Source organism: Elgaria multicarinata, chromosome 3, assembly GCF_023053635.1.
Source record: "Elgaria multicarinata webbii isolate HBS135686 ecotype San Diego chromosome 3, rElgMul1.1.pri, whole genome shotgun sequence".
Lineage (NCBI taxonomy): Eukaryota > Metazoa > Chordata > Lepidosauria > Squamata > Anguidae > Elgaria > Elgaria multicarinata.
Window position 1 is genome coordinate 36,766,259 of NC_086173.1, and position 105,270 is coordinate 36,871,528.

Consider the following 105,270-nt stretch of genomic DNA (forward strand, 5'->3'; position numbering starts at 1 on the left):
GGCTGCAGAAAGGATGTTTCATATATTAACTTCCTGTCTCACACATAGAACTAACCTCCAACTGTAAAAATATCAGATGGGCTCACCATCAGGGTGTTGGAGGAGAGGGGTGTGTGATTTAGCAACCCTTACCCTCTCCAATAACAGATTGGTTTGGGCAAGTCACTGATCTTAGCTGGCAATTCACAGACTCCCCACTGTTCTGTCCTCACAGAGATCCCCCCATTTCCACCTCACAGAGATTCCCCCACATTTTCAAGTCAACAGCAAATTCCATTATCTTGTATAATTCACTATGGGATGTGAAAGCAAGTTTGTCTCATGTGGCTTCCACTCTCCAGCTCCTTACGGATCAGACCCTTGGGCTTAAAGCTCATTATAGGATCAGACCCTGGGGCTTATAGCTCATTGGGGCCCCAGTAGTGTGCCAGCAAAATGGAAATGCTCTAGCTTAAGTCTGGAATGAGAAGCAGTGCCGCTTTTTGGGATACACAATAAAAGGGGAAAGCCTCAACTCTATAACACTGCTTGGGGAAAAATGGAAGGTAGTGGCAGATGGAGAATAAGTCTGTACTTCTGCTCAAGTGTAATACACAAAGCATGTACCTTCTTCACATCTTTGGAAAGGAATCACTTAAGCAGCCTTTCAGCTGAATGCTTTGCAAGTGTCATTGAGGAAAGTCTGTGGACAAACTTGGTTTGTTATTGTGGGTGGATCCAGGACCTGTCTTCCATGGACAGAACAGTTCCCTACACATAAGATGTGTAGGGATGATAAGGGATGTGTAGGGATGTGTAAGATAATAAGTAAGGTCCCATGGCAAGTGAGCCTAATGAGAAAAGGAGTGCAGGGTGGGTGGGAGTATTTAAAAAGGGAAATTTTAAAGGCACAGTTACAAACAATTCCAACAAGGAGAAAAGATAGAAGACAACAGAGGAAACCAATGTGGCTCCACAAAAAGCTTGGAGATGACCTGAAAACAAAAAGGGATACATATAGGAAGTGGAAGGAAGGCCAGGCTACAAAAGAAGAGTACAGACAGGTGGCGCAGAAGTGCCGAAATGGCGTCAGGAAGGCTAAAGCTGTGAATGAGCTGAGATTAGTGAGGGATGCTAAAAGCAATAGAAAGGCTTTCTTCAGATACGTGAGTAGTAAAAGACAGTGGAAAGAAATGGTGGTCCAACTGCTTAATGAGGATGGCAAATTGATCACAGATGACAAAGAAAAGGCTGAAGTGCTCAATTCCTACTTTGCCTCAGTCTTCTCCCAAAAGCGGGTCTATGACCCCCTGGAAAAAGTGAAGCAAAAGTTGAGGGGGCAAGATTGCAATTTGAGATTGATAAACAAATGGTCAAATAACACCTAATTTCCTTGAATGAGTTCAAATCTCCAGGGCCCAATGAACTGCTTCCTAGAGTAATGGAAGGAGCTAGCGGAAGAACTCTCAGAACCTTTGTCTATTATCTTTGCAAATTGATGGAAGACGGGTGAGGTGCCGGACGACTGGAAGAGGGCTAACGTTGTCCCTATCTTCAAAAAGGGCAAAAAGGAGAAACCTGGGAACTACAGACCAGTCAGTCTGACATCCATCCCTGGGAAAATTCTGGAGCAGATTATAAAGAAGTCAATTTGTAAACACCTTGCAATCAATGCAGTGATAACTAGAAGCCAACATGGATTTGTCAGGAACAAATCCTGTCAGACTAATTTGATCTCATTTTTTGATCGGGTAACCTCCCTTGTGGACTGTGGGAATGCTGTGGACGTCATATATCTTGACTTCAGCAAAGCTTTTGACAAAGTGCCCCATGATATTCTGATTAACAAACTAGCTAAAAGTGGGCTAGATGGAACAACTATTAGGTGGATTCACAGTTGGCTACAGAATCGGACTCAAAGAGTACTTATCAATGGAACCTTCTCAAACTGGGGAGAGGCAACGAGTGGGGTAGCACAGGGCTCAGTCCTGGGCCCAGAGCTCTTCAACATTTTTATTAATGATTTGGACGAGGAGGTGCAGGGAACGCTTATCAAATTTGCAGATGACACAAAATTGGGTGGGATAGCTAATACCCTGGAAGACAGAAACAAACTTCAAAGTGATCTTGATAGGCTGGAGTGCTGGGCTGAAAACAACAGAATGAAATTTAATAGGGATAAATGCCAAGTTCTACTTTTAGGAAATAGAAATCAAATGCACAGTTACAAAATGGGGGGGTACTTGGCTCAGCAATACTACAATCAAGAAGGATCTTGGAATTGTTGTAGATCACAAGCTGAATATGAGCCAACAGTGCGATATGGCTGCAAGAAAGGCAAATGCTATTGGGCTGCATTAATAGAAGTATAGCTTCCAAATCACGTGGGGTACTGGTTAGGGTGACCATATTTTGGAAACCCAAAAGGAGGACAACATGTTATTCACCATGTTAATTTCACCATGTTAAAATTATTTTTAAAAAATAATTTTAAAACCTCAAACTTTTTTAAAAAATCCTAAAACTCAATGGATGGACAGATCTTTTTCAAACTTAGCATAGCTAAAGTCCTTGTTAAGAGCAATCTTGGTGCCATTTCATCTCTTTATCTTTAAAAATAACATTTTTTAAAAAAAATTAAAATCCTCAAATTTTAAAAAATCCCTAAAAATCAATGGATGAACAGATCCGTTTCAAATTTGGTATGGCTAAAGGTCTACCTAAAAGCTATCATGGTGCTAACTTTCAGCTCTATCTTTAAAAATGATGATTTTAAAAATAATAATTTTAAAACCTCAATTTTAAAAAAATTCCTAAAAAATCTATGGATGAACGGATCTATTTCAAATTTGGTATAACTAAAGCCCTTCCTAAGAGCTACCATTGTGCCAAGTTTCATGTCTTTATCTTAAAAAAATGATGGAGTTATAGGCATTTTTGTTAATTCCCATTAGAGCTGCTCTTCGGGAAAATCCGGATTTCCCCTCCCCCTCCCGGATTTGTCATCAAAAACCCGGACAAATCTGGGCAAATCCGGTCATATGGTCACTCTAGTACTGGTTCCTCTTTATTCGGCCCTGGTTAGGCCTCATCTAGAGTATTGCATCCAGTTCTGGGCTCCACAATTCAAGAAGGACACAGACAAGCTGGAGTGTGTTCAGAGGAGAGCAACCAGGATGATCAGGGGTCTGGAAACAAAGCCCTATGAAGAGAGACTGAAAGAACTGGGCATGTTTAGCCTGGAGAAGAGAAGATTGAGGGGAGACATGATAGCACTCTTCAAATACTTAAAAGGTTGTCACACAGAGGAGGGCCAGGATCTCTTCTCGATCCTCCGAGAGTGCAGGACACGGAATAACGGGCTCAAGTTAAAGGAAGCCAGATTCCGGCTGGACATCAGGAAAAACTTCCTGACTGTTAGAGCAGTACGACAATGGAATCAGTTACCTAGGGAGGTTGTGGGCTCTCCCACACTAGAGGCATTCAAGAGGCAGCTGGATAACCATCTGTCAGGGATGCTTTAGGGTGGATTCCTGCATTGAGCAGGGGGTTGGACTCGATGGCCTTGTAGGCCCCTTCCAACTCTGCTATTCTATGATTCTATGTCTCTGCCCAACAGCTCACCCAACCACCTATGTAGCATTTTCTGGTGGCTGGAGGGGCTGCTATGGGGTAGAGGACCAGGGAAGTCTGCATCCATCTTCCCGTTACATGTGTCTGAATCTAGCTGCCTGGTTTGCATGATCACCGCAGCCCAGTGTGGCCTATTTAAACCATGGTAGGTTGTGGCACATGCATGCAGTCATTTTGAATATTCAATCCCCAGCAAGATGTTGCCATGGTTGTTTTGTTGTTTGAACAGGGATGTTTGAGCAGGGATGTTTGGAGATTAAATATAAGGTTAAACAACTTTATAACATAACATAAGTTATTTGAGGTTTCATCCTCCAACAACTCCTGCTGCTGGGATCAGACGATATGACAAGGCACAACTTGAATAGGCAACCTGGTGCCCAAAAGTGCTGTGGCTTAAATAATCCACAGCTGGCTGTGGTGATTGTGCAAACTAGGTCATCTTTTGTTAGCCATGCTCCTGAGCACCTGCATGGCAAGTAGAAATTCAGTTGCTGCAACTTTTTCTTACATGGGATGGTGTGAGGGGGAGCTATACCTGTTGGATTTCTGGTTGTCACACAGCTATTAAAGGTATAGGTGTGGTAAATCTAGACCAGCAGTAAGAACAATTCTATGTATATCAAAGCCAGTCCCTTCGCTTCCTTGATTTTGTCATGCCGAATTCTCAGTACCCTGTACTTCATGTTCACTAGAGAGCACATAAATACTTTTGCTTTACATTCGACCATAGAAGGGAATAGCTTCTGTTTACTTCTGTACCAGATATTGCTTTCAATATCTTTCTTCAAACTTGCCCCCTTTCCTGCTCCATCCATTTGGAAACCTTCTGGGGAAGGTGCAATCCACAAACCTTCCCTGGTGTCTGACCTCAGTGATAATCATGGCCATTGATTTTATTAGTCTGAAATAAAGAGGGAGGGAGGGAAAGGAACCCTCACTTAGGATTTGAAGAGACAGATATGGAGGTCCCACTTTATGCAAGAGTGCCCCCAACACCCCTCAACAGGCAAAATACGTTCCATTGATCCATATTTTTTGGCTCTTTGTAAATTTTTCAAATCATTCGAAGCTGTTGTGTAAGAGCTTAGTGCGGGAGTGTGTTTTAATATGCCCCCTGCCCCCCATATATGTGTGTAATTTTGTTTGTGTACTCTAAAAGCTCACCTCCCACACTTTAAAAACAATCATTAACCCAGTAAATGGGTCACAACTTCAGAACCACCAAACTGAATTCAGCAGATTAGCCATGTATTGCAGCCTGCCAGGTGCTGGACAACCGCAGACAGGTGTTAAGAACAAGTTTAGCCTCTGGCAGGCTGGCATCTATTGATAATCGCAACCCTCATGTCAACCCAGTTGATATAAAAATAAATCAAGAAATTAGTGATATAACATGTTCTCGGAGCACGTTGCCATAGTACTGCGGCCCAGAAAGTACTTCGCCATAGCAACCAGGTTTCAAAGTTTTCTCGGCGGCCCGAATGACTGGAATTGTGCCCTTAACCAAGATGGCCGCCCCACGCAAGCATTAATGAGAAACGCCCATAGTGCTCTTGGCTTCGCTTCGGCTTCTCTACGACAAACCGGAAGTGGGGTGTTTTTGTTCCTTTTTCTTCTTCTCTTCCCGGAAGTGATTCAGCTTTCTCTCGCGTCTCCGAGGTGGACGTTGGACAGAGACAGGAGTCGTCGCCATAAGGATCGGGAATGGTAAGGCATTGGCGCTACAGGCTTTTTAATCTTCTCAGAGAGCGGGCAAGAATAGGCGGGGGGGAACCTTTACTCTTGACAGTTAAAACTCAAAAACGGCTGGGTCGGTTGGAAGGCGCATGCGCAGCAAGAGGCTAGGCGGGTGGGTTGTAGAACTGCGCGTGCGCGCGGCGCTTTCATCCCTTTCATCCGTTCGACGGCATCGGGACGAAACCTCGGCAAGTCAGTGCGCGTGCGCGGATTGGACAGGCGTAGTTCGCTCTTGTAAAGTGCTTTAAGGGGTAGAGTTTAGACAGAACAAAGCCCTTCATCCCCCAGTATGTCCCAGCCAGCTATGTTGTAGGCCTTTTTGCTGTTTAAACTTGCGTAGGATTGCGCCCCTTAATTACGTTTGCATCCTGCCTTTTCCTCTAAGGAGCTTAAAGCAGCATAGAGTAGCACCCCGGCCGTTTTATCCTCATAACAACCTTGTAAATAGGTCAGGACAGGGGCTATGTTGGTTAAGGTTTGATTATTTAATTAATTAATTTGTGCCCTGGCCTTCTACCAAAAAAATGCTACTCAAGGCAGCTTACAGTTATAAATAAAAACTTGATTAAAACAAATAAATTAAAAGCACAATTATGATTAGGTTGATGGGAGTTGTAGTCAAAAACATCTAGAGGGCCACAAGTTGCCCACCCTTGGGTTGATTAGCCCAAGGCTACCGCCTCATAAGTTTCATGACTGAGTGGAGATTTGAACCTGGGTCTCTGGTTGAAGTCTGCCACTCTGGCCACTATACCACACCACCCTTTTTTTAAAAAAATGTGAAATTGCTGTTTTCATTTTGGCATGTGGAGAAGAGTGCTTTATGTAAGGAATGGAATGAATACATAGCTTGCTTGAGTAGGGGCATGAATCCTGGACTCCTCTTAGCCCAGTGTTGGTGGAGCGTTGTGCTTAATAACATCAAGCAGGAGGCTGGATCCAGGAAGCGATTACTCCATCTATGCAAGAGGTGCTGGTCCTGGCTACCTTGAACCAGAGTGCAGGACACGGAATAACGGGCTTAAGTTAAAGGAAGCCAGATTCCAACTGGACATCAGGAAAAGCTTCCTGACTGTTAGAGCAGTACGACAATGGAATCAGTTGCCTGGTGAGGTTGTGGCCTCTCCCACACTAGAGGCCTTCAAGAGGCAGCTGGACAACCATCTGTCAGGGATGCTTTAGGGAGGATTCCTACATTGAGCAGGGGGTTGGACTCGATGGCCTTGTAGGCCCCTTCCAACTCTGCTATTCTATGATTCTATGAAGTGGGTGGTTGTCACACCACTCCTAAAGAAATCTTCTTTGGTCCCTGAGGATTGTAACAGCTACTGGTCACAAATATCCCCTTTTGGGGCAAGGAGAAGACAGGTGTTGTGCAGTGCCAGACACTCTTAGACGATTACCTATTTCAGCTCCAAGGGGCAGGATCAGTGGTAGAGTACATGCTTTGCATGCATCTTAACTGGCATCTCAAGTTAACAAGATCAGGTAATAGCTGATTGGAAAGGGACTTTTCTGCTGGAGAGTAGACTGGAGAGTAGAGATACTGGGCTAGTTGGATGAATAGTCTGACCTGGTATAATAAGACAGCTTCTTAGGTTGCTCAAACTTGGCACTGAAACAGTCTTGGTCACCCTGATGGATGGGAGAAGGACAGAGAACTATGACTTTGCTCATTTTCCTGGACCTCTCAGTGGATTTCAGTACCTTCAGGCATGGTATCCTTCTGAATGGGACATCCCAGAGTTTCAGTGGTTCCATTCCTTCCTGGAGGGCCAATTCTAGAAGGCAGTGCTCTAGAAGGAGCGGTCCCATGGCTCTTACCCTATTGGGTTCTGCAGGGTTCCCAGTCTCTCCCAGCGCTTTTAACATCTACATGAAATCATTATGTGAGGTCATCTAAGGGTTTGGAGTGTGGTGCCATCAGTACACTGATCACACCTAGTTCCCTTTCTCCTTTTCATCTGATTCAGGTGAGGCAGTGCTGGATTGGTGCCTGGGATCAGTGATGGACTGGATGTGGGCCAGTGAACTGAAGCTCAATCTTGACAAAACTGAGGTACTGTTAGTGGGTGGTCTGTCTGCGTGGGGAGGTGGTGTTCAATCTGTTTTGAATGTAGGTTGCACTTCTCCTAAAGGATCAGCCTTTTGTCACTGATCCAGCTTTGCCACTGGAGGCTCAAGTGGCATCCATGGTACAAAGCACCTTTGGCCAACTGATGCAGGGGAGGGGACTGGTGGAGACCTCAGCTAATGGCTGGCTAGACAACCAAGCCTGACTGTCATGTATTCTAGATGGAGCTGCCTTTGATGTCCCCTTGAAAACAGGTAGTTCAAAATACGTCTGCTAGTTTGCTATACTAATCATGATTGGCCTGATAGAACACGTCATGCCAGTTTTAACGCAACTGCTCTGGCTGCTGGCACAATTCAAAATGCTGGTACTTCGCTTGAGTTATCTGAAGGGCCTTTGGCTTCCAAGTGACCCTGCCTATATATTGAGATCACCTTCGGGGGGCTTTCTTTGGGTGCCCCCCCCCGGCTTCTGAGGTGAGGCAGGTTGTGACAGAAAGACAACCGTTTTAGTTGTGGCATCCCATCCTAGGAATACTCTCCCTAGGGTATATTCTCCATCGTACCCTAGTGAAGCTGTGATGCCAACTCTGATGCATTTTAGCACCAAGAAACAATCGTTTCATTTTCCCAAGCCTTTTTTGCTAAATAACACTTGAACTGTGTTTGTTTTGTTTCTGCCTCCTCTTGTTGTCCCTGCTGATTTAACAAACAATGCTTGTTGTTGTATTACTTATTGTAAACTGTTAGCCACTGTGAGAATAAAAATATTGTCAGGCAGCATATCGTAAATAAAATAATACTAAATAAAGGTGTAAGCTGAGAGGTCCTCATTTCAAATGTTGCCCCTCAGCCATGAACTTGCTGGGCGGCCTGTGGCCACCCACCCTTTAACCTCAGCCCCACCATCTGCTATATGGAATCAACAGTGCTGGCTGGCCGGCCTTACAGGGTTGTTGTAAAGGTTGCTGAGGTGATTTACGCAAACTGCTGTGAACACTAAAGCACTACATACAGTGCTATTCTCCCCAGTGTTCTGTCTAGACGATCATAACTACACTAACTCTTGAGTTATGCCGTTCAAAAGATCACGTTGGTCTTTGATTCTTTTTACTCCTCCTGCTGTATTCACAATCAGGGCTTCTTCCCCCTCTTTTCCAGTTAAATCTGTGTTAGTAACTATGCATTAAATTGGCTTCCATTCTGGTGGTGGATGGCCAGCGTAATTAATTTGGAATAGTTAGTTTGGAGTAGAGAGGCAGTTATTCCACATTAATTAAGGCTGCAATGCTTTCCAGACTTGCTTCTTCTGAGTAGACATACATAGGATTGCAGTATAAGGCTGCAATCTTATACACACTTACTTGGGAGTAAACCCCACTGGCTCTTCCTTTTGAGTAGGCAGGCAGTTGTGACCTAACTTCAGGAAATATTTGTGGGTTCTTAAATAGTGGATTATGACAAAGATGTTTAAAGCAGCAACGGGTTGATCAGCTTGGTGTAGTTTTGTGTGTTTAAAAGTGAGGCTTTAAACTAGATCCCTGTGGTCCACAGATGTGTGTTAAATTCACAAAGTGGGAATAGACATGCAAGGCTCTGTTAAAATTGGGGGCAGAGAGTTTTTTTGCCTGGAGCCTGAAATGGAAAAAAATAGGAGATTTGTGGGGGCAAGACTATGAAATGCTTTATCTTTCAGACTGATGAGTGAAATACATCTTGAAATAGTATTTTGAAATAATATTGCTACACAGCTAATTCCTGTTACTGCAAATCTCTCGGAGCCAAGATTCACAGAGAGCAATTTTAGTGGTGATAGCATTGCAACTGTATTTGACAGGATTACTAAACAAGCAACACTCTTTGGACTTGCTATTGGAAAAGTACTTTCACATGTTGCAAAATACAGAAATAATTTAAGGTCAAGAACTATGTACAGCACAACTCCTAACTCTTGCTTCTCACTTGCCTGAGATTCCTCTGTCTTCTGCATCAAATGAAAGATGAATATTTTAAAATACACAATACTAGGCCAATTTGCATGATCAAACGAGCCACTGAGGCTTAAATAGTCGGTATGTGTTAGGTGTCATTAGCCTAATTACTGTGTGCAGCTTGTCATGTCATCCGAACATGGAAGGCACGGTTAGATTGAGGGGGAAAACAACCCTTAACCTAACAACAAGCCATGGGTTGTTTCACCTTCAAGCAAGCCATTCCACCTGAGTTCAGACAACATGACAAGCCACACACAGGCGGGGAACTTAAGCTAATGGTTCCTGCCCCATGCCACTGATTTAAACAACCCATGGTAACTTTGATCATGATGTTATGAGCGAGATTTCTACAGCTACTTTCTTATGAGGTTTGTGCTTCAGGTATGCTGATTTAAATCTTATTTATATGGAAATTCTTCCAGGCTGTGAAGCTTTCTTTAGGCCTAGGCAAGCTGTTTAACACTAAGAAAAAGGAACCTCTTTTCAAGCAACTTGTGGATGTTAACTTGCGCAGTCTAAAAAAAAATTGTTGATGGTGCTAAAAATCTCTACTATCCAAAAACAAACCACCAAATAATATCACACACAAGTCCTATGAAGAAAAGTTTATTAATCATTTTACAGTTGGGGGACTGAGGCCGAGTGAATGTCAGGCCATGCAATGCATCCAGAGTTGAGCAGAACCTTGAAACCAAATCTCTTAACTCCACGAATAATATTCTGCTCACCACACTATGCCCTGTCCCACAAAGCCATTGCCATGGAAGATGCCATCTGTCAAACAATACAACAGTGACTTAGGAGTTCTTCGGAAATCAATGATACATTTACAAGTAAAGGCCTTTAGGACTAGCAGTTGCATGTTAAGGATTAGACCAACCTTTCCCAACCCCAGATGTTTTGGACTACAGCTCCCCTCATCTCGGGATCATGGCTGGAGATTGGGGATCATGTGAGTTGTAATCCAAAATGTTTGGAAGCAACCAGGATGGAAAGGCTTGAAGTGTTTTTAAGGAATGTGATCTAAACTCAGTTCCTCTGAACGTCTGGGGCTGCCTGGACATGGATGAATCCATAATCCCCCATCTGGTATCCTCCAGATGTCTTGGACTACAGTTCCCAGCATTCCTGACCATTGGCCATGCCGATGGGAGCTGAAGTCCTAAACATCTGGAAGGTACCAGGTAGGGGATGCAGCCATATTCCATCTGAAAGAGTGGAAACAATTTTTTGCTTTCCTCTGCAGCATTCAGTATCGGCCACACAGTTAAAATTGGTCCATCATGGGATCAAATCATATTATTATTATTAAATCAGAGTTGTCGTAGTGCAAGGCCCTGATTCCGTGTTCTTCTTTCCACGGTAGACGTGCTGGATTCCAGACTGATGGCGTCGGGCACAGCGAGCCGTTCTGAAGACGAAGAGTCTCTGGCAGGACAAAAAAGGAGCTCATCGCAGGTGTCGGGAGCCATTCCGAAACGGCGCAGTTCTTCCAGGTGCAATGCTGGGCACGGTTGGGAAAGTGGTCCAGGGAAAAGAAGGACACCTGATGTCAGTGCGGCTGCATTCGGGCAACACGATCGTCAACAGTGGGGTAATAATCAACTCGACAGTTGTTTATCTAGGGGATCCTCTCCACACAACATGATAATAATCAACCGTGGTGTGGATTAAGATCAGCGTTGAGTTGACTATTAGTCTACACTGAATTGACTCACTCATCCCCCCTTTCTCCTCCTCTCAGTCCTCCCACTAGTACTCATCAGCCATTGCTGCCAAAACTCTATCCTGCCAACTGGACTAGAGCAGCCGCCACCGCTTTGACCACTATAGCCTTGCAACTCAGTGCCCAACAAGTAACCAACAGTGCCTGCCACACAACACGATAACCAATAGTGGTTCAAATAGCCAACTCTGCACAGTACAGCACCATGTACACTGATGGTGCTATATAAATAAATAAATAATAATAATAATAAGAGTTAGTTCTTTGTGTGGGTTATTTTGGCCAAATAACCAGCTGTTGTTAAAAAAAAAACCTGCACGCAACACCCACCCACAGTGGGTGGGTTATTTAACCCACCCACAGTGGGTTAAATAACCAACCATGGACTATTTAAACCGCCATTGGTTGTCATGTTATGTTGTCTGAATCCAGTCACCATCTGTTTGGCTTGGAGACTGAAGCAGCGGTGTAGAATATCAATCATGCTGCTTGTTTGCAGTTCTAACAGTATATAGATCTATTAGGTCGGGTGGGTACATGAGATATGGGGTCGTTTCTGTGGTGATCCCATTCATGAGAAATGCCCTACAACGGAATTTGTGAATGGCTTCTTTCCTGACTGTTTAAACAGGCATCAAAGACCTGGACGTTCCAGTTTGCTTTTAAATGAATGGTTGTGCTTTTTTATTTTAACAGAAAACAAGTCCTTCGACTCCCAGTCAAAGGGAAGCTGAGAGTTGTAGGACTTTTTTCTGTTATTGTTTTAATTTTTTACTTTGCAAACTGCCTTAATGAGGCTTTGCCTCAAAAGGTGGTATAAACATGTTTTAAATAAATGAAACAGATTTTCTGGAATCCAAGTGCTGAAATATGCATAAATAATAGTCTGGCTTTTTTTCCTATGGGGGAGGCAGGATTGCCATTGTTCTGAGATCAGCAGGAAGCTGACGTGTGGAATCTCACTATAAATGAAATCTGTTTTGAACTGCTCCTATAGGATATCTGGAACCATGCTAAGCATTCTTTCCTCCTTCCAGCTGCCATTAATGGAGTCATCTAGTTGGCAGCAGGGTCAACCAATTCAAGCAGTGGTCTACACATTTTGGCTGATAGCCAGTCAAAACTGCCTCAGCCCTTCCCTTGATTCAGGGGAGAGTTGGAGTCTCAGTGCTGTCATTATACTAGATTTTATTCATTTTTTAAAAAAACTATTTTTTTTATTACATTTCTATACTGCCCAATAGCCGAAGTTCTCTGGGCAATTTACAATAATTTAAACCATAAAATATGGCAACCGGACAAAACACAATATAAACAAGATTAAAAGAAAAACCCAGCAGCAGTGTAAAGATCTACAAATAAAATAACAGCTTTAAACAATAAAAACTGAAGAACCAGAATGCCTGGGGAAATTGAAAAGGACCTGGCGCCGAAAAGACAACAGTGTAGCTGCCAGGTGAGTCTTTGTGGGAAGGGTATTCCAGAGCCAAGGTACCACCACTGAAAAGGCCCTCTTTAGAGATGTTTGGAAGCCACAAGAATACTTTTGAGTGCCTCTGAATCCCAAACGATGCTGTAAACACGGCCTTGCTTGTCCTTTTTTTTTTGAGCGTACCAAAAATCTGCTACATAGGATTAAAAAATGTGTTTGCCAATGGAAAATGCATTTGTTCCCCCCTCCCCTTAAATTTCAGGCCAAGGAGAGGAATGGCACGGCACCACATGTTGATGCGCATACAATGTTTTGAATTGTTAAAGTGGAATTACAACTTTGTTTTTTGTAGTATGGCCTAAATGCCGTGGTTGAATTACTATGAGGGGGAAAAGTGAACTGGGTGCAAACTATGACCCTTTAAAAGCTCTTCTACTTAGCAAAAGGGACCCAAAACATTGTGACTACATCAATTAGATGTGGGGACCTCTGGCCCATGGGTCTAATGTGGCCTGCAGCATTCTAGCAGTTTGGGGCCCAATCCTCATCCCCATCATGGAGTTCTTAATGTCCCTGCCCAGCACGCTTTGATGAGGATGAAAGTAGGGCCCTCTCTGTCCCTCAGCTGATTGGCACATGGATCAGCTGCACATGGATCAGCTGACTGATCTGTGTGGATCAGTTGAGTAGGGGGCACTGAGAAGGTGTATATGTCTGTATGGATGGTGTTTGTGTGAGAGAGGGAGGTGGTGGCCAGCTGGCTTTGCCCGTTTTGTATCCTAGCTGTGCCCACTGCTGGCATGCAGCCCCGGTTGCTTTGGGTCAAAAAGGGTTCTCCATCCCTGATAGAAATACTACATATTGTGGCGCTAGTTGGTTTAAAAATCAAAGATGCTCCATTCACCTTGTTACGTGATGGATTTCCCTATAAGGCCAGGCTTTTCTCACAAACTCCTTTAAGTGAGCAAACCCTTTTGTAGACTCAGGCCTCCAGGACGATCCATTCACACACACACACACACACACACACACACACACACACTGGCTGACGTGGTTTGCAGTTGTGCAGATGGGGGCATTGCGACGGAGTATGGCAGTGTGGCTCTTCGCCATTCTAGGTTCATCAAGCGAAAGAAGTTTGATGATGAGCTGGTAGAGAGCAGCCTTGCCAAATCATCCAGCCGGGCCAAGGGCCCTAGTGGGGTGGAGCCCGGGCGCTGCTCCGGCAGCGAGCCCTCTTCCAGTGAGAAGAAGAAGGTGAGTGGCGCGGCCTCTGTCCCCTCTTGGGGAAGAGCCGCCGTGGGGGGTTGGCATGCTGTGCTTTGGACCCTGTCACAGACTTCCTTGGCTGGGGCTGGCCTTCTTTGGCTGCTGCAGGTGGCCCCTGAACGGTCTTGCTCTGAACTTCGTCAGCGGCTGCTTTGTGACTGGGCTCTCTGGTGTGTCTGGACTTCCCCCGACGCTGCGCCTGTCACAATGTCTCTGCCCCCTCCCCTCTGCCTCATCAGGTGTCCAAATCCATCTCTGCGCCTGTCACTCCGAGCCCGGCTCCAAACCCCAGCCTCGCCAAGCGGATGAAGAAGAGCAAGCAGCCCTTGCAGGTCACCAAGGATTTGGGCCGCTGGAAACCCACTGATGACCTGTTGCTGATCAATGCGGTGCTTCAGGTTAGGCTAGGGGGAGATACCAAGCATTTAGTCTGTTTGCTTCTTTTAAACAAAACACCCCTCAAGGTCCCTATTGGGTCAGGAGCAGGTTTTGAATCGCACCTGCCGCCCTTCCCTCAAGAAGTCCAGAGCAGCTGCCACGAGGCTCCCAGGCAGGCTTCTGTCTGCAGGTCTTTAACGTTGCCTACCGTGAGACCACTGTCCATGGCCATATGGGCCTGACTACTGCCTTGGTCCTATTTGACAAGAACCCTGAGTGCCTTGTGCTCCCACATTTCCTGGCAAGCTGCTACAAATCAGTGTAGACCACACTGAGGCAGATGGGCCAGTGGCCTGACTCAGTACAAGTAGGCTTCATAGATTTGTTCCTATGTTAGAATTCCCTTTACGTGTTCCCAGCGTTCCTGTGTGGTTGCCTTTTGGCTCCTCCTTAAATTCTCCACTGCATTCTGTTTAAGCTCAAAGCGCTTGAAGCCAGTAGGGTTGCTCTGTGCCTTTTTAAAATAGCCTGCTTCTCTCAAACCAGAGCCTGTTTTTAACTTGCTGCCCCTACCCTAGACTTGGGCATCTGTGTGACTTACAGCGCCATTCCTGGATTGCCAAATGGGGAAACGTTTGTTGCATGCTGGGAAGGAAGTGGGGAGTCATTTCTCTGTCTTTTTTCTCTCTCTGTCAAGACCAATGACTTGACCTCTGTGCACCTGGGGGTGAAGTTCAGCTGTCGTTTTAACATACGGGAAATCCAGGAGAGGTGGTATGCTCTGCTCTACGACCCCGTGATCTCCAAGTACGTCCTTGTCCGCCGCCTACAGCCATGGTTCCCAGAGTGGGTGGTGCGGTTGCTGAATTAGTTCCTGATCCCCTGCAACCTAAGTCCCCACCAAGGGAACATCTTATTTCCAAGCTCAGGGATGGGCCCGAGTGCTTCGGGTTCCAGCAGCCCTGGGGCACCTCCAGTTAAGGAGCCTGCGGCAGGAGGCAAAGCATCCTGTGCGTTGGTCTGGCTCCAAAAGTGGTTTCCGTCACAGAGATCCTTAATAGTCTTACTTGGAAGCCAGTTCTTTTGAAATCAGTGGGACTTGCTTTCAGGGACATTTTTTGAATGGAGAGTTGTGCTTGTGTGGTGATCCATATGGTGAGTGTCTCTCTTTAGCCCTCAACACCACTGCTCCTTGGGAGCCATTGGGCCTGTTCAGACAACACGCTAAGCCACGGTTAGGCCACTAACCCTTTTGCAGCAAATGGTTAGTGAGTGTGTTTAAACTGTGGTTATATAGCCACCATGGTTAGGAATGGTTCGCACGACACACTAAGCCATAATGTTCAGTTCAGACTGCTTAACCACCATGGCTTAGCGTGTCATTTAAACAAGGTCAGCGTCTGTCAAGGATTTCTTCATTCCCCTCAAGCACAGCTGGTTGCCTTACTGTCCCTTCCTTCCTTCTCGGCCCCTCCTCTGCAGCAACAGGGGTGGTCCCTTAATGACTGAGCAATGAAGAGGTGCTCGTGGGTATCCTTTTTTCCCTCTCCCCATGAGCCACTTCGCAGCGATAGGTGGTTAGCGGCCCAGACTTTCTCCTCCATACCTGCAAGTCATCCAATTGCCCCAGAGGCTCAGAGTCCTCAGCCGACTTGGAATAGAGAAAACAGAGAAATACATTTTATTTGTAGCACTATTGGCTAGGTAGAGCTACAAGCAGAAAACCCAGGGAAGTAGTCTAGATTCCCAGTTTCCAAAGAGTTGACACACATGGGAATCTAGCTTAAGCATGATAGACGAGTGTCTGGCCATTCACAATACAGTGAATGTTCTACTTCGTACTTCATGTTAAGACCTAATTTGACATTCAGCTCCCCGGTGCACATTTGCCTAACGTTGGGGACATTGTCCACTTTTTCTTAAATGAAGACAGGGACTACCTGGTAAAACGGCAGAACGAATCTTCTCCATCAGTTGCTGAGCGCAGAGCTGATCTGAGTGGGAAGCGCAGGTTCCCTGGTTCTTCAGTGCCTGAGCTAGTGTGCGATCCCTGAGCCTTATCCAAGGTGGCAGTCCTACACACCCGTTTCCGGAGTGAAGGCATTGGGGGAGGCTGACTGAGGGGATGCGGAGCATGTTTTGATTCTGCTAAGGTGATGTCCTCTGTCCAGTGGGGTCCCCCTTTGCATTAGTGAGAAGGAGCAATCGCTCTCTACGTTTTTCGTCTTTTTTAAAAAAAATCTCTGTGTGAAGGCGGCTAGGAGCTGTTTGGCCCGGGGGCACCCGCTGCCCTCGATTCCTTCTAATCAGTGGTCTTCCGTCCCTTTCTCCTTTCTCGCCCAGGCTGTCCTGCCAGGCCATGCGGCAGCTGCATCCCGAAGCCATTGCCTCTATGCAGAGCAAAGTGCTGTTCAGCAAAGCGGAGGAGCAGCTGCTAAGCAAAGTCGGCTCGGTAAGGATCGGGAACTGGGTGCATGAACCCCCTGGCCCTGGTTACCTTAGAATAAAGCAAGGCAGGGGTTCAAAACTGCCCCCTTCCCACCAGGTCTTGTTTGCTTTTTGCGATAGTACGTTGGCTTTCTTGCTACCAGCCCCGGCGTATACCAATTTTCGCTTCTTTATGCATATACTTATCTACGGCTGTGTGTTACCTCTTGTTTATACATCTTTGAGACCAAGGCAGAGCCATTTTAGTTTGTGTCATTGCATGTACGTTTCACTCCCGTGGTCTTTCAGGAAAATCTAAAACTGACATGAACGTTGGTATGCATAACCATTCTAGAGTTATGTTTAAAGCGGATGTAAGGTCCCTATCAATGAAAATGAATGTGAGAAGTCATCCTTATCGTGCTGGTTTTTGTTCTGACCTGTTCCGGCTCTTTTCCCAGACCAGCCAGCCCACTCTGGATACGTTCCAGGACCTGCTGCACAAACACCCTGAGGTTTTCTACCCCTCGCGCACTGCCAAAGTCCTGCAGACGCACTGGCAACTCATGAAGCAGTACTACCTCCTGGATGATCAGACAGGTAAAGCAGGCATTTCTGTCCCCAGTAATGTCTGAGGCTGAGCTCATGTCGGGATGCTAACTTGCCATTTGCCCTCTCTGATCACATCCAGTGCAGCCACTGCCCAAAGGAGACCAGGTGCTCAACTTCTCCGATGCTGAAGACATGATAGACGACAGCAAGCTGAAGTAAGTCAAAGGGATGTGGGTCGGGCCAGCTCTCCCCCTCCTTGGTGAGAGACCACTGTGTCACCCGTGTTCCTGGCCTCGTCTGGCTTGGAGTTGAAGACCCTTCCTTAAGGCTTCCAACCACAGTCGGAGGCAGGCCGCTGCTCTTCCCATTGTGCAAGTAAGGGAATGGTGTGAGTAAACGCCCAAGGCTGCCCATTGGAGCTGTGGGAGAATAGATGTTCATATTTGGGCCTCCTAGGCCTAGATCAGATTCTAGTTATTGTAGGAGCTTTATTTCTTGCCATTCTGCATTCCAGCAGCCTAACTCCTGTGACTGATAATGTATCTATAGAATCTGCTTTTCAGAGTGGAGCAAGGCAAAAGCTGAACTGGTCCTGGCACTGGAGAGGTCAGTTAGCAATCCACAGTCTGCCTAACCTTCTCTCTCTCTCTCTCTCTCTCTCTCTCTCCTTTCTTTAGGGATGTACGAGATGAGGTGTTGGAGCATGGTGAGTTGGATTCTGCTTGTGATGGAACCAAAAGAAGCCCCTTCTTCCCATGGCCCCCTCTCTGCATCACTCTATACAATACGCTACGTGTACTTCAGACTAATGCATCCCAGTCCCCAAAGGGGACAATATAGCAATACATGGTAGTTTCTTCTGCTCAGCAGGGCTTGTGGGATTTCGAATCCCTCTTGGGCAGTTAGGGAAGAAAAGCATTGCTGAGCCTCACATATTCCACCTGTAGAGAAACGTCGGCTGCAGTCCGATGCAGACATACCTTGGAGTAAATCCACTGAACTCCGTGATGGGACTTGTTCTCCTTGTCGAACTCCTCAATCTTGCCTCGTGGTCCTAGACAAAAGCCAGACCCGTATCCCTGTCCCAAGAGCACTTGCCGTCTTTCCTTCAGATCTCTCTTCCTCACACTTGCTGCCTGTCTCATTGCAGAGCTGACTGTGGCAGACCGGAGACAGAAGCGTGAAATCCGGCAGCTGGAGCAAGAGCTGCACAAATGGCAGGTGCTGGTGGATAGTATCACAGGTGAGAGGTCTCTGCAGGCTGCCTCTTTGTGGGAGCGAGAAAGTAGGAGTCATGGGGGCAGCAGGCTGGCTTGGGGACTCCGATGTGGCCAGAACATTATGGCACGTCAGGTTGTGGGTACGAAAAACAACCCCCCATCATGCTTTGTCCCTAGAAGTCTGCTGTTAGTTACCCCCTTCTTCCAAAGGCCCTGTCGCCTGAATCCCTCCATCCTTTCTTCCAGGAATGAGCTCTCCTGATTTTGATAACCAGACGTTGGCTGTGCTGCGTGGAAGGATGGTGCGCTATCTCATGCGCTCTCGGGAGGTGAGTCCAGTCTTCCCTTCAAGTCCTTTGTTTAAGGCAATGCAGGGATTTCCATTGTAGAGTGGGAATAGCTGAGTAACAAAGATTTGAAGTCCACGTTTGATACCTGATTTAGATTCCCCCCCCTTTATTATTTTTTTAAACTCTCCCAGCAGGGACCCCAGTATTTTATTTCAGTGTATTCTCCAGGATTGGAGGACTCTGTTGTTCTCATGAGCAGGGAGTATATGTGTCTATGCTTCTGAGACACTGAATCTTTTTAATTTGGGGGGTACTGGCAATTTTTTTACTGGAAAATCTCATAACAATCTCGGAGAAGGATCAAACTCTTACTGCCATTAAAGTTGATAATAGGCAGGGTTGTGTGGATTCTATACTTCTGCTACTGCCTTACTTGTATCTAATACGATAGCTGGTGCAGAATTCAGCATCCTGAGAAATTCCAGGCTTTTATTCTTATTAAAGCAGGTTTTCCCACCTAGTCATTCACTTCTACTGTCCTTCATTTCCCCTTACCTGCCTTCCTACTGCATCTTTATCAAATAATGAAAACTTCAGTCTCTGTTTTAGAATACAATTCATAAATTCAGCTAGTTAACGCAAAATAAGAAACTGCATGCGCTCTGCCTAATTAGCTTTGATTGCTAAGTTGTAGTTTCCTTGGTGCAGAGTGTGAATGGTTTGGCTCCTTTTCCTCTTCCAGATCACCCTTGGCAGAGCCACCAAAGACAACCAGATCGATGTCGATCTAGCATTGGAGGGGCCAGCCTGGAAAATATCTCGCAAGCAAGGTATCGGAGAATAGGCTGCTGCCTTTGAGTTGCTTGGGGGAGAAGGATCTTGTGGGTCCAGCTGTGTGGAACAGTGGGAGGACTTGTGGGACTGCTTGAATAGGATTGAGAAGCCAGATGTTTGGCTGCTTTCCATGGTTCCTGACACACCTGCCTTATAGTGCCAAGATGCCTTAGGGATGGTTGCTGGAAGGACCAGCACTCTGTAGAATGTGTGGGCAGGCCCTGCTTTGCCCTAAAACAGGGGTGGCTGATGGTCAGATGACGTCGTCAAGGCATTGGTTGGAATTCCATCAACTCCAGCCAACTTTCTTGTTTTCTCTACCTCTGTGTGCACACCTATATAATTCCAAATTCAATGGCCCTTTTCAGCTTGCACAGTCTCTACATTCGTAACCTCAGGTGGTGATGGTGGAATTGACTTGAGCCATTTCACTTTTGAGTATCACAGTTTCTAATCAGAGTCGTGTGTAAAAGAAGGTCACGGTGTCCCAGCTGCTGTAGCCACACGCCTTCAAGTCGATGCCTCGGCTGGGGCCTCAGCTTTGGAGGCATATCCCCTGTAAGCCTCTCCTGCCTCTCCCCTCCACGCACACAGGTGTCATCAAGCTGAAGAACAACGGCGACTTCTTCCTAGCAAACGAAGGCCGGCGGCCCATTTATGTGGACGGGCGCCCTGTGCTTTGCGGCAGCAAATGGAAACTCAGCAACAACTCGGTGGTTGAGGTGAGCCTCGAGGTGGAGCTGGGGGTGGCTGGGCTTTGTGGTGAAGACGTATTGGGCCTGGGGATTGTGTCCTTGTCACATAACATGACTGAGCTGGTATGCAGAATGCCTCCAGCACAGCCTTCCTCAACCTGGGGCGCGCCAGATGTGTTGGACTGCATCTCCCAGAATGCCCCAGCCAGCTGGCTGGGGCATTCTGGGAGTTGTAGTCCAACACATCTGGAGCGCCCCAGGTTGAGGAAGGCTGCTCCAGCAGGTCCACCTGAAGCCTTTACCTGCATCTGGCTGCATCTAATTGATTTTGCATGGAGCCAGCTGATCCCAGATTTTATAAATGAAGGGGGTGAGGAGAACTGTTCAGCTGCTCTTAAGGTGAGTCTGGTACTAGCTGGGAGGCTGAAAACTACAGCTGCAGAGTCTTGAGGTCAATTTATCTTGAGAGGCTCCTGGTTGGGGTGACATTATAGGGTCCCTACATTAGCTGGCTATGCTTCCCAAGATGGGTTATGCCTCAAGGAGGTGGGGAAATGGTTAGAATATAAAAAAAGAGACGTAGCTTTCTCGCCTTCGCTCTCCCCGTTCCTCCTAAATTGACCACCTCTTCCCTTCTTCCCTAGATTGCTAGCTTACGCTTTGTCTTCCTCATCAACCAAGACCTGATTGCGCTTATCAAGGCAGAGGCTGCCAAAATCGCCCAGCCCTGAGGCTTGGATCAAACCAAAGGCATCAATGGACCTGTGTTGTGGGAGTCCCCACCTTACTCACTCTGCCAGCAGGGACCACCTTGCTCTCTGCTGCTGATGCAGCTTCATGCAGCCTGCCCACCTATAGGCTAGGACTGAAATCTCTCAGTGGCCTTTTCTTCTGTGGAGGATGAGCCCTGCTTCACCGATCAGCAAATATATATTTCAGAGAGGAAGAGAGGCAGGCCTAAACAGAGCCTTCTAGTCGACTAAAGCACCTGCTGTGGGTGTCCCTAGTCGTGTGGGAAGGGGCTGTGCTGCTTCTATACTTCTATTGTGCTTGATTCTCTTTGGGATAGAGTGACAGAATCGTCCATGGAGAATTCAGGGAGGGGAAATGGTGAGAGTTATTGTCGAGTGAGCTAATAAAATAGATATCAATCTCAACTCCTCTGCATTGTGTTGCTGCTTTGTTTCTGTACAAGACCACCTTTCAGCTCTTGCCAAATATAGAGCAGTGTCTAATGTAAGCACTAACGTAAATTACGCTGTGGTAGCATAAGTGACCTCTAGCACAATGAAGCAGTGTTTGCTGGTGCAAAACGATTCCCTGGAAAACCTGTCATGCCAGCTGATGCTGCTGGCGTTGCACTAAAAGTCCCTTACACTCATGCAACATAATTGATGTTAGAGCTCATCTCACATTCGATGCGGCCCATAATTTAAGTATTGGAGGCAAAATACTGGGCCATTGATGCAAAGCGTTGCAAAAAGAAAGGCCCACTAGTTTATATTCCCTGTGCTTCTGCAAGAGTATTGATGAATTAATATTACCTGTCTCGTAACTGCACGTTATTCTAGAGCTTAGCTCTGATAAAGGCTAGAGCAGTCTTCCCCAACCTGGTGCCCTCTAGATGTTTTGGACTACAACTCCTAGCATTCCTAACAACTGGCCATACTGTCTAGAACAATGGGAGTTGAAGGGCTGGATTAGCGAGCCCCCCCCCCCCCGCTCCCCCTCCACACCCATAATCAATTACACGCATCCAGTTTGTGCTACTTCATATAACCTCCGGAGACAGAATTAAGGCTTCTCTTGGGGAGGTGGATGTGATGCTGCTCTCCTTCCAACACTGGTTTAAGAGGAGGCGCATATTGCGAATGTCTTCGATCTAGGAAAGATTAGTCTACTAGCATTCGCTTTCTCTTGTCAGCTTTGGGTATCTTCTCTTTTCATCCCACCCAGCTCCATATTGGAGGCAATAAGCTCCAGGCCACAGCAAGGCATTTGTAAACCAAAGGCCGGTGTCCAAAATGTACCTTTTATTTTATTAAAAAGGGTGCTCACCTTTGCCCAGACCCATACGGGGCTGGGAAATTCTTCTTTGACCTGCCCTCCCACCAGAGGAATTACATGCACAGTGGGATTCTCACGCTTACCCCACCCCACACAGCCAATGCCTAACAAGCTGCCTGAAGGAAGAGTAGCTAAAATTGGTGTGTGTGTGTATATATATATATATATATATATTTGCATATTTCAAGCATCTGAGTTTGAAATGTATGTATTTCACAACCCACACTATAATCCAGACAAGACGATCCAGCTTTTGGCAATAGGGATGGTTGCAGTGGCCCCCAGTTGCCTGCTTTTTTTGCCCAGAGAGGCCGTTTCTTCCATCCTTTTGCTGTGAGTTTCTAGCTTGTCGCCTAGTCTTTTCCTCCTGTGCCCCTATTCTGCTGCAGCTCCCCCTTGAAACACTGTATCGGGGTTCTCTAGCGCCTCCTCCCCCATTGAACTCTGTTCCCTGGAATGGGGAAAGCACTCAGTGCTTTCTTCGACGAGTCCAGGCCGGAAAGACCCCAGTGACTGGTCCCTATATGAGTGGGCAAGCCAGACAGGTTCATAGGCCGGTCCCTTCCTCCTCTGGCCAGCAAGGGGCACTGCAAGGAGAGCCGTCATCCCCAGGGCTGATCAGCACCATCTCAAGGCTCGAGGAATCACAGGGTTGAGTCCTGGAAGGTTTGGTTTCCGTGAGGCCTGCTGGGTCTGTGGGGGAGCAGGCTTGAGGCAGGGCGCTCTCTCTTTGGCTCTGGCTTGGCAGCTGGGTGTTGCTCCCCTGGTCTTTCAATCCGTGGCTGGCTGCTGGTACAGCCCCTCCCTCGGAGTCCTTTCCTGGCCCCAGGGTCCAAAACGTTCCAGGCCAAGGGGAGCTCTGTCCGGCTGGTGGGGCCCACAGCCACTGAACCCTGCCACAGGCCCCATTAGGACAGGGTGCTGGGGGGCCGCTATGGGGGCAGAAGCTTGGCGAGAGTCCGGTGTCTACCCGGAGTGGGCTCAGCAGAGGAGTAGCAGGAGCGTCTGCGTGGGGGAAAGGCCCGTAGGATGAAGGCTCGACGCGGGACTGGCTGGGCGTCTGGGAAAGCAGGAAGAGCTGTACCGCCTGGCGCAGAGAGTGCAGGCCTTCGCGCATTTGCTGAACCTGCCCGGAGAGTTCCGCCACCTTGGAAACGATACAAGGGGAACTGGGTAAAGTATCGGTGACCTCTTCTCCCTCAGCCCCCCTCACAAAATTGCCTTCACTTTTCCCCTTGGTGAAACTGGCAGCCCGTTACTGGAAGCCACTGGAAGCCGCAGCACAGGCTACGCAGGGCCAATGTCAGAGGCGGGGAGAGGCGAGAGTGGAATGGGTCTCGCTTTCCTCATCATTGAGAGGAGCCCCTTGGCCTCGGCCTCGGCCTCGTGAACAGTTTGATTTCCCTCCTACTAAACAACCCTGGCTGTTAGGATAATTGCTCGTTTGGATAAAAAAAAAAATCAGTTCTAGAACAGAGGTGTTGAACCTTTTTCAGTCTGGGGGTGGGGGGCAAATTCCATTTTGGAGACAATCATGGGGGCGGGGGGCACATTCCAGGGGTGGGTGGGGCCAAAGGGATTAGTGGGAGGGCCAAAAATACCAGCACAATTTAGCATAAAGCTCTTAGTGCCAGCAGCAAAGCCTTAGGAGAGACACTTCAGTCTTTTAGAAGAGGGGGGGGAGACTGCACAATTGCCAGGAATCCACTAAATTATTGGTGGGGGGGGGGCATCGGCAGAACTCCTAGTGAACTGGATTTGGCTCTCGGGCCTGAGAGTTTGCACCCAACCTTGAAAGTTGTTTATTAAACAGATGGAGAAATGCACTCTTCAAACACCCTTGTTATTTGAATGGCCAAATCCCACCCAGCAACCTGGTTTCCTACAGTGTCTAACCAGATGCCCCTGGGAAGCCCATAAGCAGGATATGTGGGAATTGCTCTCATCTGCTGTTGCTCCCCCTGCACCAACTGGTACTCAGATGCCGTCCGGTTCACCGGGGTTAAAAGATAACTCTGTTAAGTGATTGAGCTCTCTTGAGACCAATTTATGCACTCAGTAGAATGAAGTGCTAGAGAGGTTTTAATGACTGTACCATTTCAGGCTGCAAGCAGGGGCCTTGTGTGTATCAATGCTCCTCCTTGAACAAAATCAACTACCACCCCGAGAAGCGTTCTAGCCTAGCTTTCTCCCTTCCCCCCTTATGTAATTTTAAAATGTTGTTTCCCAGTATAATCAGTCAAGCCAGTTACAATACTTTGCTTAACGAACATATAATATATTTACAGTTGCTAATAGCTCGCCTGGCCGGAACCTATTCCAGTACTTGATTAAGGGTATCCATCTTTTTTCTTTCTTTTTTTTTAGGAAGTCTGGAAAGAGTTGCTTCTTCCCTCCCATAGCAACTCATAACTTCATCGCCATGGTAATCCAAATCTTCTTTTTCCATTGCACCAGTCCAGCTCTCTCTAAATTTTCTATATGTGGCTCCCCCCACTTTTTTTTTCTTTCCAAGGGACAGCGTTCAAGCATGCAGCCCCACCTCTTTCACTTGCAAGCTGAAAGGGGTACAGCCAAACCCTAACGCGGTTCTCGGACAAAACGCTTACCGCTTGGCGCAGTTTCTCTATCGTGTCGGCACCAGATAGCTCGGGAGGGATGGTGAGCAGGCCGCTGTCTGTAAGAAGGCAAACAAGTTGGGCGGGTTGGCCAAGAGGCGAAAAACGATTCAGTTTACAGTGCTATAACAATCCCTTCTCATGCGTGCTGCCGTCACTTTCTCCTGATAACCAGTTTACACACACACACCTGCACAGACACGCATACCCCCCCCCATGGGAAATGCCATGCAGAACGTTTACCTGTGCCAGGTGAAGGGCTGCTGTAGTCCGGGCCTGAAGGGCCGAGACGGAAGCTAAACATGGGCTTGTCTGAACTGGAACCGTCCTCGATGCCATCGACAACCCTTCCGTGTGGGAAGAAAAGAGTGTCTCATAAGAGGGGGTTAGGAAAAAGGCGGTCTATGCCCCGCAGCCCCTAAGCCTGCTATGGGAACAAGAGGAAAAACTGCAAGCACAGGTTTGTTTAAACATTTGGCCCCGACTGGAGCCATGGGATGGGGGGAATTTGGGTAGAGCAAGGAAGATTCTGAGGGTTCAGGGATTTGGATGGCTCAACTCCTTCAGGGAGGAAATAAAAGCAGGTGAGTAGGGGACCATTCCTCTCTTCCTGTTAAATCAGCCATCCTTAACCTGATGCCCTCCAGATGTGTTGGAAAGCAATTCCCAGCAAGGCTGGGAATTCTGGGAGTTGCTTTCCAACGCATCTGGAGAGCACCAGGTTGAGGATGGCCACGTTAAACCATAGCAAGTTTTAATTCAGCAGGCGACCGCCCCAGCCCCCACTCGCTTGACTGTTGGAACTCAAAAGGAGGGGGCTCTTTGCCAGGGTCCTGAAGCGCACCTCTTTGCTTTTGACGAAACATAGATCAAAATGCTTCCGAGCCTTAAGCTGCATGGGGGGTGGGGGGGAGAGGAATGACCTCTCCCAGAGCACTGAGCCCCCGCTCTGGGGGAATGTTTTGATCTCTTCCTCTCTCCCTACCTGCTCCTTACCTGGGGCTGAGGTCTGGGGGGCCGCTGCAGGGGGCGCCATGGAGCCGCAACGCTGTGGGGCGTGAGGAGGTTTCAAAGGGTGGGTGGCGAGGAAAGCCTGGCCGTGTGGGATGATGGCCGTGGCCCCCCGTGGAGGAAGTGAAGAGGGGGCTGGAGGGTTCATCCGCAGCCTCTGTGGGCAAGCAGGGAGTTCTGCAGCGCGGAGGGTATGAAGCGTCTGTGTCCTTCCCCACCACGGAGAGCGAGGAGGTGGGCTCCCTGCTGTTCAGGGGTGGGGACCCGGCCTGCAGAGAAAGGAAATGCAGAAGCAGCCCGGACATTTTCCATCACATTTTTTCCATTTCCATCCTCTCTGAATTGGGCCAAACTGAACTGGCAGGTGGTGGAGGGGGGGAGGGGAGGAAGGGGAATGCCCACCAAACACTGGGGTTCATGCTGGGTTTTCTGCTGATTTGATCTTGGTTTTATTGATATTGTGCTGGTATTGGGTGAAATCCAATGACACGGGCAGACTTCCACTTGTGCAATTGGACTTCCTCCTTCTCTCCCCACAGCTGTAGCCTCTTGCACCTCTCCCCAAATATGCCACAGCAGGGTCCCAGAGGAGGCTTTACGGGGCGGGGGTTGCAGGCAAGAGAGGGAATCTCCCCCCCAATTCTGCTAAGAGTTCAGGAATTCCTCCCATCAATTAGGTACCACCCATTGGGTTGGATCCAGGATCTGCCTTCTGCTGATGGAAGGCTTCTGCTCATGGAAGATACCTCTTGCCCAATTTCCAGGGATTTCCCCAACCACCCCTGCACTACAGTTTACCCCATTCAGCAGGGTCCCATGACCGTCTGTGAAGCAATTTAAGGGGGGTGAAGGAGCCAGGGAAGCCGTCTTCTGCCTGCCCATTTGCATTTGCCTAAATCTGGTCTGGTGCCCGTGGTTTTTTAAATTTCCGTCTTGCTGTTCTTGAAATTGTACTTCATGTTCTATTGATTTACAAATTTTGCAAACTGCCCAGAAGACCTGGCTGATGGGTGGGATAAAAATAGATGGATGGATGGATAGATAGAAAGATCAGCAGGGGCACTAATGCACCCACAAATCTTGCAAAAGGCAATAACCCCCTAACCCTTCCTGTGGTTTTCCCGTATTGGAGCTGCTGTCTACTAACCTGGAAGATGCTGCCCCCACCCAGGTTGTAGCTGAGCTCACAAGGGAGTTCACGGCGGAACTTGCTGGCAAATTCTGGGTAGAGCTCCAGGCTGGCAAGTAGGCCAGGCAGGCTCAGGCACTGCAGGTCACAGTAGGTGAGGCCCCGCACGTCTGCATTGGCTTGGACCACTGCCTCCTTGGATGAGATGTGGCAACCGATCAGGTCCCCTTTACCTAGAAGATGAAGAAGAAATGATAATAGGTGACTCAAGCTAGTCATGTGTAACAAAATGGCAGCCCCAAATGGGTAGGTGTGTCTCCCCTTGGGCAGGCTACGCCTCATCCAGCTAATTCAGTGAGGGCTGATGAGCAGCGCAGTGAAGATGGACAGACCTATCTGGAGGCCCAGGATTTGGGCACCTGGATTTTCCTTGCTAGAGCAGGGTTCTAGGCTTGTTTGTTTTTTAAAAGCTGCTAAACAAGACCCATGGCTGCAAAGTAGCAGCAGCAGCAGCAGAAGAAGGCTTGGGGTAGGGTAAACAAAACTGAGAGCAGGCTGATCTTCATTTTCAGAAAAACAAAGAATGTGGGACCGTCATCTTCGAAACAGACCAGTTTGGAATGCAGGTCTGGAGCTGGACCTCTGAATTTTTCCTCCATCTAAAAAACCCTCCATGAAAACCTGGCATGTTGAAGAGAGCGCTTCTCACGTAGCGCCTCCCCTCTCCACACCCCACTGCAGTCTTCCATGTGCCAGGAGCTTAAGGGTAGTGCAGCATTTAGATCCCTCTCGCACGCCGACGCACGCGCACACGGAGAGCTGGGCTTCTTCAGGCCAGCTCATTTCTCAGCCTTGCTAGGTGGGGAAGGGAATAACTAGAAGAGAGCGACCCTGTACCTAGGATGGCAAGCACGGTGCCGTCTTTCAGCACCTCCATGGAGCCCGAACAGACGAGATAGAGGGCCTGGAGCGCGTCCCCCTGCCGGATCAAGTATTCCCCCGGGGTGCAGAATGAAGTACGGACGCTGAGCGAAAGGGAGCGCCGGCAGCCCCGGCTTGCCCCCTCAAAGAGGGGCAGCTGCAGCAGCTCCTTGTGCAAATGCAGGGCAATGTCCGCGCGAAGCTCATCCGGGAGGCTCTGCAGCAACTGGGTTGGAGGGGGCAGGAAGGGAAGGGAAAGCAGGCATTACAGGAAGAGCATTTGTCAATATCAGCACCATCCTCAGCACAAATGCATTGGGGACTGCTGTTTTTCTCCCAAAGGCCAACCCAGAGGTGACAAAATTCAGAGAACAGATTCTAAACGGGCCCAGGGGTAAAACTGAGAGCCTCAGGCCCAGGCTCCTAATCCCGCCCTCGATGAAAAAATAGAACATAAAATCAAAAGCAATGTAAAATGCAAGAGAGTCAATGTGGCACAGCGGCTAGAACCTTGGACTCGGACTGGGGTGTGTGTGATCTGGCCTGAAGTCCCCCTTCAGCCATGAAGCTCATTGTGTGACCTTCAACCGGTCATGACCTCCTAGTACCCCACAAGGTTGTTGCAAAGATAAAATGGGATAAACCCACCTAAACTGCTCCTGAGCATATTGGAGAAAGGGTGAGACACAAAGGTGGTCCGATAAGCAGGCTGTTTCATTCTACCCTGCACAGTTGCAGGGCTATATGTATTTCGTGTTTCTACCGGAGTGTAGAGAAAGTGTGGAATTTTTGAATTCAACACCTTAAGAATATCTGTTTTGTTTTTACTTTAAAGCAAGTTTCTAGCCCTTATGAGGCAAGGATAGGGTTCGAAAAGCTGTGGGGAAGCCTTGTGAAATTTCATCAGCCTGAAGAAAGGCTATTTATTTATTTATTTATTTATTTAAAACATTTGTATCCCGCCCTATATCACTAGGATCTCAGGGTGGTGTACAGATAAAATTATACAATATAAAACAATAAATATACACAGCTAAAAACAAATTAAGCCATTAATCAAGTTAAACCAGTATATAATTTAAAAGCAGTAAAAACAATTAAATCAGTTAAAACATTGTGCGAGCTTGGTGAATTTAACCATTAAAGGCTTTGTTAAAAAGCCATGTTTTCACTTGGTGCCGGACTAAAGTCAGTGTTGGCTCCAGTCGGGCCTCCAGGGGGAGGGCATTCCACAGCCGGGGAGCCACCACGGAGAAAGCCCTCTCCTGTGTCCCACCATAGCGTATGTGGTTGCGTTGGTGGGATGCGGAGGAGGGCTCCTCCAACAGATCTCAAGTTTAAATAAATTTTCCGCTGGTCAGGGCATTCTACAGCCCCTTGCCCCTCTCCATGGCCAGCAGAAGCAGAATCAAATTACGCAAGCCAAGCCGACAGAGTCCAGCTTCCGTAACCTGAATCATTTACACGGCGGTTCTCGGTTCAACGTTTCGGTATTATTTCACTTTTCCTTTTTTAAAGGTAAGTTCACACAAGCCTGCCCACACCCAAGATGACTAGACTGGATAAAGGTCTCACAAGAAAAGCTAGGGCATGTGGCTGGGGCAGATGGGAATTGAAGTCCAAAACATCTGGAGGTTAGGGAAGGCTGGCTTAGTAAAACTCCTTCCACATCATCCTCGGAAGGAGCTGTGCATGGATTAAGCATCGTGGCCGACTTCTGCACCACCTGCTCCGGGCCTCCCTCCCAATCCCCTTTGGGAAGCCTCAGGGGGGCCAGGGAAGAAGCCTCCTCATCAAACCCTCGAACCCAGGCCGTGGCGGGATCCGATCTCACCTCACGAGTATCGATGCCGTTGCTGGCACTCCACGTGGCCTGGAAGTACTCGAGCATGCGCTGCTTCAGGGGCGAAGGGATGCGGTGGATGCGGATGTAGTCGCGCAGGTCACGCGTGCGGCTGTGGTAGAGGAAGCGGCGGGCGTACATGCGCTGGATGATGGCGGTCACGTTGCCAAAGACCACTGCATGCATCAAGGCTGGGGGTGGAGGGGGAAAAGAGAACAGGACCACAGCTAGTCTGGCACATGTGGTCATCCTGGAGCAGGACGTTGTGTCCCCTCCTCCGCCACCCCCACCAACTTCCACTGATCCTGCGGGATGAATGGCTGCCTGAGTGCCTCAGGTAGGCAGAACAGGGCAAACATCACCAGCAAAAGGTGCCATGTGGAAGTTAGCCAAGCATGGTGGCTGAGACACAAATCTCCAGCCTGGTCTAGCCCCATGCAGCGAAATGAAGTGGGAACAAAGTGGCAGAGGCCTGAGGTAGCCGCATGGGCTGAATTCCTTCAGACTGCAAGGTCCTGTCCCCCTGCCAGGAAATACTACTTGCAAGTTAAAAAGGAGCTCCCCAGAAGAAAGGTTCTAACCCAGCTTGCTCCCCATTCTCCTAGTTTTCTACTGGCAGGGTGGTTTTCCTGGAAAGAAGCATTAGAAATGTGATCCCCTCAACCTGCCATCTCTGTCACCTCAGAACTCCATCACTTCATTCCCATCTCATTCGGCTGCATGTGTGCTGGTCTAAGATGAAGCTGTCCCTTGAAGAGACCAACCCACAAATGAACAACTGGGGAAACAAACTGTAGCATCCATTTCCCAAAAGTGTGTCCCCCTGGGAAGACTGGCCTCTCTCACACACCTCTAGGCATTTATTTATTTATTTATTACATTTCTATACTGCCCAATAGCCGGAGCTCTCTGGGCGGTTCACAAAAATTAAAAACATTCAAAGTATAAAACAACAGTATAAAACCATAATATAAAATACAATATAAAAGCTCAACCAGATAAAAACAGCAGCAATGCAAAATTACAAATTTAAAACACCAAGTTAAAATTTATTTATAGACAGTAGACAATTTATTTATAGACAATTTATTCATTTATAGGCATGGCTGGGAGGGTGGTGGTGGTCCATCACAACAATGGAACCAATGACCTAGGGAGGTTGTGGGCTCTCCCACACTACAGGCCTTCAAGAGGCAGCCGGACAGCCATCTGTCAGGGATGCTTTAAAGTGGATTCCTGCATTGAGTAGGGGGTTGGACTCGATGGCCTCATAGGCCCCTTCCAACTCTACTATTCTATGATTCTATGATCTAAATTTAAACAGGGTTTTCACTCCCTACCAGTCCTTTAATCCCACCATCTAAAGAACGGAGACCCAGAAGCCATCTGGTTGTTGTTTTTCTGCCACAAGGAAAGAGCCTAAAGACAGAAAAAACTGCCTTGCTGGATTTGGGCCTTGTACCAAAATAAAAATCATAATAATAGAAGGTTGTCATGATAACCAGATTGCCCAGAAACCCAATGTAGACGCTGAGACCAGGGAAACAGGAGGAGGAGGAAGAGGAGATGAGGGTCTGGCGCTCCCTACTGCTGACGCTCCTCGTTATCCCCCGGACTTCGGGGCGTCACTCACCCCCCACCAGCATGGTGCATATGGAGAAAATCTTCTCTGAGTCAGTGTTTGCCGACACGTTGCCGAAGCCCACGCTGGTCAAGCTGCTGAGGGCGAAGTAGAGGGAGGTGATGTAGGCGCTCCGCAGCGAGGGCCCCCCCAGCAGCTCCCAGGTGCTGCCGTTCAGGGTGGGGCTCGTCCGGTTGGCGGCATCGTCTTCGCCGCTGCTGTTCCTCTGCACCAGGTAGTAGGGGGTCTCTAGGCGTCGAGCCAGCTCCTGCAGCCACCCTGGGAGGCAGGGGAAGAGAAAAGCTCAGTTGGAAGAAGCCCCGGCCAGCACACCAGGATCTTTCCCCTGAATGTCTAGGAGCCCAGAATCTTGGTCAAGAGAGCTGACCCAACTGGCCCTCTTTTCTGCCCCATGACCATAAACAGTCAGCGCTGTGCGTGGCTGAGATGGGGAGCGCCTGCTTTGCAGGGGGAGTTGCAGCTGATGGCCTTCCAGCTGAGAAGTCAAAATGGTGACTCCTGTTCTCCTCCTCCCCTCCACCAGGGTGTCTTTGGGGAGTAACCTGCCCTCCCTGAATACAAAGTGGCTGTGGCACGCAAGTCCCCCTTCATCCTGCTGCATTATGGGACCTTCAAGGCTGGCTGGGATGGGCCGGTCCTCCTGGCCACGTTGTCTCCAACACAAAGCCCTCCAGATGCATCGGAACCCGACTCCCAGAATCCCCAGTCAATAGAATTCCCAGTGAATTATGGGAGTTGCAGTATGATACATCCAGAGGGCATCGCGTTGGGGGAAGAGCACTTGTGAACTTGTCATTGTGTCCCTGGAGTCTCCTAGACAAAAGGAATCATAGAAGAACTCATCGCGCAAGTGAGAGCGTTGCGGATGATTTATTCAGTTGAAGGGTTGTGGCCCTGCAGCCCTCTATGCTTCAGGTCCCATGCGCACGTCCACGGCATCCTCCCACAGCCGCGCCCCACGGAGCCACCCGAAAAACAGTAAGGTGCCACGCTGCACGCACCTATCCCCGGCAGCTGGGAGGGGCTGCTCTCCACCTCCCGCTGTCCGATGAAGTACCAGACGCAAGCCACCCAGTGGGCCAGGAGAGCAAAGACGGTCATGAGCAGGGTGAGCACCACAGCGCTGTACTGGGAGTACCGGTCCAGGTTGGGCAGCAGCCGCAGTAACCGCAAGAGCCTCACCGTCTTGAGGAGGTGGGCCCCAAAGTACTGGAAGGGGAAGAAAAGCAGCAAGGTAGAAAGGTTGGATCAGCTCACGCTGCCCCCTCTGGCATGCAGGGGGAACTGCAAATGGAATGGGTTCAAAGGGTAAAGGTAAATGGAATGGGTGCCAACGTTATGGGTGCCGGCAGAGAATAAATTGTTTTAAAGGTGATGGAGAAGTGCTCTCTGCTAACCAGTGTCATTTGCAGCTAAGAATCTAGTGCCTGAATTTGCTTTTTCCCCCTCTCCTCCTCCTTTGTTTTTTAGATCGTAAGCCTGAAGGCAGGGGCGGTCTTAAGAAATATTTTTGTAAGCTGCCTTGAGAGCCTTTTTGGCTAAAGGGCGGGACAAAAGTGCTAAAATAAATGAATAAATAAATAAAAAATAGCCACATGGGAGTGATATATTTCTCCATTTCAAAAATTTACAAAAGTACAATGGGGGGAGGAGAACGAGGCACAGGTCAGGACTGATCATGACTGGAACGAAATGAATCCTTTAAATTACTTTGATGTGCATCAGACTGAGATTTAGTCTTCGCAGTTTCACACTGGCTGTGTTCAGAAGACACCTTAATCCACGGCTTTAACCATGGTGAATAAAGCAAAAAGCCTTATTCACTGTGGTTAAAGCCAGGGTTTAAAGTGTCTTCTGAATAGGCCCAATGACTTCTAATGGGTATCAGCACACCCACCCACCACACTCCTTATAGGCCTCTTCTTCATAACAACGCTGTTTATAAAAGGATCTGCAAGGGGAAAGAGCCTGAAATTGGGGGAGCAAGTAGGACTGCCCCCTTGTGGCAGAAAAGGGGACATATCAGGGCTTAATTTGACTTCGGGTGCAATATTATGCATGATTAGACAGAAAAAAAGCCCTACAGCTCCCAGCATTCCCCAGCTATGCTGGGAGTTGTAGGACTTTTTCTGTCTAAACGTGCACAGGATTGCACTCTCAAGAGTAAAGAGATCCATTGATATGCAAATCAGCAAAACTCAACTTTGCGCATTCTGACTCATGTCTGTCTCAGTTTGTGAGCTTCGGGAGTTTTCCTGTGTGAAAAATTTCTGCATATCGCCCAAAAGAACATGTCAATTTTTCAACCATTGACGAAAGCATCTTTCTGCACCTTTTTCAACCGCATGCGTTATTTCACGCGCATTTTGCAAACACCTTTTTTTGCGTCAGCGTGAATCACATCACAAACTCAGAAATGTATAGACTGCAGGCCACAGATTGCGTCTGAGTCCGTGTTCAGTTCCAGGAGGTGCCAACTGGTCATAAACAAAGGGAAACAAATCCCTCGCCCACGCCTTCTTTTCTGGAGCTAATAGCAGTTTCAACCACTACGCCACCTCCAGGGCTGGTGTAGCTTTTCTCTCTTATTGAGGAGAAAGCCCTAACCCTACGAAAGAGAGATGGAGGGTTCACCAGGACGTGGACAGGGAAGTCCCATTCTGCATGTGGCACTTCTTCCACTGGCAGAGCGACAGATCTGGATTCCACCTAGTGTCTGTTTAGCTCTTAGCCTAAGAATATTTTTTTCGATGCCAGGGTTCAGTCTTCGAAAACATGTTGAGTATCCGGTCATTTATTTCAAGATATAAACCAACCTTTGGCTTCGACAAGCCTGCAAGATGGCTCATCATTATTGCATTCCTGTTTCCCTCTGAAGAGGACACACAGGCTTCTAAACCTGAATTTCCATATCAATTTACGCACCCAGGTCTTTTAGCACTAAACTCAGTGGGCCCAAGAGTATGTTTCAGGCAGTGGGCCCGTTCAGAACACACGTTAAACCATGTCTATAACCATGGTGGTTAAACCAGTCCATGTTCAGAAGACACCTTAAACCATGGCTTTAACCACAGCGAATAAAGGTTTAACCATGGTTAAAGCCATAGTTTAAGTTGTCTTCTGAACACAGCCTGGCTTTCCGGCTTAACCGCCGTGGTTAAAGCCATGGTTTAACATGTCTTCTGAATGGGGCCAATGTTGTCAAGCCAGAGAACTGATGCACGAGCTTGGACTATTTTTCTTTGCACCTGGAGCAGAGAGCACCTCTGAGCATATACTGAGCATTTCCCTCATCCTCGATTCACCACAGTTATCGCAGCCCTCAGAGACAGACAGCTTTTAGACATCTGAGAGTCACGAGGAAGGGATTGCAGATCAGAAGACACGGCTTTGAGGCAGAATCACGTGCCAGCATCTTTTCACGCAAAAATGAAACGCTGAGAGAGCCAGGGGCAGGGCAAGCTGAGGAAGTGATGTGGGAGGACAACCAAACTTGTGATGACAGCTTTGGCTAGCAAAGGCTATTCAGCTTCCTGCTTTTCTGAACGGCATGGAGCTGCCAGCAAGAGATCTATCTATCTATGTACACAGACCCGCACAGCTCAGCCTCCTCCGGATCCCAAGGTGGAGGCCCCGTAGCCAACTCACCACATTGACCTTGAAGGCGTAGAGGAGGTCGAAGGGCAGGGCTGCTATGAGGTCCAGCACAAACCAGCGGGTCAGGTAGTGCAGGAAAATGGCGTGAGGGTCAAACACCACCTGCCCGGACTTGCTGACGAAGGTGGTGCGGAAATTCAGCACGATGTCTGGAAAGAGGGAAGAAAGAGTCAGCAGGAGCTGTGGCCATTGGACTAAAAGTTAGACCAGCCTTCCTCGATACTGCTCCCTGGCGCAGGATGCTGACATCGGCAAAGGGCCCTCTCCATTAGGCCTCCTCGTGCTTGCAGAAGGCTGATAGAAGAGACCCAGCCTCTGGCACCACCTCTTGGCTCATACAGCTAAAGAAGGGTGGAATCTCCCCTCCCGCTCAGATCACCATGCAGAGATGGGTTGGGCTCCCATGTAGAGAAGAGTCCTGCCAGCTGCCCCCGGTTCAAAGCTGTCTCTGGCCTGTTACAACTGCAGTGGCTGCTCTTACAAGGTCACCTGAATTCTAAGTCAACGAGAGATGCTTGTGTACAGGTGAACTCGCCCTAGGCGACCGCTTCCGCAACTGCAAGCCACCACAATTGTGCTGGCCAGCCACAAGGAGTGTACAGTCTCCTGGAAATGAAGTGGAGGGGGCAGCAAGTGTGGGCCTGAGGGTAGTGGGGAGGGGAGAGCTGTGCTGGATGCTGGAACACAGCTTTGGCAGGAGCAGCCAGCACGGGATGGCCCAAGGTACTCAGACAGGGCCCCGGAGAGAGGCCTCAATTCAAGGCCACTATCATTTCAGGTGCTATCTCCCTCCAGCTCCTTAGCAGTCTCCCTTTTTATAAACTAACAAGGGGTAGTGCCCTCCAGATGTTTTGGACTACAGCCACCAGCTTCTCTAACCGTTGGCCATGCTGGCTGGGGCTGATGGAGAACCACAACACCTTTCTCATCAGCTGCTACTTGACCCTTTTGGCTGGAGATGGTGCTGGAGATCGAGGCTGGGGCCTTCTGCCTGCAAAAGCTCATGCTCCGCGACCGGGGATCCTCGCCTCCTTACCTAGGATGAAAAGGATCTCAACGGAAAGGTCGCAGACGCTGGGGGGAGCCCGGGCAGCCTCAGGAAGCCCTTCGTCCTTGGTGACGCTGAAGCAGACGCTGTAGGGCACCGTGACAGCCACGTACAGCGTGGCCAGGAGGATCAGCCCATCCCAGCCAGCCTTGAAGGTCCCATAATGCAGCAGGATGAAGGGGGACTTGCGCGCCGCAGCCACTTTGTATTCGGGGAGGGCAGGTTTCTCCCCAAAGACACCCTGGTGGAGGGGAGAAGGACGACAGGAGTCACCATTTCGACTTCTCAGCTGAAAGGCCATCAGCTGCAACTCCCCCTGCAAAGCAGGTGATCCCCATCTCAGCCACGCACAGACCAGTCCACACAACCCAGAGCGCCGCGTGCCACAAGTGAGAAGCAAGAAGTTGCGTTGCAGCATGGAGTCCTCGGGCTGCAGATGGCTCAAGCAAGTGAGCCAAGCTGTATGTAAAATGAGAAGTCTATGATAGTATCAATAGCCAGAACCGCTAGCCAATTTGATATCCTTATCATTTGTCGCATCCCCCGCACAAGCTGGTGCTCTTTAGATATTTTGGACTTCTACTCCCAACATCTCTGCTGTTGGCCATGCTGTCTGGGGCTGATGGGAAATGTAGTCCAAAACACCCAGAGGGCACCAGGTTGAGGAAGGCTGACTTATAGCTTATAGTGCCAGAGATAGATAGATAGATAGATAGATAGATAGATAGATAGATAGATAGAATTCAAAACAGATGAACTCCCATTTTTATTAAGCTACCCATCTTGCCTGGTTCTTTGTCTCTGATAGTGGCCCAACCAGATTTCCCAGGGACACTTGCAACCATATGTGATCCACTGATGACAAGCTCCTGCTTCAAGAATAATTCCATTTACATACCAAAGGGGTGCCAACCAGAAGCAGGGCCTTTACAGGGGTGGCCCTAGAACTCTAGATTGCCCGTCATCTGGTTATTCGATTTGGTCTCACTTTGATGTCATTCTGCAAGCAGATGAAGACATTCCTGTTCTGTAGTGCTTTGGGGATTGATTCCCAACGGCCTTGCTAGTTTGTTGCTGTTGTTGTGTGGCTGTGTTTATGGCAATAATTTTATTTATTTATTACATTTATATCCTGCCGTTTTTTCCTCCATAAGGAACCCAAGGTGGCGTACATATTCCTCCTCCTCTCCATTTTATCCTCACAACAACAACCCTGTGAGGTAGCTTGGGCTGAGAGTCTGTGACTGGCCCAAAGTCACCCAGTGGGCTTCCATGGCCGACTCCCAGTCCAACGCTCTAACCCAGAGCTTTCCAAACTGTGTGTCACGACACGTTAGCGTGTCGGCTGCAGTGTGTAGGTGTGTCGCGCGAACGTATTACAATTTATGTATGTGCCCGTATCTCTTATAAGGGGTTAGTTTAACCTCTGGTTTGCTAGTAAAACTGAATTACTAAAAAGTGTCTCACCAACATGAAAAGTTGGGAAAGCTCTGCTCTAACCACTATATCACACTGGTTCTTTTTGCTGTAGATTTCATTTCTTTTCTGTTGTTGCTGTTTTTTTAAATTGTAGAACAGCATGGGAACACCGATCAATTTTGTTTGTGGGGAAGAAATAAATAAATACATGTTCTCCCCCGCCCCCACCAGCCCACAGCACGCAGGCCCTGGCCAGGATTCTAGCGCCCACTAAGCTTCTCCTCCACCACCTCCCCATCTCTAGACCTTTCCCACACCACATACCTTGTGGAGCTTGCTCTTCCCTTTGCCCTGCTTCTGGAGATGCCCCGACAGATGATAGAGCACAGCCCGGCTTCGCCGACGGTTGGCATTAAAACCTTTGGCCCCAGCTCGGCTGTAGCGTCGCCGTCCACCTAACAAAGACAGAAGTCAGATGGCATTGAGTGGGTGAGGGCAAGGAGCATTGGTTGTATTCTTATGGAAGCCACAGCTCTCAGATTTGCAGGAAAGCTCTCAAAAGCCTGAGATCCTGGGTGAAATTTCTTTTGTGTGCAGCTGTGTGGTTTCTGATTCTGGTGAACCTTACGTAGATTTGATGCTTAAATTTGGGTGAAAAGAGTATTTCTCAAAGCCTTTCCACAGATTATAGAGAAGATACTAAACATAACTTTGACATATAGAAGAATTCTAAAGAAAACTTCTAAACACCCTGTGGATTTCATGTATGTCTTCCATTGTAAAGTATTAGTGAAAAAATATGAATAGAGCTTAAGAGTGTTATCATTTGTCAATAATTCCATTTAAATTCAATGTATTTCTTTTTAATTTATTTATTTCCTTTTCCCCCTTACCTTTTCTCTCTCTCTCTTGCTTTTGTTTTGGAAAACTAATAAAATCCTTTTTTAAAAAAAATGACAAGGTTTGGATTTTTGGCCCTCCAAAGAAAGCATCAGAAAGTAAAATGTAACAACATTGATCTGCTCATTAACATCACATTGCCAGGAAATATATTACTCTGATATGCTGACTGGCTTCAGATGTCACGGTAATCAATGATAGGGTTAAATAGTCAATGGTGGGTTAAATAGTCAATGGTGGGTTATTTTGTCATCTGCTGGGACTTTTTCACACCATGGTTGGTTATTTGGCCAAAATAACCATTGCAAATTACCATTGCTGTGCAGAGTTGATTATTTGAACAACTGTTGGTTATTGTGTTGTATATCAGGCTCCATTGACTACTTTGTTGCACAAAGTTGGTTATTTTCGATGACTACAAAGTCCCCTGGCAAGAGCGACCAAAGCAGCTGCTGCCACTCTAGTCCAGTCGGCAGAACTCACAATGGCTGATGGGATACCAGCAGGAGGATTGAAGTGGGGGAGAGAAGGCTGGGGATATGTCAATCAAACACACCGTTGACTAATAGTTAACTTGAAGCTGGCCTTCATTCACACCATGGTTGATTATAATCATGTTGTGTGGGGAGTACCCCCTCAATAATTAACCATGGAGTTGACTGTTAACCCACCATTGACTATTGTGTTGTCAACGCAGCCGCTGAGTCCTTATTGCAGATGAGGAGCATGCAGTGTAAACCTATGCATGTCTATTCAGGAGTAAGTCCTACTGGTTCAATGAGCCTTACTCCCAGATATGTGAGTATAGAATTGCAGACTAGTTAAGAGTCACTGTTGCAAGGTGGTTGTTTTTTTTGCATCATTTGATAGATGCACCAGCATTCTTACAATCATCGAAACACATTCGGGGAGGAAAGTTCTTGCTCAAAGTTGCCAGATTTTGAATGCATGTGACATTTCTTTCCGGCTCCCAAAGTCCATGCATTTGTGTGCCTTGCTGCCTGTCCTCCTGTCTGTGCCGTCCTCCTGTGCACCCCTCACAGCCCATTAGCTCTGACAGTGTACAGGCAACAACAGTCATTTTGCACACACAAAGGGTTGTCAGCAATTCCATCTAACAGAGCAGATCTGCTAGCTAGCAGAACTAATTGGCTGTAATTCTGTCCTCTGCGTGGCATCGCTGCTCAAGAAAACGTAATTTGGATATACATCTCCAAATGTGGGAGAAAGAAGAACACACCTCCAGCCGCAGCATAAACCCAAGGGCACAATTCAGAGAGCAGAGCAAGTTAGTGGACCCACATGCAAAACTAAATATTTTTGTACCATCGACCATAGCTCAATGGTAGAGCACTCGCTTGGCATGCAGAAGGTCCCAGATTCGATACCTGGCATTTCCAGGCAGTGCTGGGGAAGACCTCTGCCTGAAACCCTGGAGAACTACTGCTATCAGTCAGTGTACTATAGCAGACGATACCGAGCTAATTGCTGGATGCAAATATGGAACATAGGAAGCTGCCAGTATAAGGTAGCTTCCTATGTTCCATAAATGGATTGCACCTGAACCTCTATGATTTAAGCTTTTCACGCTCTGCCACAGCAGGCCTCCTTAAGTTTCTAGCCCTTATGGCTGATAGCCAAATTAGATGTGATATTAATTAAATCATTCCTGATCTACACCCATATGTTAGGCAGAAACGTGTGATTATGGTTCTTCTACAGGATTCTGCCATCACATTTGTGACTTTCTCTGTACTCCTTCCTAGATGATGGTTGACAAAGTCGTTGTCCACTTGTCCGTGAAATTCAGCACAGAGAATGGACAGCATAGGACACACTGCACTGCACTGCGTATGCACTGCATGTTAGACTGCCTGTGAAGAGGAAAATGGGGTGGGGGAAAAAGCCAATTACATATCCAGATGAATAAGCAAAAAGAAACAGGTGCCACTACAGCCGTGGTTTCTAAGGGCACACATAACGAATCACATCATTCATGTCATGTCTAGTTCGGTCCTGAGAAAGAAGGCTTGAAAGTATGTAGACCCATTCAGTGAAATTGCAGACAGAGGGCCGAACAGGATTCCTATTGCTCATGGGACGTGGATCCCAGTCTCTGTGTAATCCCTCATCCTTCCCTGCAATATAAACTGTGCAAAAATATGAAAATGTTCAAAAATTATTCACAAATGCAAAACTTTGCTTTTCTTGGCAGAGAAGTTGGAGGAAGAGGGGGAAAGCGTAGCTCCAGGACCTTTTTTTCAGAGTAGGAGCAGTGACATTATTGGCTGGAGTGCCAGGAAAATTAACAGCTCCTCCTGGCTTGTGGGTTTTTGATGTCTGTGATCTACAAGGGTGTTTTAAATCAGACGGTTAGCTCCTTTGAGTATTAAATAATAGAAATGCAGGGTATAAAAACATATATGCTGGGGAGGTGACTGGTTTATCCCTGGGGGCGTGGCTATGAGTTATCCTGGGGGGCGTTGCTGTGGTGGTTGTCATGGTGAGTTCCTGAACTTCAGAAGTCTCCACTGGGTGGCAGAGAATGCCCGGCAGTGCTGCTGGAGTACTTGGGCAGGGAATACCAGCAACGTCACAAAATGGCACCACCTTACGAAGTGTGACATTACATGCACCCTTGCAGGTAGCATCAGCATAGTAAAGTGCATTTAACAAATGGAACTGAAAGTTTCAGATCATTTTCATATTGTCAAAAGGCTAAAAACCACCACCACATGAACAGCTACTTAATACGAGTCTGCTTTTCGCCAGGGAGTTTGCATGGAGTTTGATGAGGAGTTTGGTGATACTGCTAATAACGGCGTTGCTGTTTTCAGTTCTGGCAGCAGGGCTTCTGGGCTTGTAACAAATGCAGAAATTCAAAAGGTGCTGTTTTCCTTAGCATGGAGAGGTAGTGATGATGGAGGAAGCTACATCTTCCTGTTCTACAGCTGTTCTGCACAGGAGGTGGGGGGGAAATAACTCACCAGCTCCGTTTCTGTGGGGTCCTACCAGACATGTGAAACAATTTTATATATTCTCTCGCGCGCCTCCGTTTTACGTGTCCTCATTCACACCTCCCTTAGCATCTGTTCAAGAAACGTCTGCCTCTTGCTTTGAGAATTGTGGACTCAAAATGGTATGGTCGGGTACTTTTGATAGCTGGGGCGGCGGGAGGGGAATAGGCCTTCATATTATTATCTCTCTATTCTTGCTCGTGGCAGTTTTTCTAGACAGACATGACTTTCGCCGAGTCAGGCTGTCTTTTACTGATTCAGGAATTTCCTGACTATTGAACATGTTTTAGGTATGACTGCTTTCTGGATGTTGGTATGGATGTATTTTGGTAGGCCCAGTTTCTGAAGGTTTTCTGTGTATTATTATTATTATTATTATTATTATTATTATTATTATTATTATTATTATTATATCCTGCCTTTTCCCCCCTTGCAAAGAACCCAGGACAATGTACATAGTCCTCTTCCTCCTCCTCTCTACTTTATCCTCACAACAACCCAGTGAGGGAGGTTAGGCTGAGCATCCGTGACTGGCCCAAAGTCACCTGGTGAGCTTCATGGCCAACTGAGGACTAGAACCCGAGTCCCAGCCCCAAACTGTGACCACCATACCACGCTGTCTCTCAGTGTTATTTCTTGACAGGCTCACCAAGAGATGGAGGGCCTTTCCTAATCTATCTCATTAGAGTTCGTAGGCCTGTCTGACCCAGCAGCCCAGGGGCAAATCGCCTCTCCCCGGCCCTGGCCTAATCTCACCTCCTTCCTTCCAGTTTTCTGCAGATGCTCTGCTCTTGGTCTCGGTGATGTCCTTGTGGGAGACCAGAAAAAGAGCCACTTCTCCCTTTTCATTTTTGATAGGCACCACGTCCAGGAGACACCAGAAGGGGACACCTAGAAAACCAAGAAGCATGTGAGATTATGATGTTGGGAGACCAACCTGCCCATCCATTGGGCAGAAAAGGAGCAGTTGTGGGGAGCTTGCTTCCCCCTCTCTGCCCACCACCCCAAAAAACCCAGTCAACTCCAACTGACAGTTGCCCTGGAACTGCAGGAGCAAGGAGGGGGGGGGACACGCTCTGGCTCCATCCATCGGCCAAAGGAATAAGAGCCACCAATTGCTGTTCAATGAAGAACACCAGCAAGGGAAGACCAGCCTGGCCTGAAGTGCATTTCAATGCCCAATGATAGCTCACAACTGTGTTTTGGCCTCGAAAAACTGATCTCTCTCCTCTTCCTTTCTCCCTCCACTTCTCTTCCCTTGTGTGTCTCATCATTTTAATTTGTAAGCCTAACGGCAGGGCCTGACTCTGTCTTTTATAGAGGTGAGCTGCTTTGGGTGATAATAACTGTCTGAAAAGCCGGATAAAATTGCAATACCTAAATAAATAATAAAGACATGGATGCTGTTCCCTGCCCTACCATTCTCCATTCTCCCTTTGGAATACTAAGGAATCCAAGGAAAGGAAAGAAATCCAGTAAACCCTTCACCAAGGGATGAATGTCAAAGAAATTTGTCTCCTGTCTCTGATGCACAGGGGCCCACCCTGGATGGCTGAGAGCCTCCAGGGCTTGGTAGAACCTCATCCTTCCTCTCCATCATTCCCAGCACAGCCAGTCCCTGTAAATTGCTACACCACAATGGGGCCACCTCGACATAGGAAACATAGGAATTTGCTTTATACTGAATCAGACCTTCTATCCCATCTACCCCAGTGTGGTCGACACTGACTGGCAGCGGCTCCTTGATGTTTTTCTCAGTGTGCCCAGTGTGCTCAGTGTGCCCATCCCACTGCAACCTGGAGATGTCGGGAATTGAACCTGTGACCTTCAGCATGCAAAGCATGTGCTCTGTCACTGAGTTACAGCCTCTCCCTATACACCTTGCCCCGTTCCCAGAGACATGCCAGCAAGGAAAACAACCTTCTTTTAGGACAAGAGCTCAGTGGTAAAATCCATGCTTTGCAGGGCCACATTTTTTTTTGCCTAAGGTGGCACAGCAAATGTTCCCACCCCAACAAATCAAGGTCCGTAGTATCCAATGCCAGTCAAGCTATTTTGGCAGCTGAGGTGGAAAATCCCCAAAGTACCTCTCCCCATCCCTGGCAGTAAAAATAAAATAAATAACAAATTAAATAACTCATATTGTTCTATCCTTTCACTACACTCAAAATCTAGGATGGAAAAGATGACAGCCAGTAGACAATATAGAATAGATGGGCAAATAGTCTGAGTAGTACTACTAAGTAGTAGTGGTGGTGGTAGTAGTAGTACTTAGAGTAGACGATATAGGACAGATGGGCAAATAGTCTGAGTAGTAGTACTAAGTAGTAGTAGTGGTGGTGGTAGTACTTAGTAGTACTACTAAGAGTGGATGATATAGGATAGATGGGCAAATAGTCTGTCCCAGTTAATATAACATGGTTTCCTATATTTCAATGGCTAATAAAGCTCTTTCGATCTCTCTTCTTTTAGGGGACGTTAGATCTTGTGTCCAGCCTATCCATGCCTCATGCTCAGCTCTGCATCCAGTGAGTCCTTCCTTCCTGCAGCTACCAGGGTGCCTGGTCCTGCTTACCTCTAACAGCGCCCCTGGTCTTCCTTCAGTGCCCAGTTGCTTCTGAGTCATGTATAACCCACATGCCTGCAGTAACATTTCTATTGCATTCACACGTCACACTAAAAGCACCCTTACTGTACACTTAACAATATGACGTGTGACATAGGCGAGTCTCAGCATGCAGGGTTTAAAAGGTGGCCATTGCAAGGGGCGTGTGTGTGTGTGTGTGTGTGTGTGTGTGTGTGTGTACGTGCGTTATTAAAAAACAAAAACCTCGTGCTTTCCAATTGCTTCCTGCCTGGCAATACACATGTTTCAGCTGAGAGATTCCTGGATGCCAGCTCTAGGTTTTGGGGGGCCCTGGGGCAACTCGCCTTCTGGGGGGTGCTGAAGCGAGATGCCTTCAGTGGGCCCCTTCCTGAGTGAGTTCATCTCCTCTTTGCTTCTTCCTTAGAGGCATAATGAGGGATTAGGCTCCCTCTGGGCCCAATCTGTGCCACCGCCCAGCGGGAGAGCACATGGCAAGTGAGGAAGCTTCTCTCTCTCTCTCTCTCTCTCTCTCTCTCTCTCTCTCCCCGTTCTGTCACTGCTTGCCTGCTCAGAGAGGACAGGTTAACAGGCAGAGGCAGTAGGGAGGAGGAGCAGATGGGCCAGGAAGCCCCAGGCTTGGCCAGTGGGCCCCCTGCAGGGGTGTGGGTCTTGGGAGATGCCCAACAACGTCTACCCCTGATGCCAGGCTATATAGGAGAGATGGGAAATTAGCTACCCTTGTTGAAATTCCATCTTCTACATAACTATGAAAGGTGCAGGAGCCCTGCCCTCTTTTCCACCTGGCCACCAGCCCTGCTGTCGGTGCACCTCTTAGGACCAAGACCTGATACCTACTGGAATTTCCAGCCAGGCTTTGGCCTGGCAACTCCTCTAGGGCATCCCCTTTCACATTGGGCAGTCCTCTATTTGAAGGGCTGCCCTCTCCAAATCGAATTTAAAGAGAAAGAACCCTAAGGAGGGGCCATAAAGTTGCTCATCAGCAGCGAGCATCTGGAGGGAAGACGGAGCAGGCACACAGGACACCTGTGACAATGGTGAAATCGTATGTCTATGTGATTTATATGGATTCCTAAATTTGTAGGCCTACAAGGCAGCCTGTGCAAACGTCACACAAATGGTGTCCTCTTTTGTGCTCTTTTTCAGTGATACGTTTCCTCCTTTTTTGGGCAGTGCGTAAGTGGCCGCCCTAAATCATCCCGCCCCGTTTTAGGAAGTGTACTAGACTTCAGCCATTTACCCCACCTTACAAGGCCCATCGCACCCCTAGAAGCATGGGGTCCTTGCTACCGCAGCCCATTTGGCGGCAGGTGGGGGGACGGAGACTCACCGCTTTTCCTGTAGAGAATGAGCTCAGCCTTAAATTCCTTGCGCTCATCGAGGGCCTTGCGGATCTGAGTGCGGACGAGTTCGCTGGTGTCGGGCCCATAGAGGAAGCTGCAAGCGCAGCAACGCTGCATGACCTCAGCCCGGGAGAAGCCGGTTAGTTCACAGAAGCCGTCGGAACAGTAAACCACAGGGAAGGCCCCGCGCACCTGGGCATTGCCCAGGACAAAATTACTGTCTGCAAGAGAGAAAGAAAAGGACCTCGTTGGTGGCTGGGGAAGAGGGTCTGAGTTCAAGACCCACCGAAGCTATGTAATCGCTCATTGGCCCCTTGGGCAAGACGTTATGCCTTAGCCTTTGGGCTGGTATGTAAGTCAGTCTCCCATCTCTTGACAACCCAAACTTGTGATGACTCTCACTTAGAAGCATGAATGAAATTGTCACCACTAAGAAGCATTTGGCAAAGATCATTCACTAAGCCGTATGGTCTTCCATTTTTTTAAATTTATTTATTGCATTTATATCTTGCCTTTTTTCCTCCAAGGAACCCAAGGCAGCGTACATAATCCTCCTCCTCTTCATTTTATCCTCACAACAACAACCCCGTGAGGTGGGTTGGTCCGAGAGTCTGTGACTGGCCCAAAGTCACCCAGTGGGCTTCCATGGCTGAGCGGCGACTAGAACCCGGGTCTCCCGGCTCCCATTCTAACATGCAAGCATCTACACCACACTGGCTCTCCCAAACTGTAACCCTCCTAAATTTCCCTACCACTTCCTCCATCTCTTCATAATCTGATAAAGTGAAAAAGTCAGAACAGCCGCACAATGCCCACTGATTTGTGGGGCTAGGAGCCCTGAGGCTAGAAGCACCCTAAGTAAGCAAGCCAGGAATACTATGCATGTTTAGATAAGGAAAAAAAGTCCTACAACTCCCAGCATTCCCCAGCCAGCCATAAAGCATGGGGAAATGCTGAGAGTTATAGGACTTTTTTTTTAACTGTCTAAACATGCATAGGATTGCATCTGATACAGTTACATACGTGCCATGAGGTTAGGTGAGCAGGGATTTAGGGTAACATACAAAGGGGTATGCTTGACACATAAGCACTCAAACTACTATAAAATGATGGCTGACTGAGACCTCGGCTGGGTTCACATGACACACTAACCCATCCAGTGCGGGTTGTTGTTGAACCATGGGTTATCACGTTGTCTAAATGCAGCGTGTTTTCTGAACACAGCACTTTTTCCGTTGGGTGGGCTATCATGTCATTTGAACACAGCACGTTTTCCACAGGGTTGCACATTAACCACACAATGTGGTTTGTTAACCACCCTGAACAACCCAACAGCAAGCCATAGATTCTCAAGGTTCTCAAGAAAAATAAACTACACTGTCTGGTTAACAAGCCACCTTGAAGAAAGTCTGGGTTCAGAAAACACATTAACCCACCCTGCAGAAAAAGCGCTATGGTCAGACAACACACTAACCCATGGTGGGTAAGTGTGTTGTGTGAACCCAGCTGTAGAGAGCAGCATCAGTGGAGGAACTCTTAAGTACTATTGGAAGGGCAGGGAGAAAAGTGGAGTTGTTCCCTGGGATTTGTGTTATGAGCTGGAAACACAAATGTAAAAGCCCTGACATCAGTACAGAATAGGGAAAGAATGAAAGAATCTGACATTGGAAGGAAGAGGATACACGGGGAACCATAAATGTAGGGTGGAGATGGGATGTAAAAATGCTCCGTCATGTCCCATCCCCCAGATGCCAAGCAGGGGGGAAAAACAGCATTCCTAGTTCCTTCCCCACCGTCTTCCCAGGAGTTGGTACCATCTGGTACATCTCCAGTTTCTGGCTATTTTTACCCTGTTTGTTCCATGCAGAGTTTAGTCATCGCCTGTGGCATCTGGACTCAAACCCCCAACTTCTCACCAGTGGAGAGAGCCAGAGCCCACCCCCAGCCCTGATTCATTTGCATAGATTTGAATAGGAACAGACGCAAACTGGGAGAGGGGGACGGATGCCGGGGTGGCATTTCTCTTTCTCCTTACTATGTCTGGAAATGTGTCCTAGAGAAGTGTAGTGGTGGTAATAAGGGTTTGGCGACGAAGCTCTACTGGACCTGACAGAAGAGTGTCATCTAGTGGTTAGAGCAGGAGGGGGAAAATGGAAGAGAGGCTGGTTGTGGTGCAGTTTACATAGGGTGGCCACATGGACAGGGCTCTTGGAATTTCAGCAGGTGTCATTTGTATGAAGGCAGTTTGTATGTATGGTGAAATTCCCTCTTCATCACAACAGTTAAACTGCAAGAGCCCTGACCTCTTGACCAGATACAAAAGAGGGCAGGGCTCCTGCAGCTTTAACTGTTGTGATGAAGAGGGAATTTCACCAGGTGCTGCCTGCATACAAACGACACCTGCTGAAATGCCCTTTTCTATACAACTGTAAAAGATACAGGAGCCCTGTCCCCCTTTCCATGTGGTCGTCCTAGTTTACAAACACCGGGAAAATGTGGCAAGATCATTTTACAACCACCATCACCCCATTTATGCCTAAACCTATGGCAAACTCTTCAGTTTCTGCCCCCTGCTCCACATCATTTTTACTTAACATTTTCTAATAATCAATCTTCAAATAAGCCAGGAAGCCATAGTTCAAGGAAGGTGTGTAGCTCTAGCACGTTACTTACAAAAGTCGACAAATTACAGTCTCCAGGTAAAAGCGACAAAGTTGATTAAATTTGCTAACAGTCAAAATTGACAGAGCAAGCAAAGCCCACTAATACAGCAAGGTACATGCCCACTGAATGTTTCTAGAGGAAGGTGATTAATCACGCAGTTGTGTTGATTCAGCATTCATAAAATCAGAAGCCTCCAGGCTTTTTTCTCTGTGTCAAAGATCCAGACTGCACATTACACAGAAATCAATGGGATTCACCAATCCTTTTTATCAATGAAAAGGAGCGACCAGAGGTGAGCCATCAGGAGGAGGGGAAGGTTGGCTCACTATATATTTTCACATCCCAGGGGAAAAGAAGCTTATGAAGAACATAGGAAGCTACCTTATGCACTTATACCGAGTTCTGATCCTTGGTCTATCTAGTCCAGCATTGTTTACACTGACTGGCAGCAATAGTTCTCGAGGGTTTGAGACAGGATTCTTTCCTAGTCCTACGTGGAGATGCCAGGGATGGAAACTGGGGCCTTCTGCATGCAGAGCATGGAATCTGAGCTATGGCCCGTCCCTATTAGATGGATGGAGTTGGGTTATTAGATAGATGGAGTTGGGTTTGAAAGGAAAAACAGCTGGCTGTGGCTAATGGGAGTTGTAGTCCAACATATTTGGAGGGCACTAGCTTGGGAGAAGGCTGGTCTCTGATATAGTAGGCTAAACAGTCCAGGAAGATCAAACCTCAACAGACATGAGCCTCTCCCAGGCTCAAAGTGGAATTCACCAGAACCCTAGATGGTTTGAGGCCAGGTTACCTGAAGGAGGGTCTCCACCTGGACACTAAGGTTATCATCCAAGGCCCTCCTCCAGTTGCCCCTGTCAAATGAAGCAAAGCAGATGGCTACAAGAGAGAAGGCCTTTTCAGTGTTGGCACCTTGTCTGTGAATTCCCCTTCTGCAGAGGCTTGCCTGGTGCCTTCATTATGGTCTTTTCATCACCAGGCTAAGACCGTTTTATCCCCCCAGGCATATCAATAACTGTTTAGTGCTTTTAGATCAATGCACTTTTATTGCTGCTGGGGTGTGTGTGTGTGTAGTTTTTACTCTTTGCTGCTGATTTTACCTTGGCTTTATTATGTGTGCTGTTGTTTATTGTTTTATTGTTTGCCTTTTATGTTTTTTATGCATTGTACATTGTCAATAACCCATCGGGTTACTGTGCGGTTTAAAAGTACAATAGATAGTTCCAAAGGGCTATATGATGTGTGACACTGCCTTTAAAGACATCCCCACACCCACACTCGAGGCAAAGGTCTTTCATTTTGCAATGCCAGGATTTCTCTCTAAAGCTCCTTGCTCCAACCTACTCCCTCCTATGGGCTCTCTTTCTCCTATAGGAGAACAGTTCCATTGTTGTCGTCGTCACAGCTGTTGTTTGAATCTGTCGAAAACTGGGCTCTTTCTACCCCTTCTTGACTCTACACCAAAGGGAGGGCTGGTTCCTGAGCCTGTAGGGAAGACATGCTCTGAAACCTCCAAGGAGATGGTGTGTGGGCACCAAGGCAATGAACCACCAGGGAGAAAATACAGCCATCATGTAACTAGCAGTGACACAGTGCTGTTTCCAGGAATACACATGTGGAGCTGAAGAGGGTAGGATCTCCTGCGGGAATGAGCTGCAGGAAGAAGAAGAAGAAGACGACGACTACAGTGCATCTGCTCTACAGACCTAAGCCAGTTATCCCCTGTCCTCAGGGAACTCTGGGAACTGTAGTTCTGTGAGGGGCATGTCTGTTAAGGATCTCTAATCAGGAATTCTCAGCATCCTCACCAAATTACAATCCCCAGGATTCCTGGACGGAGGGGGGAGGAAATAGTCCTGATTGTTAAACTTGTATAGGTTTTTGTAGTATAGATATCCCCCAAGAGTGATTCTCCTTTAGTGACCGCATTCCCACTGCTTCAGGCGGCTTATAGATTAAGTGGCTGTTCCTGGTTTGGAAACCGTTCCAGTTGGAATATCCAAATTCAAAACGCCAAGCCTGTTCCCACAAAATGTCACCACTTTAGCATCCTCTTTACCACTGGAACAGACAGACTAGTGCAATTGATATGGAACATGCTAAACCAGAATATAGAATCCTGATATCTGAATGGCTGGAAAGGACAAAACAAGAACCAGTAGGAAACAAGCTGGATCCTTTTCAACAACATTATTACATCAGCAGATACTTCTCTGTGGTGCAAACTCAGCCAGACACTCACCTGCGGCAGAGCCTTTGGTATTTCAAAGGCAATATTTGAAACACAATATCCATATCTGAATTCAGAGGGAGCCAATAAGAATCAGGAATTTTGTATTTTTTAAAATCTATTGCATTAAACCTTTGGTCCATGTATTGTCCTGTCTCTAACAATGGACAATGCTGAATGCTTTATAAAACTGCACCGAGTACTAATAGAGAAGTCAGGGCTGGATGAATTTGTTTACTAATTGAGGAGCCCAGGCAGTTAGAATGATATATAGACTCTGGTTTCAATATCTAAAGGTTCATTAATGTATTTCTCCTGACTTATTTACAGATTTATATCTTGCCTCTTTGGATTTTTTCCCCACAAGATGATTTACAGATGATTGCCATAAAACCAATGGAATACACAAAGCAATTTAAAACCAACAAAAACATCAGAGCTTAAAATGGAAGAGTCCAATAGAAAACATCCACTTGATCTTTGTACCAGTTTCATTGGACTAGCTTTATGTCATATTTCTGGCAACACAGAGCCTTTCTACATGATCCCTCAAGGCAAATCTTAAGTCCACTTCTAGAATCCAACCACATTTACAATTCATAGTCCACGCATAAGTCTTTGGAGAGGTCTTTGCCCTTTCATACCTCATGTGCTTGCCCCAGAAAACCAGTGGGCAGCCAAGGCAGCTGCTAGCAGACACGATTGCTAGGTAAAGTGTGTCACAGTCATGAGAAGGTGTCTTGTGCTTCACACCACAGGGTCTGGTTCTGTTGTTTCCTTTCATCCACTCATTTTCCATCACCTACATTTGGTTTTAGAATTAGGAATACCTGAGCTCTTGATTCCTATCATTATACAACTGTCCCATTCCTTCGTATGGTTGACCCTCACTACTTCCACAGGCTTAGGCAATTGTAGAATGTATGCTAGAATGCCCTTAAGAAAACAACTCTTTTTTTCGCCTCGAGACAGACAGATTATTTTTAAATGAGGATACCATCAGGTACAGAAAATCCCTCAAAAGAGAGACCAGGGCCTAATCTACACCAAGCAGGATATTGCACTACGAAAGTGGTATAAAAGCGGTATATTTTTTGTGAACCGCCCAGAGAGCTTCGGCTATTGGTCGGTATAAAAATGTAATAAATAAATAAATAAATAAATAAATAAAATAAAAGCGGTATATAAAAGGCAGGAGCCACACCAAGCAGGATATAGCACTATGAAAACGGTATATGGTATGTGTTACTGGGCCCCAACAGTTGTCAGTGCACTTTAATACTGCTATAAAGCAGTAGTGTGGTTCCTGCCTTTTATATCCCCCTTTCATACCACTTCCAAAGTGCAATATCCTGCTTGGTGTAGATTAGGCCCAGATCTCAATCAAAATAGACCCAAAGAATGGAAATTCAAACAACGGGCTTGATCTGGGGCTTAATTTGAACTGGAATTTGCCAGTACTACTCTCTAAAGACAGCAGTGGGCAGACCACTTTCAACCTCACATACTCTCCAACGAGGTCTTGTGACTCCAGCCTGATTGTTTTGTATCCTGCCCTTCGTCTAAGGCAAGAATGGGGAATCCGGGGCCCTCCAGATGCTGTTGGATTGCAACCCCTATCAGCCCCAGCCAGCATAGCCAATGGTCAGGGAGTTGTAGTCCAATGACATCTAGAGGACCCAGCTTCCCCAACTCTACTCAAAGGCGCTCAGAATGGGCCTTTTCAGATGACATGCTAAGCCATACTTAGGTCGCTAACCCTTTTGCAGCAAACGGTTAGCGAGCACAGAATGGTTCACACGACACGCTAAATCATGGTTCACATGACACTCTAGGCCATAATATTTAGCTCAAAATGCTTAACCATTGTGGCTTAGCAGGCTGTCTGAAGAGGGTCAATGATTTACATTGGGCCAAAAGCCATCAAATCCCAACACCAACCCTGCAATGAGGCTGACTAAAAAACAGTGGCTCATTCGGGGCTACTCAGCAGCTTTATAGATGTGCATTTGAACCCGAGCTTCTATCCACTGCACACCATGCTTGCATTAACTACTAGAAGCACAGAAATATATCTAGTGCTTCATTTCCATCATGGTCGGTTCACCGATGCTCCCCGGCCATGTATTAGCTTGTAGGGTTGCCGTTTTCCTTGGCACACACAGGCTGGCTGGAGGTCACCGCCCCACTGAGCCTATCCGGAATGCATTTGCCTCTCTCTCATGAACCACCTGCAATTAGAGGACAGGGATTGGGACATCCAAGATGGGACATCCAAGTACTCTCCTTTCTATATGTAAATTCACGACTGCCCAACAGGCTCCTGGGCAAGACACACCTGCTCCCAGGTAAAGACCTGAGGGACCCACTCTTTTCTTTAATCCTGACTGACAGTTGTCTGGCGCACGCAGCAAAAGTTTGTTCAGAATACCTCAAAAGACAGCGCACTGTATTCCACGGGCCTGGCAATTCAGCAGAAGGTATTATTTCACTATCTCTGTGTTTCTGCTGCTGTTAAAGCGCCTCCACGTTGAAATTAAGCTCAAAAAGGACCCACTCGAAACTTGCTTATTCCTACAGTTTGCACTTTGCAGTCTCTACTTCAGAATGGCAGCCCCACCAGGGGGCAATCTCAAGAGGAGATTTCCCATTAGTTCATCATCAGGTACAGATGTCATCCAGCACATTCAAGGTAAAGCACACACACCTTTTTTAAAAAATCAGCTATAGGGAGAGCAAGAAAAAGCAGCCAGCCAAAAATAGCCCGTTTGAGGCCCTGCAAGTTCAGCAATTTTGCAACTCACAAAAATGTTCTGGGCATTTGGAAGCTGTCACAGAAATCTGACTCCTGCACGAAGCTTTGACAGTTTGCGCAGAATTCCTGCTGGATCCACTCTTTTTGTCAGATAACATAGCCACAGAAGTCAAGCACTCTCTACGGGAACGACAAACACAGTCCTCCTCATCTCTGGCCCTGGGGACTCCTGCTTTGCATGCACTGGCCCGGGTCAACGCATGCAAAAGAAAACAAAGGCTGAATTGTGGCCACAACTATGCAAAGCAGTCATTTACCTTGAATACTTCTCTTTGCATTCTTTTTCTCACTCAGCACATAGTTTTATAGTGTGACACCAGACAGATTTTTAAAAGGGTAGAGAGACTCTTTAGCAAACTGTTATATATCTTGGGTTGGATCCAGATTTATGCTGGATCAATTGGTGCAAATGGACTTTCCTGCCCCATTCTTGCCAGGGCAACCTCTCCAGCCCCCCTCCAACCAAATGCTACACAGAGAGTCAGGAGACCCTTCTAAATAGGATGAGCAGCCCAGCCCAGCCCAGCCCTTCCTTGCTTGCTTTGAATCAGAGCAGCACTGGGTAGAAAAAGGGCATTCCTTCCTTCCGCTGCAACAGTTCAATGTTAACTTTGCAAAAGATTGCCCTAGGCAGCTACCTATAATTGCCTACATGCTTACGGCTGCAACAGTAATCACAGCACCAGATGAGAAAATTCTCTAAATAGATGTCCGTTCTTCCCAAACCAAATATGGCTAGATCTCAATACCCAGCAGAATGGATCCTTGGCACAAAAGGGTGCAACACCAAAGACACAGGTTGCTTCAGCACACACATAGCCAGGGGTTACAAGTGCCTAAACACAACCACACACACCCACCCCAGACATTCAGTGACAAGGCAAGCCCAAATCCTCTGCCAAAACAAAAGCTGTATTCTGCAACCTGTGTGAAATATACTGATTAAAGGCTTCCGCACAACTGCTTGGATTTGCTTGATTGCAAGAACTGCTTGTTCCCCTTCTGATAGCCAGGGGAAGGAGGCCAGGACCATCAAAGCTCCACCTCCTAACCAATGGAAATTCAGCTCCGGCTCCCCTCCTGCATCAGAGGTTTCAACAGGTATTAACCACATGCTTTTCAAAACTTTCCTTCACTGCCATAAGAGCTGAGAAATAAACAAAGAAAGAAAGAAAGAAAGAAAGAAAGAAAGAAAGAAATTCCTGGGAAATTTCTGCGCCAAATACTATTGTGCATTCTTTCTGTGCTTGCACTAGATTACGAAATGCTCACAGCTCTTACACAGAAACGGCGTCAACCTAAGGGATGAGTCTCTTATTAAGGTGAAATGAGGTCTCTCTCCCTCTCCACCACAGAATTAACTAGCCTTGATAGCAGCAGTCCTGCTGCAGCTGCACTTTTCAAGGCCTCTCTTTCTCCCCCCCTCTTTTTCCGGGCATGCATGCTGATTGCAGGACAGGCTCCTCTGCAAACAACCCCCACCCACCCCCACCCCAGCAAAGAAGCCTTGCTTTACGGAACACCCTGCTAAGGCAGGCTTGAGGGCCCTCCTCCCCACTGCTCTGTTGTACATCATTTGGAGCCACGATGCAGCTCTTTGAAATTAAAAAGCAATTAAGACCCGGGGGGGGGGGGTTGCAGTGGCAGGCAGGAGCCCCCGCATTCTCTTGCCTGTTTAAACTGCACTCCCCAGCTCCTCACTACCCTCTAATTATACGCAGGGTGACAGCAGCTTTCAGGCTCTGCGTGCATCCGTTAGATCTGCTTGAGTTGGTGCCGACGAGAGAGCTGAGTCTTGCTCTGTAATTTGCCTGCTGTTGTTACTCACTATTAGCAATGGGTTTTTTTAAAGGTATTTATAGAGCAGCTGATTGCTGGGATCCTCACGGAGTCATCTGGTTCAGCACAGAGGGTAAGGGAGCAAAGGGGTGAGGGTGCAAGCCAAACACTGGCCACGGGCCCATCTGCGGTGGCCTGCTTGCCATGGGCTTGACAATCCTTTGTTGCAGTCCCAGGCAGAGCAGGCCACAAACAACAACAAACAAATGCAATAATAAAATAAATACTGACACCCCCACCCCCCCGCCAGACACTCTTTGCCCTGCCAGAACTGACAGATACCCATCACAAATTGCTGTACTACAAGGGCTCTGATCTGTTTGCTACAGTATGCTTAGCATCATAAGAACCTAAGAGCATAGGAAGAGCCCTGTTGGATCAGGCCAAGGGTCCCTCTAGTGCAGCCTTCCTCAACCTGGGGCACTCCAGATGTGTTGGACTACAACTCCCAGAATGCCCCAGCCAGCTGGCTGGGGCATTCTGGGAGATGCAGTCCAACACATCTGGAGCGCCCCAGGTTGAGGAAGGCTGCTCTAGTGCAGCGCTCTGTTCACACAGCGGTCAACCAGCTGTCAACCGGGAACCACAAGCAGGACAAGAGTGTAACAGCACCTTCCCACCCATGTTCCCCAGCAACTGGTACACATAGGCTTACCACCTCTGAGAGCGGAGGTAGCACATAATGCAGAACGTAGCACCCTTGGAAGGAAAAGGCAGCGCTTTCCTTCTGCACAGGAGCCACGCACCCACAAGGCTATATACACCCCTCCAGGGGGATGCATGTGCAAGGAAGGGGGGGGGGAGAAACTGCACTGACTCCCCTCCCAAATATAGGAAACTTGTTCCCAGCACAGGTGGCACAGCTATTGTTGCAACTCACGGCTGGAGCTATTTATACCCCAGGACACCGTGTGCTCCTGCTGATTGCTATGTCCTTTCGCCTACTCAGGGAAAGTAGTCTGTCGGAAAGTGCAGCTCAGGGGAGCAGTTGCTATTGGTGGGTTGGGGTGTGGGTGTGCAAGAGGTGAATGCACATGCTGTAGCACTAGGGTGTATGGAGTTTGGCAGAGGAAGGGAAGGAGACATTGCCCTTGGCACTGGCAGGAAAATATGGGGAGATTTAAGAGTTGCTAGGAAGGGGCAATGCATTGCATATGCATGCACGGGTGAGTGTGTGTGTGTGTGTGTGCACATGTATGTGCTTAAAATGATGTGTGAGCACAGCTTCATTTGGACACCAAAGTTTCAACACTGGACGTTGTTTTCCATGCCAACACTGAGCCTTGACACATGCTGTTATTGGCCTGGGGGCATCCCGTTGGATGGTACCCTGTGTCCAAAGCACTGGGTTGGATGTGATTCAATGCCCTCCCAGAGATCTCACTCTCCTGGATGTGCAGGCGCATGGTTTTGGATGGGCCAAAGCTTACTGCGAGGTGCACAGCCCCGTTTCGACATGGCAGGAGGGATGCAGCTCTGCCATTTTAGACCCTGAAATTAATGGGCTTATGAGGGAGGATCCCCTTTAAATGGGCATGTGTATGATTTTAGTTCCGACGCACACAAACTGTTTTCTTTCCCCTTCCAATCACCATCCCATGCTTGAAAAGGGAATCTGCATTCCTGATATGTTACAACAACTACAAACCATTATTATTATTATTATTATTATTATTATTATTAAAAGCACAACGCCCTCCGAGCGCATGCGATTTCACATTTTAAACTCACTTAACTCTATCATGACTACAGGTATCAAATGGAGTTTGCTTCAGCTTCCCTGATGCCCTTATCAGCTGCTGCGCTCTGGGCAATTGCTTGGGAGCCCCTGGGCTTTGCCCCCCAAGTTCAGTCCTAGCAACACCCCTGGCCAAAATGAAGCATGAGGTTAGAATACAATCCATCGCATGCAGCAGACTATCCTGGAGGTGTGGGCGCATGATTTGGAGCTGTCCGAAGCTTATTGTGGGGGGGGGGGGGTGTGGCACACTACCGGCTCCTTATTCTTTTATAAATGTGTTGGGTATTATTGGCACGGGAGTGTGACGCTTGACAGGGTCCTGTGCCCAAATGAAACATTGTGATTCAATGCCATCTTATAAGGAACACTGTTCTGTACATTTGAGTGCATGGTTTGGAGTGGCCCAAAGCTTACTGTGGGGATGCACAGCCCCAGTTCCTTATTCATTTCAATGTATTTTGGCTCTTGTTGGCATGGGGGCATCTGCTTGACAGTGCCTAGTGCCCTTAAGAAAGTGTTGGGCTGTACTTAATTCAATATTATCTGGTAGAGGATATTCTCCTGCAGTTAGGCAGGCTTAATGTGGGGTGACCCAAAGCATATTCTTCCTTATTCTTCTCTACATATTTTGGCTACTATTGGCATGGACATCCCTGCCCCCCCTTGAAAGTGCCTGGCACTTTAAGTGTGTGCAGATTGAGCTCTGTTTCAAACTTTTGTGCAAATACGGAACTACCGGCAGCATCATTTTTCAAGGCACTGCTATTCCAAGATAATTTTCCCGCAGTTGTATTTTGGATCTTGAGTACCCTCAGTCACAGCACTTGAGACCTATAGTATTGCCTATCTATATTCAAATACTTAAAAGGTATTTTAAGTACCTTTTAAGTACCTTAAGTACCTTTTAAGTACCTGAAGATAGGTATTTTAATACCTTTTAAGTACCTTAAGTACCTTTTAAGTACCTGAAGATAGGTATTTTAATACCTATCTTCAAATACTTAAAAGGTTGTCACACAGAGGAGGGCCAGGATCTCTTCTCGATCCTCCCAGAGTGCAGGACACGGAATAACGGGCTCAAGTTAAAGGAAGCCAGATTCCGGCTGGACATCAGGAAAAACTTCATGACTGTTAGAGCAGTGCGACGGTGGGATCAGTTACCTAGGGAGGTTGTGGGCTCTCCCACACTAGAGGCCTTCAAGAGGCAGCTGGACAACCATCTGTCAGGGATGCTTTAGAGTGGATTCCTGCATTGAGCAGGGGGTTGGACTAGATGGCCTTGTAGACCCCTTCCAACTCTGCTATTCTATGATTCTATGATTCTTGCCAATCCCTGTGACTGCCAATTAAAATGCTATTTTGTTTGAAGATGTGTGACTTTTTTGCAGGTTGGGAAATCTTATGAATCAGTAACATGTGGGTCATGCCTCATTACAATCATTATATTTGGAACTTCAGGACAAGTCTCTTTGTTTTAGTTTATTAGCATTACAATCTGATACGTCTCCTCAAAAGTAAGCCTCGCTGAGTTTAATAGGGCTTATGTTTGAGTAAGGCGGGCATAGGATTGCAGTCAAAGAGTATTATGTGTGTTTTGAAATTATAGATGAATGGAATAGATATTTTATACAAATCTGTTGGCAAACTGGACCAACATGTTACAAATTCATATAGTACGTTGAGCTCTTGAATGCAATCACTGGACTGCCCCTAACATTTGTAATCACAACGCCTTTTAGGTTAAACGGCAACAGTTTGTTTTAGCATCAGCAGTGTTCTAGGTGCTGTACAGAAAATGAATATATAAAAAAAACTAGTCAGAATAAATGCTGCATCCTCTCGCAGTAGATGATATTTTGTGGCTACACTATCCACACTTTGAAAATAATTTCTTAAACTGAGAGTCATATATAGATTGCTTGCCACAATATCAATAATTAAGAAACCCATTCATAGTGGAGAACTCTTAAATACATCTTAATTAAAGTCCAGATTGCTTGAGACTAGAGAACAAGTCATTCTGGGTTACAATAGCTTGTGCTTACTCATTCCTCCTGCCCTCATTGTGTAGATAGGACACACACTAGGTCAGAAGTAACACCTGCCAAGAAATTTACTGGAACAAAGAAAATATTGAAAGTTAACCTTTGTTTCACAATGTGGTAGCTTTTCTTTATTAAAGTTTAAGTTGCCACACAATGAAGAGAAACAAGGCTTTTCCCTCAGTATCCTCATAGGTGGGTGGGTTGGTGGGTGGGTGTGTTTATAGGGAAGAAGAGATTTTATGAAAACCTCCCATCTGCAGATGCAAATGCCCGGGGGCAGGAGGGAGGGAATTACATCATGTGTGTGATGTAAGGAGCAGCTCTATGCAGTGCTGTTCCACTCCTTGCTTGCATGTAAAGGGAAGTGGGTTTTCCAATGCCCAAATAAGGCTATAGCCAAATCTGATTGACTGTGTGACATGACACAATTGTGTCACTTACATGATCCCTAACTTGCTGGGATCAGTTCAGGATGAATCCCGTTTATAAAACAAAAACGGTACCTAAGGAACAGATCAGAGGAACCGGCAGCTGCAAACTGGTGATGAACAACATGTGAGAAACTAAGTAAGGGGGTGGGTGATTAAATGTTTGTTCTCTCCACCTCCATATCTCCATTTGCCCTAAAACTTTCATGGGCAAAAATCTATTCATCTATTGAAATTTTAGGAATATGTAAACACGTTGTTCATTTAAAGCCAGAAGATGAATATTTTTTAGAAACATTGTTCGTCACATTTGCAAATATGAAACTACAATTGAGATGTTTTACCTAAACAGTATTTATCTGCCAATTCTATGCTTGAGAATTTGAGTGAGATTTTTATACGCCCCAATTCATTTCCTCTCTAAACACTACAGCCTCAAGTCTCAGTTCCCATGAAGATGCACAGGAAGGCAGGTGATCTCTAAAGGTCTTATTCAAACGATGGCTTCCTATACTGCTGGCTCAAAATTGCAGTTTATCAGTAAAAGTGTGGGAACTATCCCAAGGATATATCTTGGAACATCCAGCCTACACCAAGTGATGCAATCCATGTGGACTAACCTGAACCAACATGTGCAAACACATTTGAGTTCTGTGGAGTGAAATGCTGAAACAATGCTTTTAACCCCCATCGTAAGAACCCATCTGGATGATCCTTAAAGTTTGGATGGTGAACCAATCAAAACTTTAGTTGATTAATCATCTGGCGTTTAAGAGATTTAATTGATGGCATATATATATATATATATATATATATATATATATATATATTTCATATTGCCGAAGCCTCAACATCGGTGCCATTTTTCACATGACAAGGGAAGTGTTGGAAGAAAAGGGCATCTTTAACATTCTCTTTTTTACAAACAGGTTGTAACTAAAATAGCCCCAAAATCACACAAATCTGCCCTTAACTTTCAGCCACACCAATTAACATTTTTATCACATACTAAAACTTACTTCTACCAATTAATCAAATGAACCTTTAGTTGATTAATCTACTGCTTAAGGTGATTTAAGATTGCGCCCCTAGTAATAATGTCTTATACCAGGGCGTTAAACCATTTTTGGCCCAAGGGCTGACTTCAATCTCGGAGAAGCTCTCAGGGACTGCATTCCATTGGTGGGCAAAGGAGGCAAGGCTGAAGGCAAAGTGGGGGGGCGGGCCCCAAAGGACCCCACAAAATAGTAGCATACTTCAGCGTAAAACTTTTACTGCCAGTAATTCAATCTTATGAAAAACATTTCAACCTTTTAGAATGGGAGGAAAACTGTGCAAAAGTGGGGGAACTACTAAGTGATCAATAACTGGGTGAAAGTGGGTCATTGTGGGGAATCCTGGAGGACTGAATTGAGATCCAGGTCTTGAGATTCTCCATCTCTCCCTTAGAACTCGCTAAGCCCAGGTGTTTATGTACCATACTTCTTTATTGCGATCCATAGATCCATGAAAAAACAAGAATCAAACATGAAATCATACAGTTAGAGCTATTATCAACTTTCGTCTAATACACAGAGAGCTCTAATCCTGGCCGCCACTGTAGAGGTGCTTATGTCAACTCTCACTAAACTACAACGACACTGCTGAAGAGCCAGTGAAAGACTCTGTGCTGGGATGAATTTGTATACTTATGACCTAGAAGACATGGATCTGGGATGCTGCTTACATTGATCTCATATACTTAGTAGCTTTTGAAATAAGCAGATTCCTGCTTGCTAAGCAATATTGATTATACGTGACAGTTTCATCTGGAGACTTTTTCCGCTGCTGTGCAAGGGAAGCTACACATAGATCCAATATGCTTGCATCTCTTCCTCTCCATAGTATGGTTGTTCTTCTCTCCCCCACCCTTTACCTCTGGTCCTGGGAAAATGTTCCTTGGCACATATGTCACTTTTAATGTGGTTTCTTCCACATTTAGAAGTAGTTCTCTGGTTTCTTGAGAGATCATGGACCGTACGCAACGCCATCTGCTTCATTGGTCCAGAGCCTTTGTGTTCCCTGCAGGCTGACATGGGCTTCCTCCGTTTCCTCACCTCTGCTCTTTCCCTTGCCTCTTTTTTACCCATGTTTACTATCCACGGCTTTGTTTCTGGAGCGCCCAGTCTCCATTCCAGGGACCTTTTCTTTCCCTCCCAAGCAGTTGTTGGTCCCTCTCTTAGGAGCAAATTCACCCTTTCCACCCCACCCCACCCAGCATCCAGTACCCTTGTCTATAGTTTTTTGTGGCTGCTGGAGCGGAGCCATTGAGCCAGAATTTAGGGAAGGTTCACAGCTTATCTTGGAAGACATTGGCAGTTGCCTGGAGATAAACCACGTTCTATTACATCTGTGGGAGACATTGGTTTAAAATGAACTGGAGACCTGCACCCAAAGAATCGGTTGCCAATGTGTGAGCTTCCGTATTCCTCACTTCTGCAGCTTCTGGCTGCAAGCATCTCACCTCGCTACCTACTCTCTTCTTCTTTCCTACTCCTCTTGGTTTTCTTTCTCTTTTCTCATTCCTGCGGGTCGCTATTTGCCAGATTGGCCTGCATATGTTAAACACAACCTAATGAACACGACTTGGGAATGATCATGGGAGCTCTAACCTAACTAACTGCTAATCCTGTAAAGAATAGACAAGAAGATGTCATTTGAGTTCAAGAGTAAAAAGAAAAGCCAAAGGTAAAGGTAGAACCAGGCAATCTTCAAAACGGAATATTTACAAAAGTTTATTAAATAAACTTTTGTAAATATTCCGTTTTGAAGATTGCCTGGTTCTACCTTTGCCTTTGGCTTTTTACTCTTGAACTCAAACGACATCTGTAAATAAACTTTTGTAAATATTCCGTTTTGAAGATTGCCTGGTTCTACCTTTGCCTTTGCCTTTTCTTTTTACTCCCCCACAGGGTTTTCCTTGCTTTTGCATTTGAGTTCAAGGCCTGGTGCCTGGGATTGCAGGGATGAAACTGTCCATGGTGCTGAATGCATTTGTTCCCTTAAACAATTACTGTTTCAATTTGAAGATTGATTTGGGGAAAGAGGCCTTTGCTAAAGCTCTTCGTCGCATTCTTTGAAAGCATGCCTTCCTTTGCAAAGGTCCCATTTCTTTAAAACAACATTTTACCAGTGTGCTCTCTTAACAGCGAAGGTGAACTCAGCTAAATGGGCTATGAGCTTTCTAGTCAAATGATTGCTAACAGAATCAGCATTGCTGTGTCTAAAAACTATACCTAAGGAGGAACATAAGGACAGCCTTGCTGGACCAAAAGTCCATGTAGTCCAGCATCTTCCTCCACACAGTGGCCATCCTGATGCCTCCACAAGCAAGACATGGAGGCAATAATAGTCCTCCTCCATCAATTGTTCCACAGCAACTGGTACTTGGAAGTACACTGCCTCTGAACATGGATGTTCCATTTAGCTTTCATGGTTCTATGAGTCTGTCTAACTCCTACCCCCTTTTTTAAAGCTATCTAAGCTTGTGCCCATCACCATACTTGTAACATGACGTTTTCTGCTAAGTGTATTATAAGAGAGCTTTGACTATTGGGTGGTATAAAGATGTAATAAATAAAATAAAATAAATAAATAAGGACATAAGAAGAGCCCTGCTGGATCAGAGAACAAGAAGCCTGCAGAGATTCTGGCTGGTTTTGCCAGCAGTCACAGGATTCACCTTGGCGACTATATGTTTCGGAGATCTCTGCAGGCAACCCTACTTATTAAAGCTGACCCCTGAGGAAGGCCCACATTCAGGGCTGAAACGCGCAGGGCTAATTCTTGGAATAAAACCACATATATTTCTTCAACATCCTGAGACTTCATCTCTCTATTCCATTGGATAATTTTGGATGTTCTCCAAGTTCATTTTACTTCCTCCTCCCTCATCTTCCCCTTGGGACTCAGCTAGCACATTGAAGCACCAGCTGAGTCCGCTTCACCCACTGCTTGCTGTCCCAGTCAGGACAGTGAGTGCAGGAAAAGCCACTCTCCAACTCAGCTGGTGCCTTGAGGAACTAACTAAGTCTGCTTTACTCCTCCCTCACCTTCCAAGATCGGGAAAAGGGGGTGGAGATGGCTTGGGACTCAGCCAGGGCCTTATGGCGCTGTTCCTTAAGGTGCTGGGTCAGTACACTGAACTCCTCAGTGAATGGCTCCTTGGGCACTGGCAGCATCTCTGTGTGTATGTGTGTGAGACTGTGTGTACCATTTCAGGCCATGGGTTCTGACGATTCTCTGTGATGTAGCTTGGGGAGCAGGAAACTGCTATCAATCAGTTCTTGAGCAGGGACCAGGTTAGGTTTCTTAGGAAGGAAAACAAAAAGAGATCAGTACCATGGACAGCTCTGAGTGGGCCTGGAAGTTAGAGTTGTCCATGCATTGCTACAGCAAGGAGCGGAGGAAGACTGAGACTTAAATAGAAATGCAGAGGCCTTTAGGTGGGTTGGTCCCACCTCCATATTGACTGAGGCTTGGTCTCTAAAAAGGGCCTGGCCTCTTTCAGCAATCTCAGACTGTGACAATGTGGGAGTTGTTGGGGTATGCTAGTGTCTTCTTGGCCTGAGTCCTCAGAGTCTGAGGGCAGTAATGCAACCTCCTCTGGAGGCAGGAGAGCTAATGCTTGGGGTCTTTCTGGTGGACTGGGTCATGGGGAAGTGAAGCCTGAAGATGCCTTTCTATGGCCAAGTTATCTTGTTGAACCATTAACTCTGGAGCCTCTTTGAAGGACAAAGGAATTGCGATCCTCTGAAGATGAGCGGTCAGAGTCCTGGTCCATGACACTCTGTGTGTGTGGGGAGGGATGTCTGTAGGAGTGTGTGTCAACATTGGGGGGAAGCATACTGGGGTCCATGTGAGTAGTAGCCCCACCCACTGCTGGCCTGCAGCCCCCAGCACACTTGTCTGGAGCTAATTCAGCCCTTGGGCCAATATAAGTTCCCCACCCCTGGTGTGCGTGCATGAGTAGAAAGACATTTCCATTTGTGAACAAGAGGTCCCCGTTCTTCAGGGACTCCCCTTCACTACTACAAGATTAGTGATGGCCACTGATTTGGATGGCTTTAAAAGGGGGTTGGATAAATTGCTGGAAGAGAAGGCTATCGATGGCTACTAGTCCTGATGGCTATGTGCTACCTCTGCTATCAGAGGTAGTATGCCTATATATGCCAGTTACTGGGGAACATAGGCAGGAGGGTGCTGTTGCACTCATGTCCTGCTTGTGGGTTCCTGGTTGACAGCTAGTTAGCCACTGTGTGAACAGAGTGCTGGACTAGATGGACCCTTGGCCTGATCCAGCAGGGCTCTTCTTGTATTCTTATAAGAGTAATAACAAACAACTTAAAATGATTTGATATACATTGAACAAAATACAACAACACTCTTCTTATTAGCCTCACTCATTTTAATAGGACTTTCATGAAAATTAAGCAAATTCAGTATTGATATTGCTATTCCATAATATTTATTCAGGCTGCATCCTAGACACACTTACCTGGCAATAAGTCCCATGGAGCTCCATGGGAGTTACCTTCCAGTAGCCATGCACAGGATGACACTATTAGTTATATTTGTCTTCCTTTATGTGCTAGTCTCTGACTAAACGGTCCTCAAAACAGCTAACCATCATTGAAGTAAATATATCAGTAGCAACTGAAGCATCGATTAAAACCACCAACAATAAGAGAACAAAAGCAATTAGCTCTCCGCCCCTGCTGTAGAAATATATTCTGCATACATTTGGATCTAAAGTTCTACACACAAATCACGCAATGCTACAAGTGCATGCATACACCCACACTGTGACTTTGCTGGGGATATTTATACTTAACACACAGAGAGAGAGAGAGAGAGAGAGAGAGAGAGAGAGAGAGAGAGAGAGTTTCTCTAACTGCTGTGGTAAGAATACATCAAATTAGCCAGTATGTGAACTGCCCGAGTGTTGTAAGTGTCGCTCAGCAGCAAGTAGCTGATCTGCTCTGATGTCACAGTGGGTTTTGGCACAGCCTTTCTGGAGCCCTTTGGTTTAGCTGCTCTGATATTACTGAAAGGTCGGAGTTAGGCAGTGATGTGGTTTGGGACTTGGGAGAACTCCAAAATGGAACGTTACAGTCCCAGAACAAATTTTATTGACGATTTGTTAGTTCTGTTTATTAAACGCTTCATAAAAATAAATCCTCTAGGCATTGTACAAAACATAATTAGGAATATGTACAAAACATTGCACAAAACATAACAGCAATTCCATAAAAATCACAAGAAATCATTGTAATCCAGCACAGCATAAAAACACAGATAAACACAAGTTGACATGGCAGAATAAAACACATACAGGCTGCAAAAACTCAAATAACCAGTAGATACGGGCGCTAAAAGCAAAGTACAGGAACTAAAACAGGGGTGGGCAACACTCAGCCCACAAGCAACATGCAGCCCCCACCGCACCCCAACATTTTAGATTCAAACACACACGCACACACAAAGATGGCAATCCATGGAGTACTAAAATTGACAATTTTTAAATTGTTTGCAAGACACATTTGTCCATTTTAGTGCTCTGTAGCCTCTTCAGCTCTTTCAGTACTACTGAGCTGCAGAGAGGTTTGCTGAAAAAATGTCAGGGGAAAACTGGCATTTTGTTCACATTTTACTTTTCTTTTTGTCCCCTCCCACAATGTGGCCCATGGGGGGGGGGGAGAACAAAAATGACCCCAGACCTCCCACGGTTGCCCACCCCTGTACTAAAAGAACAGAACTTTAAAAGCCTAGAAGAACAAGAACTCTTATCCTGGTTTTGAAAAGATAATAATGTGGGTGGCCAGGCAAGCTTCTTTAGGGGAAGCATTCCAAAGCTGGGAGGCCACCACCAAAAAGGCCCCTCCCCACTCTCTCTCTCAGGCCCACTCTCCAGACTTCAGCAGCAGCAATGGGAAGCAATTCATTAGATGCAACTGACAATGTCATGCGGATTAAACTATTATGCACCATGCAACCAAATCGGGGAGGGGGAATATTGGGCGTATTTATTTCAAACATACATGCCATTTCTTCGCAAGGTAGCAATGCTAAAACAACAACAGCAAATCACAATGGTAAACCAATTAAACCTTAAAACAATCGCAACACGGATTTAAAGCCTATCTTAAAAACGGACCACACCATGAGTAAAAACACAGTCAAGGTGATTTCAATCTACATTTCAGGTAGAGAAAATGACAACAATGACAATGACAACAACAACAACTCCTCCCATCAGCCGGTATAAAAAACATTCCAGAGTTAGCCATGTTATAACAAAACGCCAGAAAACTGGCAGAGAAGGAGCCAGACATGCTTCCATTGGCAAATGTTTCCAGAGTATGGGCACCTGTTTGGAGGAGGCATGGCTCCGTGCCCTCACAGTTCTCAGTTGCATAAGAGAGAGGGCATGGAGCAATGCTTCCCCCACAGATCTGAGGGAGCGCACATGTGCTCCTTAAAGTACACGTGCATAGTAGGCACTTGTATAGTACTTTCCAGTGATCAAAGAGATTTACATGCACTATCTCATTGTAGTCCTGCTGTAAGTTAAGTCAAGAAGTTGAAAGAGAAAGTCAAGAGAGTCAAATCTTCCCACAATGCCTGGGAGTTATGCAAAACCATCACAACTGAACTTCAACTAGAATGTATACAGCAGGTCAAGAAAAGTAGCACCAATTCCAAGAGGCCACCACTATGTTCAACAGACAAGGTTAAGGAAGCTATTAGAGATAAGAAGGCTTCCTTCAGAAAAGAAGGTCTTGCCCAAATAAGGAGAATAAAGAGAAACACAAGCCTACACAAAGAAAATACAAACAAGCAACAAGGGATGCATAAAAGGATTTTAAGAAGCACATCAGACCAACAAATATATCATTAACAGGAAACCAGACAATGAGGCTGTTGGATGACAATAGAGTTAAAGGAGTAATGAAGAAGGATAAAGAGATTGCAGAGAAGCTGAACGAATTATTTGAATCTGTATTTAGTGTGTGTGTGTGTGTGTGTGTGTATGTATATGTATGTGTGTGTGTATATATATGTATATACAGTCGTGTGAAAAAGAAAGTACACCCTCTTGGAATTGTATGATTTTACATATCAGGACATAATAACAATCATCTGTTCCTTAGCAGGTCTAAAAATTAGGTAAATACAACCTCAGATGAACAACAACACATGACATATTACACCGTGTCATGATTTATTTAACAGAAATAAAGCCAAAATGGAGAAGCCATGTGTGAAAAAGTAAGTACACCTTTACTGCTTCAATAGGAATTAAGATGCTAAGTAGCAGACAGGTGCTGCTAATCAAATGCCCGTGATTAATTGATCATCAGCAAGTATGACCACCTCTATAAAAGCCAAGTTTTTTCCGTTTTCTGGTCTGGAGCATTCAGGTGTGTGTTAACACAATGCCAAGGAGGAAAGACATCAGAAATTGCTGCTGCCCATCAATCTGGGAAGGGTTATAAGGCCATTTCCAAACAATCTAAAGTCCATCATTCTACAGTGAGAAAGATGATTCAAAAGTGGAAAACATTCAAGACTGTTGCCAATCTTCCCAGGAGAGGATATTCCAGCAAAATCACCCCAAGGTCAGACCGTGCAATGCTCAGAGAAATTGCAAAAAACCCAAGAGTTACACCTCAGACTCTACAGGCCTAAGTGAGCATGTTAAATGTTAAAGTTCATGACAGTACAATTAGAAAAAGAGTAAATAAGTATGGTTTGTTTGGAAGGATTGCCAGGAGAAAGCCTCTTCTCTCTAAAAAGAACGTGGCAGCAGGGCTTAGGTTTGCAAAGTTGCATCTGAACAAACTGCAAGACTTCTGGAACAATGTCCTTTGGACAGACGAGACCAAAGTGGAGAAGTTTGGCCATAATGCACAGCGCCACGTTTGGCAAAAACCAAACACAGCATATCAGCGCAAACACCTCATACCAACTATCAAGCACAGTGGTGGAGGGATGATGATTTGGGCTTGTTTTGCAGCCACAGGACCTGGGAACCCTGCAGTCATTGAGTCGACCATGAACTCCTCTGTATACCAAAGTATTCTAGAGTCAAATGTGAGGCCACCTGTCCGACAGCTAAAGCTTGGCTGAAATTGGGTCATGCAACAGGACAATGATCCCAAGCACACCAGCAAATCTACAACAGAATGGCTGAAAAAGAAAAGTATCAAGGTGTTGCAATGGCCCAGTCAAAGTCCAGACCTCAACCCGATTGAAATGCTGTGGCAGGATCTTAAGAGAGCTGTGCATAAACAAATGCCCTCAAACCTCAATGAACTGAAGCAACGTTGTAAAGAAGAGTGGGCCAAATTTCCTCCACAACGATGTGAGAGACTGATAAAGTCATACAGAAAACGATTACTTCAAGTTACTGCTGCTAAAGGTGGTTCTACAAGCTATTGAATCATAAGGTGTACTTACTTTTTCACACATGGCTTCTCCATTTTGGCTTTATTTCTGTTAAATAAATCATGACACGGTGTAATATGTCATGTGTTGTTCTTCATCTGAGGTTGTATTTACCTAATTTTTAGACCTGCTAAGGAACAGATGATTGTTATTATGTCCTGATATGTAAAATCATACAATTCCAAGAGAGTGTACTTTCTTTTTCACACGACTCACTCTCTCTCTCTCTCTCTGTGTATGTATGTATGTATGTATATATATATAAATATATATATCACAGACCCCTGTGCCTGAATTGATATTGTCAGGAATTGATATTGTTGGATGACAATGGAGTTAAAGGAGTACTGAAGAAGGATAAAGAGATTGCAGAGAAGCTGAACAAATTATTTGAATCTGTCTTTAGTGTGTGTGTGTGTTATATATCAGACCCCTGTGCCTGAATTGATACTGAGGCACTGAGGCAAATAATGCAGACAAGAGATGATGTTCTAGACCTCACTGAAAAATTGAAAACAAAAAAATCACGAGGACCAGATGGTTCAGTAGGATTGTAAAGAGCTCCAAAAGGATCTCTCCAGGGGGAATGAGCATTAAAATAGCAAATACATTTCAATGTAAGCAATGATGAACATTGGGACAAAAAGTTCTAGCTTCACATATATACCGATCAGATGTGAACTAGCAGTAATGGACTAAGAAAGAGATCTTGGGGTTGTAGTGGACAGCGCAATGAAAATGTCAACCCTGTGTGCAGCTTCTGTGAAAAAGGCAAATTCCATGATGGGCATCATTAGGAAGAAATTGGGGGTGGGGGACCCTGCAAATATCATAGTGCCCTTATATAAACTTATAGTATAACAACACTTGGAATACTGCGTGCAATTCTGATCAACACACCCCAAGAAGATTATTGTAGAGTTGGAAAAGGTGCAAAAAAGGGAAACCAAAATGATCAAGAGGTTGGAGACACTCCCCAATGAGGAAAGATTACAATGTTTGGGGTGGGGATGGGGTTAGCTTAGAAAAATGGTAATGGAAACAAGATATTAGTGTATAAAATTATGCATGGTGTGGAAAAAGTGGATAGGTAGACATTTTTCCGTCTCTCATGATACTAGAACCCAGGGTCACCCAAGGAAACTGAATGGTAGGTGATTCAGAACAAATAAAAAGAAGGACTTCTTCACACAGCACAGAGTTAAACTATGGTATTCATTTATACAAGATGTAGTGATGGCCACCAACTTGGATAGCTTTAAAAGGGGATTAGACCAATTAATGCAGGTTAAGACGATCAATGGTTATGTATTACCTCCAGTACCAGAAGGGAATTTGAGCAGAAGAGTGCTATTGGATTCATGTCCTGTTGTGGGTTCCCATTGACATCTGGTTAGCTACTCTGCAAACAATATGCTGGACTATATGTAGGTCTTTAGTATGATCCAGCAGGACTCTTCTTGTGTTCTCATTCTCCTCCACGTTGCAGATGGGGGTCGGGCGCAGAGGTTGACAGGGTGAGTGGCTTGCCTAAACCCATTTATTGAGCTCAAACTGAGATTCAAATCAGGGACGTCTTGATTCATAGCTCAGTCTCTTAGCCATTACTCTACACCACCTCTCATGGTCCTTATGTCACACTAGATGACGTAGGCTCTCGTGTATTCCTAGGAAGATCTTCAGTCAATGCTCAGAGGTATTCTGTAGCTATCTAGAGACGAACACACTTTTTACCCTCTTGGTACGCCAACTAAAGAATTAAACCGTAACATACAAAGATGATCCCTAAGCAACGATAAGCCTATCAATTGCACATTGTATTTTTGAGGGTTTAATGTCAACCTACCTCTGGGACAATGCACAAGGGAGCATGGGAGTTGCTACTGATTTGGGCTGCAACCTCTACACACTTATCTGGAAGTAAGTCCCATTCAACCCAGTAGGACATACCATCAGTTTTATGTAATAGCTGAGTGTGCGCACACACATATATTTATATAGCAGCCACCGTTTATCTCCTTAAGGGAGATGTGGCTATTCTCTAACTCTCAGTGCTGCAAAAAAATCTGGCTAATTTATCCAATGAGGAGGAAGGAAAGGGGAGCGAATATCAGCTGATCTCAAAACTGAAACAGATTTGCAATGTCGCTAATGAGGGGTCATCACTCTGCATCCAGCAGAAAATTTAACCTTTGCAATAATGATATGTGAGGGGAAAGCAGGAGGAAAAACCGAAAGCCTCTGATTCTGGTTACTTTTATTTTTTCCACCTCTGATCTTCCCAGGATTTAAAAATATACCAACAGGTTAGGCTAGAGCCCTTCTCATTCAATACTATTTCTTTACCACAAAAAAACCCCGCAACCAGAAAGACCATTAGATACAAGCTACATTGTTCAAATCAGGGAGAGAACGGCCAGAGTGCATGTCACCATCCTGTAGTTCTAATTGCACTCAAAATAACAGGAAGGGGTGCAAGAGAGAGATGGGCCCAGATTGGCTCAGTTAGTGTTCAAATTACACAGCAGCCGAACTGCAGTGATATTACTAACTACTACATGGAGGAATCATTTATTTATAGATTGATGCAGGCGTTGTGTCCCCCCCCTCCACCCGCCGCTTCCAAGCCTAGAGACATTTGCAAATGTGTTCCCCTCAAGGCCTGTCTGCTAAAATGCCCAAATTGATTTAAATACGATACATGTTACAGAGGTGTGGCCTGATATTTTAATGCAAGAGAGTCAGGTTGCTGTTGTTATTTTATTTTAGGAACTGCTTAAATTGTATAAGTGGCGGAGGGAGGGATTATTGCTATTTTTGATGCCACCAGCAGAATGCAAGTAGGGTTACAACCTCCCCGCCCCGCCCCTCCCTGCCCAAAGAGGTTGTGCTTTTAACAGCACTAGAGCAGGCAGAAATCCAACAGGTGCAGCTTTCCACCGCACTGCATCGTCATGCTGGGAAATGTCCCACTTTCTCCATATCATATGGCTTTTAAAGGTACATGGTGCCACTCCCAGGAAATAGATGCCAGCCCTATATGTGGACCCCTATGTACAGGTGAAAATCTGGGATTTTGGCTGTTTCACACAAATCCTGTATGCACCTGTATTTGCCGTTCTCCTACAGGAAAGATCAGTAAGGAAGAAGTTTGGAAGAAAAGATTTTATTTATTTATTTATTACATTTATATACCGCCCCACAGCTGAAGCTCTCTGGGCGGTTTACAACAGTTAAAAATGGTAAACTTTAAAAAGTATACAAAATTTAAAAACCATCAAAAACATAAAAACAGTATAAAAACAACAACAGAGTGCACACACAAAGAGTGCAGTGCAGCTGGAAGAACAAAAGAAGGGTCGTGCCAGAGGCAGCATCCGATTTCGATCAGTGACCAACCAGATACCTCCACAAGCAGGATATGGAGGCAATAATAGCCCTCCTCCAACATTTGTTCCACAGCAACTGGTACTTTGAGATATACTGCCTTTGAACATGGAGGCTTCACTAAGCTTTCATGACTCTATGACTTTGTCTAACCATCCCGACCCCTATTTTTCAATGCCATCTAAGCTACTGTCCATCACCATAATGTTCTCTGCTAAGTTTATTACAAGGACACAAGAAGAGCCCTGCTGGATCAGAGAATAAGGGTCCAGTGAATTTAGATCATGGAAACTCTACATTCAAATCCCAGCTTAGCCAGCTTTGCTAAAAGCAGCCTCCCAAAATATATCTGCATAAGCCCTTCTGCTCAAACATACCCATTCCTTATTTTTGTGTAGCCTCAAAGAACAGTTATAAGAGGGCCTTTTCTGTGGTGGCCCTCTCATTGTAGCCTGTTTTTCCCCCAAGTTTTTGGATGAGTGATTTAGGCATGACTATTTCAGACCTTTGGAGTAAATAGGCTGAGGTGGTGGCTCTGTTCTGCTGTTTTATGCATTGTCCTTTAACTATTATTTTAATTGGCTTATTTCTTATTTATGGAGTCATTTCTTTTCCCACTGTGGATTTTAATCATGTTTTGTTTGCATGTGGAATTGCATTCGATATGCTGCTTTGAGTTACCTGCTGGGATCATGAAGTACATTATAAATGTTATTTATTTTGTTATACCAGGTGGGCAAATTTGGGGAGTCAGGGGGCAACTTTCCCATCCCTAACCTCTATGAACCACATTCCTGCTTCCACCATGTCCTGGCAATAAATAAATAAATAAATAAATGGCACTTTGTCAACCAATTTTGACATGAAACTGCTACAGAACCTTAGAAAGGGGAAATTTAGCTTGAAATCAAATTTATTTATTTATTTATTTATTTATTTATTGCATTTCTATACCACCCAATAGCTGAAGCTCTCTGGGCGGTTTATAAGCTAAACATGTACTTTTAAAGGTTCCATAATGGGGGGGGGGCACAGAAAAGGAGGGGGACTGCATGTTGCTTACCCCTTAAGTATACATTTATCCCACTTTTCAGACAAACATTGTGCAGAATCCAATTGGGCTGCTCCACAAGCAGGGCCTACCACAGATTCCGTTCAGCAACCAGCACCCACCACTTGCAGAGCTGGGATTTAACACTTTCTTTAGGAAACCCCCAAAACAAGCAGAAGCGCCTATTTCCAGATTGAGACAGGTCAACGGAGCTCCTTTATACAAAGTCTGCTACCCTGCTCTGTTCCAGAAAGTACAGATTAAAATTAAAAAGACAAGGCACACAAGGGAAGTCGAGTGGAGAGAAGAGGCAGAGGGGGAAAGGTTTAGTTTGCTATGTACAACTTTGAGAAAGTACTGATAATGAAAGATAAGAGGACAGTGGGGGGAAATCTACCTATCCTGCAAGGTCAGTCCCTACCCAGGGGAACAGAAGTTCTGAACATATTTCTCCAAAGAGAAGTATGTGTCCATGTTGCTTTTGCAGGGAGGAACAAAGAAAGGAAAGAACCTGCTGGTACTCTACAACCCACAAGCAAATGTGCTCCACAAACTGGTACTGAGCTCAGTAATCTAGAGCCTCTAAAACAGAGGTGGGCAGAAAATGATCTCCAGATTTTTGGACTTCGACTCCCGGAAGCCTCTGCCAACAGGCATAACGGTCAGGAATGCTGGAAGATGAAGTTCAAAACATCTAGAGGTCTACTTTCTTCCTTGCCCTGTCCTAGAATTACCTTCCTGCGCTCAAGAAGGCTGGGTGGGGGCGGGGGCGAGGGCATCTGGTCAATAGGGCAGGCTCCTGCAGCTTTAACTGTTGTGATAAAGAGGGAATTTCACCAGGTGCTGCAAACATACAAATGACACCTGCAGAAATTCCCTTTTCCATACAACAGTTAAAGATACAAGAGCCCTGTCCTCCTTTCCATATGGTCATCCTAACACTGAGAGCCTTTAGATGAGGATGTCACAAACTAGACCTAGAACAAGTTGCATGCAAAACAGATGTTCCACCACCAAACTACGCTCAATTAATCCACCATTTTCTTTTCTTCTTCTTTTTGGAAATATCCTCTTCCTTCCCTTGCTACTGGACAGGGTCAGTGTCTTGGGTATGCATGATTGGACACCTGCTAGGGTGACCATATAAAAAGGAGGGCAGGGCTCCTGTATCTTTAACAGTTGTATTGAAAAGGGAATTTCAGCAGGTGTCATTTGTATATATGGAGAACCTGGTGACATTTCCTCTTCATCACAACAGTTAAAGCTGCAGGTGCCCTGCCCTCTTTTAAATCTGGTCACTCTAGTATAGCTCCTGCAGCTTTAACTGTGGTGATGAAGAGGGAATTTCACCAGGTTCTCCATATATACAAATGACACCCACTGAAATTCCCTTTTCAATACAACTGTTAAAGATACAGGAGCCCTGTCCTCCTTTTCATATGGTCACCCTAACTAAGGTAATATAGAAACTTTGAAATGTAAAGATTTATTATTATTTTTATTAACTGCTGCTCGCCAGACAATTACACAGCAGTGGGAAAAACTGGACAATTTGAACTTATCGGCATGGTACCAAAATATATGGTCAGTGGCAATATCAGAAAAAATAACTCATGATTTACTTCTAATCCAAGGATATAGAAACTCCCTATTGCTCCCACCCTTGACTTATGCAGACTGTTCAATCAAAAACTTCCAGCTATAGAAATGTTCTCTTGCTTTCACATCCCCGTAATCCTGAGCAAACTGCATTCCCAGAGATCTGGTCCAAAATCATACCAGATTTCAGGGCGATGTACTGATCTGCTTGACTCCCGCTCTGCTTCCCTGAGAAATGAACCCATAGGTTTTGGATGCTTCTCTTCAGATGTTGTCGGACTATAATTCCCATCATCCCTCACCTGGCTAGGGCTGATGGGATTTGCAGATCAACAACTTCCGGTGGGCCAATGGTAAATCCTCCCTTTTGGCTCAGGGTAAGACCGGCCTTGGCTGCAGTTGGACAACATGCCGTTGATCTGACTGTCCTGTTCGTATGTGGTCTTGGAGGCAGCTAAAGCAATAGATCCCTTTGGGCTGCCTTCCCCAACCTGGGGCCCTCTGGGTGGGTTTGACTGCAACCTTTATCATCCCCAGCCAGCATGGCTGGTCATGCTGCCTGGGAATGATGGAAGCTGCAGTCCAACCCATCTGGAGGGTGCCAGGTTGGGGAAGGTTCTCCTACATACCCTGTTTCCCCGAAAATAAGACAGTGTCTTATATTAATTTTTGCTCCCAAAGATGCGCTAGGTCTTATTTTCAGGGGATGTCTTATTTTTCCATGAAGAAGAATACGGTACACATTTATTGTTGAACAAAAAAAAAGGTCTTATTTTCGGGGGGATGCCTTATATTACAGCGAGAGGCAAAACTGGAAGTAGGTCTTATTTTCGGGGGATGTCTTACTTTCGGGGAAACAGGGTAGTAGTAGTGGTGGCTCCCTTGACACAATGAGAAGCTCTCTGGGACTGAGAGCACAAAGGGGAATTTGTGCCTGAGAGTGCAGGGAGGAAGGGGAAGAGGGCTTGAGGAACTGCATTAGGGTTATTTAGGGACAGCAAAATAATGTCAGGAGGAGGACAACACCTTTATTGGAAAAGAAGAGTGGAAAACAAGCATATCTGTACACTGCCCTGAAATCTGATATAAAAACATTCAAAATAAATAAGTATATCTGACCTATAGAGCACACTCCGCTGGGAAGTTCTACTGCACAAGCTCCATTGAAACGAATAGGCACTGCACAAGAACAAGGTTAGTTTCTATGGAGTTTATGGATTGGGCCCTCACTTCTTTATAATGATTGTTTATTGAAACCTTTTCCAAAATACAGTAACCACAGAGTGCCTCAGCTAAACCCACCCAGCTTACTGCCGTATGGAAGACCTTACGAAATAACGATATTTATCTAGAGACACCTGGGCTCAACTGGGTTATGAACACAATGGCTTTTTGTAGGAAAGTATAGAGGGAAGACAATAGAGATAATGGAGAGAGAGAGAGAGAGAGAGAGAGAAAGAATTGCACATCTATATGCCTTTACTATTTGGACCAATCAAAAGTCATGGTGCAGTATGAGAACTTACAGGTTACCCAGAGCGCTTCCCAAGATTCAGTATTTTGGGAAAGAGTATTGTGTAACTCAAAAGCTCCCAAACCTCACTGAAGTTTGGATGATGCTATTTAAAAAATATCTTGCTGCTGATTCTTTTCATTCAGTTGAGTCTCTATTATGCAAAGCTGATCGTCATGATCTCCTAGTTACCCAAATTCACTCTGTGTGTGTATTATGCAAACAGTATTCAGGCAACAAATATACAAATTGCCTAGCTATTTGGTATGGGTATCATTGGCTGGGTTATGTTGAACTCTGATAGACTTTGCAGTAAAACCAACTAAATCATACAATGTGTACATACATACAAACTTAAGATAAGACACAATGACAATAAATGATCTCTCAGGCACTACGAAATATAAAAGATGCCAAGAGGTACTGAAAACTCTGTAGGGAACGCAGAGGCTCACCTCACTTGGACCATCTTATTCCAGACACACACACACACACCCCAGCAGATAGCAGGCCCTCCACCATAATAAACAAACAAAAACCAACCCACACCAAGGACTTTTCTGAAAGGCAGAGTGAGTTATTTCCTTCCCTTCAAGCCACATCCCTATCAAATGACCATCTATTAGAGAGATCCTGTTCCTAGATTTGGGGCCGGTCCTACTATTAGGCAGACTGAGGTGGTTGCCTCAGTTGGCAGATTCTTGGTGCAGCAGCATCCCCCTAGCCATTTTTCTCTGCTGCAGTTAGAGCTGTGTGTTCCATGCAACCTGTCCTGCACCCCCCCTAAGCTAGCCTGTTGCCCTCAGGTGTGGTGAACGTGAGCCCTGCTGGATTGGAACCAAGGGTCGATCTAGTTCAGCTGTTCATACCAGCTGCCTATGGAAAGACCACAAGCAGGACATGAGTGCAACTGCACCTTCCCACCCATGTTCCCCAGCAATTGGCATTGATAGGCTTACTGCCCCTGCACACATCCATCTGGACTAGTACATTGATAGCCTTCTCCTCCAGGAATTTTTCTAACCCCCTTTTAAAGCCATTCAAATTGGTGGAAGATGTGTCCCAATGATGTGTCCCATCATTGGTGTCAAAGAAAAATTCAACTGCCAGTCCCTTTGGCTTCTGTAGGTGGAATAGGGCACAGGGAATTGCTATGTTGTCCTTCGCCTTGCCTGGACTTTAAGTCTCTTTCCCTAAAGATGGACCTTTCATGTATTCAGAACAACCCCCTGTGGAATTGGCTCGCTCCAAAGAGAAGAAACCCATCCATACAAAAGACAGGGGATTGGGAAAGTATTACAAGTGGCTGTGTTTCCCCCCTCCTCTAGTCCTCCTGACATTTGGATCTCGCAAGAAATAAAATCTTGCTTCTCCTGCAGGGAAAGATCAGATGGAGGCACAGTGGGGGGAATGAAGAAAATAAGCTGGAGGGGGGATTGTGTGTGGTGGGGAAAGTATTTTCAACCACTGGCAGCTCTCCTCCCCTTTCTTCCACCAACCTGGTTTGAACCAGAGCATAGCCAGCCTGTTCATTGCCATAAAGGGAGGCTAAAACACTTTTCAAAAATAAATCAACAAATAATATATTTGCTACATGTTGAATCACTGGGAGCAGTTCTTCACACATTGCACAACTCCTATGCAGAAGGGCACTTTCGTATCAGAAATAACATGCAAGTGGCATAAAAATGGGCACATGGAATGATCATACGCACATATTGTTCTGAACTAAGAAGCCACACACATTGGGAAATCATAGCCGAGCACAAGTTCCTAGGGTGGGCTGGAGTGGCGAAAACTCCATCCATGCTAGGGTGACCCTATGGAAAGGAGAACAGGGCTCCTGCATCTTTAACAGTTGTATAGAAATTTCAGCAGGTGTCCTTTGTATGTATGCAGCACCTGGTGAAATTCCCTCTTCATCACAACAGTTAAAGCTGCAGGAGCCCTGCCTTCTTTTGTATCTTGTCACTCTACAATAGCTCCTGCAGCTTTAACTCTTGTGATGTAAAGGGAATTTCACCAGGTTGTCCATATATACAAATGACACCTGCTGAATTTCCCTTTTCAATACAACTGTTAAAGATACCGGAGCCCTGTCTTCCTTTTCATAGTGTCACCCTAGTAACATATGGGACCGTATAAATCCAAGTGACATGTTATTCCTTACACATGCACACAACAGACATGGCTTCTATCAGGGAATTTTGTAAAAAAAAAAAATAGCCTTTAGGCTCGAGCTTAGCTATGAATGGACATTGGGTTGGATACAGTTTTAGGCCTGTGGAACTGGTGGAAGCTGACTTCCCCACCCCCTCCTCCCCCAGACCCATGAAAATGCTACACAGAGGCTTGGGGAATGTTACTAAATGGTTAGTGGGGGTGGTGGAAGGATGGATCCCCCCAAATTAGGAAGAGACACCCTTCGTGAGGGGAGAAGCTTTTCTGACCACAGAAAGAAGATCCTGGATCCATTCCATCATGAGGTGCCAAATGATGAACAGATCCAGAGGCCCAATGCTGATTCAAGCTTAAGTGACAGAGATAAAACAAAAAACCACAAATCTAACTTTGGGGTGGTGAAAAAGTCTCCCTGCAAAGGTGATGCAGCTAAGCCCTTCATTCTGGGTGGTTTTGCTTCCTTGTGGTATGCTTGCTGAGCCATCTTTTCTGTGCTCAAATTAGAGGGGTCGGGTTGGAGCCCTTAGTCTATCTAGCCCAGTATTGTCAACACTGACTGGCAGCAGTTCTTCAGGGTTTACCAAAGGTAGGAGCACCATATAACTCCCTCCTTTATAAGGATCCCCTGTTCCTCATCAAGCCCCCACACATTCAAACAATCCATGCTGAACATAGCTATCTGAATCATTAGCGTATTTTGGAACATTGTTTTGACAGCCAGTGTGGTGTAGCACCCAAAATGCTAGACATGGACTGGAGAGAAACCAGTTCAAATCCCCACTCAGCTGTGAAGTTACCTTCTCTCAGCCAGCTCTCTCACAAGATCATTGTGAGGATAGGAGAAGTATGTATGCCAGCCATCCTGAACTTGGAGGAAAGTTGAGATAAACATCATATAGATAATCCTTGCTCAACAGTACAGATTACTCTGTCTCCATACAAGAAACTCTATGGTAGAGACATCACTTGAACTTCTAGTCCATCCAAAGTCCAGTTTCACACATTATACAGATGACAAACCTAGGGAGCTACGGCCTGTACGGTGCATGTTTTGGCAGGCACTCAGTCACCACATTTACACAGGGTACATGCAAGATATCTGAGGTCTATCTCACATATCACACAAACCACAAGTTTGACATGGAAGTGTACACCCAGCAGGCAGCAATCATCAATTATGTTGCTTTGAGGAATGTACCCGAAGATGCACACGCTTGCAAACACTTGTGTCACATTCACACACACTATATTTTAATTTAAAGTATATACATAGAACGGCAAAGAGAGGGGGAGGGTTTACTCCAGGGTTATCCTTAGGGATGCCAGACACAAATTCTGAGACAGCTCCTTTGCTGTTGGGCCAGGAAAGTTCTTTGTGATATCTGATCACTTGGACTGCCAGGTGCAGGCTCCGAGGACTGCTGAACTTGCCACAGAAGTCATGTGTAGCTCTCCTTAGCTCCAATGCTACAACAGTGGGGAAAAGCTGCACCTGGTAAAATTCTCCCTTCTTAAACAGTACAACAGCCCTCTCAGGGTCTGTTCCTGACAACCTCTAGTTGTAAGACATCAAAAGAGCCTTCCTGTCCTATAAGGGTTTTTTTTGGGGGGGCAGAAGATTTGGGGAGATAATTGGACTGAATTTGTAGACCACCCAAGAACCCATATGTGGATGATCACCTGTGACCAATGCACATGTGTGTGCATTATGCTCTGGGAAGCCTCCATTTTTTGCAGATTCCCAGCAGCTGCCCATTAGCACGCGCATGCCATAAGCACACAAGGTGCTATGGCAATTCCCTACCTAGAAGAATCACTTTCCATGTACAAATTATGTCACATTTGAAGTAGGTCACCACCTTGAGAAGCCCATTTTAGCTGCTAAAAGACCACAGGAATTCAACTGTGGCAGATGGAGTGATGAGGGGATGGTTGGGGGGCGTGGGGTGCTCATTTTCCACGGATGCAGAAGATCAGCCTCCCCCAACCTCGGGTTCTACAGATGTTTTTGACTACAACTCCCACCATCCCTGACCTGTGGCCCTATTGGCTGGGAATGAGGGAGCTGTAGTCCAACACATCTGGAAAGCCCCAGGCTGGGGAAGACTGCAGTAGACAATTGTAGGAGAGAGATGTTAGAAGCTGGAGGGGGGAGGCAGCGAGCGCCTCTGCAGACAAACACCCCGTCGATCTTTCTTGTGGAGGCCCAGACAACAAGGTGAAAGAGGGAGGACTGGGGGGGGGGGGGGGGAAGAGTGGGAAGCCAACTCACGCGTGCCATCAAAGCGGGTTGCTATGGTATCCAGGAAGGTGTTTTGGGGAGCCAGGAGGCCCCTCATTACCGGCATTTTAGGACTTGCTCGAGGACCTATCCATCGTCCAGTGGCGGGTGGAAAAAGAACTCTAGAAGTCTTCGGTGGGGGGGGGGGAGGCAGGAGGAGGCAGCTGGTCTCAAGTCAGGGAAGCGGGGGATCTATCCACCCACCACCTACTCCCACTTCACATGGGTGGCGCGGTGGGGGTTAGTGCCAAAGCTGCCGCTGCCACGTCCTCCGGATCTCGCGGGTACCCAGACGGCAGCCAAGAAAATTGGAGCCCCCCACCGCTCCGCCGCCCTCCCAAAGAGCACCAGCGTCGCCGGCTCCCTCGTTCGCGGGAGGGGGAAGCCTTGGCGCGGCCTGGCGGGAAGTCCGACGTGAAGCGCCGAGCCCTCGCAGCGGCCAGAAGAAAGCGCGGCTCGCGGTCTTGCGAACCCCACTGGGAGCTCCCCACGCCCGCCGCCGCCTGCTGCTTAGGAGAGGTCCCCATGCCCTGAGCCGGGGCGGCTCAGGGCTTTCTCCCGGCCAGCCCTCGCCTGGCGTCCCCGCCGTCTGGAATCCGTCGGCGCGCCCCGGAGCGGCGGCGGCCACATCGCCTTAGCGCGACTCGCAGCTCTTCCCCTTCGCAACTCCGACCGCAAGTCCCAGAAAGCGCCCCTCGCCGCGATCGCCAGCAAGCTTCGGGCGCCCGGGGCATAATTCCAGGCGCTGCCGCTTTCAGCGCAGAGCCGCCGTCGCGATCCTCCTCCTGCCGCCGCCGCTGCTGCTCCTCGTGCAACTCCCGAACCCGTCCCTGAGCCGAAAGTTACTCGGCTTTGTCATCGGCGTGACCTGGGCCGCTCCTCAGCCAGCGCTTCCTCGAGGGCTCGCAACGCGGCGGCGGCCCCTGCCGAGCTCCCCTCCTGGGCCAGCCTCCGTCGATTTCAGCCACCCCGACTCCACCACGGCATCGCACAGCATCCTCAACTTGGAAGTTACCATAGCTACTTAAGACACACCCGGCGGCTCTCCCTTAAAGGAACAGGCAACCTGTAGAGTTGTAAGTTTGTTTCGGGGGGTGGGTGGGCTGTTGGTTTGGTTTTAGTTTTGCCTGTGCAGGTAAAACGTTCCCTGGATCCACTCAGAGCTGTTCCTGTTATTTTAAATCTGGTCCTGATATTTTGAAAGAGTACAGAAACGGATTTGGGAGGGGAGAGAGAACAAACTCACCCAAACTGACTCAAACCTTGCAGCCTTAAAATGGAGGAGGTTGCATCACTCCATGGAGGCGGCACCCCATGTGGGCCACTGCAACTTCGAAAGTGTGGTCTCACAGAATATTTCAGGAATAGCCAAGGCTAGCAAGGAGATACCCTCAGGTTGATCTGAAGAGGAATTCTCAAATGTTACAGGCCGTATCTGGATTGCTACACTACAAGCAAGCTAGGCCTAATCATTTTACAGTATTTTTTATTACATAAATTAGTACATTTGCTAATCACATTTACATTGAGCCTAATCATTTAACCATAGCATTGCCCCTTACACACTGGCCCTGTGCTTTTAACAGCTTAGGGTGACCATATGGAAAGGAGGACAGGGCTCCTGCATCTTTAACAGTTGTATGGAAAAGGGAATTTCAGCAGGTGTTGTTTGTATGCAGGCAGAACCGGGTGAAATTCCCTCTTCATCACAACAGTTAAAGCTGCAGGAGCCCTGCCCTCTTTTGTATGGGGTCACTCTAGCATAGCTCCTGCAGCTTTAACTGTTGTGATGAAGAGGGAATTTCACCAGGTTTTCCATATATACAAATGACACCTGCTGAAATTCCCTTTTCAATACAACTGTTAAAGATACAGGAGCCCTGTCCTCCTTTTCATATGGTCAGCCTACCTATTAGTCCACTCAACGCCAGTCCCAACCACTCCACAGTTGTGTAGGAACATGTTGTGTGGGGAGTACCCCCTCTATAATCAACCCTGGAGATGACTATTAACCCACCATTGACTATTATGTTGTCCGAACGCAGCCTTTGAGTTACGTCTACCTGCATTGTGGGAGGGGGCTGAAGGTTGGTTGCCCAGTTGGAACCTGTGTGGGGAACTGAGAAGAGTTGAACAGGAGCAGTTTTGGATTCGGCAAACTGTCTGAGACCTGATTTGGAGGTGTTGAACTGATGATGCCACTTCGGGACTAGTCGTGCTCGTGTGGCTTTGCTTCTGCACTCAAAGCCTGCTCAGCCTGTACACTTTTTAAACAGGTTATTACAAAGCTACTGGAAGTCTCCAGTGCTCCATCCTCCCAGCAGAAACTCACCCTGTAAAGGTTGCGCTGAAGTTTCAGCTGTCTGGAGAAGGGGGAGCCTGTCGTAGTATTAAAAACGGTTATTTTGCTCTTCTAAAGGCAGTAGTTTAACTCAGCAGGAAAACCCTCGGCTCTCTTGTGTAGAACAGTACTTAGCAGAGGCCCCAGTTGTAGCAAACACCTCCTCACTCCTGCACTGGATAGAAAGAAATTTCAACGGCAACACCTGTATTTAAATTAACTCAGCTTGAGTAAAGAGACCCAGCCGTGATGTTTGTTAAAACACAACACACACACGCTTAAAAACAAAACAAAAAAACCAGAACAAAGGAAAAATGGGAATGCCAGTAAAGTTCATTGTTCCATTGTGCTACTGTTGATACTGCACAAATAAGAAGGCCCTTAATACATGTACCTGCTACACGACATACACCCTTCAGCAAGCACACTCACAGGGCTGAGCAGGTGTGTTCTTGTGTGCCTCCCATTTATTTCAGTGAACTTGTACACTAATATGTTCTGGTAGATTTATGTGCTCTGTTTTTAAGGCACAGTATCTGACTTACTTAATACATTCTTCCCCTAAGTGCTCAGAGCACTTCACATATGTGATCTCAGTTACCCTCTCAACAGCCTTGTAGGGTAGGCCAATATTATCACACACACACCCATATTAAGGCCTGAAGTTGAGGCTAAGGCCAATGAGTTCGTGGCTGAGCTTTGCACCAAGGAATTGCCAGTTCATAGCTTATACTCGTTATCATTGCTCTACCATATCATGGCTCATTATACATGCATCATTGCTGGTAAAGCTCCTTCCTTCCTTGCCAAAATAGTCTGGATTCTATGGTAGAGCAATGGCTGTGATAGCCTGAGTTATACTAATTTGCTTAATTTACATCATTTATATTTTCTGACCCAAACGTCTCTCACCTAAGACTGGTGCACATGACCTCCTTGCTTGTTTTGTGGCCATGGAGGCTGCCCCCTAATAGGGTGACCATATGAAAAGGAGGACAGGGCTCCTGTATCTTTAACAGTTGCATAGAAAAGGGAATTTCAGCAGGTGTCATTTGTATATATGGAGAACCTGGTGAAATTCCCTCTTCATCACCACAATTAAAGGTGCAGGAGCTATACTAGAGTGACCAGATTTAAAAGAGGGCAGGGCAACTGCAGCTTTTAACTGTTGTGATGAAGAGGAAATTTCACCAGGTTCCCCATATATACAAATGATACCTACTGAAATTTCCTTTTCAATACAACTGTTAAAGATACAGGAGCCCTGTCCTCCTTTTCATATGGTCACCCTACCCCCTAATTGTCACAACGAATTGTCAAGATGAAATATATAGTATAAATGTATCTCCTCCCCCTCCCCCCACCGTAAAATAGCTCACCTGCAGTGAATAGATCTTAGTTTTGCAAACCATTGTTAAATTTACATTAAAGGAGTTTCATCAGTAATGAGGACTAGAAACCTATTTATGTATTTTTTAAAAAAATAAGCAAGAGCTCCATTCAAGTTCTGTCATACACAGATGATTCTGCCTGGAATTCCATGTGTGGGCAGAATCACAGAAGATGAAATATATAGTATAAACACACACACACACACACTAAAATAGTTCAGATAAACATCCTCATTGTCAAAACATGCCCATCCTAACATTGATTTCTCACAGCAGTTTACTCCAGCTGTCTCACTCTGCTGCCTCACCTGCTTCTATTCCTGCATGACAAAGACACACACTTGGCCTTCAAGGTTGTTTCTCGGCAACAGGTCCCACAAGAGAAGGCAACCAGCTCCCTCCAGAATGGTTCAGGACTGAAGCCAAGAACTCTTTCTCAGAGAAGCTACTTAACAGCTCTTGAACTTAGCAAGGGATTAAAGAGAAAGTAAATTTGGGGCTGGGAGCGCGGGGAGATTTCAAGCAAATTTTCTTAGTTCAGCTTGCTAACAAAATGTTTCAAAATCATGTTTTCTCTTAAATGTTATCCCCCATCTCGACATTGCTAATTATCTAGGGCTTTTAGAGATTTAAGAAAAAAGGCAAGATGTAAAAAGTACTGAAAATTGACATTCATATTTAACATTATTGTCTTAATATTCATTCATAAGAATTAAGATTTAGGGTCCAATCCTATGCATGTTTAGACAGTAACTCCCAGTGCTCCCCAACCAGCCATGCTGTCAGATTTCAAAGGCAAATTTCAAAAGCAAAATTGGCAAGGGTTTTAACCTCTATAACATGGCGGAGAAACCTGTGGTCTTCCATATGTTGTTGGACTCCAGTCCCCATCAGCCTGTGAGCCAGCCTGTATAACAATGAATGCTGAAAGTGGTCCAAACTTCTTTTCAACTTTACAAAGATTGCTGGTGGGACTCAGATTCCTTTTACTCTGAGCCCAATAATTTTGTGAAGACCCAGCGAACACTATGGTATGTGGCGGCACGTGACTCCTGCACTTTTAAAAAAACCTCAGCTTGAGTAACTGGAATCCATTGCACAAATGTGACACATTTGCACATTGAGCACATTTTTTAATTGCAGACCACGTTGCTAAGTTTTTAAAAATAAGAATTTGCTTTGAAGTATTTTGTAATGTTTTGTTCTAGTCTTCCCTTCACAACTAAGATTCTGAGAAAGAAAGGAAGAATAAAAGAGATGGGGAACAGGGTTGAAATCCTATAACACTTACGTGGAGTAAGTCCCGTTATAATCAATAGGATTTACTTCCAAGCAGACATGCATAGGCTTGAACAGCAAGGCTTTAAGGGCAGTCCTGTGTCATGACTACTGGTGTTAATAAGCGTCATTATTTTCCCTTCTAGCAGGTCACCCCAAAATTGGCTTTGCACGGTTTGGAAATGCTCCTTACATTTGTAAGCCTGATTGAATGGCAAGTCCCCATAAAAGCCTTGCTCGTTTTTGCCAGTTTACCCTGCATAATTGGTCATCATGTGTGGTAAAGGGAATTTCAGCAGGTGTCATTTGTATGCATGCAGCCCCTGGTGAAATTCCCTCTTCAACACAACAGCCCTGCCTAGTGTGACCAGATACAAAAGAGGGCAGGGCTCCTGCAGCTTTAACTGTTGTGATGAAGAGGGAATTTCACCAGGTGCTGCATGCAGACAAATGCCACCTGCTGAAATTCCCTTTTCTATACAACTGTTAAAGATACAGGAACCCTGTCCTCTTTTTCATATGGTCACCCTAGTTTAGGACCTGGTAATTAAAAGCACAGTCCTATGATCCTGGCTATCCACTGAAGTCTTTAGGGAGGCCTCGGTCCATCTCCCACTGCTACCAGAAGTGTGTAGCTAATGGATATATAGGACACACACCGCGTGCAGCGCTCCCAGACTGTGGAGCAGTTTGCCTTGAGAGGATCATTTATTTCCTTCCATTGATTGCTCAAGGTCTACTTAAGACTGGGTTTTTTTTAGTGTACTTTATTTATGGAGCTTAGTTGAAATTAAGTCCCCTCTTTGTTTGTCAGCTGTTTCTGAGTGTGTTTTGTTACCCTGGTCTTGCTTTTCTTTAGTCCTGTAATTTCAAGATTATTTTATTTGTTTTAAAGTGGCTGCTAGCTGATTATTTTGTTTAAATTACTGCTAACTGCTTTGGGGGTCCCACATACACACACACACACACACACACACACACACACACATACATACACACACACACATATATACATACATACACACACACACACATACTATGTTAAAGCATTTATCAGTGTTGTCTCCCAGGAGCTCAAAATTGCTAAAACAAAACGCCATACATTTTGCAACTTAAAACAATTTAAAACAAAACTCACTATACATTGCAACACCAAATAAACAGCAGCAGATGATAAAACTACAACACAAGTCAAAATATTTAAAATATTCAAAAGAAGATTGTAGGACAGAAAGGCAAGAAAGCACTTCTGTACCATTCCTGGGGGCCATCTCCCCTCTGTGAATCCTGAAAATGTGTTTGACAATCTACTCTGATACCACTTCCCTAACCTGGTGCCCTCCAGATGTTTTGAACTACAACTCTAGGGTGACCTTAGAAAAGGGAATTTCAGCAGGTGTCATTTGTATGCATGCAGCACCTGGTGAAATTCTCTCTTCATCACAACAGTTAAAGCTGCAGGTGCCCTGCCCTCTTTTAAATCTGGTCACTCTAGTATACCTCCTGCAGCTTTAACTATTGTGATGAAGAGGAAATTTCACCAAGTGCTGCAGGCATACAAATGACACCTGCTGAAATTCCCTTTTCAATACAACTGTTAAAGATACAGGAGTCCTGTCCTCCTTTTCATAGGGTCACTCGATACAAGTCCTAAACATTTCTGACCATTCGCCATAGTGGTTGGGTCTGATGGAAATTATAGTCCAAAACATCTGGAAGGCATCAGGGTCACATACTCCATTTTGTTGCCTATGGTGGCAAAGATCTTAAAACAGCCCAGCCTGCTTCTGCTAGGAGTAAACCTTTCTCAGTCCTTTGTGCACTGCCCCCGCTGGAACACACTGCCACTGGCAAGTTGCGACAGAACGACTTGTACATTTTGACCATTGCTCTAGATGAAAGAGCGATATTTGTTTGTGGAAGAGTAGCTTATCACAGACTGGAGCAATAATCAGAGCTATTTATACTGCGTGCTTTCAGGAGGAAAGCATTAGAATGCTTTGCCTAGGTAACCCAAATTTTGTATCCTAACATGCAAATTTAGCAGAGCTTTAGCTAGTTGCTTAATTTACATAATGTGTTCTGGTGCTCTGGAGAGGGCCAAACAACTAAGTAGGCGCCTGAAGTCCCCTTCTCCCATATCTGACCACTAGAAATCCAATTTAGTCCACTTTTGGCTTGTGAGAGTTCACCAGATGTTGCCCACTCGAAGACAACCCTTCCTTTGCAGCCATAAGTGTAAGATGGTTGGTTTTAAATGGGGGGGGGGGGGTGCACAGGGGATCTTAGGATGATGATTTCTTTAACTAATATTGGGTGACCATATGGAAAGGAGGACAGGGCTTCTGTATTTTTAAGTTGTATTGAAAAGGGAATTTCAGTAGGTATCCTTTGTATGCAAGCAGCCCCTAGTGAAATTCCCTCTTCTACTAGACTGACCAGATACAAAAGAGGGCAGGGCTCCTGCAGCTTTAACTGTTGTGATAAAGGGTGAATTTCCTGGAGGCAAAGGCTATCAATGGCTACTAGCCCTGATGGTTGTGTGCTATCTCCAGTATTTGAGGCAGTAAGCCTGTGTGCACCAGTTGCTGGGGAACATGGGTGGGAGGGTGCTGTTGCACCACGTCCTGCTTGTTCATCCCTGGCCAATGGCTGGTTGGCCACTGTGTAAATAGAGTGCTGGACTAGATGGCCCCTTGGTCTGATCCAGCACGGCACTCCTTATGTTCATATGGTCACCCAACTGATATCAAATTCAGTGCTTTTGCAAAGGTGTGAAATGCACAGGGACCTGGTGAAAACCATCCACAAGTAGTATAGCCAATAGTAAAAGTTGCATCAGAACAAGATCTAGGTCCAGCGCTCACAGCAATTTGTTTCATATTGGTAAATCTTTGTTTATCAGAGTTATCCCACCCTGAGTCTAAAATAATCTAATAATAATTAGCAGTTATAGATGAAGGCAAGTTTGCATCTATCCATCAGTGAAAGAAGAAAGAGTGACAAGGTCGGGGGTGTTAGCTCACTTTGTACCTGCTTCTCCAGTACCATCACCCATTCTTGTGTGGGCGAGCACCCGACCTATTAAGCAAAGCCTTTATCTTGAGCACAGCATGTGTGGGATGGGCTGTGAACATGCTGTCTAGGCACAATGGGAAGGTAGAAAAGTCAGCAAGAAACATAGGTGGAATCAAGTGGGGGAGAACCAAGGGCAGGCAGGAGCAACATACAGTGCTCAGGACATGTTTGTGTCATTTCTGTGCAGGTTATGTAGAACCCTGGCCTCCATTTTTAAAATATAGACGTTTCCAGCCTTCATGGTATTGGAGACACATTTGAACATGTAGTGCTGAAGGATCAGCAGCCGGGAGGCAAGTGAAAATAGATCTGGAATTATGACTGTTGCAGCCAGGACCATTCATCAAGACTTTTGAATGGCTGATCACTCTTTTTCATGTTAAAGGGAAGCCATTTTAGAAGGAAGAGTTAGGGCTCTTCCAGAAAAATCAGCTCCTCAAACAATAGACATGCAGTTGTTGCTTATTTGTCATGAGGGATCAAGCCCCAACGTTGACTCAAGGATCATGGAGGAGTTGGTGTGGCAGTGATAGTGGCAATGAGAGCGCGTGTTCCCATCACCACCTCATATTTTCATCATCCCCTAGTGGAGCTTTTCTGAGTAGTCCGTGGCTGGCTGCGATCTCGGCGAGGAAGAGATACAGTGAAAGACTCAGTAGCACACTGTAAAAGTTTGTGGGACACTTCGGAGATAAAATTGTTCACGTCTATCATGATGTGAGAGCTCCGGCTATTGGGCGGTATAGAAATGTAATAAATAAATAAAAAAATAAAATGTGAACTCTATAGTTAACGCGGTTCCACTTGTAGAAGCATCCTGAGCACCAATTGGTCTGATTTTTTTGGATGAGTTTCAGTTGTTGAGGCCTGAGGACATGGACAAGATGCTTAGCTAAGTCCAATCATCCCCCGACCTTTGCGCTTTTGGGCATATTGCATCTAATAAGGAGGGTATATCTAGCTGGGTCCGGGACATTGTAAATTCCTCCTTTAGAGAGTGGTTGATACTAGTCTGTTTAAAGGAAGCGGCAAAAAGACCACTCCTGAAGAAACCTGACCTGGACCCAGAAGATGTAAACAACTACAAGCCAGTTGCCAACTACTCTTCCTGGGCAAGCTGCTTGAGCAAGTGGTTGCTAGCCAACTCCACTCTTGAATGAAATTGATTACCTAGATCCATTTCAGTTTGGCTCCTGTGGGGTGACCTGTACAAGGAGACGGACAGGGGGAGTGTAACCTTGTGGATTCTCTTAGACCTCTCAAGCAGATTTCAGTGCCATCAGCCATAGTATCCTTATGGATAGGCTGTTTGGTTTGTCTATTGGAGGTAGTATCACAAGGTGGTCCTAGGGGATTGTTACTCTACCCTCGGCCAGTTATGCTATGCATTTCAGTAGGCATTGGGCTAACTAAGTTCACCCAAAATGTGCAAGCTTTTGAGATCTCCAGATCTCTTGTTCAGGCAAAACATTAGAAAAAGCAGATGGAGGGGGTGCGAGGAGTGGGGAAAGAGGCTGACTTGCTATTGAAATCTACATTATCGCAGTCTTGAGATAGAGGAAGAGACTGCAGACATTAAAACAAGGCTCTAGAAGAGATGATGTGATGGTTTCATATTTCACCTTGAAGCAAGAAAGGTAGAAAAGTTTAATCCCCATTTTTGAAAGTATAAATTCCTGCTGTTCCTCGGGATCCTCTCCATCCTGGGCAAAGCACACAGGCTCCTTCATTGGTGGAAAACAGAGAGAATGTAGGCAGCCTTTATATTAACAAAGCTGGGGGTAATTGTAGATGCTATACTAGGTTTTAAAAAAACCTCAACCGAAAAAAATGGGGTAGTTTTACATAGTCATTGCAGGGGGTGAACCCTCAGACAACAAAGTCCCAGCTTCAGGTATAAAAACCTCCTCCTCCAGTGTAGGGTCCCACTGTTGGAACAGCTAAATTCCATATCCTTCCAGTCATACCAAAAAAAAAATGGTAGCCATGCTGGCCATAAGAAGAAGAAAAAAATCCTTATCATTGTAATTGGAGTAACCAATAAAGTTCATAAAAATGTGCAAGCTTTCAAGATCTCTAGATCTCTTAAGACTTTTTTTGCCTTTCTTTTTCCCACGGTCCTAAGGGCAATTCCAGGTGAACTCTGAAACCATATTACTTATTTACTTGAATGTCTGCTGACCCCTCTTCCCTATTTTCATCTCAAGACTGTGATCATGCAGATGCCATTACTTAAACATCAAATCAGTCTCTCTCTCTTTGGGTCCACCCCACTCCCCTACCCCCTATCCCCAACCTGTGTTTTGTAACATCTTGCCTGATGAAGAGATCTTGAAAGCTTGCATGTTTTCTGTTAACTTTTGGTAGGCCCAATAAAGGTATTATACTAATAGAGATTTTGGAATCTTTCTTATAGCCAAAACCCTTTGCTTTTTGTATTTCTGGAATGTGGGGGGAGGGAGAAAGGAAACATGAAGTTAATGTGACTGTCAGCCTTTATTATTTTAGGATATCTGAACATGTCAACAATCCATGCAAGAAGCATGTTGTTTTCTGCCACACAACTTCAAGCATATTTGCTCAGAATAGAAATGCCCCATATTAAGTTAATGGAGCTGCCTTCCTAGTACTGTATGGCAGTACCCTTAGATAAGTAAAGCATATACTATTTCATTTATGCAATGGTTTTTGAGATCTGTGAATATGCCTACTCTTAATAGTAGTTATCAACATAGGCTTTTTTAAAGTGGCAAATTAATCTGTGCTGCTTTTAATAGTTCCACCCATAACAGTGAGTTTGGGGAGAAGAAATAGAAAACTCTGGAAGTATTTTTGGGGCACTTTAAGAGCTTTGATGAGCTTTTATTATCCATGTGAACAAAATGTAGTTTAAAACCTGATGCTCTGACAATTATTGTTGTGCTTACAGAAGGGCTGTGAAAGGATATGGGGTGTGTGTGTGGAAACGCCAACAAAAAAGCCATCTGCACTTAAAGGCAACATATTTAGCAATTGGAGGAGGCAGTAGCCATCCTCCAATTGCCATCTGCACTTAAAGGCAGTATTCAGGAGTGCACCAATGACATAAAAATCCTCTTGTTCACTTTAACGCTAACAGGTTTTTAAAAAGGATTTGTTACCTCCAATGCCAAAATGTAATGTGTACAGGGAGACACTTACAGCGTCGTCGTCCTCAACATGTCTACTTTAACTGCTTTTATTATTTCTGTGGCACCCTCAATATCCGTGGCATTTCACAGAGTAACATAAATGAGACAGAGGCCCTTTCTGCACCTAAGGATTATCCCAGGAAAATGGAGGGATCGTCCCTGCCTGCTCCTGGGATCCCCTGTGTGTCATTTGGATGCACAGGGATGATCCCGGGACGATCCCAGGAAAAAAAGGCAGGTGTAGAAATGGCCAGAGAGAGAGAGAGAGAGAGAGAGATCCTTACCCAATCTTCCTGGTACACTTTGTTTTTGCTATTAAATGTTCACTGATTTATCAATAAAGATTTCAGAATGCAGTTATAAATTTTGCAAGTCTCTCACAGTAGAGCAGATCTATTATTATATAAATACACAACACATGTGAGTTTTCTTCCTCCACAGCTGATTTTGCCCCACATATCTTCTCTTGCCTGTTAAGCAAACATGACAAGGGCTTTTGGGCAGCTATGAAATGCCTTCTGGACTTGATAACCCTCCAAGAAATATTTGCTTTGTCAGGCTGGACTTTTCTCCTTTCCTTTTTTTTTACTAGAAACGTGAGGTCCACTAACTGGAGCCACATGCAAAATAGGGGATCAGGAGGAGACGAGAACATAGTAGTAAGGAACAAGAGTGCCTTTGAGCACATGCTTATCTCAGGAATATATTTCCAGTACCAGAACTGAGCATACACTCCAGTCACCAAAAAATCCACCATTGGTTCCCCCCCCCACACACACACTTCTTCCATCTCAGCAGCCTAATTTAAAGGGGACGGCCTTTTTATTTTGTTTTGTTGCTTCTAATGCTGTTAAGCAGTTGAGAGTCAGAATTCATGTACCTTGTTCTTCTATTCATTTATACAAGGCCATTCTATTGCCCTCCAGCATTTGGCAAATAAAATTCTGGCTGAGGGGATCATATTAGATGGCATGACAATTCTGTACTTCCTTTACCTCTGTTGTCACTCAAGCTGTTGGAGAATTGCTGACCCTCTTAATGATCTGCTGCAAATCACCCAGTGATCTACCAGTAATTCCCAATCTACCTTCTGCCCTCACCTGGCTTAGATGACCACCTTCCCCAGAATTATATTCAAATATAGTATCGCTAAGAGCATTTGAAGAGCCTCGTGTGGCGCAGAGCGGTAAAGCAGCAGTTTCTGCAGCTGAAACTCTCCCCACGGCCTGAGTTCGATCCCAGCAGAAGCTGATTTCAGGCAGTCGGCTTGGGTCGACTCAGCCTTCCATCCTCCCGAGGTCGGTAAAATGAGTACCCAGTTAGCTGGGGGAAGGGTAATAATGGCCGGGGAAGGCAACGGCAAACCACCCCACTATAAGGCCTGCCAAGAAAACGTCAGCGAAAGCTGGTGTCCCTCCAAGAGTCAGTAATGACTCAGTGCTTGCACAAGAGGTTCCTTTCCTTTGAGCCTTGTGTGGCGCAGAGCAGTAAAGCAGCAGTTTCTGCAGCTGAAACTCTCCCCACGGCCTGAGTTCGATCCCAGCGGAAGCTGGTTTCAGGCAGCCGGCTCGGGTCGACTCAGCCTTCCATCCTCCCGAGGTCGGTAAAATGAGTACCCAGTGAGCTGGGGGAAAGGTAATAACGGCCAGGGAAGGCAACGGCAAACCACCCTGCTATAAGGCCTGCCAAGAAAATGTCAGCGAAAGCTGGCGTCCCTCCAAGAGTCAGTAATGACTCAGTGCTTGCACGAGAGGTTCCTTTCCTTTCCTCTAAGAGCATTTGGGCCTGAGATTTGCTAGGTTTCCTAACCTCTGCAGCCCTTTAGACCTTGAAAACATAAGGTGTCTTAGAAACATCGCTTCAATTTAAGATGAAAAGGAGGACTGGGCCCCTGTATCTTTAACAGTTGTACTGAAAAGGGAATTTAAGCAGGTGTCATTTGTATGCATGCAGCACCTGGTGAAATTCCCTCTTCATCACGACAGTTAAAGCTGCAGGAGCCCTGCCCTAGCTGTACTACAATGACCAGATATAAAAGAGGGCAGGGCTCCTGCAGCTTTAACTGTTGCTTTAAGGAACTGTCAAAGCCACTCCTGCCCTCTTCCTGGTGGAAGGTGACCAATCGCCGGTTGCCTTCCACAAGGCTCCTTCCCCAGATTAGCCCCAGAGCACCTTCAGATGGCGGAAGCACTATATTGACGTCGCTCTGATTGAAAAAGGGTAAATCCCTGACTTTTTCAATCCGCAGCATTGCAGGAAAGCCCTACAGCGGCTGCGAAGCTGTGCCTGCGTTGTCTAACTGCCGCAACGCAGATCCACAGCACCGTGGGGCTTTCCCCGTGTGTAGACAGCCCCCTGGTGCAACTCTTCACCTGAAGCACCTAGTCGCCTTAGTGACTAAGTGGAATTCAACAGCCTTCTTCCCCCTCCCCAAATTTGGCAGACTGAAGAACTTGGACTCTAGAAACCTGTCTCTCGCAAGACATCCAGTCTTTTGCATTTGGTCGTCAGGTACGTCGTGCAGAGGAGTAAGAAAAAAAGACTTCTATTCCAGACACATTGCACTTGAGGCAGTTTTGCCTGAAGGCCGTTCACATCACATCCAGATATGAGGAGGAAGCAACACTGCCACAGCAATGAGATGTCAGCAACTAGGGTTGCCAGCTCACCAGGGAGGAAAAAAATCCCAGTCTGATCTGCTATCATGCCTTTTTGTCAGAAGCTTGACATCCAGAAATCAGCAGGTGAAGCTTTTCATGGCAGGGACACAAACGTGATCTCAAAGGTTTAATGTCAATGGATGCCCATCAAGCTGCTGTTGAAGACAGAACTTCAGTGGCTGGTTGAAAAGTTGGCAGCCCTATCGGCATCTCTACTAATCAGTTTGAAACCCCACATTTTAGGGGAAGTTTAGCTACAAATGGGGAAGATTTCAGAAGAAGAGCCATAGCTCAGCGATAGAACACATGCTTCACGTGCAAAATGCACCTCTAGCCTCTAAAGTCCTACTTTGAGTAGACCCATTGAAATTAATTTCGAACTAGGACTTTGGTTGGATTCTACCCAGTGACTGTAGAGTGGGCTAGATAGACCAAAGGGTTCAGGTAGCTTCCTATGTCCTAAAAAGATCAGCCTACATAGTTATAATTATCTTGGGGTCTCAGTATTTAATCTTTTACTTGTGTTAGCTTAACAGAGCACAACAGAAATCTTTGGAAATCATATTTCACTATTGTACTCCCTCTGTAAAATGGGTAATGTGTGACTAGAAAAATATAGGGCACAAAATTAAGCAGTAAGGGCAGAGTTTTATGCATGTTTAGACAGAAAAACGTCCTACAACTCCCAGCATCCCCCACATGCAGAACATTTTTTCCCTGTCTAAACATACATAGAATTGTGCCCTCAATCACTGCTTAATTCCTTAATACTAGATTGTATATACCGTACATATGTGCTCTCCTGTCCTGCTTGTGGGTCCCTGGTCGACAGCTGGTTGGCCACTGTGTAAAAAGAATGCTGGACTACATGAACTCTTGGTCTGATCCATCAGGGCTCTTCTTACATCCTGTGTTTTGTGAGTTGATGCATTGTGTGTGGATGAGATTGTGTGCTTGCGTTATTGGCTCTGCATATGTTGCTCCTCCTTGGTTTCTGCTTGTGGCATATTGTACTAGTCCGGATGATGGAACATTGATAGTGGTGGCCTCCTATTATCAGTGGGGGCTTTCTTCTTGAATTAGAATTCCACCCCAGAGTGGTTGGACAGGTAAAATGGAAGCAGTTGTAGCTTTCCCTAACACTTTGGGCCTGTTCAGACAACCCGCTAGCCCACTGTGGATCATGCAAAAATGCAATCCAGAGTAGATTAGTATGTTGTGTGGCAGGCAATTTCTCACCCCATGATGAGGAAATTGCTCGCTACCCTCTATCCGCAGGATGGTTAGTGGGCAGCCATGGTAGACCCCATGTCACCTGGTAGGAATTCCGTGGGACTTTGGCCTCATTTTGTCAGAAAAATATATATAAAATGGCAGCAACCTTAGAGCCTGCCAGCAAGAATGACTGTCATTTCTGGTGATGCTCTTGCTGCCACGGATTTTCAACATGGTCGGAGGCCATTTTAAAAATTTTGTTCCATGGAGCTACTGCTACTGCCACCCACCCTCCATGTGCATCTGAACAGGCCCTTTATTTCCATACTTCACCTGCTAAAATAAATTAAGTTTAAAAGGCTTCTGAAAAGAGACTTGAGTTAGTTCATGTAGATTTTGAGTTTGTATGCTTAATCTTCCTCAGATTAACCTAAATAAAATATTCCATAGGAGAAAGAAGCCATAGAAAAATGTGCATGTATGTAACTTGGAAGTCAGGATATGGCATTTCTCTGACGATAATTTGAGTAAGGTTGCCATCTTTTTCTTTCTTTTTTTACTGAACTTGTTCCTGGCCCTTCAACGACTAGGTGACATTCAGAAATCCGGCCATTTTAGGCGTTTCCCTATGGCTGTATCTCCATACATGGAAACATTTACCTGCTTGATTTCTGCATGTCAGTGAGGCTGCTGTTTAAATAAGCCTGGACAATGTGTAACAAATAAGAAACCACCAACCACATATTGTGTCGGCCAGGTGTCCTACACAGTATCCAGTATTTTGAAGTCCCAGGTAGGCGGCAGAATCAGAGGGTTTATTAGGCCCTGGAAGACTGCTGAACAGGGCTGGAGGAACGGTCTTTGGTTTGGTGGGTCACAAGTTACGCAGGAATGTATTAAAAGGAATAGGCACAAGAGTAGGATTTGGTTTTTGAAAGTTGCCAACTCTACACCAGAACTGTGTTAAGTTGGAGTTTTGCCCTGACCAATGCAGAAAGTTGTCCTTGCTCAAACCATTCATATAAATATAAGGCTCAACCCAGCCTCCATCTCCTTGTCTTGTTTCCTCGTGGGTTCACCTCAGGGCTTACTTCTCTCCAGTGCCAGCATAGCAACATGACAATCCCCTCCGCCCTGGATCTTTCTTGCATCAGTAAACTTTAGTGGGAGTGACAGGCCTAACGGGGAGGGAAGGGAAGGTGTCTAAGGAACTCTGCTAGAACACAGGGGGGCCCTGATTCTCTTGCCAGCACACCACCCACTGACTCAGCACTCCCTGGGGCACTGTCACTATGCGGACTTAAAAACACACACCATTAACCCCCAAAGGCTACCTGTTAAATCGGCTGACAGGAAAACTGGCTTTGGGCAGCTCTGCGAGTGCCACTGTGCTGACATCAGAGTATCAAGTATAAAGATCTTAGAGTTGCCATGTCTGAAGACCCATAAACGCACTCACCCCTTTGCCATTGGTGAATACTTCTTTTGTTCTGGTGAGGACAGGGAATGACGGGGAGCCCCTGCCTTTTTCCTGTGTCTGGAGAAGCACAAAGGCTTCCTGTGATGATTTCAGAAACATGGGAGAAGGGCAGGGGCTCTTCCTAACGCTGAGGCTCGGAGACGCTCAGAGAGCCATGAGACGTCTTGCTGCTTTCTGATTGTCTGAGGCTTAGAACAATGGTGCTCAAGAAGGACAAGATGGTGACCCCTCTCATTCCATGTTCAAAAGCTGACTGGACTGGTGGTTGAATCTTTCTTCAACAATGGCAATGGGACAGCACCCTTCACTACACCTCAAGGCAGCAGGCTAGCTTCGGGAGCACAGGGCAGCCCATACAGCCACTGTTCTCTCCTCTACCACCTTGCTGCTATCTCCCAGCATGTGCCACCTGAGGTGACCATCACACTCTGTGTAATGGTAGGGCCGGTCCCGCAATTGCAACAAGCTCCCACCCCCCTCCTCAGCTGTTCAGGAGGGCAAAGGCTCACCCACACCCTACAGTTGACCTGGGATTCAAGTTCAGCATAATGTCAGAAGACCCTGTCCCTTTCTAAAGAGGGAGGGGGAGAGATAGGGACATGGCAAAAGCTAATTTTGGATGGTTACCAATGCAAACCAAGGTTTGTTGACCCATGGCTATGCCTCCTCCAGCAGTGATGTAGCAACTGGCACAATATACGGAATACCTAACATGGAAACGAACCCCTGGTCCACCTCGACCAGTAGAGCCTACACCGACTAGCAGTGGCTCTTCAAGATCTTTCAGGCCCAAGCCTTTTCAAACCCTGTTACTTGAGATCCTGTTTAACAGGAGGTGCCAGGAATTGAATCTTAGAACCTGGGACATTCTGCCTGCCTAGCTTATGCTCAGTCACTGAGCTATAGTTTCACCCTTGGCGTAGTGCACAGGTGGGCAACCCCACTTGCTACTGAATAGGCTGGCCCTATGGAAAGGAGGACAGGGCTCCTGTATCTTTAACAGTTGTGTAGGAAAGGGAATTTCAGCAGCTATCATTTGCATGTATGCAGCACCTGGTGAAATTCCCTCTTCCTCAGAACAGTTAAAGCCACAGGAGCCTTGCCCTCTTTTGTATTTGGTCACACTAGCTAAAGAGGGCAGGGCTCCTGCAGCTTTAACTGTTGTGATGAAGAGGGAATTTCACTGGGTGCTTTTCCCTTTTCTATACAACAGTTACAGATACAGGAGTCCTGTCCTCTTTTCCATATGGTCACCCTACTCCTGACTCTCCTCCTCCACCACAACACATCAAATTCTGCTGCCTCCTCTGCTGAATAATTTTGCAAATGGTGTTCCCTTGAGCCCACCAGTCAGCCATCCTTAAAAAAAATTCCAGTTATTCAATGAGAGGATGATGGAATGAAAAATGTCTGACAATCCGCAAAACACAGACAGAACAGATTTAACAAAATGTCTTCAAAATGATACCTACGTTCACTCATCTTGTGTTCCAGTAAATATGGTCTACATGAAATTAATATATTCTGCTGATTGCTTTAAAAACAAACAAAAACACAGCCCCTTGATCTTTTTAATATGCTGTTATAATATATGAATCAGCTGTAATTAGATGCTTGTATTTAGTTGATTTTCATATGAAAGTTTTGTGTTCTTTTAACCTACTAAAGACATTATTGTCTGTGCAGTAAAATGTCTATTCAAATAAGAGTTTCCTATTACAGCAAGTAATAATATCCCTGACTCCCTTGTCCCACGCCCTTCCGCTTAACCACCTGCTGCCAGATAAAATGAGAGAATATTACTTTGTTATAAAGTGTGCTGGTTAACATGCATGTACCTGCTGTCTGTACATGTAACCTGAACACGCCTGTATGGCGTGTACCCTGGGCACTGCTGAAAATCTTGACAATCCAAAGGTTAAGGAAGTAATTGATTGTTTGGTTTATTTAGGGTGCAATCCTATGCATGTTTAGACAGGAAAAAGTCCTACCATTCCCAGTATGCTCCAGCCAGACATGGCATGCTAGCAGGAGAATGTTGGGAGTTGTAGGGTTTTTTTCTGTCTAGACATCCAGAGGATTGCGCCCTATAGGGAAATTAGAATCTTTCCAGTGAAAAGGTTATTTGTTAATATAGAAAAACAGCAGGCACTTAAACATAAGTGATACAAGCCAGATACAGAGAGAAATGCACACATTATTAGCTTTCTACAGAGTGATGGGGAAAGCTAATGAGGGGTGTATTCCTGACTAAAGTGACACTTTCCAAAACAATTTTAAGTCCTAGTCAATTCCTAGCCAACAGAGAAGAAACAACATCTAGCAAAAATAAAACAGCAACTAGTCTTAAGGCATTATTAAATAAACACTAGTCCTTGGAGAAGGAGAGGTGGGGGCAAACTTCTGCCCAAAATATCATTGTCTTGGGGAACAGAAATTTAATTTGCAAGCGTATATGAGGAAGGGGAAAGCAGAGGGGAAATAGACAAGAATGGTGTCCAACAAAAGGAGTCCAGGTTGGTGATTTTGTAGAGGCTGCCGGGTGCAGGCAGGTTTAGAGCAGGTTCCAAGCAAAAGGGTAGCAAGGAGTTGTAACGAGGAGGCGGGGTTGCAGGGGGAAGAAAGAACCTTAGACAGAATTGGGCAAGTTTTTAGGGAAAAGCAGAAGGACAGGGAAGGGAGCAGTTTTTAGGTTTGCAGAGCTAGAGAGATGAAAGTAGAAGGGAAAGTGATTGGGGTGGGAGAAGAGCAGAATGAGCCATAGATGAGTTTCTACCTTGGACTTGGCTTTAGGAATGGAGCAGAATATTAGGGGAACTTAGAGATTTCATTGACTTATGGAGAAAAGATAGGCGTTAGTGCAAAGAATTTCCTGTTCTTGTCTTCTTAATTTGATTGTGATGTACTGAAGGGAGGCTCTTCAGAAGCAAGAAGGGGAGATGTGAGAGGGGGATGCCTTTTGTGCAGAGAAAGATGAATGTTCTGTCTAGGAGAAAGGATCGCAAAGAAAGGGAAAAGATCCACCAACACTCCTGAAGTTGAGCGCACAAAATATAGGGAGCTCAATGTGCGAAGTATATACAAAAGCCTTAACACGATTTATCCTAGCCAGCAATCATATAATGAATGTCAATGGACGTTTAGCAAACATTTAATAAACGGAAAAGTTACTGTTAATTAACAAAGACAAAAACATGTCACAAACATGAAAGAATACAAAGGAAAACGTATAAATTTTAAACGATGACTCCAGATTGTATGCACCGTTTCCACCTTCGTCAGTAATACACATTTTCTATTTTCAAAAGTTAAGCATTCATCATAATATAAACATATATGCTTGGCATGTTGGCTGCAGGTTCTAACCCCCGTGGTAGACTGTTTGCTTCCTGAAGAGAAATGTTGGACTCTTATGTCCAAAATTGTAGTAAAGATTTCTAATCTGTAATTGACAACTCTTAGGAGCAGCATAAGTCTAAACCGACCAGGAGAAGGCAAGAAAATGAAGCGGATAACAGACTTCCATTGACATTCATTATATGATTGCTGGCTAGGATAAATCGTGTTAAGGCTTTTGTATATACTCAGCACATTGGGCTCCCTATATTTTGTGCGCTCAACTTCAGGAGTGTTGGTGGATCTTTTCCTTTTCTTTGCAGTCTCACAGTGAGGGTTCCTCTCTTTTTTTGCTTTAGGAGAAAGGATCTGCGTTTCAGAGCCAATTGGCTGTGGTTTATATGCCCAAATCTGACATTAATAAAACAAAAGAAGTTATGGACCCACTTCTGGAAGGCACGTGGTATGCAGGAAATTAGTTTTCAGTAGGTGATATTCAAAGATGGGGAGGCTGTCTGACTCCCTCCTCCTCTGGTTCTGGGATTCGGATGGGTGCGGGGAGCCATCAATTTAGGGTGACCATATGAAAAGGAGAACAGGGTTCCTGTATTGAAAAGGCAATTTCTGCTGGTATCATTTGTATATATGGAGAATCTGGTGAAATTTCCTCTTCATCACCACAGTTAAAGCTGCAGGTGCCCTGCCCTCTTTTAAATCTGGTCACTCTAGTATAGCTCCTGCACTTTAACTGTTGTGATGAAGAGGGAATTTCACCAGGTCCTCCATATATACAAATGACACCTGCTGAAATTCCCTTTTCTATGCAACTGTTTAAGATACAGGAGCCCTGTCCTCCTTTTCATATGGTCACCCTAGTAAATTAGCATATGCATTCTCCAGCTAGAAACCTTTTAGCAAGTGATATGGGGGAGGAAAGAAAGGATATTTGGGTGATGAAGAGCATCATCACACAGGGGAAATCGCGGTTCCTTACCATAGAGCTTCTCTGCACTTCTTCATTCTTCCCTGAGGGGAAAGAGGAAGTAAACCAAGACCACATGGCCCATTCAGAGGCTGTTTTTATCACACCACTTTTCCTGCATACAGCAGGAGATCACAGCACATTCCGTTTTAAAAAAGAAGTCTGATTAAAGGGGATCTATTTTGCTATGGAAAAACGAGCAGAAGGTGTGCAGGAGGTGAACATCATTGTCTAAGAGCTCTATCAGATGAGCATTTTATTGCACCTCATTACTGGGCGCTCACGGAATTTTGTAGGTCCCTCTCACGACGTTGTCTGCTCCCAAGCACCTCCCAGCCCTTCGTCTTCTTCACCCCACAAAAAAACACCCCAGTAAGTCCAATTTATTTTAAAGATGGAAGTTGCCGCCGTCTCCTGCTGTGTGCAGGAGAAGCTGCACGATTAAAACGGGAGAAGGCACAAATACACAACACTCCATTTAATACTGACAAACGGGTAACCCTCCCCTAGCCATAAAAGCGGCCAGCCTTGTCTTAGGAAAACCAGACCTCTAAAACATAAACAAAAACTCTAGCTTACTCCAAGCAACCATCCCAGGCAGCTTTTGATGTTCTTTCTCCAAACCCCAAAGAGAAGACCCCCCTCCTAGGCAGGGTGCACCTTTTTATCCCCTTGTGGCTATAAAGCCTCATGACCCCGCTGAACCAACCTCTAACTCAGTTTGACTATTAACGCCCCTCCCTTCTTGGAGAGGCTTCGCCCTCTCTCACACACTGAACCCAATTATCCTAATGACCATGGAGATAACCTGCAGGTGCAAGGCCCAATTTGACCTTGGAGTCTCTTGGAGTCTTGGCGCCTAGAGTGCCGGACTTCCACCTCCGTTTAACATACCAATGTAACTACACAACACATACCGGAATAGATACACAGCAGAAAGAATAATACAATTAAAAGCCCATATACGTAAAGAGCCAGTACATTTCATACATCAGCAAACCCCATGTCCTTCACAGGGAGCATGCGATAAAATGGTTGTTTGATGAACCTCAAAGTCAGGAGCCTGCAAACAAAAGACTCAACTACAGGTGATACATATCTCAGAAGGATGTGATAAGCATAAGCTTGAACTTTCGAAATAGCAGGCTTTTTCCTGCATTCCTTTTTTGAGGCAAAATTGAACCTTTACCCTCCCAGTTCAGTTTCCAATACTACTTTTTTGTGGTGGTGGGAGGTACTTTAGAGGTAAAAAGGGCTCCTCCTAAAAGTAAACTACAAATCCTTTCCTCCTAGCTGAGGCAAGAGAGTAAAATTAATATATTGGTGGGAGTATTGTTTGGTATTGCCACTTTCTGAGGCATTATCAACAACTTTGCAAGTGCTATCCAAGGAGGAGTACAAAAGGGCAGGCAATTAACTTGGAGACAATAGATTCATTTACGCAGGTCAGCTAGACAGCTCTGGCTGAAAGTTCTGTGTCTGTGATTTGATTCACATGACCATTGCAGTCCAGCATGGCTTCTTTAAACTAACAATGGGTTGCAGTGTCTGCCAGTCATTATTTTGAATATTCAGCTCCCATCAGTGGGTTACCATGGTTTGTCGTGTCTTTGAATCTGGGCAGCAGGGGTTGTTCAAGGAATCATAGAATCATAGAATAGCAGAGTTGGAAGGGGCCTACAAGGCCATCGAGTCCAACCCCCTGCTCAATGCAGGAATCCACCCTAAAGCATCCCTGACAGATGGTTGTCCAGCTGCCTCTTGAAAGCCTCTAGTGTGGGAGAGCCCACAACCTCCCTAGGTAACTGATTCCACCGTCGCACTGCTCTAACAGTCATGAAGTTTTTCCTGATGTCCAGCCGGAATCTGGCTTCCTTTAACTTGAGCCCGTTATTCCGTGTCCTGCACTCTGGGAGGATCGAGAAAAGATCCTGGCCCTCCTCTGTGTGACAACCTTTTAAGTATTTGAAGAGTGCTATCATGTCTCCCCTCAATCTTCTCTTCTCCAGGCTACACATGCCCAGTTCTTTCAGTCTCTCTTCATAGGGCTTTGTTTCTAGACCTCTGATCATCCTGGTTGCCCTCCTCTGAACACGCTCCAGCTTGTCTGCGTCCTTCTTGAATTGTGGAGCCCAGAACTGGACACAATACTCTAGATGAGGCCTAACCAGGGCCGAATAGAGAGGAACCAGTACCTCACGTGATTTGGAAGCTATACTTCTATTAATGCAGCCCAAAATAGCATCTGCCTTTCTTGCAGCCACATCGCACTGCTGGCTCATATTCAGCTTGTGATCTACAACAATTCCAAGATCTTTCTCGTTTGTAGTATTGCTGAGCCAAGTGTCCCCCATCTTGTAACTGTGCATTTGGTTTCTATTCCCTAAATGTAGAACTTGGCATTTATCCCTATTAAATTTCATTCTGTTGTTTTTTATTTGAGGACTAAACAACCCTCAAATAACCCTACAACAAACTTTGGCATATTTGAGGATCATTTAACCTTCAAACAACCTCTGCCCCCACTCCGGGTTCAGATGACACCGCAAACCATGGCACCCCCACCCTCCACTGGGGGTTGAATATTCAAAATGAACACTGGCATGTGCCTCAACATTCCATAGTCTAAGTAAGCCACTCTTTAGAATGGTGGTGCTTCTTCTGTGCCTTTCCAGGCCAGAATGGAGCCCCTCTTTCCAAGCATAGATTACCACAAAAATAGTAGATATAGGGGTGTTTGGTAATAGCTTGCCACAGCAGGTGGGAGGGAACAGTTGAAGGAAAGGACCATGAGAAGAGTAAGGAAGAGCAGCAATGCAAAACTGTTAAAGAGAGTTGCTGGAAAAAGAGAGCGAGAAAGAGCGAGATTGCCATAGACTTCTGTCAGGTCCTAAATGTGGATTAGTTACTCACCCACACATAAACTAGGTTACTTATTAACATGTTTTAAAATCTTAGCAAAGCCATGGCTTCCTGAATAGCCTGAAGGCAAGCTTCAAGTTTTAGGAACCCAGAGTTATTTAAGCATAAAAATGTCAGAACTTTTAAAGCTCAAAAGAAGGGGTGTTTTTGGAGAAAAACTGCCTGACAAGAGCTTCATTTAAACACACATCCATGACTGAAAATATTTTACACTTGGAAAGAGCACTCTTTTTGGGGAAAAGAGGAAACGTGGAAATATATAGATGCCAGAATACTATTATTTAAGTCTTACACTGGGAAATGAGCAGTGCAGTTTACTATGGACAGCTCTTTACTACGGATAAGGTGAAGCAGACTGGAAATCACTCTGGAGAAATATGAACAATGTTTATTTACCTCATCAGCTAAAAATAATTTACACAACCAATTACTATATTATTAAAACACAAGAGTTCCTCACCCCACCCCACAAGCGATCTAACTCCAGTCCACTTTTGTTCTTCAGGTTCCCCCCTGCCCCCCCCAGCACTTACTCACATTTTCCTTTTCTTATGCCCGAAATACAATGCCCCGAGGGTGGCCCTGTGGAATGGAGGAAAGGGGGCTCCTGTACCTTTAACAGTTGCATTGAAAAGGGAATTTCAGGAGGGGTCATTTGTATGCATGCAGCACCTGGTGGA

General features: G+C 45.9%; 2 protein-coding genes across 3 annotated transcripts; one reads left to right on the forward strand and one right to left on the reverse strand.

The window, feature by feature from the left end:
• Nucleotides 1-5,234: 5,234 nt before the first annotated feature.
• MCRS1 (microspherule protein 1) lies at nt 5,235-21,399 on the forward strand. 2 transcript variants are annotated; one of them, XM_063119938.1, is made up of 15 exons: nt 5,235-5,322; nt 7,326-7,411; nt 10,786-10,915; nt 13,696-13,834; nt 14,086-14,244; nt 14,922-15,031; nt 16,568-16,676; nt 17,113-17,251; nt 17,343-17,418; nt 17,881-17,909; nt 18,354-18,446; nt 18,670-18,752; nt 19,456-19,543; nt 20,142-20,269; nt 20,887-21,399. In XM_063119938.1, exons 3-15 carry the CDS (start codon nt 10,806-10,808, stop codon nt 20,971-20,973), a joined length of 1,350 nt encoding a protein of 449 aa, XP_062976008.1. In that variant the 5' UTR covers nt 5,235-5,322; nt 7,326-7,411; nt 10,786-10,805; the 3' UTR covers nt 20,974-21,399. The 2 variants fall into 2 exon arrangements, with proteins under 2 accessions (XP_062976008.1, XP_062976009.1); XM_063119939.1 differs by lacking the exon at nt 7,326-7,411.
• Nucleotides 21,400-22,791: 1,392 nt separating this feature from the next.
• KCNH3 (potassium voltage-gated channel subfamily H member 3) lies at nt 22,792-80,839 on the reverse strand. The gene is made up of 15 exons (XM_063123169.1): nt 80,729-80,839; nt 45,450-45,683; nt 42,271-42,405; nt 37,922-38,052; nt 36,167-36,419; nt 35,122-35,279; nt 32,475-32,682; nt 31,465-31,731; nt 29,823-30,022; nt 27,965-28,214; nt 27,086-27,300; nt 25,924-26,207; nt 25,171-25,274; nt 24,919-24,986; nt 22,792-23,456 (listed from the first exon to the last, which is right to left on the reverse strand). The coding sequence occupies exons 1-15, from the start codon at nt 80,802-80,804 to the stop codon at nt 22,857-22,859; spliced, it is 3,183 nt and encodes a 1,060-aa protein (XP_062979239.1). The 5' UTR covers nt 80,805-80,839; the 3' UTR covers nt 22,792-22,856.
• Between the last annotated feature and the right edge of the window lie 24,431 nt (nt 80,840-105,270).

Excerpts from the sequence above, each read along its gene's own strand:
- KCNH3 (XM_063123169.1), bottom strand. The coding sequence starts at position 80,804 with ATGCCGGTAATGAGGGGCCTCCTGGCTCCCCAAAACACCTTCCTGGAT. Across the intron at positions 38,053-42,270 it reads AGAAAACTGGAAGGAAGGAG|GTGGACGGCGACGCTACAGC; the intron begins GTGAGATTAGGC and ends TGTCTTTGTTAG. Across the intron at positions 26,208-27,085 it reads GTGGGGGCAGCATCTTCCAG|GCCGGGTCCCCACCCCTGAA; the intron begins GTTAGTAGACAG and ends CTTTCTCTGCAG.
- MCRS1 (XM_063119938.1), top strand. The coding sequence starts at position 10,806 with ATGGCGTCGGGCACAGCGAGCCGTTCTGAAGACGAAGAGTCTCTGGCA. Across the intron at positions 10,916-13,695 it reads AAACGGCGCAGTTCTTCCAG|GTTCATCAAGCGAAAGAAGT; the intron begins GTGCAATGCTGG and ends TCGCCATTCTAG. Across the intron at positions 17,910-18,353 it reads AGATGAGGTGTTGGAGCATG|AGCTGACTGTGGCAGACCGG; the intron begins GTGAGTTGGATT and ends GTCTCATTGCAG.